Here is a 144179-nt window from a genome sequence, read left to right on the forward strand (position 1 = left end):
AGAGGAGGCTTATAATGCAAAGCTTGAAGATAGGGCTTCAAAGGTAGCTAGTGAAAATAGAAAAGTTGAAAAACAAAAGATTTTGAAAGAAAAAAAAAAAATTATGCAAAAAAGAAGCTAGATCATTTATCAAACTTGAAGAAATTGACCAAGGTGAATGAAAAAAAATGATGTTTTATAAGAAATATTTTTTTAGGTAATTTTGTTTATGTTAATTCATCTTAATGAGTGTATAAATAATTAAATTGAATTGAATTTATCTTGATTTTATAGGTGAATGAAAAAAAATGTGCTTTTTATTTTTATTTTTTTAATTTTACGATAATAAATCAATTACTGTGCTCTATTCAATCAAATACAGCCGACGGCCAATAAATGATTAAGATGGCCAGTATTTGGTAGAATTTTTTATCTTTAATATCTGGGTTATATATAATTTTATGTTATTTATAATCACAATAATTTTTACTTAAAATGTCAGAGCTTTTAATTCTCTAAAATTTATATATGGTATGTAACATATACTTGAGTATTTTTCTGTAACGGGTGTTTCTTGTAAAAATATTGCAAGTAATTAGCGTAGGTACCCTATATAATATCCAATACCTATTCCAATTTTTAAAACTTTAATAAACACATATCGTATTACTTCCCTCCTGATAATAATACTCGGCAGTAATGATATACTATCGACTGAAGGTACTATCCAAGGCGACAACCTTGCAATGTCTTTTTACGCACTTGGACTAAACCAATTAATAAACATTTCAAAAAAGCAATCAGAACTTGTAAATACGGTATGTCGACGATGCATCATGTGTATACAAACCTTCATCACTAAATACATGGTGAGACACCATCGTTTTGAAGGAGAGAAATATGGTTATTTTGTTAATGAATCAAAGTCACGGATAATTGTCAAGAATATAACCAAACTTAACGAAGCTAAAGTTATATTTAAAACAACTAAAATCAATTTTACAACGGAAGGGAAAACACATCTGGGAGTTTTAATTGGAAATAAAGATTTTAAAGAAAAGTACATCAAATAAAAAGTTTCTACATGTAAAGAGATAGAACGCTTGTTAATATTGGCTGAAACACAACTGCATATTCTGCTTAAATTCATGGTCAACAACATAAATTCAATCACTATTGCGGTCTTGGCAAGGAATTGAAACGTTTTTAAAACCTTTAGATGGCATAATCGAGTCAAAACTTTTAACATCTATACTGGGAACAACAATAACACTTATTGAGAGGCAATTTTTTACTCTTCCAATTCTTGAAGGTGTATTAGGTATCATGAATCTATCCGATGCATCAAATGCATCAAAGTCATTAAATGGGCCTTTAATTGCATATATGATTCTGCAAAATGATGTTTTTCCTATATAAGAAGTAGAAAACATTATTACAGAAAAGAAAAAACATTTGAAAACTTAAGTTGAAAATGTTTTGAATTTACTGTCAAAAACCAAAGTAAGATGAGTCGATCAAGCAAGAAAAAAGGGTACATCAAACTGGCTAAGTGCGCTTCCACTAAAAGATCAAGAATTTGTATTAGATAACTCTTTGGAAAAGGTTTTTGGAAACGTTTTATAGTTTTAAAAATTTGTATATATAGGTATATATAGGGTAGAGCAGGGCTAGTTAAGCATAGGGGCAAGTTGGGCAATTAAAATATCTCAATAACTACGTATCATATGACGAAACATTTAGTGGATGAAAGTTAGGGAATTAGAATGTTAACACGATGCGCAACAAAATATTGTTAGAAAGCAGTTGAGTAAGATACATAAATGTAGTAGTAGTAGTAGTAATAGTAGTAGCAGTAGTAGTAGTAGTAGTAGTAGTAGTAGTAGTAGTAGTAGTAGTAGTAGTAGTAGTAGTAGTAGTAGTAGTAGTAGTAGTAGTAGTAGTAGTAGTAGTAGTAGTAGTAGTAGTAGTAGTAGTAGTAGTAGTAGTAGTAGTAGTAGTAGTAGTAATAGTAGTAGTAGTCGTAGTCGTAGTCGTAGTCGTAGTCGTAGTTGCAGTCGTAGTCGTAGTATCATTTTACTTTCATGTAAGATTCTTTTTAATTATTAGGGCAATATATAGGTTTCTTTTAATCATAGTACATTATGAATTCCATTCCTCAATACTCATCAGAATGCTGATTCACTACCTAGTTCTCCAAAAAAAACAACCTACAAGTAATGGGAACTTGACTGCTAATAAGAAAATTTAAATGAAGTCAAAGAATTTTAGAGCAAAGAAAAAAATTTTCTTCAGTTTTGATTTTCAAAACAAAACAGAAGAAGGTCAGAAAGACTACTACCAATGTAATCTTGTGAAAGTTAAAAGAACTCAATGTGCTGCAAGTATTTATCTTTTGTATGACAGTTTCTCATTTAATGTATTAATATACAGAACAACTTCACAACACACACATGATTCTATTGACACTAAAAGAGGAGGTAAACTTTCTGAAAAAGTTCTGTTAGAAATAAACAGGCTTATTGATTGGCCAAAAGTGACTTTTGTGTACATCTCAAACACAACTGTATAACATCCTTGCAAAATTGAGAAAAAAAAAGTTTGGAGTCACTAACATCAGTCTAGGTGAATGGTTTATTAAAATGGCTTATTGAAAAATGGCTTATTGAAATAACTTCTGTAAAAAATGGCTTATTGAAAACTTTTCAGTGCCAAAAGATGAACATACAGCATTTATTGTGTTCTATACAGTGACATATGATGAAGAATTCTTTTTCAAATTTTTTGCTTCAACCAAACATTTGCTTAGTCTTGCCAAAGATGTAAAGATCATCCATGCTGATGCTACTCACAAACTTATTTGCCAAGGCTATCCAGTTGTTGTTGGTACATCTGATTCTGACCGCCATTTTCATCATTTTGGCATAGGAGTTTGTATGTCTGAAAAAACTAGAGATTTTACATTTTTATTTGAAGTATTGAGAAAAGATGTCCAAAATATTTTTGAAGTTGTTATGACTCCTGAGGTTTTGGTTTCTTATGCTGCTCAATCCATTCAAAATGCTTTTAAGTTTTTGGTGAAGAACAAAAAAAAGTGATGTGTTGGGCACGCATGTACCAAAATGTTTCACAGAAAATTAAATCCATGGTGAAAATAGAGACCAGAACATCAATTATGACAGATATTGAAACATTACAAAAGTTATCCAGCCCAGAATCTTTCTTAATTGCCATCAATCTGTTTTTCAAAAAGTGGGATGACCAAGAACATTTGTTTTTACTTTACTTCAAAACACAGTTGGTCAACACTAACTCCAATTGGTATGAGGGCTATAGGCATTTTATCCCAACCACTAACAACTGTCTTGAGGCATGCAACAGAGTAATTAAAGATGAGCACACCTTTCATGAACGATTTTGAACTATAAGCAAGTTCAATGTTGTTGCTTTGCAGATAATTGAAAACTGGTCCTTTGGTTACAAAAATAATCTGAAATTATTTTCAAAAACAACAGCAATCAGTTTGGCTACCAAGACATGAGCATACCAATGGGTAAAATCCAAGAAAGAAACTCTTACAGAAAATAAAGAAGCAGAAAATTTTTATTTTATACCAAGTGGGGAGAAAAATGTAATTAAAAAAGAAGACATTTTGATCTACAAGAATCATAGTCATGCCATTTTCGATGAATTTGTTAAAAACCAATTTGAAATTTGGGTGGTTCAGATGAAAGATGACAATTGGCAAGATGCAAAATGCACTTGTCCTAATTTCTTCAAAAATTACTCCTGTAGGCATTCAGTAGGAATAGCAATACTTTTGAAACTGTACAATCAACCTCCTGAAACCAAAAATATTCAAATGCACCAAAAAAGAAAGCCCTGTTGTCCAAAAAAAGCTCAAAAAGCCTTGCTGATTCAGTGAATAATTCCTGATGGTTATCTGTAAACCTGATCTAAATCTATCGGATAAAGTATAATGTTTATGTGAAGTTTAGTTCAGAAGAAGTTTATGTGTTTATGTGAATTTTAAATATCAATCTTCAAGTCAAATAAAACTAAGTTTGGTGAAAATATTCGTTTAATTCAAAATTGATTATAGTTTCTTTTGGAATTATATTCCAAAATCCATATAACACTTAAAGTATTTTTCAAATAAAATTTTTCTACTGAAAAACAAAAATTTTCTACTTGGAAGTTATAATACCGGAAAATAACTTTACTGATAAAAAACTGATTTCTTACCGCAAACACTTTACTGGAAAAAAGAGAAAAGTTAGTACTTCAACCACAGTCACGGCTGTCTGCAAGGCCGTACAAGCATACAAAGACTGAGAAAGTGTAATCGTCAAATTTTACCAAAAATATTCACCCTTTTTTTCATTGAAAAAAAAAGATTACTATTAGAAAAAGTAAAAAAAAAATTTCTTGTATTTTTACATTTCCCGTCTAAAAGTCCAGGTTTGCCGACAACAAGTCTAACTTTGTTGTATACTTTTTGAACTGTGTTTTTGTAGGGAAGATATACACCCCCCGAGGGACCGCCTTGCCTGCAATATGAAAGAAGAAGAAAATATAAGAAAATACTTATTTTAAAAAGTATGTAATTTTTTCAAAGCAAAAGTAATTTATAGATTTTAAACAGGATATTAGCTACTTAATTTGAATACGTCGTTTTTTCTTGTTTTCCAATAATTCTCATTACTCTTTCTTAACACAAAAAATTAGCACTATTTGTAAAAAGTACCAACAAAATAAAGTATTTGGTTGAATTGGTAGTGACTATTCTTTTGTTTGGCATTAAATCTTGTGCTTTTACTAAAGGTAGTACATTATCTTTATAACTAAATGTCATTGCATTTGAAAGAATTTAGAATATGAATTTTTCTCAACTAAATATCAATTTTTGATTGATAATTCTTTCTAGACTGAAAACCTCAGTTTTGCTTTCTTTTCAGTGATAAACGTAAAAGGTAAAAAACATGCTGAAACACCAAATGTCATCAAGGTAGACTTCTATGTTTAAACTTATTTTTTTCACTTGCAAAGACTTTTGCTTATTACCGTATACAACCGCAAATTTCGAAAAAAAATTATTTTTTGACCAAAATTAGTGCAGAATAAAAAATTAAAGCTGAAAAAAAAATTTTTTATTAAAAGGTGTTCAGAATGACATTTGCTACATTTTTATTCAATTTGTTTTCCCTCACAGCTTCAAGATCTGAACCTAGAACAGGTGGTCTGGATATAGTCCTTAGGCATCTTGTTCCACTCCTTTTTGATGGTAGCCTTCAGGGAGTTGACACTGTTGTGGGGACGTTGACAAGCTCTTAACTCTACATACGCCCAAATTGAATTGTCAAGAGGTAACAAATCTGGAAATCCAGGTAGCCATTACACTTTTAACCAATGTTTTAACAGATTCTTCTGGTGTCACCTATGGGTCTTATGAAACGTATGTGGTGGTGCTTGATTTTGCTGGAATACCACATTGTTGTCTGGAAAGTAGTGGGCATCAATCCAGGGCTTGACATGGTTTTCAAGGTTTTCCATAATTTTTTGGTAAAGTAATTAAACATACTTTCTGACCAGATTTGATGAAAATCGGAGGAATAACACTTTTTATCACTTGAGACCATCAAACCAGGCCAAACATCAAAACTGAGGCCGGATGTTAAGTTTTAAACGTATACTTTACATGCTTGGGACTGTTTGGATTGTTCGATGATTTATAAAATAATTGATTCTACTGAATTAACAGTAAACAATTTCTCATCTGAGGAGAGAATCTTTGTTGGTCTCTTTTTCAAGAGGCTAAGAAGTTTCTTTGATCTTTTAAATCTTTTTCTTTTGACACTTGGGGAAACTAGGTGTTTTTTATTTCTGGATTTTTACTTTACTTTAATATTTTTTTTGAACACATTTCTGATGGTGTGCTTACTCACTGAAAACCTTTTAGTCATTTTCCTCATTGATCTTACTGGATTCAAAGAAATTTGGCCCTTCACAATCTTGATCAATAAAGGAGTTCAAACTAACCTCTTTAAATCACTTCCAAGCTTCCTCTTAACACAACCAGTCATTTGAAAACATTTAATCACATTGTAGTCAAAACTTTGAGGCTCGTTTAAGATCTTGAATATTTAAAAAAATAGTTTATACGCTGCTTTTTTTATCGATTTCGACTGCATTAGTAAGTTCGTAAAAAACAAAACTTTTGCATTTTATCAAGCAATACAACGACAAAAGATTTATCTTGAACTACTGATAAATCGCTTTAATTATAAATAGTTTAGATTTTTTAGACACATTTTATATTTTTTTAGAATTTGGTTTTAAAAAGAAATCTGATATTGAACTTTTTTAATAGTTATAGTTTCAGTAAAATGACTTTTGTGGGGCATATCAGGACAATAGGTCCATATCAAAGTTAAAAATAACAAAAAGAAACAGTGAAGAGTCTGTTAACGTTGTAGGTTCTATATAATACAAAAGTCAAAGAAGTTTTCTCTAGTAAGCTAAAGTTCTTAAGTATCTTACAGGTCTTAAACCAATCTTGTCTTAAATACATATACTTTTCATTTATACACTGTTACCTAAACTATGCTAACATTGCTTGTTGCAGCACCAATGTTACAAAGCTAAGTAAACTTCTATGTAAACAAAAACACGCCATTAGGATTATTACAAATGAAAATCGCTTCTCTCATTCAAAAATACTTTTTAGTAAACTTAATATTCTAAATGTTTATAATTTAAATCTCTATCATGTTCTTATATTTATGTTTAAACTTGATAAAAAAATGGCACCATATTTATTCAACTCTTTATTTTAAAAAATAAATCACATATACAGCACAAGATTTTCAAATAATAACTATACTCAATCCAAAACCTACTATTCTGCCACTAAATACTCAATCACAAACCGAGGACCTAAACTCTGGAATACACTTTTAAATAATGATCTTAAACCACTTTCGTCGCTTAATCAATTTAAAACTAAACTTAAGCAAAATCTTTTACTAAACGACAATGAACTAAATTTCTTCTGAAGCGTTTAAAATGAGAGTACTATTATTAATGATTTAGTATTAATAATTGTTTATTACTAAGATTGTCTATTCTAATACATAAATATGATAAATAATCTTGTCTCTAGTCTTGTTTCTGTTTATTTTTTTTGTTTTTGTTTTGTCTTTTTTTTTTTGTTTGTTTGTTTGTTTTTTCTTCTTTATTGTTGGTCTTTTTAGTAAGTAAAATAAACTTAAGCGTTAATAAAAAAAAAAAAATTTATAGCATATGTAACTTTTACGGTTTTTATTAGCATTGTAATTTACGGTATATTTATTACGGGGCTTAGTGATAAGGCAACTATAGTCTTCTTTTTTTTCCCTGTCATATATTGTTTTTTATTCATGAACATTGTTATTGCAAATACTATTAACGACGAAATATATATAATTAAAATCAAATCTTAAGTCAAATGAAGTGACCTCTAGTCTCCTTTAAGAAAAAAACAATTAAAAGGCCTCCCCTTCATGATAAGAATATTTTACTAGAAAATAGTAAATGTTTTGCATGTGGTTTGTGGTGGGATGATGCCAGAAATAAAAATGATTGATTTTGATCTGTATTTTAATATCTGTATTTTAATAAGATTTTGGGTTCATCAAAATTTTTGCCCAATAGTTTTAGGATATATTTTATGTGATTTATGTGATCCATAATATCTATTGTTTAATCTTAAATTTAGTGAAATCAACCAGTTTAATATATATACTAGTTTTGTCCAACTTAATTTTTAGAATAATTAGAATGTTCTGAATGAATGAATAATAGAATATTCAGTTTAATAATTCAACTTAGCTTTTAGAATATTTTCTTTGTTTAAGTTTGTTTGTTTAAGAGGATTTTATAAAAAAACACAAAAAGTTCCTTTGTTTCAGTTGTTATTACTTTTTTCTGGTATATAAGCGTATGTGAGTTAAATTTATATAGTATAGTATAGTATATATTTACTGCAAGGAGAACTCCTGGAGAAGAGCATGAATACAAGCCCTGCTATTTGCAGCGTAAGCAGGTAATTACATTGTACATTTTATGTTGTAATTGAGTTTTTTTAATCTAAAAACCTATTGTATTGGATCTAAAAAGATTTGCCGAAGTTTATAGAACAGCATTATTTGGAAGATTGTTTCAAGGATTCGCTACTCTGTTAGTGAAAAATTACTTCGTACTTCATAATTATTTGCTATTTCTCGGCGTTAGCGTTTACGATGATCATACTTAGGTTCTGCAGTCAATGGTTCAACATGTCTGTCAACTCTGTCAATTTTATATTCAATTTTAAAATATTGAATGCAATCAAAACACATTCTTCTAGTTGTTAAAGTGTTTAGATTAAGGAGGTGCAAGCAATCTTCATTGCAGAATTTTTTTAGACTGTGAGGTACTTTTGTAGCTCTTTTTTGAATACGATGGAGTCGCAAATTTTAAATGCGGTCTGATATAAACTGTGTATAATTTCTTCCATAGTTTTTCGTCTCTGCTTATGAATGAATTTTTCATCCATCCTAAGATGTTATTAGCTTTTAATGCTATTTCGGAAGCGTGTGTATCCCACTTGCCATTCGACGCAATCGTAATGCGGAGATCATGCTCCTGTTCAGATTTCAAAATGTTTATGGTAGTTGAAGTTGCAGCATTAAACATTTAGTAATTATTTTGGGAGTTATTTTTACCCATACGCATCACTTTGCATTTTTTGTAATTCAGCTTCATGTACCATTTTTCAGACCATTCAGTAATAGCATTTAAATCAAGCTGTAGCTTGTCTGAATCTGAAGCACCTTCAATTGGAGCAATAATTTTGCAGTCATCCGCATACAACTTACCCAGTGAAAAAGCGCACATGGGATACGCGTGGGTTTTTACCATATGTAACCCATATGGGGATTATTATTTTGTTCCATGTGGGTTTCATATGGTAAATCCCACATGGGTTTTATGTGGTAAATCCTACATGGGATATAGGTGGAAAATACTACATGTTATAGATCTTAAATGCCACATATTTTAATCCAAATGGTATAAAAGTAGTCAATACTAGACAAATGAAAGTTTGAATGCTTCTATGATAATTTTTAAAATTCTTTTAATTTAAAAATTACTTAAATAGTAATTTAAAATTAATCATCGAAGCTTTCAGAGAGGCTTAACTTAATCTGGTATTTGCTACTTTATCCCATTTGATATTCAAAATGTGTAGCATTTTTGATCTTTTACATGTGATGTTTTTCACCTATCACCTATGTGGGATTTACCATAAACTATTATGACGAAATTTTATAAAATTAAAAAACGTGTTGCAAAATGAACTTATTTTAAAATAAATGCTATTAATCAATACATCCAAAATGAATATTAAAAAAATTATTTTTTCTTTTGCGATTTACACGCCGTTTTTTGTCGATTGAATTAATTAAATCGCTTCGGCTTGCATAATACCAAGGTTTTTTAGTATCTTCTAACCAGTGGGGTCCGACTCGGCAAAATTCGCATTAAATTCTTGTAATTGCTAACGCAAAGGCTTCTGGGATGTGTAGCACAGCCAGATTGTAAACATAAACAAAAAAATATTTATAAAAAATTACAACTTTTACTTTGTTATAACATAATTCAATCAATTTTAATTTATTTTTCTTTCCATTTACTTTAAATTGTTTAAATGTAGTATAGAATACTACATTTAAACAATTTAATGTATATACATATATATATATATATATATATATATATATATATATATATATATATATATATATATATATATATATATATATATATATATATATATTTATATATATATTATCTAGCTTAGCATATTTGTGTAACAAATTATTACCATATTTTTGTTACATTAATTAAATATGCCAAACCCTCAGTCGACGTATCAGCACTCCTGTGAGAGTCAGGCTATTTGTCAGTCGATGTATGTATTGAAGCCCCGGCAGCAGGCTTTTTCAGTATGACATCACACTACTCACCTAAACCAGCAGTATAATATATATATAATATATTATTAAACAATTATTACTATATATATATTTGCCTTTACTCAATAATACCTCTTACAACTATCTTGCTATTTTACTCCAAACATATAATCATAATAATAATAACTTTTACTGTATTGTAAAGAGTACTTTTTTTGTGTGAATTATATATATATATATATATATATATATATATATATATATATATATATATATATATATATATATATATATATATATATATATATATATATATATATGTATGCATAATTTTTTATTTTAGATGTAAACATTAATAAAACAGTTGTAAGCAAAAATAAATCAGGTATCATTACAGTTTTTAAAGAAAACTGCAATTTTACTTTCCTATATAATCTTCAATCAAAAAAAATTGTTTGTATTATTCATAAATAGTAAAATATTATATGTAGTTGAAAAATGTTTATTCATTTTTTTGAGATGTGCTAAATTGAAATTACAAGTTTTCGATACGCTTAACAATTTTTATTTCATATTTAAGATGTGGAAAATAAAAATAATAAATATATTTATAAAAACATAAAAAACAATAACGAAAGCACATTAACACCAGAAGGAACGTTTGAGTTGTTTTATACTAACAGAGCTCAATAAACAATTCATACAGCAGTTGTATAATTTTGGGCTACTAAATAAATCTCTAAATATTAGAACATTTACAAAACTTGAATATAATCTCATCTTAGTGTTGTCAAAAAAATGTTTTTTTGTTTAAATAAAACCCTGATTGCTGTCTACCATACAGTTATATTATAAACCTTCTAGCATACTGCAAAGGGTAGTAAAGAATTGAAACGTACATATGTTTTAAAAAAAACATGTTCATGTGACTAATATTTTTAGTAAACCAATTAGTAATAGGTTTGTTATAATACTTTGTTATAAATACTTATAGTAAATACAATAAGTAATAGTTTTATTATAATACTTTGTTATAAATACTTATACAGGTTTGTTATAATACTTTGTTAAACAATGTAACATTCTTTGTAAACAGTATAACAATGTAACATTTTGAAAACATTTAGAATATAAGAATAAAAATAGCGCTTCATGGCATTTTTAATGTTTGTATTTTTTTTATATTTTGAACAATAAAAATAATATTAAAGGTTGTTTTTATAATTCAAAATATAACAAAAATACAAACATTAAAAACGCCATAAAAAGGTATTTTTATACATATATATTTCATCGTTTTTTAAATAAACCATTTGATTTTTAACTAAAAAAATATTGCTGCTATATTTTATTGAAGCATTATTGTTTAAAATAATTTAAAACCATCTCTACAAAAGCATTACTCTTTACAAATCTGTCAAAACGTCTTGACATAAATATTATTGTTTACAAATCTGGCTGTACTAGACATCCCAGAATCCCCGTTCGCTAAATTACAAGAAAACTTGCGAGTCGAACACCACTGCTTCTAACTTTCTTCAAACATTTTCTAAAAAAAAAAATATAAATACAAATATATATAAATATATATATATATATATATATATATAGAGAGAGAGAGAGAGAGAGAGAGAGAGAGAGACAGAGAGACAGAGAGAGAGACAGAGAGAGAGACAGAGAGAGAGAGAGCAATTTTAATAAGGAACCTTATTAGTCGAGCAATTTTAATTATTAGCCAGGTTGAAGTCATTAATGACTACAATATTTCACAAATAATTATTTCCTAATTTATTACTTACAATGACTAACGTATTATGGGTAATTGAACACATATTATGCGTAATGAGCTTGAACCCATGAGGAGAATCCTGAAAAAAAGTGATCAATTAGGATAAGTAGTTAAACAAAAAAACAAAAACAAAAATGTAAAAACCTACTTTTTCAATGATGTAGACGTTGGGTGCAATAGCCACTGGATGCAAAAGTATCTTTTTCGTCACACACACGGCCTTCTATAATAACAGGCCTTGACATCGCGCAAAATGCTGTAAAAACTGAAGGCCGATTAAACTTTCACTTTTACTTATATTTATATATTTTTATATTAGGTAGGGTGTAATGGCAGTCTATGTTTTCTAATAATAATCTCTAGTAAAGACGGAAATATAAAAAGAAAACCAAAAAGTTGTTAAAAGATAATCATATTTTTCGTATTTCAAATTTCATTAAGAATATTTATGTAATATTAAATAGTATCAATAACAAGCAGAACCATAACAAAGTATATATCTATATATTAAAAAGATAACTGTATTTTTAATTTTTTTTGCTAAAAATGGTAACAATAAAAATCACCAACAATAAAAAACACCAACAAAAGTTGATTCAAGCAAAAAAAAAGTTTTATCAATATATCTCAACAGGGTAAATATTTACAAATCCAAACATATTGAAAGACATATAGGCTAATGAGAAAATAAAAAACATAACAAGTAAATAGCATAATTAATTACAAAACTAATTTTCACATAAATTATGATGGCTTTAGTATTTTGGGAGTGGTAATTAGTGAGTAATTCTTTAGCAGAATATTAGAATATACTCTGCATTGTTTTTTTGCGATTTTAAATTAATATTTAGCAGCAATGAACTAAAACTGAGTAACACAAAATGTTCTGTATAAAGGGTCAGTAGCACCTTGAAAAAAAAAAGCAAAATATTGACCATTAGAAAAGAGCATCAGAAGGAATTTCAAGTCCGCCTCTGTTTAGGCTATACAGATAACTTCCATATTTATAATAATAATTGGTAGAATCATCATAAATTTTTATTTCGCTTTTTTGCACATAGCCAGCTATGTAAACTATAGCCACTAATGTAGATTTATTAACTGAGCTTTCAAGATCATGTATATTATCCAGAAGTTCTTTTTCATCAGTAGAAATATCTCTAAAACATATGTCACAAGTATGACAATCGATACCATCAACAGGAATGTCAAGTTGTAATATCAATTTAGTAAGTTGAATATTAATTTTTTCAATTACAGATTTAGCGTTTATAAAGTAAGTACCTCCAGATCCCTGTCAAAGCTTAGAAAAAGCTTTTTCAAGTGGATCTGTTGAAAACCAACCTAATAAGACATACTTTGCTCCATTACTCAACAAAGTTTCTACAAGATCAATAAAGCCATAACATGAATGCGCTATTGCATTGCTAGTATCTAGCGTAAGCTGTTTTACACGCTTACCTGTAGGTTTCATAAAATTTGACAGTTCAGCAATATCTCGTAACTGTTGATCACCAACTGAGTGGATTTCTTCGCATAATTCATTTCTAAACCGAATGCCAGCACCAGGTGCTTTGACATTAACAACATTCGAAAAAAAATTATTTTTTCAATAAATACAGCAGTACCTTCAAATGCTTTATTTTCAATCTCTGAATGCATTCTTAATGCAGCTACTGTTTCTTTTCAAAAAACAGACAAACAAAACTTTACAGATTGTCTCTCTATTGGTTTTAGATAAACTGATTTAGCTGTAAGTTTAGAGAGTTTAAAAAGACTATTGCACTCAGTTTTATATATAGTTTCTAAATCACTTCACTTAGCCAAAGCCAGTTCTTTATTGTTCAAAAATTGAAGTCCCCCAGTCTTTTTTGTCAACCAATTCGTATAGATTTTAGTAGATGCACATAATCATACAATAAATATATACCTGATGTTGTTAACCATAGTTTACTATCAACTGTTTTAAACATTCCAAAAAATCTTTGATTTACACGGTTACCATCAGTAATTATTACCAGTGTCTTACTATTTTCAATATTATTTATGGTATAGACAATTTGTTGACATTGAGCAAACTGAAATTCAGAGGAAAGATTTGCAACAGGTTGAGCTCTACATATAAATTCTGGACCTCCAAAAAGACATTTAATCATAAATGATAAAATTGTTTTAGCTAACTTTTCAGGGTAGTTTAATGCTTGACCAAACAAAGCACCTCTTTGGTAAAGTAATGAAGCTTTGACATAGACCTCATCAATTAGTAGTATGGAAAACGCTTTTTAATCGATTTAAATTCATAAAAATACTATTTATGAAACTTAGGTCCTCCATTGAGCTTATTTTTGAAGTCAATCGTGTTAAAGTCCTTATACTTGGCAACTTGTAGTCAATACACAAACAATCATATAAACTTCGTTGTAGTTGTAATTGATATTGTAGTTGTAGTTGTATAAATTGATATTTTTGTTGCAGTTGAGATAGTTCGACTTGCAAGGAGATACACAGCATTTCAAAGGCATTTTTAAGGCATTTAAAAAAACTAATCGTTAGTTTGACAATATTATTACCTTACAATGTTAACGCCTTGAAACTTACAACGTTATCGTCTTGAAGTTGCGCTATCTAATTTATAAACCAATCAAATTTTAAAGATTTATTAAAAAAGCGCGAACACAAACTTTCGTCTAATGTTAAAAGATGAAAATGTAAACGCAGTATTAGGAATTGGCCTTCAGTTTAACAAATTTGTTGCGCGATGTCAAGGCCTGTTATTATAGAAGGCCGCGGTCACACATAATATAATATTCTGAAACTAATAAACAAACATCTAAATTTCTATAAGTAAATTTATTCTTTGATCATTGCCTTTATATCCTATCTTATTTTCATATCATAATCTATTATGGTATTATTTATATAACATATCACAACAATATTATCTAATTTGTGATGTTCAAATATCATATGAACATTCTCTAACATGTTCATATGATATTTGAATATAGTTCTTGAGTATATTATCTGCAAACAATTGACTGATGCAAGTTCAAATGTTGTCAAAAACCAAGCATGCATGCATGGGACACTGCAGTGTCCCACAAAGAAATGCTGGTTTGAAAGTCAAATTTTCTTTATTAAAAAAAAATATTAAAATAGGGGGGAGATAGGGAGGTTTCCATAATTTTTTTTAGGCTCCAAAACTTTTAACTTTATATATATAATAAGGTTCATAAAACTTAAGGGACTTACGAAGTAAATTGAGGAACAAAACAAGGATATTTACAGAAACTTTTCAATTTTTAATCTGGAGTACCACAGTGTAATTGGGAATAAAGTCGCTGGGTCCAGTATTCAAAGTAATATGATCTAAAGTAATATATAAATTAAATAAAATGCTTCAAAATGCATGCAGTTATACATATAACTCCTGATAGTTAACTATATGTATAACTAGTTATACATAAAATTTATTATATAAACTTATTTTTTAAGGTTATGCTTGAACAAATTAGTACCAATTAATTCAAATTCAAGATTTAGTTCAAGTTCAAGTTCTTATTTGTTCATTGTTTTTTCACTATTTTATATTTATTTGTTCAAATTTGTTAACTAGTACTAATTCTTACTACAGTAAGAATATTTATCATTGTTGAACGTGATTTTATTAGTAACTTAATTTTACTTTCAACATATTTTGACCCTTACATTTTAAATGACAGCTTTACTTTTCTATTGATGTTAAATTTATTACGTTTCAATAACTCAGATTGAATTTTACTAAATTATTGTAAGCTTTGTAAGAATTTGTTGTATATTAAATGGTGTTGTATATAAAGTAAAAATTATATATATATATATATATATATATATATATATATATATATATATATATATATATATATATATATATATATATATATATATATATATATATATATATATATATATATATAGTATTTAGGCTATGGGATCATCCATAAATAATGCCAGTAGATAGAGGGGCAGTGTGAGTTTAACAATAATTAACAATGGGGAGGGAATGTTGAGACCAAAATAATGTCAATTAAAAAATTGAATAAAAAAAAATTAAATTATTTTATTTAAAAAAAAGTAAAACAATTTATGCTAGCTATGAGCAGGTTTTAGATGTATTTACACCAACAATGTGGTCTAAAAACTTCTTGCTTTTGTTGCTTAAAACTGTAGAGGATCATAGGAAAAACAATTTAAATTCAGAAATTAGCTTGCTTATCTGAAAGAACAAGTTGTGTTTTTTTTTTTACTTTTAGTACTGTTGAGAATAAATGTATAATTGAACCAGAAAAAAATTGATGGTATATGCATTCTTTATATTATATTAACAATTCAGATATACCATCATAATATGATAACAAAAACTGACATCATTTTCAATGGGAGATGGCAAAAAATTGACTGAGTTTGATAAAGGGTGAAGGTGTTCAATAAACCGGGTCATCATCTGACATCATTATGCATAGATGATCCTATGATTTAGGTAAAATAAGTAATCAATTTGCCATATTTCTCTTTAGAAAGTGTAAGAAAAAAGCATTGTTATGCTGAGAACCTACCTATTGAGCAATGATAAACATTCTTACTGTAGTAAGAAATAGTACTAATTAACAAATTTGAACAAATAAATATAAAATTAACAAAAACAATGAATAAATAAGAACTTTAACTTGAACTTTAACTAAATCTTAAATTTGAATTAATTGGTACTAATTTGTTCAAGCATAACCTTAAAAAATAAGTTTTTATAACAAATTATATGTATAACTAGTTATACATATAGTTAACTATCAGGAGTTATATGTATAACTATATCAGGAATTATATGTATAACTATATCAGGAGTTATATGTATAACTATATCAGGAGTTATATGTATATATAGTTATACATATAAATTTTATAAATTTAAAAGCATTTTAAAGTATACTATTTTATTTAAACATTACTTTAGATTATATTACTTTGAAAACTGGACCCAGAGGCTTTATTAACACTGTATTCCCAATAACACTGTGGTACTCCAGATTAAAAATTGAAAAGTTTCTGTTAATATCCTGTTTTTGTTCCTCAATATAGTTTGTAAGTCCCTTAAGTCATAAGGACCTTATTATATCTAAAGTTAAAAGTTTTGGAGCATAAAAAAAGTTACAGAAAATCTCCTCCACCACCACCACCCTATTTTTTTCTTTTTTAACAAAGAAAATTGGGAATTCTTTGACTTTTAAACCTGCATTTCTTTGTGGGACACTGTAGTGTCCCATGCATGCATGCTTGGTTTTTGACAACATTTGAACTTTCATCAGTTAATTGTTTGCAGATAATATACTCAAGATCTAAATTCAAATAACTATTATATTATCCTAATAATACGTCTATTTACACAAATCTTAATCTTATTTCTATAAAGAAAGATAAACATTATTCGTGGTACTTACATACTTGCTTGCCATTTTCTATATTAATATAAAATATTTTCACACAATATAAACGTAACGCAATGCAATGTCGATTTAAAAATTTTTATTTAGTTTTTTTTAAAAAGTTTTTTTTTTAGTTTCCAGCTTTCAAATTAATTCCCATGCAAATCCCACATGAAACCCACGTGGGATTTCCCATGTGTGTAAATACCATATGGTTCCCACATGTAACCCATGTGGGATTACCCACATGGGTTTAAGGTGACAAATTTCCATACGGATACCACATGGGAAAATCCGTCCCACGTAAATCCCATCAATCCCACACGGAACCCACGCGGAACCCATGTGGGACGCGGTTTTATTTTTCACTGGGTACATGGGAAGTAATTAATAGCTGACGGTAAATCGTTTATATGAAGGATGAACAAAAGTGGACCCAAGACGCTTTCCTGTGGTACACAAATACTTACGTCTACCCAGCTGGACTCGCACTCACCAAGAACAACTCTCTGCTTTCGATTAGTAAGAAAGTCATTAATCCAGCAAAGAAAAAATTCCAGAGATCCCAAATGCTTTTAGTTTGTGCATAAGACGTTGATGCGGCACAATGTTAAAAGCCTTGGCAAAGTCAAGAAAAATTATATCAACACATTGCTTATATGCCAAGGATGAAGAAATAATATCCATTGCCTCCAAAATGTTAGCGACACAGTATTTTTAATCTTTTTAATCAGATTGCGAACTTGCTTATATTTATCGAGAACTGGTATAATACGAGATATGGTTTGCTGGACTAAAATTCATAAATTTTTTTTTTTTTTTTGCAATAAGGTTACGCAGCAGATCATTCATCCAGGGTGGTGGAATTTTACGAATTAATTTCTTATTACAAGGTATCCATTTGTGGCAAAACGATTATAAATAATGAGAAAAATTTCGTAACATTGTGATGTGTTCTTAGAAATAAACAACCCAGTCAACTTTTTTATTTCAAGGTTCAGATTTTTGAAGTCTGCAAGTTTATAGTTCAAGTTCAACCGCACAAAAAGAGGTCTTTTTATAGTTTCGGTGGTAGCTAGATGCCATTCAATAGAGAGGTGGTATTGTTTGGAGGTATTGCAAAGTGGAGGTTCAGTATTGTATACGCGGTTGGATGATTCGGCCAGTATTAAATCTAAAAAACTTTTATGTTTGCTGCTTGGGTTGCAAAATAATGGAAAATTAATCGCTTGAAAATTATAGTAATCTTCGAGAATATGCACAAATTGATGATCTGATAAATATGAAAAATATGGGTGTGTTAGTTTTTTTTAAAGAGTTTAATGCCTGAACATATTAAAATGATAATCGTGAGTCTGATTTTCAAGGTTTCTGAACACGTTTAAATAATAATAGTTGGTCTGATTTTCAAGGTTTCAGAAGAGTTTTCGATATGATGTTCAAACAAAAACCTTTTATTTATTGCGCTCGTTCATATGAAAATAGTTGCTGCTCATATTGTTAATTTCAGCACGCTTTTTACACTCCTTAATTCCAAAAAGTAAACAAATAAAATTAGAGAACAAAAAATATAATAATGAATATAATTTTTGAAAGAATAAGAAATTTTAATGAAAGTAATTTTTATAATAGAGGGCAATAAATTAATTTAATATCAGTTATTCTTTTTCTAAATAATGACAAGGCTTCTGATAGTGGTTCTTTTGCTTGTGGCATCTTTATTGATCTCCAAAAGATATTTGATACAGTTGACCATAAGATTTTAATTGAAAAATTGTATCACTATTGTATACGGGGTATAGCTAATGATTGGTTTTTATTAGGGTTCATTATCGAAATTGCAAATTTCGAAAATTTTCGATTAAAACGGTACCGAAATACTTCTTTTTTTTCGATATCTATAAAAACTTATAAAAATAATCGAACTAGCCAAATTAATTTCGGAAATAAAAAAGGAATTTCGAAATGTAATATTAATTTCGAAATAAAAAATTGAACTTCAAAAAGTGAAATTAATTTCGAAAGAAAAAAAACAATTTCGAAATTTTTTTTTGTTTTTTTTTTCTTTAAATTTTCACAACTACATATTAATTACAAATTTTTTACACTGCATTATTATAAAGAAACTTTACTTCCTAAACAAAAAAAAATACATTTTACAAAATACCGTTAAGTATAGGAAGCAATAATTAGGTATGCTATGACTTGATAAGAAGGGTTTTGTTGTTGTAGGGAACTAGGTAGAAGACTGATATTAGTCTTATCATCGAGAACCTTGAGGTATTGCGTAAAGCACACATATAAACAATGTGATTCTCATTAAAGAAATGTTTTACATGTTATTATTGCAAACTTTTTTTTCTTTTCTTTTTAATTGAACTATGTTTTGTGTTAGTGTTGAGGTTTATAATAATAATACTAGCTTTATTTGTTAAACATAAATTTACATTTTCCATATGTATTTGATTGCTGATTATTTTAATTTGAGCGTAAATTTTGATCTACCATCAGAACTAGAACATTTCTAGGTAATTATCCATATTAAGAACATGATATTTGAGTTTCGACTTTAAAGAAGTTATATTGCCTGGGAGAGAAATTGAGGTATAATTCGGAATTAATTTGTTGAATAAATATGGGCCACGATAAGAAATAGAAAATTGAGAACTTTTTTTTTTTTCAGGGGTACAATAAAGTTACCAGTTGCTTTTGTGTTAAATTTGTTGATGTTAGATTGAAAGAAGTTTCCTGTGAATCGGTTTGGAACTAATCCTAGTTTGTATTTAAGCATGAACAAAATGTTAGCGTAGATATTAATTTGGTAAATGTTTAGTGCTTTCATTTCTTTTAATAGGGGTTTAGCGTGGGTCAGTTTGTTTTTATGATGTATTATTCTAGAAGCATGTTTTTGTCGTCGATAAAGAGATATTAATTGTGTCTTGTGTGTGCTTCCCCAGGCTATGTTGGCATATGTGAGATAACTATGTATAAAGGAAAAGTAAAGAAGTTTTAGGTTTTTTTGCGATAAAAATGGTCTAGCTTTAAAAAGTATACCAATACTTTTAGATATTTTAGTGTTGATGGCATTTATATGAGCTGTCCATAAAACATTTTCGTCAATAATCACACCAAGAAATTTAATTGTTTGGGTTCTTTCAATTTTTTTGTAGTCAATACTTAGTGTCGGTAGAATTGATGGTAGTTTGTTCTTCTGTTTCTTTGAGTGAAATAAAATATATTTAGTTTTTTGCGCGTTTAATGATAACTTGTTAGCACTGAACCATGTTTTAAGATTTTGAAGTTCAAAGTTGACTTTATCAAAGAGGTCATTGATAGAGGTAGATGAATAGAACAGATTGGTATCATCTGCAAACATTATACAATCGAGATTTGTAGAGGCTTTAGGAAGATCGTTAATGTAGATAAGGAATAATAAAGGTGCAAGAATAGATCCCTGGGGGACACCGCATTTGATTTTTAATAACTCCGTATTAGTGATACCGTCTATAATAACACATTGTTGCCTGTTATTTAAATAATTAGTGAACCATTTATTAGTTTGATTTTTTATACTCTATTTTCTCATTTTTTCGAGCAGAATTTTATGGTTGACAGTATCGAAAGCTTTTGTAAGATCGATAAAAACTCCCAATACAAATTTTCCTTTATCAAATGACGAGCTAATGTTGTCCATTAGGTCTAAGGTTGCATGTTCCGTAGAATGATTAGTTTGAAAGCCGTATTGACATTCACTTAGAATTTTATTGTCTGCTAAATATTTATAAAGTTGGTTGTACATTATTCTTTTCAGGAGTTTGGAAAACACTGGAAGAATAGGTCTATAATTGGTTAGCAATGCCGTGTCTCCAGTTTTAAATACAGGTAAAATCTTCGCAATTTTTAATTTGTTCGGAACAACTCCAGTTCTAATTGATGACTTGAAAACATTAAATAAAGGATCTGCTACAATGGATAAAATATCATATACTACATTGCTGGAAATGTCATCGATGCCCGGAGCTTTGTTCTTTCTGATTGATTTTTTTGCTTCTTCAAATTCCTCCAATTTTAGGTCACTCTCAGAAAATGAACTAGTATGGTCAGTAAAATATTTATTAAATGAATTGTTCGAGTTGTTTATCTTGGATGCCAGGTTAGGACCGATATTTACAAAAAAGTTATTAAATTTGTGAAATGTGAAATTTATTTCAAAAAAAAAAAAAGATTTCGAAAAGTGAGCTTAATTTCGAAAGAAAAATAATAATTTCGAAATGTGCAATTAATTTTGAAAAAAACCAAACAATATTTGATAACCTAAATTAAGTTCGAAAATAAAATTAGATTTCGAAAAGTTTATTTAATTTCAGGAAGAAAAAAAAAGCAAAATTTTGGAAAGTTAAATTTATTCCAAAAAGTTATTTTAATACTTATATTTTATTTGCATAATAATATTAAAATAACCGGGCGCCTAAATAATTTACCACGGGGTGTTTCAGCAGGTAGACCTTTTATTATATATATATATAAATATATATATATATATATATATATATATATATATATATATATATATATATATATATATATATATATATATATATATATATATATATATATATATATATATAAGTTATATATAGAGATATATGTATATATAGCAAAATAATACCATTTTGGTAAATTTAATTTGGTGCCAGTATGCTTAGTATGTAATGAACCTGTTTTAGTGTGCAAAGAATATAATTTAAAGAGGCACCATGATTCAAAAAATCTAAAAAACTTAATCAGTTTCTTGACGAATTAGGGAAAAAAACAAAAAACAAATTTATAATTAGTTCGTTGGACAACAAGATTTGTTAAAAAGAGGCACTATCTTAACAGTAAATGCTACTGTTGCAAGCTATGAAATTAGTCTCTTTAGTTACAGATTCTAAACCATTCAGTGATGGGGAAAGATTACTTAAATTTAAAGTTATTCACACCCCTTCCCTCCTCAATGCATTTTTTGTGCATTTAGTCGAAAAAATTTACCCTTTTATATAAGCCGGCAAATGTAGACCTTTTAGACCATTCAGCCGTCGAATTTCAAAAAACAAGGACCTTTTTTTTTACTTAGCGAAAATTTTAATTGCACCCCACTACGTGACACCTACAAGCACCTGCCCTGGTGGCAGCTCAATGATTGAACACTGGTGTTTTTTCCAGACAGGAAAAGAAAATAAAGACTGGAAAGAAAACAACTTGTCGTTAATTAAGCTGTTCGTAAAAAAGCTCATCAGATAAATAAAAAAGAATACAAGTGTTTTAAGTTACTACGAATTATAAGCGAAAACAAATTTCAGATCAATTCGAACTCTTTTAACATTATTTGATAAAGAAATGTTTTTCATTAATTGTTTTCTTTAATAAAAACTAACTGCTTCAATAAGCTCGGCGCCAGCTGGCTCCGTAGCTCCGTATCTATTAAACCGGTTGAACTAAATAAGCATTCTGATGGTACCGATGTCGCTGGAACTGAAAGTATTACCCGTGCAATTTGTGTCAAAACCGGGAACAACTTTTGATTAGCTTGGAAAAATTCGAGGGCACTATTTTCGTAGCTCTGAAAGTATTGCAGACTGTAATCGTTTTTTTTTTTTCAAGTGTATCATTGTTTTCAATTAAATGACAACATGATTTATCTGTTACAAGTTCAATTAAGTTGATCGGCTTTTGTCTTTTGTTGCTAACGAAAGTAGTAGTATTTGCAAACGGTGGCGTTGACGATTGCTGAAATGTTTTTATGGTATTGTCAGTTGAGCTGCTTGATGAGTTTAAAGTGTTATTTAAACAATTTGTTTCAGTTGTTCTATTGATTTCTTCGGATTCTTTTAGATGCATTTCATAAAATGTTTTTATAAACATTTTTGCCTTTGTAATGCATTCATATCTATCGATATCATTTTTGATAAATTCAAATTTACGAAATTTGAAATCAAGAAAAGTAGCTGCTAAGAAAAAATCATTAGTAAAAATGTATTTAAAACGCCCTTTTTGAGACCTTTATAATTCCTTTTGAAAAGTCTTAACTAGTTCTGTAAAAATGGGTTGCGATTTAAGTATTTCATTTAGTAGAGAATACAATGTTGGAAACAGAAATATTACTGTAACATATTTCTTTCCGCTAAAAAGTTTTGTTAGCTCTTTAATTGGGTGTAACAAATCACATAAGTCCTCCAGCACCTTAAATTCATTAGCAGTGGGAAGATAGTCTTTAATATTTTGGTATTCGATGCTTATCAAATCCAACGCAGTTTTATTAGTTAATATAGATTCCATCATATCGAATTGGCTATTCTAGCGAATAGGTATATCCTGTACTAACTTTATTTTAGTTTCATATCGAAGTGTTTCTTGAACTTCTCTTAACTTTTTTTGTAACAACTCCGAATGCTTAAATGAACCAACAATGTGCCTACAGGATGAAATTACCTTGGCGATTTCTAATTTGCCTTCGTTAATTTTTTTCAATTTCTTTAACTTCACTTTCTGTAATTTCTTAACTTCACTTTCTGTAATTTCTTAATTTTCCATTACCGTCGTAATCTTTTACTTCGTAACACTTTGAACCATTTTTTAATTTTTTTACTTTTATATCTCTCATTTTTAACAGATCGTTAACCACAAGATTCAAACGACGACCAGCGTTTGAATCTTGTGTTAACGACCATGCAAAAATCTTATTACTGATTGACCATTCACTGAAGATTTCGTTTAACGTATTAAATAAATATTCAGCTGTTTTCACTTGAGACATAAACCTAAGATCCAGGTTTCGGTCAACCAGAATCATATTTCAAGTCACACCGAGGTAGCTGTTTTTACTCAATGATGATCAAACATCACAAGTAATTGTAATGAAATGATATCCCTTCAATTCTAGCATTAAAATTGATCTTAGATTGTCCGTAATTGATGGAATTAATTTTTTGCTCACCGTATTTATGCATGGCATTTTGTAGCTTTTGTTTAACTCACTAACTAAATTTACAAAATCTGGATGACGTACTATCGAAATCGGCTGATCAGTACCAACAATAAAGTTCATCAATAACTTGTTTAATTTTTTATGACCTGTCTCTTCAAAACTATTTTCATTACCGCTCTCAATATCGGATATATCGTCATCGTTGAGTAAAATTGTTGATTTTTTTAGATATTTTTGAATTAATGCAATGACCAATTGGTAAATGGGATTGCATTGAACTGGTCGAACTGTTGCAAGGTAGAATCTTATAACATATGCCGCATTTTGTTTGATTCTTTTGGTCTTTTTCAAAATATGTCCAAACGAAGCTTCTCTTTCTTATTCCTTCCTTAATAACGGATTTATTTGTATTTGACATGCTTATTAAAACTAAAAAACAAGTAGTTTTTTTACTCGTACGCATACAACAAATATTAATAAATTAGTATCTTATGTTATTAGTAAATGTGTAACACATGTTACTTCACTTAAGTTACCGAGCGATTAAGGAGATTATTATAACTTTAGTTACATTTTAGAGTTATGTAACAAAAAGATTGCTAAGGTATAAATATAATTGCTTGAAATCGTTGTAAATCTCATCTAAATAACCACTAGAGAGTAATTAGCCGTTTACGTTGCAACAATTGTTGCAACAATACTTGTGTCAGAGGCCCTTAGGGAATTGCACATTATAACTTTTAAACATCATAATTATATCATTTAGGAAAACCGCATGAACTTTTATGTAAATTCTAAATCTAAGGTTTAAACTTACGTTATGCAAATTTAAAATTAAAAAGTGTTTAAACTAGTGTTGCTATCGACTTCGACTAAATCGACTAAAAGTCTACTAGTCGAAATTAGTCGACTTTGAAAAATCTAATAGCGGACTAATAGTAGATAATCCAAAGTCTAATCGACTTTGGATTATCTACTAATCGACTAAAAGTCAATTTAGTCAAATAATAGTACTTATACATGCATTTCTAATATCTTTTTATTTGATTGAACATTCAATCAAATAAAAAGATATTAGAAATGCGTGTATAAGTAGAAAACAAAAGCAAGTATGACTTTTGAATAGAATGTAGTTTTTTCAGAGCCGGAATATAATATTTGCCCACCTTCCTTTCATATTAAATTAAAAAATTAAAATATAGTATCTCCCTCCATCCCAACGACCTCTCTCCTAATCCAGCACTAAGTTTTTTGTTTACTCTCTTGAAGTTCTATTAAGGGTTTGAGGATTTCAGCAACTTCCAAAAAAATTACTTTTAGTTACCGGTACCGGTATCTGCGGTCACTTGAGAACACCTAAAAGTACTCAAGAGTAACTTATAATACACTGAAAGTAGCTTCACAACGTCTTCCGGTAATTATGTATGGTAACTAGAATTAAATTCCGCCCAAGTTAATAATTCGTAATGTTAACGGTAAGTAACTTGCCGGATCTTAGTTCTGACATAGCAGCCGTTCTAACATGAGCAGCCGTGGCGCAGTGATTAGAGTTCTGGCTCAGAACCCAGAGGTCCTAGGTTCGACGCCAGCCCTAGCCCAACCAGCGACATTGGTACGGAAGGAGGCATGAACTTCCTGTTAAATGCTCTCCCGCGGTGCTCTGTGAAAAGACCGTAAGGACTTCTGGGAGCACCTAAAATAACTACAAAAAAAAAAAAAAAAAACATAGTATCTAAAAAATAATATACAAACAACCAGGCCTGAAAAGAGGTTGGGAAAGATTCATTGGGTGTGTGTTTGTAAAAATAATATTATTTTCATCTTACACTATTTTTGTATACTTTTTCTCTATTTTTACTATATTAACATTTTATTTATATTATTTTTTCATTTCTTTAGTATTTTTATAAATAATAAATAATCAAAATTACAAATTTCTTTTTTCGATATCCCAATTAATTTAAATCCAAAATATTGTTAATTAACTTCTGTATTTCTGGGTTTACGACTAATCATTTAACGAGGGCTCGCCAAAAAAGGTTTTCTGCATGCTTTTTGGCATCTGCCTTTTTATGGTCCAAAGATTTTTCTGACGGCCCTGCATTATTAAACAACTTTATAACATATGACAATTATTATTATATTAAAAAACTTTATAGTTATGTGTTGTTGTTTTTTTTTGTTTTTGTTTTTTTTAGCAGTCTTTGCGTGAGATTATTAAAAAGATTCTCAAACAATATCGATCCGATATACAGTGCCAATCTGTTCCGTTCTTTAACTAGGGCTCTAAATATAATTAAATTGTAAGACCCTTCATATCTAAATAGTTTATTTTAAAACTTATATTTACTTTTATTTTACTATTTTAGACTTATATTTGTTTTATATTTATCAAGATTTAAAAAGGACTTTTTCACAATATTAAATTATTTGGACCTAGCAAAATTTATCCTGCGTGGCGTTCATATTGTTTTCTTTCATTAATATTTAAGTTATATAATTTAAAAATATATAAAACAGACATAAATTACTTGATTTCTTTTATTAGTCTTCCCGCCCCCCCTCCTCACATTTCGACTAATAAACTATAGTTTAACCAAATATAGTTTTGAATTTACAATTTAAGTTGTAAACAAAAACACTTAAGTAGCTTTTGCTATAGGTAGGTTTTATTCAGTTTGAGACAGCTAATATTTTATATGAAACATTTCACCGTGTAGATGTAAGGGGTCATTTGCAAATTATGTCACACAAAAAACTTTTCAGATCCCCCTCCTCCACAAAATGTCACAAAATATCAACCCTCTATCTTATCCTGATGGTTCTAATCCCTGCAAAAGAACCGTTGGGGTTCTAATCCCTGAAAAATTATTTCGAAGCAAATTTTAGAGTTTCGAAAGTAAAATATCGTTTCGGTATTATTTTCAGAATTTCGAAATCACAAAAATATTTCCAAGCAAATTTTAGAATTTCGAAAGTGAAAAATTGTTTCGATATTATTTTTAGAATTTCGAAATCGCAAAAATATTTTGAAGCAAATTTTAGAATTTCGAAGGTGAAAAATTGTTTCAGTAATATTTTCAGAATTTCGAAATCAAAATAATATTTCGAAGCAAATTTTACAATTTCGAAATGAAAAAATCGTTTCGATGCAAAATTAATTAGTTTAAAATTATTTCGAACTCACCAAAACAGAAATAGAGTTTGGGAAACTTTTTTTTTTTATCAACTTTTGAAAATTCAACTTTTGCTTCCGTGAACAACCTTAGTTTTTATATTAAAAATCGTACTCACTCGTGCAGCTTTGAAAAAAAGTTGAATCAGATCTTCATCATTTGTGTCATTGATTAAATAGTAACCGTCTTTCTCTAAATATTAGTAAAACTGAATTTATTATTTTTCACCATCCAAAAAAAAAAAAATTGATAGTGATAATGTGAAAATTAGAATTAACGGTAAAAGAGTTTTCCCATCTAAATATATAAAATACCTCGGGCTATTTCCTGACAAAAACCTATCATGGTACTATTAACTAATTCAATTAAATAAAATACTCTCACGTGCCAATAGTATGTTGTCATTAATACGGCACTATGTTTCTCAACATATTCTAATATCAATTTACAATTTCTTGTTCTCTTCACATCTAAGTTAATGTTGCACTGTTTGGGGTCAAAAAGGTTGTTTTCTATTACATCGTATAAACAGTTTACAACGCACATCCATAATAATTATGACATTTTCTTCTTTACGATTTAATATCGAAAATAGGTTTTCTGAATTAAAAATTCTAAAATTTCAAGATCTTCTAAAGCTTTATCATTGTCTCTTTGTGTTTGATTTTCTTCAAAATAAACTACCATTTTCGTTCAATAACTTTTTTATTAAAACAAATGAGACACACAAATATTACACTCGAAATACTGAAAATTTTAACTTAAACACTTCCTTTTTCAACACTTTCAAATATGGCAAACTCTGTATAAAACATCAATATATTTCTTCCTGGAACCAAATAATATCATTTATAAAAAAATGATTTTAACTAAATACCCTTTTGTTACTAACATTCTTTTTCTCAATCGAAACCAAATTAAGAAATTTTTATTTGACCAAATAAGAAATTAAGACCAAATATAACCAAATTAAGAAATTTTTATATTATTTAATGAATATTAATTTTATCTTTTATGGTTATTGCTGTTTTTTATATTAATGTATTTATAAAACTACTATACTTTTATTTCATACTTTTTATTTGTCTTTTTTAACTCTACTACTAGAATTACTATCATCATTAATTTATTTTTGTTTTACAAATCTTATAATATTATTTATAATGATAGTGATAGTGATTCAATTGTAGTAATAGTTTTATGGTTATTGTTTTTGCCAATGTTATGTTTATTTTAATAATTCTGTCATAGTTATAAACTTTACTATAATTATTTTTATCATTAGTCTTAATTTTTAGTATAGTTATCTTATTATAGTTACTATTTGTAATGATTTTTTATTCATATTGTTAATAATATGATTATTATTTTTATTATATTATTATTGCAACTAATAATATTATCTTTATTTATTAGTGCTTTATTTTCCTTTCTTTCCTTTTTTTTTCCTCTTTATTTTATTTTAAATTCTCTCTATGTTTTATTTAAAGTTTGTTTATTTTTTTGTGTTTTTTTTTTAGGTATCACTCCACTGAATAATTTTTAACTATATGAGTGACACCTAACTTTATTTATGTGAGTTTTTAAAATATTATTGTAAATTTCATATTTTATGGTTAAATTTTAATTGGTTTCATGAACTTATGCTTTTGAGAATATATTTATTCGATTTGTATTTATTGTTACGTTACGCCGTTTTTTATCACAACAACGAGCAAGTTAAATTTACTTTGAATAAAATAAAATTATGAACTTGTAGTGTAGCAACAAAAAATTGAACCCTCTCCTTCCCGCGAAAAATTTTAGTCCTGACTCCTAATTTACTTCTCTGTCATTCCATTCTACCCTCTCATTCCCCTCTCTTCCCGGCCGTTACCCTCCTTCTTGACAAAAAGAATTTTACATGAAAACCAAAACCGTATTCTAAAACACAAACTAATGATAAAAATTAAATACAAAAGCCAGTATGCCATAGTATATTAGTATAGTATGCAGAAATTCTAATGAAATTGAATTTCTACATACTATATTTATATGCTATTTTCTTGCATTCATTAGCTGCAAATTGGTTTATTATATTTTTTTAAATCTAATTAAGCTGCTTCTTTGCTTCAACAACTCATAGACATAGCGCAGACAAACGGCTATCGTTCTCCTTAAATGTGTTTTTGTTCTTTTTAACTTGCTGAAAGATTTTTCAGCAGTAGTCACGCTAACCGGTAATGTTAAATATGGCATAAGTGCTGCGATTACTTAAATGAAAGAGCAACTTATAACACAAAATATTATTGTTATTTGAGCAAACCTGAAATACTGTCCACATCTTTAATCTTCATTTTGAAAGTTTTTTAAACAAAATTAATTGACTAGGAAAAACATTGGATATATCTATCAAATATTTATTTTGCAAATTTGTGGAATGTTTAAATATTATGTTTTTTAGATTGAAAAATGAAAAATAGCTATTTATTGTTTTCAGGGACTTAGAACGAGAATCTATCTGGTTTGTAACAATATCTATAACTTAAATACATCAATTTTAAATTGATGTACAGCTATTTCAAAATCAAAATCTACAAAACTGTCAGCAAATAGTTTTTTTTTGTTCGTTTTGTTCGTGTGTTTTAAAAGTTATAACTAAATTCCACTTTATAGCAATAGTTTTATTACTATAAAAGTAATAAAACTATTGCTATAAATTTACTGCATAGTTTTACGCAACTATGCAGTAAATTTTTTTTTTTAATTTCTTTTATTCAATTTTCTAATAATGAACAAACTTTATCCATAATCATATTTTAAGATTTTAAGCTAAATCGATATCATTGATAATTTTTCATTCTAAATTTTTTGACTAAAAACAAATAATTTCTTTCTGAAATTGAGGCGATAAATAATTAACATGGCCACGAGGCAAAGTTTTCTTTCAAAACACTATCATATTTCGCTAATAGTAAAACATCTGATAAAAATTACTATTATAAATATCTTCAAGTGAACCATTTTGCCTTCGAAAAGAAAAATCTTTAGCTAATATCAATGATATTTCAATAATATTTCAGAATACTTTTCGGTCGTATTGACACTTTCATCTACCATTTTAATAATAATTTCTAGTTTTATTGTGTTTGAAGTTGAAGCAAAAAAAAGATGTGAGTTTTGGTATTTTTAGCAGCTGTTTTCGAAATTTTTTATTACCCATTTCTTTATTTTTTCTCTTTATGAAGCCACTTGTTAAACTTTTTTTTTCTTTTTTCTTATCATTCATTTTTTGACATTTTCACTTGTCTTTTAATTAACAAAATAATATTTATTTTTTTTATAAAAAAAAAATTAAAAAAAAAAAAAGTTGTGATACCTAAATTACAAAAACATAAATAAAAAATAGAAAAGCTAGCAACTAAATTTAAGTAATCAGGGCAGACGATACCGGGGGGAGGGGCCAGGGGGCGGTGCTAGTAACTAAATTCAAATAACTTGCTATTTATCTAGTTATTAATTTTAAAAAACTAAATTTTTTAAAAACATTATAATGCTTTTAAATTAAAGTAGTTGTTATATTAAAGTAGTTTTAAATGATATTATTATAAGATTATTAAACTATTTTATAAAAACACTAAAACTATTTAAGAAAGTATTTAAAAACATAATGCTTTTAAATTAAAGTAGTTGTTATATTAAAGTACTTTTTAAATGATATTATTATAAGATTATTAAACTATTTTATAAAAACACTAAAACTATTTAAGAAAGTATTTAAAAACATTAGCAGCTTTTTATTTTATTTTATGCTTTATATTTTATTCCGACACTTTCTTAATTTTTTGTTGCTGTTTTTTTTATTTTGTAATATAATTTTCATCTTCTTTATAAAAAATTTTATTTATTTTTTTATTTTCTTATTTCGTTTTGCTTTTATTTACGAAAATGGTACGACAATTTTAAAGAGTCGTTGAAACTATAAATACGGTGTATGTTATACTTTATATATCATCTACTTTACACATTATACTTTAAATATCATCTATTTTATACATTATACTTTATATATTACACAGCTTATTATAGGCTGTTTAATAATTAATATATATAATGGTACCTGGATAGCTCAGCTGGTTAGAGCGTCAAACAAAATGTTAAAATCTGGACTGTTGTGTGATACTAGTTTAAATCAGGCCACTGCTAACTCAGCGTTTGAGTAGTACTTTGGTACGCAAAAATATTGGTCAATAATGGACGCTATTTTAGGTTAGTTTAAATAACTATTTGAGGCTGTTTCTATGTTGTGCCAAGAACATTGAATTCCCAGTAAGTCGAATACCGGTTAACCCAAACATTTGTTATCTCGAACTGTTTAATTTAGTCCCTTGAAATCGTCTAATTGATTACTAATAAAAATCTCTGTCGAACCATTTTCACGTCCCAATTCAGCAAATTTCTTTGGTTAGTTCAAACTTTTTGTATGAGATATTAAGAAATCAACATATTTTGATTAAATTTTTTTTTAGAAGTCACTCCATATAAATCATAAACAACAGTAGCTTTATATTATTTATATTTTTTCGTTATATTTAGTTCTGAATAGAGTAGTAATTAGATCTGAATATAATAGATTGTTATCAAACGTAAAATGCTGCTAAAATTAAATTGTTAAAAAACAAACAAATTACACGCGTTAATTTTTAGTCAAAAATCTTTCAGCGCGAATCGTTCGCGTGACTATTAAAACTAAATGTCGTGTAAATAACACTAACACTAAAATGTGCAGTTAAGTAACCAATGACTTAATTAGTCAAAAGTTGAATGTTTTAATGTGTTAATATGTTGAAATAGGAGTTATATTTTTTGTTCATGGAAGAATATATGTATTTTTATACATTTTTCGTATTATTTTAATCATAATAATTAAGTCTACAAAAAGATGCTCAATAAACCACTATGTTACCTCTTCTATACACACTTTTTTACATTTGAAATTGATACTTTCATTAATATCTTTCTTTTTAGCTAGAGATTTTGAAAGTTAATAAATGTATCTTGAGATATCTTATTTTTTCTTCTAAAAATTGACATTTTTGATTTTCAAAAACTCTTAAAACTTAAAATAATGAATTAACTTAAAAATCTTTAACTAAATATGGACCACACTAATTTGCGGAATTATTGGCGTTACTGCACTCTCCCACCCCCCCCCCCCTTTTTTTTATTGCTGATTATAATAGAGAATTTTATGCTGATTAAGAGTCGTATAAAAACAAAGGTCTGAAAATCAACAGAAAAAGCTCTAATTCGATGTTGAAATTTAAAAAAATATACTAAAAACGCAAATATTCGCCATTTTTTTCATACTCGGTTAAAATCCTTTTCAAAAATGAACTTAAAAAAGCCTGGTTTTTATCAGCAGTTTAACGCAAAACTGTTAAAAAATGCGTAGCGGATTTATCTCTGGCCCAAACCCTAACCCTGTCCAAAATCATGTACGTTTAATCGCGCCAATCCCGATTTGTCAGTCGATGTATGTACATTTAATTGCGCCAATCCCTATTTGTCAGTCGATTTATGTACATTTGAAAAGCAATATATTAATTTAATTTTTTAAAAATTTAATTAAAAATATATAAAATATTTTGATAAAAACATTTAATTTACTTTATAATTTAATTTTGACGGCAATAAAAACCGCGTTGCGTAATTTTTTTATTTTTTTTAGGTGCCCCAAGAAGTCCTAACGGTCTTGTCACAGAGCACCGCGGAAGTCCATTTAACCACTGATCTGTATTATAACTGGAGGTGGCCTATGACTGGACCTAATTTTGAAATTCCTAAAATCATCGAATATGACAATTTTGGTTTTCAAACTACAACTTTTTATTTTTTATTTTTACTACTAATTAAAACATGAACTACTTATTTTTAAGCCTACTACATTTTCAACCTAATGAAATTTCAACCTACTGAGTTTTCAACCTACTGAATTTTCAACCTACTGTATTTTCGACCTACTTTTTTTTCGATCGACTTTATAACTACGTCTTTTCCGGTATGTATTTTATTTTAATTAAAACTCAATCTAATCAGCCGTTGATATATATATATATATATATATATATATATATATATATATATATATATATATATATATATATATATATATATATATATATATATATATATATATATATATATATATATATATGAGTGATATATATTGCTAATATATGCATACAAAAACAAAAAAACACAAGTTTGTTTTTGTATGCATTTAGGTTAAATAAAAATGGCAGTTAATAGTAGAAATAATACAAGGAGGTCAGTAACTTCCATAGGCTGATATGAAATAGGCTTCTTGTTGATGGAATTCTGAAAACAAAAACTTGTGTATTCTTGATTTCTTGTTAATGGTTTTTGAAAAAAAAAAACCTTAAAAACGTAAGGAAAAAACGGTAAAAACACTAACTAGTAGGTTGAAATGAAAATATCTGAAAATCGGTTGAAAATCAAACAATCGCAAATCGGTTGAAAATAAAAGTCTCTAAAATAGGTTGAGAAAAAAATCGCTCAAAATTGAAAACGTCATAAATCGGTCGAATTAAAAAAAGCCAATAATCGGTTGAAATCAATTTTTGCCTCAGTAGGACATCTAAAAATTATTTCCACTTTACAGTAGATGTTTTATTTTGTAGATCAAGTTTGTAGGTGCAGGTTTTTGTAGGTTGAGCTATGCGACACGTAACTGGATAGCGCATCTCTGATATCGAAATTGAAGCCAAAAAATATTTTGGCGGCCATATTGTGAGGACCCGCGATTTGTTATGATGCGCTTGAAATTCTAAGAAAAGAAACCAAAAGAAAGAAGAAGAAAAGAAAAGGATTGAAAGTACCTAGTAATTAGAAGGAAAAAAGGCAATATCAACAAAATAGTAAAAATCTGTTGTAAAATGTCTAACGAATGATCGTATTCTTTAGATAATTTATCTAGATTCTTATGTTGATATTCAAAAACTATGATTAAATGTACAAGTTGAAAATACAATACTCCTAAAAGTAAGTATATAAATATATGAATATATATATATATATATATATATATATATATATATATATATATATATATATATATATATACATATTATGTTATTATTTATGATATAAGATAGTTTTGTGTTTGTAAAAGTTGTAGTTATTGATGATTAAATAGTACCAATTTACATAATGTTTTTCTATTATTTTTCTGTTACATTTTCTCAGTGGCTTTTTTCCCAGATCATAAAGTCTGACTTTGCAATAACATTGAGAAATTATTTTGATTAATTTAGAAACATGGTTTTCATTAATACCAGTATCAAACATATGTTCATGCAAGTCTCTAAATATAACAGATCCTAAACTTTCTAAAACTGAAATAGATATAACTTCTGGGATATTTTTGGACTGTGGCAGTTTTCCAGGAATTGCTAGCATTCTTGTAATTTTTTTTTCAGTTTCTTCACAAACAGTAATAATATCTTCTTTTGGTTTAATAAGACCACCATTGTCCTTTACTTTAAGAAAATTGGATTCTGGAGCATGTTTTTTAGAACCAAGTTTACAAGTTTCAGATATAAATATAACTTTACAAAATATTTTAACCTGCTTAATACTTTTTATAGCTATTAAAAATCCAATGAACCCAGTTTTTTTTCTTGTCGTATGCAACAGTCTATGCGATGAGTCTTGTAAGTTTGAAATATAACCATATGCTTCATCAAGAAATTTATCCCAAATATGCTTATTACCCATTTTTAGTGCGGATTTATAACCTTTAGCAAAAGGATTTCTTGAGTTTAAAATGTCAAATAATCTATCAAATATTCTAATAAATTTAACTGTTGCATTACTTCCTTGAAACTGCATTAATTTAAGGTCTTTGCAACAGAACTCTATTGCATTAGCTACACTTGAACTAATTGCCTGAGCAGCAAGATTTACTTTCAATTTTTGTTGCCTCCAATTAATATGCGGTAGTCTTAATTTATTTCCAAGGCATAATCTTTCATCTTCTTGCAGTTTTTGAAGATAAACTATATATTTCCATGATATTGCATTGTTTTCGCTATCAAACAAAGCATCATTATCTGCAAAGCAATTTCGAATTAGCTTAAGCATGTGACAAATATCAAGGAGAGTATGAACTTTTTTGTCGACTATAACTTTTGAGTTGAGAGGATGAGCGAAAAAAGTGTTTATTTTTAAAGCATCAATTGAAACACCAAGGTTTGATAACATGGGAATGTGACATGAGGGTTCGTTACATGTTAGCGATATGACTTCAACACCAACATCTGTCAAGCGTTTAATAAATAAATTTACAATGTTTGCTCGTTTAGCACCATTTACCCCATCTATAAAAAAATATCCACATGGAACTTTCCATGAACTGTTTATACCAACAGCCATGAGAACTAGGGCATCTTTTGCAACTGGGGATGAATCATCTTGTATGCCGTTCCCAAGATTAACATACCCATTAAATGCTTTTCCATCCCATGATATGTGTTTTTTAATAGCCATTTCATCTAACATAAGTGAGCAAATGACTTTAGATCCTTACTTTTCAGCTTCTATAACCTTGTATTTAAGCGCTGCAAACGCTGGCTTTGTAAAACCTGGTTCTGCTGAAACTTTTCCATACCATTTCCTAATTTGTGCTTGATGTGGTAAATAAAAGTTAAATATTTTTCGCACATAATCATAAGCTTTACTTGAATAAAACTGCAGGGTAAGTGCAAAGGATATGGTTTCTTCTGAATATTTAAATCCTTTACCATGATTTTTACAAATAATCATTCTTCTGGTTAGAGCTTGAGGAACTTCTGAAAATGTTTTTAATAGCATTTCTTCACAATTTGATGATATTTTTTGTTTTTGACTTTTATATTTTTTGTTTTTGACTTGAATATTTTTACAACTGATTTAAGAGATGTTATCTTTTTTTTTTATTTGAGATTTTTGCTGTTCTGCTTATACCATCTTTTTCAAAGACCAATTATCTTGTTTCTACGATCTGTTTTTTTTCTGGAGTTAAACTGCAATCATATATTTTTTTTGGGGGAGCCAACTTTCATGGAGGTAGATATAACACTAGTTTCAAAATCACTTATTTCAGAATTTTTGAAAGTTGATCTATTAACAGGAACTTTTCTCTATTTCATTTTCTATTATTGAAAGAAAAAAAAATTATATATATATATATATATATAAATAGTTATAAAATTTTCAAATTTAATATCAAACTAGAAGGAACCTCTAAGTTGTGTTTACTCACAGAGCTTAGCTAATAGTTAATGCAGCATTTATAAAATTAAAGCATATAATAGCAAAATGGTTATTATATGTTTTAGCTGCTTACCATACAGTTGTTATAAACCCTCTAGCACACTGCATAGGGTAACTAAGAACTAAAAGGTACATATTGAACAAACCTGTACAATACATAAAAACATAATTGATTATATACCTTTTTTAAGTGGTCTGGGAATTTTTTAAATCTTTTAGGAAAATGATTTTCCCTTAAACTAACAGTTTGTCCGGTTCTGTCGATATTTTTTGTTAAAAAAATGATCAGAACATATCAAACTGCTACTACTTGGACTTCATTCTTGACGGTGTATTTTGGTCCATTCTTTTCTTTTTTCAGTGTTTGAAGGAAATCTGAAAATTGGTAGCAAAAATAACGTTTGATATTTTATTAAGTTTGTTATACTTTTTGCACAACTGATTTTATTTAAATCCATTTGTTCACATTGCAAGCGAACTAACAGAGGTCAATAAACTTTAAAATGTTTTTATTTTCAAAAATAATTAAGAAAGTCACCTATGAAATGTTCTAGGAAACTTTCGTTTCAAAAATGATTCATCATCAGAAACTCCATCACTATCACTTCTTTTACTGTCACTATGTTTTCTTTTATTGCAACCAAATGCAATACACTGTCCCTCGCTTTTTGGAATTTTCTCCAGACATTTATACAATGAACATTGTAATTATTTTACTGAAAAATATTTATCATTATTTGAAAAAAATAATAATAATTTTCCATACATTCTATCTAATGTTAGATATAAAAAAACACAAAGTTAAACCACCAAATTAAAGAAATAGCTTGTTCACCTGACAATATTTTAACTAAATAATATTTCTCCGTGGGTCCTCCCAATATGGCGCTGGCGAAAATATTTTGGCTTCAAAAATTACGATATTTTATTAGGAGATGCGCTATCCAGTTATAATATAGATCAGTGCATTTAACCAGGAAGCCTCCTTCCTTACCGTGACGCGAAAATATGTCCAGAACTCGTTTCGAACCTTGATCTCCTGCTTATATAGCAAGCGTTCTAACCACTGCGCCACGGCCGCACGTAGTTAAATAAAGATTTTCTAAACGATTGATTTCAAAATATTATTTTGATGTAAAACGTTTTTTAAAAATGACGAAATTAGCGTTTTTTAGTACATTTTTTTAAACTTCAACATCGAATTAGAGCATTTTCTGTTAATTTTCAGACCTTCGTTTTTCTACGATTCTTAATCAGCATAAAATTCTATACCATCATCAGCAATAAAAAAAAAGGAGGAGGGGAATTTTTTTATAAATGAAGTAAAAAATAAGGATGAGTTTAGGCCGGGTCAATAAAAAAAAGCAATTGCTTTTACTCTGTAATTGGTCAGTTTACGTGAAGAAAAACCTGAGCAGATTTGCACAAATTTTTATTCACCTAAAGTTAGGCATACCTAGTAACTGCTCAGTTTTATGTGAATAAAAACTTTGGAAATATTGATGCACGTAAAGCTGACCAGTTACTGAGTTAATTGCTTATTTTATTTACCCAGCCTTTTATCTCTGATGTTTCAATGTGACTTTTTGACTAATTTTCAGAAAATTGGCAGCCATTTATAAAAATTCTTTTATTATCATTTGACTAAAAAAAAAACTATTTTTAAGACTTTATCTTGAATGTTAAAATGTAAATGTTATACAATTTTTTATTTATTTGTCACTTGAGGTTTAAAAAACTTTTGTAAAAATTTTATAGTTGACAAAATATATTTTGTGAAAATAATATTTATTAGTATAAATAGCATATATATATATATATATATATATATATATATATATATATATATATATATATATATATATATATATATATATATATATATATATATATATATATATATATATATAAAACAGTATGAAAAAATGTTTACAAATATGTTAACTTTCAACGTGTGACACATTAGTTATATATATATATATATATATATATATATATATATATATATATATATATATATATATATATATATATATATATATATATATATATATATATATATATATATATATATATATATATATATACAAAACAGTATGAAAAAATGTTTACAAATATGTTAACTTTCAACGTGTGACACATTAGTTATATATATATATATATATATATATATATATATATATATATATATATATATATATATATATATATATATAAAACAGTATGAAAAAATGTTTACAAATATGTTAACTTTCAACGTGTGACACATTAGTGTTGTCCGTGTTTAACCGAGAAATGCAATCAGATCATTTCATGAAGTAAGTTTATTTTTGTTCTACATTATTGTTTTATTAGGATGTTTAAACACACTAAATATTACTTGTTATTTTATTTGTCTGAGGTAAGCAGGCTTTGTGAGAAAAAAAAAATGCTTGAAATTTTTTGAAGTTCCAAGTTTTATCTTTTTATTATTAGATCTTCATAATTGTTTATATTAATTATTATTTTTACTTTTATATTTTCGTTTTGTTTTCTGTTTTATTTTGTATTCATGAATTTCAAAGTTATGTTCATTAAATTTTAAAATTGTCTGGATTTTATTCTGCATTTTTTTTTTTTTTTTGTACACTTGTATTGTAACTTCATTAAATATTTTTATGAAAGATAAATTTTTTACTTGGTTACATATTATTAACTTATTATTAAATTGATAAACATTTTCATTAATAAAGTTTATTATTGAAAGACCTCCAGAAACAAAAATTAACGAGGTGATAAAATAATGTTTAAAGAGCAAATACTTTCAAGTTTTAATTAATTTCTTAATGGCTTTCCATTAATTATGTCAACCAAATTTTTTCCTCCCTCTGCAGTCAAGATGCAATATCAATGTGATAACAGAATGATATCAAACCTTCTCAAGCTATGATATCAAACAATGATATCATTATGATATCATAGTGGTATCATAACTTTGGGAAATAAACTTAATTTATAGCAGAATTTCATATATTAGTTATAAACCACAGTAAAAGTTAAATTTTTCCCTTTTTAAAATTCAAATGGTGAGTTTTGATTTATGAGCTCATATTATGATATCATTATGATATCAAGAATTTGTTATGCTATGATATGAACATGATATGAATATGATATACAAGTTGCGCACATTCATACTTATTATTTTAAAGATGACTGAAAGATATGCAAAAAAGTACAAAAAAAATGGTAAGACCAAGTAAATGAAACTTTAAACTTGTTTTATTGTTAGCTGCAATTTAAAAAAATTAAAAACTAAATTGGTTTAAAGTAATAAAATTAACAAGTAAAATATTTGTTTTTGATGACTTATTTTTAATACGAATATGTTGCAGAATATATTGATAATATGCCACATCACCTATTCTTATTTGAAAATACTCTAAGTATTCTAGAGTTATTTTTTAGACATTATGTGGCTTAGATTTTAGTTCTTATCTAAAAAAGGGCATCTGTATTTAAGATATTAATTAAAAATCATATTTTTGGTAATCGATTGTACAAAAAATCAGGCAGCATCACCTGCTTTCATTGACCTATATTTACAATTTATAGCTAAATAACATATTCAAAATATTAATATGAATGTGTCAATTAAGTACATATTAGTAGTAATAATAGTAGTAGTTTATGCTGTGTTAGACAGACCCAGTTAATGTGTTGTTTTGCATTCAATTTTTTTAATATTACAGCAGTTATGTTTAATTGCTACTCAGCCATTAGTTGAAAGCTATTTTTGCTGTTACAGCTTCAATTGAAAATGAGTTCCATACATCTAAAATTCTGTTAAAAAGGAAATGCTCTCTTTTATTAAGAGGGAGCATTTCTTTTTTAACATAGTTGCAGCTTTAAGAGTCATCTTTAACATAATTGGAGCTCTAAGAGTCCTAAAGCAATCCTCTCTTAAATAGTTTTAATAAGTGGAAAACATTTTCCAATATTTACCTTGTCAATGTCATGCATAAGTTTGTAAAATTGGAATGAATCTCTCCTTTTTATATTTTCAGAGTTAACAAGCCTATGGCAATCAGTTTATTTGAATGTTTATTTGAATAAAATTTTTACGAAACATTCATAACAATTATTAAATCAGTGAAAGTTTTAAACATAAATCATTTGAGAAGTTCCAAAAGTAGATGGAAAGCACAAATGATTCAGCAATGCTTGTAGAAAGACTTTTAAATTAGCATAGTTAATAAATACCCTTTGTAACTATGTTGTAAATGAAGAAGTTAAAAATTCTGGTCGCTTAAATAAACACTTAGTAGGACTTAATAGGACTGAAATCCATAATAATAGGACTTAAATCTTATAAATAGGAGTTAATAGGGCTGAAATCCATAAATGCAGCAGAAAGGATTTAAGAACTTACCACCGGTAGTAAAAGCAGTAATTATGAAAGTAATAAAGATATTTTGCTGACATTTAGAGAAGAACTAGCTGATGGGCTGTTAAATGTTCAGTATTCTAACAAGAGTAACTACATTGTAATCACTTTTGTGTAGATCTTCCAGCACAAGTTATGACCAGGGATGCGGAGTCCCAAAAGGACTCCGGCTTTATAACTCTACTTTTTCCTAGTCTGTAGTGTCCAGAAGCTCTAAACATGTTTGTTGACTTATGATCTGCTATAAGAAAAAAATTCATGAGATTTAATGACTTGAAACTTATCGTTTTTAAGCCCAGAGTCCTGGAGTCCCGGAGTCTTCGCCGCCATTATACCTAAGGACTCCGTGTTCAAAAAATGATTGTTCCTCTAATCTAAAAGTCTTAATTTTTTTCCTAATAGTAATTCATAAACTTATTTATATTTTTAGAACTCTTGGATACCAAAAACTAGGATGAAGTAATCTTTTTGTGACTTTAAAATCCGGAGTCCTTTTTGGGACTCCGCATCCCTGGTTATGACGCTATTGAAAATGCCTTAAGACTCAGATGGTACTATAAAGTTAGGTTTGTAAATCTTCCAAGATATTTCATTTGTTAAACTTATTTAAAAATTTCATTATTTGCATTGAATACTGTACTTTTGATATTTCTTTGCAGTTATCTTATTTTTACTTAGTTGTTATTTTTTATTTTTCTTTAACTGCATTTAGTTGCATCATATTACTTCTTTATTAGTTTACTTGGTGAGTATACGTATTTTAGGATAAAAGAATGTATTTTGATAAAAAATGGTAATTAAAAAAATTAAAGATGGTATTTTGAGGTCTAAGCAATAATATAGGCTTAGTCTTTAACCATTGACAGACTGCCAACCCATAAAAGTGCAAATATGTTTCTTTGGCCAATCTAGTGTCATGTTAACAATATCTGTAAAACTGTTCCATTTGTTGTGGCGTTGTTTTGTGGATTACAGAAGTCAGCTTGTTTAAAATACTTGAAAGACTTCACAAGGGAGTTAAGAAATCTTAGGGGACATCCATAAAGTATGTATGCAGTAAAACCACTGATTGAACCATTCCCATTGTACACACCTGTATGCTTTTTATACCCCCCTTCTCCTCCAACTGCATGCTTATGTATTATTACAAAATCAACACCTTGCCCCCAACCCTTTTCCAATGCATAATTTTTTCAAAGCATTAAAAACAAAATTTTCAATTATTTTGACATCACTCATAACAGAATTGTTAATTTTGTTACTTAACAGAATACTTAAACTGATGAAACTCGTTAATTTTGTTAATTTTGTTACTTAACAGAACTAATAAAAAATTTTTGGTTATAATTGCAGTGTATTTTAAGATATGATGCTTTATGAAATCTTAAGCAAATTCCATGAAATGATAACAATGGCTCATGTCAGGTAATATAGTTATATACACTACTTAAATAATAAATTTAAAATTATTTACAATCAATTAAGTTAATTGTGGTATAATGACATGTTCTAAGTCTGTGCTTTTTTCCTTAGTTTAGGAAGATCATTATTTGTTAAACTTTGTTGTTATATAATTGACAATACTAGTACCACTTGACACTGATAAATTTTCAGAACATAATTTATTTATATTTACTTCATTGTGCCCACAAGCTTTATTTACTGTTACTAATTGTATATTTATATTTTAAAATAACAGATCATTTTAACTTTTTGAATTTTTTGAACAAGGTTAAATTATATAACATTGAGAAACTTTAGGGGACTACTTATTAGTGTTTTTAAATACTAAGGTAGGCAAAGGTAGGTAAGGTAGGTAGTTTTATGAATGTGTTTAAACTTTTACTGTAAACTTATAGAAACTGAACTAATTTCGCAACATTCTTCAATGCTTTTTTAAAAGTCTGAGATATAATGTCAATGGTATTTTTTTTTCTAGGTTTTCTAGGTTTATAATTGCAATTTGAATTGCAAAGCAATGAAGCTTGTGTGATAGCAATATTTAACTCTTATCGAAAGAAAAAAAATTAATAACTTAGTATAAGACAAATTTGTTGAAAAGGTAAAAATCATTTTTATTTTGTTAATATTTAAGTAATTACATTTTTTTTGGTGGCTAATATTTTTGTTTATTATTTTCAGCTTGCACCATTGTTTTTAGACGATAAGTAAATCTAAATTTTATTTGGAAAAGAAGTAAAATGCAACGTTCAAAAAGTGACTTTTAGATCAAGTCTGTATATCTGTCGAAAACCCAATTGTAAAATTAAAGCGATGCTGACAGCTGAGCCCATATCTCTACCTTTCTGAATATATAATAATAAATATATATATATAATAAATATATATATATATATATATATATATATATATATATATATATATATATATATATATATATATATATATATATATATATATATATATATATATATATATATATATATAATAAATATAATATCTGAATAAAACTGTTAAAGACCAATCTACAAATTTGTAACATTTTCTGTATTTCTTTTTGTTATGGCTTTACCTGAATATTTGCCATCTATTATTTTTTTGAAGTAAAACTCTTAATAATTATATTGATTTGATAATTATATTGACTTAACAATTATTTTGACTTTTTTTCTAAGCGTTATGCAATATAATATTGAATTTATATTTAAATATATATAATATGACATCTACCAATTTCACCTAAAATATTTATTTATACGATATAATTTAACTTTACAAAATTAATAGAAAATTATTTAAAATAATTATAAAGTATTATTTATAAAAATATAATTAGTTAAAATAATAATAAAGTGTTTTTTTATGAAAATAATTATAGCCGAAATATTATGATAACAAGTTTTGCGTAAACTTCTCATATTTTGATATCAAGTTTTGAGTTTAGAATGATATCAATGCGTGATTTCATTTTGATATCATATTGATATCATAAACTTATCGTGTTATGATATCAGGGTTTGAGTTTAAAATGATATCAATGCCTGATTTCATTTTGATATCATAAGCTTCTCATATTACAATATCAGGTCCTGAGTCTAGAATGATATCATTGAGTGATTTCATTTTGATATATTGATATCATAAACGTCTCATATCATGATATCATATATATATCATAGTTTGATATCATTATGATTTCAATATGATATAAAATTCCTGAATGGGTCCCTCCCTCTTGTCAACAACTCGTCAAACTTCCAAAGTCTCTTTTATAAAGTTTCATCAACATTTGATTACTCCCTCCCCAAATAAAATTAACTCGGAAAAAAACATCTTTTTATTTTTTTATTTTTGCACTTTTTCTTGATCTGCCCCTCCCCCTTATTAACAACTGTCAAGAACTTTACGATCCTTCCTCCCACTATTTTGTTGACATAATTAATGGACAACCCCTTAATAAAGGATCGCTTTTAGACGCAGTTTTGTTACCGAATAATAGCGAAGTCATTGTGTTGCTAAACTTTAACTAATTTTAATACGTAACTTGTTTTACTGACACATTTTTCACGTTTTTGTTAGTGTAATGGTGTATATTTAGTGTTTATACTTTAGCGTTGAATAAGCAAAATCGCCTTAACTCGAACTAATACCTCATATCAGTCAAAGTTCGACTTAACGGGAATTCGCTTTAATCGAACATACGTCAAGCCGAACCATTTTCCTCGGTATTAGAGGTTCGAGTTATCAGGTACTAACTGTGTATCTTCGGATGTAGGTACATATTGTATTATACAATCAGAGGCGGTTCTGCGAATAAAATGAGGGGAGGGGGTAAATCCTAAAAAAGTACCGACTGGCTTCCAAATAAATAAATAAAAGATCCTCAAAACTAAAATTTACCCGACTGAATGGTGTCAAACACCCGACTAACCAACTAAATTCGTAAAAAAAAACGACTATAACTTGAAAATCACCTTCTTTGGGGATGGAACGTTTCTCCCCATCTATCTTAATTATTTAAAGATTAATTATTTTTTATCAATTAGATATAAAATAAACTAGGTATATTATATCATTATAAATGTCTTTTTATGATTTTTTTTTTTTATATATATGTTTTATAATTCATGAAAAAAAATCATTTAATTTACCTTTTAATATAATATAAAAACTTGTTCATCAAATCAGCTAAAAAAAATACACGTTTATTTGTAAACTAACTCTGAGCTTAAATTATGCATAAAAATGTCTGTTTTAAGTTAATATTGTTTAAAAATAAATTTTTTTTTTTTTTAAGTGGTTTTAAAACAAGTTAACACAAACAATTATTTGAATAAATAGTTGTCTAAATTATTTATGATAATTACTTAAATAATAACTTAGTTAAAACATTATACTGCATATTATAATAAAGTCAAGTAGTTTTTAAGTAATTAATTTGTAAAGTCTTAACAAAAGTTAGCAAGTGTTATTAATTATTTATAAAAATGTTAACTATTTTTTATTATTTGAAATTTCAAGCGAAATAATACGTAAAAAAAACCTAAAACCAAAGTTTTTTACTTTAACTTCGCTGTTATAATTATTGCATAACCCATTTATAATCTAAACCTTGAATACCTTTAGTTTCAAATACAAATGAATTTTTTGAGATTTATTATAAAAAAAAAAAACGACGCCATCACTGACCTCCACAACAATAGTTTATTTTGCGGGACGAGTTAAATATGTTTACCGCTTCTTGCAATTTTTAACGGAAGTTTTTGTTTACTTTTAAAACCACAGCACATTCAAAATAAAGTTCTTATCAATGCAAGCTTTTCTATTTAAAAAATTATATTTATAATAAATTCTTTGATTTAAATCTGATTAAAGTGCATACAAAGCAATCTATCGTCTATAGAAAAAAAGTATTCATAGCACGGCATTCGCTTTGGCTTCCTAGCGTTCTCAGAATAAATTATAGATAAAACTGATTCAAAGTAATTCATTCAATGTTGTCCCAATTTAAAAGAGCACATGTCGATTATATGAATATTACGGCGTCCATCAATTGCTCTTTTGCATACTTGTTAGTAATATTGAAAGAAAGGAAGTAGCAGAGGTAAAGAGCATCTGGTATTATTCAAAAACGTTTTTTGTTTTCATTTTAAGAAAACGTTATCATACTGTAAGTGATTATAGTATCAGTTAATCTATTTGTGTGCAGTTTTTAAGTAGCTATAAGAGTAACGTAAGATAAAATGGTCTTACCGTCTCTTCAACCTACTATGCCTTTGCCCCTTAATTCATGTATGAACTCTTTTCCAGTTACATCTTCATTACTTTCAAAAAATAATTCAATTAATAAAATCAGAGAAGAAGAACTACAAACAAAAGTTCCTCCTTTTCATTATTATTACGATCAACTAAATCAAGACTTAGCAGCTAGAAGTAGAAAAAGATTTATAAACGAAGAAAATAAACTTCAAAAAAAATTTATACCCGATTGTACTATACATTCAACGCTTTCTTATTCCAAGTATTCGGCTACAGACGGAACATCAATGCATCCTTTTGAAGCAGAGTTTTATAAAAAGATTCATAACAATTCTCATAATAATATGACACCAACAATACCAATACCACCAACACAAGAATATTTAGCTTACTCTCGTGAAAACTTCAATAGAGCTCAAACTTCTTCTCGCGACTACGCTGTTCGTTTGGCGCAATTCCAATTATCCCCTCTTTTTGTGAAACACAAGCAATCATCAAGTGATACTATGAGCTTTAGAATCGAGAATTTATTGCAATCTAATTATTTAAATACTACGTCAAAGTATTATGTTGCTTCAACAGAAGATTATCAACAAAAGGAACAAAGATTATTTTCAACTCTTCATGACTCTAAGTTTGTTGAAGATTTATCGAGTAATAACGTCTTTAACTATTTAAAGACTCCGACATTAACACACGATAAACACGGCCGTTTTCCTGAGATTCGTAATGCGTATGAACAATCACGTAGACTTACTTTTATTCAGCAAAAAGATTGTAATCTTGAAAGAAAACTAGAGCAACTATCAACGATTAAATCTTCTCTAAACGGCATTAAAGATAACTGTGTATCATCTGAATGCAGTGATCGAGAAGTTGACGGAACAAAACAAAGTTCTATGTGTACAGTTAACGACAGTGGACAAAATATAAGATTAGAGCGTAATTTATTTAAGAAGAGTAAAAGGGGAAAAAATTTAGAAGTACAATGTTCAAAAATTGACAGTACTCATACTAATGACGAACTTAAATACGGGGTTGAAGGGTTACTAGGTTTAACCATGGCTTCAAATGAACGTTTAAATCATGTGTTAACTAAAGAAAGAAAACGGACAAAAAGTAAGAAATATCAAAATTATTAACTTGGTATTGATAAAGTACTTCAATTTTTAATTAACAATTTGACAGTTTTTTCTTTTGAATATTTTTTTTTTTTTTTTAATTGCAATGAAAAATATTTTTAGATAATAATTGCTTACATCTTTGGCAGTTTCTTCAACGCATGTTAAACGAGGAAGAGAATAATGCAAACAGGTCAATTGAATGGACAAATCGAGATATTGGCGAGTTTAGACTTATAAAGACAGCTGTCATTGCTGACTTATGGGGTCAATCGAAAAACAGAAATTGCATGACTTATGAAAAAATGGCCAGAGCTATGCGTTATTACTACAAAATGAAAATTCTAGAAAAAGTACCTCATAAACGACTTCATTTCCGATTTGGCGAAAATATGTTACCAAAAGTTTCTTCGGTGAGTTCAAAGGTTTCATCGGAAAATTTAAAAGTAATAGATTCTAAAAAAAGTTGTTATACTCAAATGATTTACAAAGATTTTCTTCGAAACAAACCGTTAAATCCTAATAATAACTTTGATGAAATTAAACTCAAATTACCAAGTGTTACAGATAACATGTTGAGAAAAGCTGTAATTTGCCCAATAAATAAGTTAGAGAAATTTGCAGAGATTAGTTGTAGTTATAAACAATTAGACAAATCAACTTGCATAACTTTTCAAAATACAAATATTGCTAATACATACAACAACAAATTTGAAAACACGCAATCATCATCAAAAAACACTCGCGACAATATTCAGTTAACCTCGAGAAAATTTATTATAAGTGACGAAGCAACAGATGAACATATCGATGTCGAAAACTCTGATGAAGAAACAAGTGAAGTCATTTCTTATAATTGATTTTATATATATATATATATATATATATATATATATATATATATATATATATATATATATATATATATATATATATATATATATATATATATATATATATATATAAAGCAGTTTCAATATAGCTCGATGGTAGTTTTAAAAGATGACGTCAATTTAGTTTACTTAATAAAGTTGTCTAGAAATATATTATAGAAATATATTTTATTTTACCTAGCAAAAAGTTTTTAATATAGTATTGATAATAACAATATAAGATTTTATTAAATAAATTTAGAATTAAAATCTTTAATGCTGATTTAAATACCCATGGAAATTTTGTTCTCAATCGCGTTTGTGTTTTTTTAATGTCACACAAACAAGTCAAGACAAAAAAGTAAATTATTTATTTGATTTCAAAATTGAAACTGATTAAATCACTAAAAACTGCTTAACCATTATAGCCATCTTTGTTTCTATTGTTATTATTCTAATAATACTTATCTATTTACACAAATTACGAAATAAAAATATTTGTTTGAATATTCTGAGTGCAGCACGTTTTTTCTAAACTTGTTATAGTGTAACATAAATAAAAGCTTGTTGGGTGGTGGATGAGAGAGAGGTGGAGAAAAAAAACCAACCTTTATTTATTTGTGTATTAACTTGTGTGCTTACTAAAAGCAAAAAAAATAAGTTTTTCAAAAGCGGTATAACAAACAATACATAAGTACGACGAAGAATTTGTTTCCAAATTTAAACCCGTAGTTAAAGTCAAAAGGTACGCAACAATTAGATCATTGTCGCGACGACGGTTATTGTCACGATGACAACAAGGTCATTGGACTAGCGTAGTCTAATTTGCTTAATTAGAGTTTTAAAATTGTTTTGTCTATCAATTTACTTAAGTTTTAATAACATGTGTATGATGTTATATGGTTATCTTGAATATAGTAATACCATACATAAGAAATTACCTACTTGTTAATAATTTTATATAAGAAAACTGGTAATTAGTTACAACAATATATATATATATATATATATATATATATATATATATATATATATATATATATATATATTATATATATATATATATATATATATATATATATATATATATATATATATATATATATATATAATACTTAATAATTTAATAATTACAAAGTATGTTTAATTATAAGTTGCATTGATATAATATGTCTGAGACGCGTTCAAAATTTTTTGATGAAAATCAGAAATTTATTTTATTTCAAACAATAAAAAATGAGTTTTGATATTGATTTGATAATAAATTAAAAAAAAACAAAAAAATTTTTAAATTTTACAAAAAGTGCCACATAAACTTTTTCTTTGGAGCATCATTTTCTCAAACTTCCTGATCTTCTTTATTCTAGAAGTTAGTTAAACTTTTCTGTCTTTTTAGGAAATATGCCATGGCTGAAAACTGCATTATTCTTTGATGGTAATGCTTTCATTCATTTACAAGTTTAAATTGTTGTCTTTGAACTCTGAAGAGTTTCCCACGCCATGAGCAACAAATGCTGAAAAAAAAATTTTCAAAACCATAATTTTTTTGTCATGTTTCACTGTGACAGTGTGCACTCTGGATTATACGCCTTTTTTTTCCATATTCTTTCTTGGTTACCATATTGTAGCTCAAAATGTGACTCATCCGTCCATATAAATCTTTCAATTGATCCTAAGTCCATTTTAAGTAATCACTGCACCATTTTAGTCTCTTGACACAATTTTTCTTGTTTAAAAAAAGCTTTTGTTTACTACCCTGAAGTAAAACCTTTACATACTTTTATTCTTACAACAATTGTTACAGAAGTGTTCACGATTTAAATTTTGCTGACTCACTGATATTCTACGTTTCTTCATTATTTCCTTTAACTGACTCACTAATATTCTTCGCTTCTTCATCATTTCCTTTACAATCAATTAATTCAGTTGTTTTTCAAACTATTTTTATTTTTTGTTTTGTTAAAAGAGTGCAGTAGTAGTTCTAGTTTTATATTTAAAAAATTATTTTTGAAATTAAGTGAGACAATATTGAGTTTCATAACTTTTTTTTTTAAAAATCATGTTGTCTTATATAGAGAGATCAAAAGAGAAACGTTTCATTACCAATCTAAACGTTAAAGGAATTGATTTTTTTTTTTTTTTCACTGAATTCACTTCTACAAAGCCAAGAGGACCTGTTTTAGTAGGAGGTTACAACTTTTTTTTACGAAAAACTAAACAAAAAAAGTAAGTTTAAAAATATACACAAACTGAACTTATAACTGAACTTTACTATATTACGATTATTTAGAAGCTTAAAGTGTAATAACTATTCTACGGTCTGCCTCATGAGAAATTCTCTCTAACTTTATTCATTGCAAAATTTGCAACAATTTCGTCCTAGCAGAAAGTTTTTGCAAGTCAATAGATATAACTAGGAGAGTGGTAAGCCGGTCTTAAGTCATTGTAGATCTTAGTTCTATCTTAACTAGACCAAGCTTACTGAACAATCGCTCTCTTTCAGCGACGGTAATAGAAATCGCGTTAAAAATGAGTAGCAAAATCTAAAATGATTCGAAGAGAGACAGCAGATATTTCTGGTAGATCCCATTCAAATAATCAATCCCATTCAAATTTATTTAGACCAATAAAATTGGCGTGCTAGTGTATCCAGATGACGAACATCAAACAAGTTTCTCTTCATCTCGATCGTTCACATAGATTTGCGCCAAAGCTTTGCATTTTTGCATTATTTGTTGAATTAGAGTATCGAGAGCACCAATAAAAAAAAGTTTGAATGGTAATACTGAATTAGAAAAATATAATCACAAAGGTTCTCAGGATTCAGTGTACCACGGTAACGGCGTAATGTACTCAATATACCACGATGACGACACAATGTATCATGGTAACTACATATCTTTAGTGAGCTGAACTTTTCTTTATGGGCCCGGGTATGTGGGCTCTATACGGAAATTAGATAAAGGAGGATAACCACAATGTACTCAATGTACCACGGTAACTATATTGTTGGTAAACTATTGCGTTTAGTCTTTTTTCATGTTTAATCTTTTTAAGTTGTAAACTTCGTTGCTCTTTTTTTCACTTTCTCTAACTCATTAATGTCTCGTTGTAAATATAGCTTTCTTGCAGGTGTAGCGAACTCAAGAGGCTGTCTCACAAATGTTGTACATAGTGATTTCACCGTCTTCACATCAAAGTATTTAAATGTACGTTTAATTAGAACCAAAGGTCTTTTCACTTTTGTTGTCGCTGAAGTCCCTTGATCATGCCATTTAAGGTCGGATGAAATAACCATGCCTAAATCTTATTCACTTGCTATGGTATCCAAAGTATACTCTTCGCCGTCATGGGTAATACTATAACTCATTTTTGAATTCTTTTTACCTATATGCATAACTTTTCAACGTTCAACTTGGTCAACCAGATATCCATCCATTTTACATTCATTGATGTCATTCTGCAAAGACTCGTGATCTTCAACTATTTAAATAACTTTGATTAGTTTACTATCATCTGTGTATAATTTGCAATTCGAATCAAAAATTGATGGCAGATTGTTTAAAAATATCAAGAATAACAAGAGACCAAGCATAGAGCCATGAGGCGCTCCACTAAAAATCTCAAGCCACGGTTACACGTACATGCCCATCACAACTCGTTGCCTTCTTTCTTTTTAAAAAGGCGATATCCAGTCAAGTAGCACATCCTTTATACCATAAGCTTCGCACTTTTTCAACAGTCACTTATAAAAAACTTTATCAAAAGCTTTGATAAAATCCATACAAACCATATCTACCGCTAAACCTTCACTCATGCTTGATGTTAAAATGCCTAATGTTTCTTGTAAATTTATTACACAAGCTTTATTTTTTACGAAACCATATTGATTTTTGACAACAATTTATTTTCTAAAAGATGAGTCATTATTGTTTTCTTATAAATGCTTCCATGACTTTGCATGTTATAGATGTTAATGGTACGGGTCTATAGTCAAGCGGTTCTGTTGTATTTTTGTTCTTGAATATTTTGCGTGATATTTTTTTTTCCATTTGCTAGGCATTTTTCCTGTTTCAATCGGTTTTCGGAAAACTAAAACTGATGGAGTTGCGACACTACTTGAACAATTTTTAAGTACTTAAGGACTAATAACATCACCGTATACTTTGTTAACATCCAGAAAATCCAGTTTTTGTTTAACTGTCTTATTGGTAAAAACATTAATCCGATCCCATTTAAAAAAATTTGTAATGCGTGGTTCAAACTCTGGAATTCCACCATGCTCTTTTACAAAAATCAATTGAAAACTTTTGTTCAAGGTATTAACAATCTCATGCTTGTCAGATGTGAGTACTTTTGCTTAGTTTTTCATTGGTTGTATTATACCAATGTTTTTTGAATCTTTTTTAAATATTTGTAAAATAATCTTAGATTTTTTTGCCGTTTTGTATTCGTTTAATATTTTCAGATCTTTTCTATGGAGTATTTAGTTCACTCAATTCATTATACTTTGTACGAAAGCACTGAAGCATTGGTCCACATTTAAATCCTTGAACAATTCATACCAATTTATTAAATTAAAATCAAGATGTATTTTTCATAGTCTCCTCTTCAGTAATTTATACCTTTACTATTGAATTGCGTAACGATTATGTCAACACCTTGAATATCATACTTGAATTGAATTACATAATGTGCTTTTTAATTGGTAATCATTTTACAGTTATCTGTCATTAGTAAATCAAGTGTGCTTGTAGGTTCACGGTCTAATATATGAAATGTTGGTTTAAAAATATATTGTTCAATATAGTTTAAAATATCAATAAATTTTATACTAATTTTACAATTTTGTTTCAGTTTTTTGTTCCACCGTCTTCGTTCCATTGTGTGGGTAACTAACATCACCAATTAATCCAGTGTATTTTTTTGATCGACTAGACATTTAGACATGTGGCAAGCACTAAACTGATTTTAGTGTTTACGCTTTCTGGACTACTAAGTGGTATGTAAATACATCCAATTAATAAATGTTCTGGGTCTGGTGGTCAAACTACACCATATCTGCTCTGTTCCATTATCACATAATGCTGAATGACTAACGCTTGTTGTGATAAATTTTGATTTTGCATAAATCACTACTCCACCACCGTTTTCACCATAAGCTCTGTTTTTGTTAAAGCAGTTGTACCCATCAATGTTCATAACTGATTTATCATTGAACCACGTTTCACTCACTAATATAATATCTGGTTTGTCGCAGAATAAGTGCGCTTTAAGTTACTGCACTTTATTATTAAATGAAGTTGCGTTAGTGTACCAAAGATTGATGTGACTTTTGGGTGGGTCGTTTTTTAGTGTTTTTTCGAGGCATCGATTTTGACAAATAATATGTGAAGCCATTTGTTGAACGTATTGAAGAACCATTAGACAATTTAAATGATGTGCCCCATAATGATAGCCATTTGTTTTCTCAATTTCTAGATTTTTGTTGAGTCGATTTTTTTCTTTAACTGATTGTTTTAGAAATTTTCGCTGTTTCATTGTCAAAATTGGCATAAATGTTCTTATAACTTTCCGGGTTTGTTAGTTTTTTTCGTTGATTTAATTACTGCAAGACTGTCATTCTTATAATGTAATTCAACTAAGATGAGACGTGGATGATTGAGACTTAAGTTACGTTTAAATCAATATAATTTGGAAATTCTTGATATATCAAAGCCAATAGTAATTAAAATCTCTTCTTTAATACGTTCTACCCCTTATGCCAATACTAAGCTTGAGTAATTTAAAATTACTTATTGTGCACCTTATAACTGGAGTAAGTTTTTATTACTTAATCAAAATATTATTGACTTTGAAAACTTAAATGGCTTTAAAAAAACTATTAAAAAGAGTATTTTAAAGTATAAAAATTTACTTACTGATTTTTTTCTAAACTTGTTCACTGCTAGCTTCTTATATAAACTCTTATTTTTTAATATACTTGAATATATTTTTTAAACATTACGTTAGCAATAAACGTGGTAATATTAAGAAAAAGTAACGATATATGTTTGTATAATTGTTATCTTACATTTTAATACAATTATATTGTAACAATTTAACGAAAAATTTTGTAAATATTTTTATTTTTCTATATGTATATATATATACATGTATGACAATGTAAAGCAGTTCTTGATGATAAGACCTTTTGGTCTCCTGCAAGTTTCCCGTGTTCTTCTTACAGCTCGTATTACAGAAGTTTGTTTATTATTTATGTTTGTGATTTTTTATATTTATATGTATATTCAATCTTAACGAATCTTTATTCACAAATACTATGGAACAAAAATAAATTAAAAATAAAAATAAAATAAAATAATAAATTTATTGTTTGTTTTTTAGCTATCAGTTTTTTTTTTATTCTTCTACACCAAAGATTACTACATTTTTCTCTTTTATTTTTATATCCTCTTGTTCGATATTTACAGCACTTATAAAGTCTATCGCTGGTACATTTGGTCTGTCCATCTCTTAAAAACGTTTGATAAATTGATCGTACTCAACTTTCCGTACACTTACCATTTAAAAAAAAAATTTGATTTATATTATTTTATTTTTGTTCTTAGGTCCTAACTATGTGTTTTTTTCCGTCTACGATAACATTTCCAAGAAATCACGCACGGAAAATCGTAAATGTTGTGTCTATTATTTTCATTATAATAAAATTAGTAAATTTTAATTTACTCTCATTTAACCAACTCCATATAAATATTTTGTAAATGAAAAATGGTGTATATTACATGTTATCAAAGAATAAATTAAGTTTAAAAGGAATCACGCGCGGAACAGAAAAATACAAACTTTAGTTACTTGTCAAATAAACTTGAATTCCTTCAAAAATAAAAGCATTAGCGGTATACTTTTTTTAAATAATATTTTATATATTAGTAAAAATTTCCAGACAGTTACAAGATTGCACTTGTACCGCAAATAAGTCACTCGCGGAAGTTGCAAATTTGCCGAGTTCATGTAATTAGTTTTGGGTAAAAATTTCTCAAAAAGCAAGGGGTTGCACCCTACATCACCGAATTCGCTGAAATTTGGCAAAAAGGTTTAAAGATATAAGTTAGGAAAGAATGTAAATTTTTTTCAAAAAATTCTCATCCCTTTAAGAGTTACAGCAACTTGAAGTTAGTTAGTTTTTAACTGAAAAATGAGGGGGGAAAAGTGTTGGAAATAGGTTAGTTTACCATTATCCTTTTAACAAGCTTATGGTAATGTTGCGAATCTAAAATTTGGTACCAAAGGAGTTTAAAATCAGCTGAATCTGAAGATCATAGTCTCGTATCTGTCAAAACAATAGAATATAGTTTATTGTTAGATCCACAAAACGCACTTACTAAAAACAATAAAAAAGGACATTTACAAGTATAGCTCTAGAAAAAATCTGACTGATGGAAAAAACTTTTGGTTTTGATTTTCTTAAATATTTGACATATATCTACTTTGCGAATCAAATTTTTATTGGCCTTATGTTTTGTCGAGAAGTTATTAATGTTTTGGTTTTTCAATTTTTCTAAAAAAATTTTGTAAAAAAAAAAAAGTTCGCAAATGTATTTTGATATTGAACTAAATACAATTAATTTTATTTTTAAATTAAATTGGTCTAATTAATCATAATCTATAAATTAATTATATAATTATGTTTTTTTAAATCAACTGACTATAATTATTAGAGTTAGTTGATTAAAAAAAACAGTATATATGATTAAATTATTTACAAAGTTATTACAAAACATAGTTCAACATTTTGTAAATTTATAAATTTGTTAGTTGTTATTTTGATTACATAATAGTTATTTCATTTTTGTTACATAATAGTTATGTCATTAAGTTAAACAATATTATATAACCTTTTATTCTTAATTGTTTTATTGTAATCAAATAGTAATTATCTCATCAATAAAAAAAAAGTAATAAAATGAAATTAATTAAAGTAATTAAACAAATTTCTAATAAATATAACCATGTTAAGTTATATAGCTAAATAAAATTATATTTGGTTATATTTTAATTTCACACAAAATTTTTGTAAATAGTTGGTAGAGAATTGACAATAATTAGTAGGTACTTAGGCATTTAAAACATGTCTATTAGAACAAATAGCTATTTCTTCAAGCAATATGTTCCTTATAAATACAACTTAAATTTTTATAGTGGACATATTGTTTGTGTTTAAGTGTGATTTACTTGGTAGGACATAGTATTTAAGATTTCTTGTTTTTAAGTGTTTAGACTGTGATTACTCATTATAGTTTTATATGGATAACAAAATAAATTGCTGCTTTGTAAATAATTATGGAGCTTGTTATAAACAGTCATATACCCAAGTAAGAAATCTGATTGAAGATATTGACAGCAATTTTAAAAAACTACTTGTAAAATGAACAAATATGAAAAAAGAACAAATCACTAGCATATGCACACATCATTATGATATGTTAGTTGTAAGATATGAGGGTAATCAGAAAAGTTGTTGTAATCCATTTCTGACTCACCAAAAGGTGTGTAAAGGTAAAAATTTATATATTTATATTTCATTAATAATATCATTCTTAATAAATTGTTTATAAGTTTTTTTAACAATTATCATAATTAAAAATATAATTAATTTTATAGTAATATAATAACATAGTATAAATAACGTTATTTAAGTAATGTAATTACTCTTTTTTTTCAGCATCACTACGTATGATTACAATGCATACTGTGTTAGAAGCAGAAACTATAGGTTTAAATCTTACACCTGGAAAGAAATTGTGTCCAACCTGTCGAAGTAAAGTTATGAAACGTTTATCAAAGAGTACAAGTGAAAATAAAAATGATGAAGATTTGATATTGTTAGTGAAACGTCCATTCAAAATAAAAAAGGTGTGGATACACACTTTACATTTGCTGGAGTATCTCCTATTAAGGTCAAAGGATTGCATAAGTCAGGTAAAATCAGAGAAGGTAAACGAAAATTGACAGCATTAACAACCTCCATTAAAAAAAAGGTAGCCACTTCCCTTAATATATCAGAAGAAAGTTTTGAAGAGCAGTCAAATTTTGTTAACGAGTATATTGAAAAAGCAAACTTGTTTGATAACATGATGGTATTACTAACTAACAAAATTGCAGAGTCTACAGCAATATCTAAAAAAATACAACTGACGACACTTGCTCCAACAGACTGGTCAATAAAAAAGGTTTCTGAAACATTACATGTAACAAACTATGTAGCTCGAACTGCACATAAGTTGGCATTAGAAAAAGGTATTTTAACCATGCCTAATCCAAAACTAGGAAAAGTTCTTCCTGATGTAACAGTTCAACTGGTCAAGACTTTTTATGAAGATGATGAACATAGCCGTATAATGCCTGGTAAGAAGGATTATGTAAGCATAACGAAAAATGTTTACATGCAAAAACGTTTGCTATTATGCAACAACAGATAGGTCAAACTTGACACATAATAAAGAGCCAGTGTTTGAATACATCGAATTAGTATGTAGAAAAATGGAAAAACTCGCACCACATTCTTATTTAGCAAAAAGTCAAGCATCATACCTGAGATCAAGAAAAGAAAATATGAATGAGGTAACAGCATTATTTTTAGGTGATTTTTCGGAAAACTATAAATTTGTAGTTCAAGATGAAGTGCAAAGCTTTCATTGGACAAATTTACAATGTACACTTCATCCTGTGATTATTTATTTCAAAAAAGAAGGTATTCTCAAGCACAAATCTTATTGTATTATTTCGGATGATATGATCCATGATGTGAACATGGTATATAAAATTATTGATGTTGTTAGCAATGATATAAAAACAAATCTGCCTCAAATAAAAAATATTGAATACTTTTCTGATGGGTGTGCAGGTCAATATAAGAATTGCAAAAATATTTTAAATCTTTGTTTCCATCTTGAAGATTTTAGATTTTCTGCTAAATGGAACTTTTTTGCAACTAGCCACGGTAAACAACCTTGTGATGGGATAGGTGGTACAGTCAAACGTTTAGCAACACTAGCAAGCTTGCAAAGAGATATGGGTAATTATATTCTATCTCCACAAGCAATGTATAAATATTGTCATGAAAACATTGAAGGTGTACATTTCATATATATCTCATCAGAAGATTTATTTTTGGTGAGAAACACTCTTAAAGAACGATTGGATACTGCAACAACAATACCTGGAACACGTAGTTACCATCAATTTGTACCACTTGGCCATCAAAAGGTAAAAAATATATGTTTAATATACCTTTTACTATCTTTTAAAAAACATGCATAACTTTTGTTGATCAAATAGATTTTTGATTTGAGCAGATCATTGTCAAAAATATTTATATTTTAGTTTGGGCTCGCAATTTCCTTTCAATGCATTTAATAAAACATGTTTAACAAAAATGAATAAATGCATATGTTATTATTTTGCTAGGTAGGCACAAAGCTATGCAGTGTTGATGAAGAATTTGCTTTAATTCATGACTTTAGAAACGTCCAGATAACAACTGTAAACCTAGTACCAGGTGATTTTGCCTGTGTTTCCTATGAACAAAAGTGGTGGATAGGAGTCATTGAAGATATTAATCTGAAAGAAAAAGACGTGCTTGTAAAATTTATGTGTCCGAATGGTCCTGCACGGTTGTTTAAATGGCCACCAATAGATAGCCAATGCTGGATTCCAGATGTCCACATCATTTGCAAAGTTGAGGTACCAATAACAAAAACAGGGCTTTGCTACTATTTAGCCAAAGACGACTTTAAAAAAATTGTTTTCCTAAGGAAATAGAGATTATTATGTCTTATCCATACTTAGACCTTATGCTTATGTGTACAACTTGTAAATAATGTGAATGTAAAGCATGTATAAAATCACTAAAATTGAGTATTTCTTTTTTATATTTTTTTATACCTTTTACAATTTTAAATAACATGAAAATAAATAAATAAAAAAAGTAACTAAACTGTAAATTTCTGATTTGATTGATTGGTAAAAGGTTGGGATTGAGTGTCTGGTTTAATAAATATCACAAAGTTTTGTGTCCACATCAATCATCAATAATTCCTTAAGTAAATGTAAGGCCAAAATAAAATTGGTTCGAAAAATAGATGTTCATCTTATCTTTAAGAAAATCAAAATTAAATTTGTTTTCTATCAGTCAGACTTTTTTTATAGCTATAATTGTCAATGCCCTTTTGTATCGGCATTATTGAGTGTATTTTATGGATGGTAAAATAAAGTACATTGTTTTCTTTTGACAGATAAAAGCCTATATTTTTTGGATTAAACAGGTTTTAAACTCTTTTGGTACAAAATTTCAGAACTGTAGCATTACTACAAGCACCTTATAAGGGTAAAAGTAAATGGAATAACTTTCGGCACTTTCCCCCCCCTCATTTTTCAGTCAAAATCAAGAAAACTTCAAGTTGCATTAAGTTATAAACGAATAGGAATTTTATGAAAAAATTTTACAGTCTTTGCTAATATATATCTCTAAACATTTGTGCCAAGTTTCAAAAAATTTGGTGATGTAGGGTGCAGATTTGTGTTTTTTTGTGTTTTTTGAAAAATTTTTACTCTTTTATGAAAATAAATTACTTGTGAGTATTTCAAGCGAAATGCTATACCCTTACAACTCATATTTAATATACTTTCAATGAGAAATGCAGTCATCAAATATTTATAGCTGGAGTATAGCGTTTAGAAAATTATTGTATACTAGTCAAACTATTGCAATATTAACAAAAAAGTATACAAAATGTATACTTGTATATATACTTCAACATTTCAGATAACCTAAAATGCAACAAAAAAAATTTTTTTTATGTAATTGTTATTTAAGATAATCATAATTATGCATATTTCATGAAGACTTAGCTTCTAATTGTAAAAACTAAGAAAAAGAAAAAAACACGCACAGAAATGGAAATGCACTGGCAACGTTTTTTGAAAGATTTTACGACACAACAACAGAAAAACTCGTACTTAATGACTTTTTTTTTCTGTATACAACATATACATTATTACCTGTCTTGTAACCCACTACTTTTCTTTCCTTATTCAAACCTAGTCTGCAAGAGAAGCTCATTAACAACTTTTCATGAAATGTTTTGTCAACTAATTCCAGGAATGTAACAAATTATTACTTTTTAGAATTAGTAGAGAAAATTAGTTAATAAAAAATTTATCTCACATATTACAATATAGATAATATTTTTATTTTCATCTGATATTGTATCTTTAGGACAAAATATATAGTTGATCTTATCGCGTATAAACTTAAATTAAAGTACAAAAACTTTTAAAAAAAGCTTATCTAAAAATTTTAAAAGTAAAAAAGTCCATATCTTCTAAAGTGTCACCCAACAAATTTATTCATAATGGTACATCAGACAAGAAAGTTCTTTAAAAAAAATCATAAACTACTCTCGTATACAGTGCTGGATTATCCCCTAGGCCATGGTCTAGGGACCCCATAAAATTAGGGGGGCCCATAAAATTAGGGGCCCCCAAATATTTAAAAACGTTTTTTTAATTTGAATAAAATTTCAATATAATTTTTATTGTGAATTAATTAATCATGCGGTTTAAACATTTTTATTTTATTTATTATTCTACTTTATACAGATACTTAAAATATTTCTGTGCAAGGTGATCCTGCAATTAAGCAGCGTATCTTTATATTTTTTTCGCTCTCATCAGTAGAGATTAAAAACTTCCAGAATGTTTAGGAAAAGCGAAGTAAATAAATTCAAAGTATACTTTGAAATTTATTTATATTTTGATAAATAATTTTACGTAAATTAATTTCAAACTAGTGATTTTAATAACCACTTTGAAATTTATTTACTTCGCTATTATTACTGCTATTGCTATTATAATTTTTTGTTAATTGTTTTTTTATTTTATCCTTAGTATTGTTAGAAATTTGTTTTGACTTCTCTATTATTTTTCTTAGTTCAATTTTTTAAACAACGCACAAAAAGTTGATTGCAGCGGTTGCAAGCTAAAACTTAAATGTAATTTAAATTATAACAATAATCCATTGCAGGTTCTTTAAAAATGGTAAGTACTAGTTTCATTTTTCATGTTTACACAAATAAGCTTATATAAATGATGATCTTTTGTATCTAATTTTCTGATTAAGTCGGATTTTATTGGAACATTTTCATTATGAATTTTGAATTCAATATGAAATTTGACAGTTGTTTATTTATGCATTATCATAGATTAAACCATGCCACGATTTTACCTTAGTGGGTCAAACAAAAAAAAAACTAGCAGAGGAAAAAAAATAAATTATGCTGCTGATTAAGCGAAAATTCCGAAATTGTCTTTATTTTTCCAAGAGTCTGTTCCCCCTTCTCTATTGCGCAGATGTAGTAATGAAATTGTAAGAAATTAATTATTATTTATTGTATGTTTCATCAATTCTAAGTATTTTGAAATGGGTATTTATAGCAGTGTTTGTAAATTTCGAGGTTCAATCACAAACAGATAAAATTGATCATTTTGACTGCAGCAATTCCACTGCTCATCAAAATGAATTGAACCCTCAGAATGATAGCTGTTTGAATGATCTTGAGCAACACATAGTTAGATCTGATCCTCTAACTTGCGGAAATGAATCTACTATTGAGTAGGACTGTCGTTCAACCGATCCTGGAAAATGGGACAATTTTAATTAAGATGACGTCAGTTTTTGGATTAATCGTGGTCCACAAAAGTTTGGCACTCTTCATTTTGGACCGTTAGAGCGCTCTCGTAGATTTTACAATATAGAGAGTTGAAGAAAGCAGATGGCAAAAGATTTTTGCGAGAATTGCTCATTTATTCCCCAACAACTGGTTGTGTGTACGGTTTCCCTTGTAAACTTTTTATGTCTTAAGAAAAATCAAACAAACTCACTAGCAATAGATTAATGGTTGGAAGAATATTTTTCAAATAAATCAACATGAAAATGGATCTCTTCACAGAGAATGCATGTTGACATATTTTCAGAGGAAAAAAAGCTCTGTTGTGAGTTACACCGTTCAACTTCATTTCTAAACGTGATGACTGGTATAAGTGTTAAAACGTCTTATACCAGTCATCATAACGTTATTTAAATGAGGTTTACCTTTTCACGGAACAAACGAGTATTTTGGTGTTCCAGATAATGGGAATTATCTGTGATGTCTTAAAACAACACATCGGCAACGTAAAAGTACTAAAATCATTATCAAAAACGAATGAGATTGCTAAAGATCTCTCTCAAAAAAGTAAAACCAGACACGAAGCTGAATGTATTTCAAATAAAATGGGAATTTTTGAATTTGTTTTCATGCTCGTATTGTGGAGCAATATTTTAATTAGTTTTCGATCGACAAGGAAAGCTCTGAATAAGAAAACAAAGCAAAATCAATCTCGCCAGGTATTGATTAAAAAGAAGAACTTCTAAAGAACTTTATGCCCCGTACGTGATATTACCTGCTCGACTTTTTGTATCAACGGGTTCATAGTAATTATTGATAGGCTTAAGAGAGAGATTAATAAGCGAAGCATAGTTTACTTAGAGGTTGCGGAGATGTTTTTTATTTTTGGCTAACTTTGAACTTTCGGAAAATGACTAAGACGGAAGGTTTCTAATTTGGTTGATTTTTATTCTAACAACTTAGAAGATTTTCATACAGAACTGAGGCAATATCACAGCTACGTCAAATTAAAATTTGTAACAAAAACTCAGTTCTCTTATTCTGAACTTTACGAAACTTTGGTTCATGACAACCTTGCACCAGTTTTTCCGAACGTCGAAATTGTTCTTCGCATTTTTTTAACACTTATGATTCTAAATTGTTCTGCGGAGCACACTTTTTCAAAAATAAAACGAATTAAAAATGAGCAAAGAAGTATCATGCTTCAAGAGAGATTAGACATGATGAGCTTGATGTCTATCGAATCAGATATTCTTCGCGAGATCAATTTTGATAATACATTAAATAGTTTTAAAGATAAAAATTATAGGGAAAAAAAATATTTAAAAGTATAACAATGACGATTTCGTAAATTGTGATATCCTTTATAAGTTTTTTTGTAAAAATGTCCTAATTATAAACGTAAAGAAACATATTTAAAATATATTTAAAAAGTAAAAAAATGTAGTATGTTTAAAAAAATAATTCATACCAGGTTTATCACATATTTTTTTATATTTATGAGGAAAAGGCTTATGTGCATTGGTAAATATCTAAATTAATGAATATACGAATAACTTTTTTAATGCAAAAATTGGTTTTAATGCCTAGGGCCCTAGTTTTCCTTAATCCAGCACAGCTCGTATATCCATAATTAGAGCTGTATTAAAGCGGGGACTGATATACTACAGACTTAAAAAGAAAATAGACCCTTAATAAAATAGATCCTCCGTTCTTTTTTTTTCAGGGAACCAGATAACTTTTTTTTCGTATGTTTTTCGCTTTTTTAAAATCAATTTTTGGGAAGCTTGGGAGATATTGCGAATAAATGATTAAAGATGTATACTATTTAAATATACGTACTTAAATATATGTTTCTCTAATTATTATTATTATTATTATTATTATTATTATTATTATTATTATTATTATTATTATTATTATTATTATTATTATTATATATGTATATATATATATATATATATATATATTTATATATATATATATATATATATATATATATATATATATATATATATATATATATATATATATATATATATATATATATATATTAGTATTTAAGTATTTATACTTAAATAGTTTGTATCTCTAATTATTAATATCTTTTATAATCATTATTAATATATATATAACGGGTGAGGACAAAAGTTAATTTAGTTTTGCTTGAAATATATATATAACGGGTGAGTTACACAAAAGTTAATTTAGTTTTGCTTGAAATCCATAATATTATATTTTAGCATTCGAATGAAATTTGTATTTTTAAATATTCTAGTTTTATTAAAAAAAAAATTTTAAACGGCAAAGAAAGAGCAGTTCTTCAAAATAATGTCAAAAATTATTTTGTTCATAATATGTCATCATACACTTTACAACAGGATGAACTAGAATTATTAAACAACGGTTTTAATTTTGCTTTAAAACCAATATTTATAAAAAAGACGGACGTTTTCGCTCAGTTTGATAGCATTGCATAGTTTCTCGACACTCAACTTAGAAGCAGTGATTCGGAACCTCAACTTAAAAGCGAACTTTCTCATTTAGCGAACAGTTATGTATATAAATACACACCATCTGAAGGTAGTCTAAGGAAACACAAAATATTGAAAAGACTAAGGAAAAATGAAAGCATTATAGTCACAAAACCAGACAAAGGGAATGGTATAACTATTTTTAATAAGGTTGACTATATTAAATCTTTAACTAATATTATAAGTGATAAAACTAAATTTAAGGAGTTAAAAGACGATCCAACTATTAAAAGAGAACAATCTTTACAAGGGTATCTTAGGAAACTTAAAAAACGTAATTGTTTTGAAAATGATGTTTACAATAAAATTTATCCTGTTGGTTCACAAACAGCAAGAATTTATGCTTTACCAAAGATGCACAAACTCAGTAAAAATTCTTCTCTACCATCTTTTAGACCAATTATTTCAACAATCGGGACATATAATTATAAACTTGCCAAATATCTTTCTGATTTATTGTCTCCTTATATACCTAAATTTTATTCCACCTGTGACTCTTTTTCTTTTTAAAAAGTTACTTCAAATCTCAACATCCGGTTCTCATTTCTTATTTAACGGGAAATATTATGATCAATTAGATGGCGTTGCCATGGGTTCTCCTTTAGCGCCAATTTTAGCTAATATTTTTATTGGGTTTCACGAACAAAAATGGGTTAGTAATTGCCTTCCTCCATACCGATTTTCTATAAACGTTATGTGGATGATATTATCGCTATTTTTAATTCAGAGTTTGAAGCTCAGGAATTTTTTACACATCTTAAGATGTCTATTAATTAATAAACAACATAAAAACTTAAAATTTACTATGGAAAAAGAACCTCTAGACACTTAACAATAAGGGTTCATGAGCATCTTACAAGTGACAAACAATCTAATGTTTATAAGCATTTAATTTCATCTGTTAATTGTAAAAATCTAAGTAACTATAATTGTTTTAAAATTTTGGATACTGCTTCTAACAAAAACAAATTCAAAATTAAAGAAGCACTCCATATTAAATGGAAAAACCCATCTTTAAATGAACAAACTGTTCATTATAATATAAATTTGTCTATCTAGTTTTTTTGTTGTTGTTGTCGTTTTTTATTTACTTATGATTTTTTTTTTATTTTTTTGCTAATTACGGTATTATAATTTGAATTATAATTTTTATTGGTTTGTAACAATTCGATTTGTCTGTTAATATTTCTCTGTAATGTCTTCAAATTTTGATTTTATATTTATATCGAGAGTTTTAAATTGTAATTTTATCTTTTGAAGATGTAGTATGTTAACTACGAAACGTGTCAAGATTAAAAAATATCGTGTTTTTCTTTAAAATATGTTCACATTTATTGCTATTGCGTTGCTCAGGAAACATATATATATATATATATATATATATATATATATATATATATATATATATATATATATATATATATATATATATATATATATATATATATATATATATATATATATATATATATATATATATGATTTAAACTTTTTACAGTCGCATATGAAAGGCGTCAGAGCAAAATTGAGATCAATTGCAGATAGTGGTGTTTTTCCATATAAAAAATGATATATTTTTATTAAAAGATAAATGCTTTATTTTAAAAAAATGCAATAGTAGTTTGTTTTTTTATTTATAAATAAGTTATTGACGTTTTTATTTTGTCCGATAACTTCCGCATCACCCGTTATTACAATGTTTTACAATTTACTTCCACCTAAATGACAACAACCTTAAGAACGACTTAATTGATTTTATGAAATTTGATAGTTCCTACCCTAACAAGTAAATATTATATACTACGATACAATAAAGAAACAAATATAAGGCATGCCTTCTAGTTTATTAAGATATTCAAGTCCAACTATACAAAATTAATTAAAACAAAACTTGGGGCATAAATTATTAAAGAAATTACCATTTACCAAGATTAAATCAGTACCATTTTATTCTCTTATGTTAGACACTACGCAAGAAATTTTTAAAGTAGATCAATTATGTGTTGTGTTAAGATATGTTTAAATTGTTTGTGATGGTAGTCCGAACCAATTAGTTTTGAAATAAGTGAAACATGTTGAGGATTTTTTGAACTGAAGGGTCATTCTGCAGATAAAATGAAGTATCAAGTGTTTAAAATGTTAAAAGAAATGATTATTCCTATAAAAAATGTTATAGTCAGGAGTATAATGGAGCTTCTATAATGAGTGGAGCATATTTTGGCCTTCAGACAAAGTTCAAACTTTTCATTTCTTCAGACAAAGAAACTCAAACTAATGCTAAACATGTGAATAATGAATTCACTGAATTTGATCATGAATGACAACGTTAATAGGTACCATGAAGTAGTTTTTTTTAACCATCCTTTAAAATATTTTTGCCTTTTAGAACTAGCGTAAAGAGATGGGATCTTCTTCTTTTAAAGTTTACTGGTGAGTCTGAAGTAACTTTAATAAAATTAAATTCAACGCGTTGGTTCAGGGGTAAAAATTGCAACTTTTATCCTTTGAAATAACTTCCAGACATGGAGCAAACTTCAAACATATATATGTTTATACTTATGTCAAATAAGGATGCTTTGCAAAAAGTTGCGATGATTAGAGCCTGGGAACAAAAAACCCTAAATAGTTTTGCTCTCTGCCCCAAAAAAGAGAATAACAAGTTGGTAAATTATTTTTTGTACTATTCTCAACTAGATTTAAATTTATCGATAAATTATAAGTTTCATTTTATAATATTTCTGCGTTCAAAAATTATGACCAAATAAAGTTTGAACCCCCATTTGAGAGGGTTACAAATTTTATATGGTCATAAATTTCGAACGCTGAGAGATTGAATGAGAATCGGTATACCTTGATATTATTTTTGGGTTTGTGAGTTATTGTTAAGAAAAAACCAAGCGAAAAAATGAGACTACTTTCACATTGAAAAATTCTTGATAGTGTAGTAGAGCATATTATTATTAGCATTCTTTTTGAACACGTGTTTACGGGTTGTGATACGAGATCAGCCATTCATAATGGCTAAAAGGCTAGAAGGCAAGAAGCGTTTTTACAAAATTTCAACACTTAAGATTAAGTATTGAAATTTTGTAAAAATGTAAAGTAGTATATGACGCTTCTAAGGAAATATTTTGAAAAAAAAAAATATATAAATATAAAATTTGAAAGTAAAAATCAAAAAATTCAAAACTTTCATTTTTTTATTTTATTTTTAATTAAACATGTTTTTTTAATCATATGAAAAAATTTGGAAGTATTCGAAACGGCAAAAAATACATAAAATGCTTATTTAATTGGAATATATATTAGCTTTCTGCTAAACTCTAGACAAAAAACAATCACGTACTTTTTAAACTTTTTAACAAACATTTTCCTTATATTAGGCTTAATTACCTAAATAATTTGATTTTTTAATTGTTGCGTGTGGTTAACTAATTTGCATATATTTCTATATTTACATGAATATTTTCAAGAGTTTATAAAATGCTTATTATAGAAATATTCATAATAGTTTATTATTAACAATTTTTATACAGTGAGTTATTATCGAATAAAATATAGGTCGACTTTAAAAACAGGCAAAGTATCTTCATCAAGTTCTTGGACATTTTTGCTGTACGGTTTTCTAATACTAGTGATGTAGGGATCGGAAGTGTACAGAAGAGTATGAATACGTATTTGTAGCTAATCTAGAACATTTCTTGGCATGACCATGACAAAGGCGAAATTTTTTATAATCTTTAATACGGGATTTTTGCACATCTTCTGAAAGTTGACCAATAGGCAGTACTGCAAAATGTTTTATGATATTTTCTCCGTGAAGTAAAATTGTGTGTAATGAAGACAGCATATAGTACCAGGTATAATTATTCACATAAATGTGGGTAGCTTCTGTAGCATATGTACCAAAAGTTTCAGCATTTATCATAACACCTGAGGAGAGAGCGTGTAGAATTATGTAAAGTTGCTTAATCAAATTTTCATTTGCTCCAGTGATTTCAGAAGAGCTACTTGCATTGTAAAAAAATCTCCTAGCAGTATTAGGTTTGTCGATGATTAACCCTAGCTGCTCACGAAAACGTTTCCATACCAAGGTCTTCTCTTTTTTTCTTTTGTTATTTTTTTCTGCACTTTTAGCTGACCATGTTTAAAAAGACAGATAATAGGAAATATTTAATATCATTTCCATAGACTGAATCCAGGCATGTAATGTAGACAGTCCATATTGATATGAACTTTCATTTTCGGGCCTAGCAGACATTTTAGTTCATCGTCTTGGAGTAGCTCCATATATTAGACGCAAAAGGCGTATCCGTTAATACCTGGGCCACTTTTCCATCTATTATTATTAAAAAAAGTTCATGGTTACAACAATTGTTGTAAAAGAATACTAGTATTCTTTTACAACATTTGTTTATTATAGATAGCCGTAGAGAGTATATTTGGCCTTTTATTTCATCTACAAGAACCAATAATAATACCAATAATAGAATGCATGTTTATCAAATTTAATTCTCAGTAAAAAATTGACAAAATAACAAAATAACGCAAAACTATTGTTTTTTATCTATAATTTTGGAAACCGCACATATCCGCACCTGATTTTTAATAAATCAATTTTATGCTAGACACCTAAGTATTCATAGTAGACACCTATCTTATAGTAGACACCTAAGCTTCAAATCAGTTACAAAAATGAAGGTGGGTAACTACTAAAAATATCGATGAACTTTAAGATTTTTTATTTTAGCTTATTTTATAGTTCATTTTATTATTAGTAAATAAAACAATGTAATTAAAAATATGAATTTGTTTTAAAATCTCCAAACAAGATGCTTTCAATTTCATTGAGTGAAAGTCAATTTCATTGACTTTGAAAGTGAGAGTCAATTTCATTGACTTTCACAGACTCTTTGAGTATGTGAAAGTAAATACTCGTACTCAGAGAGTATATGAGTATTTCTGAGTATGACTCATTCTGACTCAGGTAGTTAAACTGACTTTTTTTATTGTGTTGGGGGGAGGGGGGTATTTCCCTCTTTAAAGCTAAAATTTCTTTGTTTCGATAATTTTTCAACCTCGGGGAGTTTCCGTGAAGCGAGAAATTTAAGTATGGCGGCAATAGTATCAACATTTATTTCTAAATCCATAACAAATGGTTTAAGATGCCAAGTCAAATCTTTCAAGCCAATTTTGTCAGTTGCTTTAGCGAAAAAGTTTTCTTCATCAAGGTAAAATTTATTACAAACAAAATCTTTGATTATGTGATGATGAAGGCTACAGTTACTAATTGAATTAGTTATATCTTTTCCATAAGTGCATGAGGCATAACCAGAAAAACAACGGGAAAAGTCGAACCAGCATTTTTATTGTTGATAATTATCATTTTTGACAATTTCTTTACCCTAATATTAAAAAAAGTTGTAATCATAAATATTTATATTATTATTATTTAAAATTAAAGAAATTATCATAAAAACATATACTAGTTCATCTAAGGCATTTCAATTTGAAGATTGGTACCAACCTTTAAAGTAAAGTAAAAAATTTTTATCTAAATTTGGAAGGTTTATAATTATATCATTTTTATTTCTAATCTAACTAATTGTCTTCTTAAATAGATCTGTAGAGTAATAAAGCAATACTAAATAAAACAATGAGTTTAGTGCATAGACACAGTGGCGTAACAACTGACTCGCGGGCTCTTGCGCAAAAAAGTTTATAAGGCCCTAAACTTTTTCATAAATAAGTTACGTTCTTTTAAAAGCAACTTCTAAGTTAGTGAGCTTTTACCAACAAACAAACTCTCACATGAAACTATAAACTATGCAAAATTTTGTTTTAAAATTTTTGTTCAAAATATAACAACATAGCATAGCCTTGTGTCACACTGAATGTGTTTTTTAAGTGTTTTGTTGTTTTGTTTTATATTTGCTTTGATTAGATGTTGCAAAGTAACTTGAGCAGTCTCCATCTTTTTTAAGTCCATGTGAAATTCTTCCTGGTATGAGCAAATTACTTGTACAAAAATGTCATTCACATCATTAGGGTATGATTTTACAAGTTTGGTTACAGCAAGTTCAATCCCATTATGTCCCTGTTACTGTCAGGGGCATAGCGTAGATTTTGGAGTTAACAAGTTGAGAGAAGGTTATAACCACAATAAAGAAGCCTTCTCGACTTGTAGTGGCCCTCTCAGCTTTGAGGTGATAAATTACATCAAAAAAAGTTATCTCAGTATGCGACAAATTTTTGAGATGCTGAAGATCCAAAAATGTGAATAAATCAGTGATTTGTTCGAAATCCTGTTTGTGGCCCTGGAAACTTGACTGCAATTGATGTATTGCAGTGTCAATAATAGGATAAAAAACATTCACCTTAAAAAAGAGTACACCATCTTGAATTCTCTGACTTTGTTATATATTGCCATAAAATAATCTGAAATTTCTCTCACGGATGTTAGAGAACTAGTTAGTGGTGTTCCAGTTTACTGCTAGTGCCAAGATCTATTTTTTTTGCTCTGGATCTTGATGTAGGCTTTGATAATTTCACAAAATAATATTTCCCCAATTGCATTCTGAAGACCAATAGTCATGTCCTCTCATCTTGTTCTGATTTTCCAAGCAAATTTTTATATGGACTTTGAATAATGTCCATTTTTTACATCACAGATTGTGTCTACTCAATCTGGGCTATGTCTTTTAAACTTAAATGTCATTACTTACTGTGATAATAAAGCTTACTGTGATAAGAAATTTTTTTATTTTTTTTAACTGGATCCAAAAAAAATTGAAAATCTGACTTGGTATTCCAAACAACATTATGGTTGTTACATTGGCTTCAACTGCATCATTAATAATCAAGATTGGGTTATGAGAACAGCAACTTATGTACGGCACAAACGCAGTAGTTATCAGATCTCCAAATAGTTTTTGAACTCCACCTTTCCTCTCTTAACACTTTCATTTAGAGATGTCAGGCCTTAGCCTCGCATCTACTCTAATTTTAAGCCTTGCATAGTCAGCTAATCACTTACCCATTTCATTAAACATTCCTACAACAGATGTATCTGTGATCAAGAAATTCTAGAAAAGTTTCTTAAGCAATTTAAAGAATTCTCCCCAAATTCTCCCCAAATCTCCCCGATGTATGACTATGAAAATGTGATTCAGCAATCAGCAAGTTATTGATATTACAAGCTATATCATTGCTTGTAATATCAATAACTTTTAACTGTTTCAGACATTTTGGAAATTATTTCATTTAAATTTTAAGATTTAGATATTTAGTTGAACAGTTTATGTGTAACCTCTTGTAAATGTGGATCAATTTTAGCTTGCATAGAATTTTCTTTAATCACATTTACCCTCTAATATTATTTTTTATGTCTTCAGAAAGATAGGCAAAGTTTTGCAAGATTCAGTATAATATTAATGACTGGCTCAAAAATTCAACTGCTCTTTCATAGCCTATAACATGGATATATATGAACACAAACATATATGTTTGTTATTTATTTATAATCTGGCATACACTATCATTTTGTATTTATACAAATTTTATTGGAGAAAGCTGTCGAAATTGGAGCACCTGAGCAAAAAGATTTTTTAACCAATGTTCTACGATGTAGCATTTTTAAAGATGGTTTAACTATGAAACATTTTTGATTAATACAAATAGACAACCATTATCAACACAACTATTTTTTAAACTATATATTTTCTATTATTTCCTTATATTTTCCTCACTCTTCTCCATGGTTCTCCTCACATTGTGCTGCTGCAATTACCTATCGAAACTGTTACTTCCATATCTATCAGCAAAACAATTCTGCAGTAATAAACAAAAGTGTCTGTTTATTACTGCTAGAAACCATTGTAAAAAGGTTTTGTCTAATGCCAAAGCCTGCTATTCTCAGGTCATGAAATCTCGTATTTCATAACAAAAGTTAGGTTCACGTGACTTCTGGAAAATCTTTAATAGTATCAATAATAATGGCAAATCTGTAATTCCATCTCTCTTGTATGGTTCAGACTTTGTTACCTCACATAAAGACAAAGCTGAATTGTTTGCTAAAAACTTTTCATCAATATCATCTCTTAATTCCACTAGTTGCATGCTACCTAATATAGCCATCAAACAGGTTGATCTATTGCTTGACATTTGTATCACTCCAGCTTCTGTATCTAAAGTGATTTTCTGCTTAGACTCTTCTACAGCTTGTGGCCCAGACAACATACCTGTTATAGTCTTGCAGAAGTGTTCTCCAGAGCTGTCGTCTATACTTTCAAAACTATTCAACAAGTGCTTATCAGAGTCTTGTTTTCCAGCCTGCTGAAAAGCGGCATCTGTCATCCCTATTTTCAAAAGTTCTGGAGAGTGATCTGATTTGTCTAGCTACCGTCTCATTAGTCTTCTTCCTATCATAAGCAAGGTTTTTGAATCTTTAATTAACAAACACTTAATCTCTCATCTTGAATCTAATAACTTACTTTCTGATCATCAATATGGATTTCGATCTTTTCGTTCGACAGCTGATTTGCTAACAGTAATAACCGATACGTTTTATTGTGCATTAGATATAGATGGAGAGGTTAAGGTCTTAACATTTCTAAAGGTTTTAGGTCTTGACATTTCTCATCGCTCTTGACATTTCTAAAGCTTTTTATAAAGTTTGGCATGCTGATCTTCTCCATAAGCTTTCTTCTTACGGTGTATCTGGTAACATCTTTAAGATTATTGGATCCTTCCTTACCAATCATAGTATAAAAGTTGTCCTCGATGGATAGCACTCTTCTTCTTATTCTGTAACTTCAGGGGTTCCTCAAGGTTCTATCTTTGGCCCTATACTCTTTTTAATTTACATTTACAATCTTCCAGATATTCTCACATCTAAGGTGGCTTTGTTCGCTGATGATACTACCATTTATTCTTATCATGATAAGAAGTCAACACTCTCTGATTGCTTGGACCCCTCCAATTGAGCTTGAAAAGGATCTCACTTCTGCTACAGCATGGGGCTCACAGTGGCTGGTGAACTTTAATTCAGATAAAACTCAATTTTTTTCAGCCAATCGTTATCACAATAATTTAGATCTTCCTATATTTATGAATGGTAGTGTACTCAATGAGTCATCTACCCTTCATCTTCTAGGATTAACTCTTATTTCTGATCATTCTTGGAAACCATATATCAAATCCATTGCAAAATTATCATCTGCTAAGGTTGCGTCGCTTTATCGAGCTTGACACTTTCTTCCTCCGGATTCTATTCTCTATCTCTGTAAATCTCAAATCCGACCTTGTATGGTATACTGTTGCCATATCTGGGATGGATCTTCTAAAGATGTCCTTTCTCTTTTAAACAAGGTGTAAAAACGCATTGTAAACATAGTTGGACCTGCTTTTGCAGCCAACCTCCAACCATATTCACATCGTCGTAATGTTGCTACTCTTTCTCTTTTCTACAAATTCTTTAATGGGCACTGCTTTAAAGAGCTAGCGTCTCTTGTGCCGTCTACTAAAATTCATTCTCGTGTTACTCGTCATTCAATCAAGTCTCATCCTTTTTCTGTGACTGTTCCTAAGTGCTCCAAAAACTCTTATTGCTCTAGTTTTTTTCCTCGAACATTGGTTCTTTGGAATTTGCTTCCTTCATCATGCTTTCCTGATTCCTAAAATTTTCCTTAAGTCATCAAATCCTTTTAGTCATCTGTCAATCGTTATCTTGCTCTATAATCTTCATCTTTTCTCTTCTAGTAGGTTCCAACTCTAATTTGTGGTTGCTTGCAGCCTTGTTGGAAGCAAAGATGTTTTAAAAAAACAACAAAAAGAAAACTTTATTTTTTCTTAATTGATTGTATTTTATATTAATTAAATATGTCCAAGCAAAATGAAGTTCTACGAATAATAAATTGTACAAAAGCTTTAGCTGTGACATTCTTTTATTTTATTGATCAAAAACCTTTAAATAAAGTATTAGTTTGAGGTAACTATTTATTTTTTAATTGCACCTAAACTAATTCTTCAACCGTTTGATTGGTTTCGTCACTAGTTAGAAAAACAATATAATAGCAATCATGGAAACTTTTGACGATTTTGTTATCTTACTACGATATTAGCAATTTATAAGATAAGTTTATGTTTACTTGCATTTTAAATCCCGTTGTATTAAACACAAGAAGTTGTATAATCTAGAGAAGTATAGTTTATCTGGTGCAATCTATATTGTGTTAACACCAGGGGTGTGGAGTCGTAAAAATAAAACCAACTCCGACTCCAATTGTTGAAATTTTCAGAGCACAACTCCAACTCTAAAGCAAAATTTGTGAAAAATTCTTTGAATTCTTTAAAAAATATTACACAATAATTGAAAAAATTTTTTTTTGCCAAACTTATGAAAAGTTCTTTGAAGGTTTAATATGAATATAAGGTTAATTGAATATTTTGTACATGCACGTGCAATACTGAGAAGTTTTACTACTGGAGTCAAAGTTGCGATTTTGTTTAGCAACTCTGACTCTGCTAAAAATGTCGTGACTCCGACTCCACTGCCCTGGTTGACACTAAATTAAATCACCTAAAAAAATGATGCAAAAAAGCTGTAAAGTGATGGTGAATGTGGATTTTTTTAGGAATAACTTTCAAAACCTCTCAAAACATGAATCATAGAAAAGTTTGCTCAGAAAATATTTAATTGTTTAAAAATAAATTTATTAATAGTTTGAAGTTTAACATTCTTATGCAATAAATTATTTAATAAACATTTGAATTTTGAATAAAAAAATGCAGTTAAATCTATTTTTCATTTTGTTTTGTTTTATTATTAAAAACTGAAGGAAATAACTTAAAATTAAAATAGAATAAAAAAAACTTGAAGTAATAAATCAAGAGCATGTTGATCTATGATTAGTTATCAATAATATATTGACTATAAGATATTGTGATATGATCTTGCATCTGTGAGTTTAAACTTTAACAAGTTGATTATTTATATTAACTATATATACAACTATATATTTATATAAAAATAGAAACAAACACTGATGTATGAACATTTTCTTGTTTTTTGATTATTAAGAGAAGCAAAGTACAAATAAAATGTTATTGAACAGCAAGACTAAATATATCAACACTGAGATTAGAATAATGTAGAAGTGATTCTATAAATAAAAACTATATATTTATATAAAAATAGAAACAAACACTAATGTATGAACATTTTTTTGTTTATTGAATATTAAGAGAAGCAAAGTACAAACAAAATGCTATTGTAAAGTTTAACTAAATACAATTACACTGAGATTAGATTAATGTAGAAGTGATTCTAGGAATAAAATAAAGGGGGGCGAAAGCCCACCACCCTCTCCCATTTCTTTCTGTTATATTGTCCCTTTGAAAAATGATGACATTTTTCAAAAGCAACAAGTACAATCAATAAAATTTGACTTTTTTTATTATTATATTTTTTTATTTTTAGTATTGAATTAAACAAAGCTTGCATTCAGAAACCTGCTCCTCACTTTGAAAGTCAAGCTGTATCGACATCAGGAGAGTTTGTAAAAATTAAGTTATCTGATTATCAAGGTATTAGCTTGTTATTATTGTTACTAAAGTTTTTTATTGTTATTCAAAAATCTCAAATGATTAAAATATATTTTTGTCTATTATAAAAAAACTTTTGTATAATTTTGAAAAAAGCTTCATATTTAAAATGTTCTCTTTTTAGGAAAATACTTGGTATTCTTTTTTTATCCCCTTGATTTTACTTATGTTTGTCCCACAGAAATTATTGCATTTAGTGACAGAAGTGAGGAGTTTAAAAAAGTTAACTGTGAACTTTTAGCTTGCTCTGTTGACTCTGTATTTTCACATCTTGCATGGTATAATTTTTTTATTTTGCATGGTATAATTTTTTATGTTGCATCATAATTTTTTATGTTGTATGGTATAATTTTTTATGTTGCTTGCCAATAACATTTAGTCAAAATGTTTACTACAAAAATAATAATTTGAATTTATTTGGCAGGAATAATCAACCAAGAAACAAAGGTGGTCTTGGTAAAATGTCTATACCAATTTTATCAGATTTAACAAAGCAGATTTCTAGAGATTATGGAGTTCTTTTAGAAGATGCTGGAATTTCTCTTAGGTATGAAAAGATTTTTGTGTTTTTTTATTTATATATTTTTAAAAACTAAAATCCAATTATAATTTTTAGAGGTTTATTTATTATCGATCACAAAGGAATATTGCGTCAGATAACAGTAAATGATCTTCCTGTTGGTCGCTCTGTTGACGAAACACTGCGTTTAGTTCAAGCTTTCCAGTTTGTAGATAAACATGGTGAAGTTTGTCCAGCAGGTTGGAAACCTGGTTCAGACACAGTATTTTTTTTTTTTTTTTTTTTTTAATTTGATAAAAAAAAAAAAAGTTTGCTCCTACTGAAATTTTATAAATTGAACTTTCAACATTTTTTATTATATTAAGGCTTAAAGTGACAGCTTTGATAAAAGCAAACATTTTCTTTTACTTAAAAATTAACATTAAATAAATATTAGCTGCAGTTATACAATTTTAAAAATACTTTTAATAAAGTTGTTTTAATTGCATCTGTAGTTTTGCCATTGACCCAAAGTAATAAAATGAATATTTTTTCTAAAACAAAATAAAAAATGTTTTAGTTAATCTCCATTTTTTGTCAAACTATTTTTTAAATATTTTTTCATTCTTTTATTTTTTTGGTAATAAAATCAACTTTTTTTATACCTTTTTGTAATAAAAGTATTTTACACTTGTATGCGCTACATATTTGACCTCCCCTAGTCTCTAACTTTTTTTTAATTAAAGAAACAAAAACTTTGCTAATAATAACCAGAAGACTGGTTAAAGGATAAAAGAGCAAAACAATGCTCGGAAGTAAATCGAAATCATAAGTGACAGATTTGTTAAATTCAGTACTGCCATCTCAATTTTTTTTTAATTTTATTTCAAGTGAAGATTATTTCACATCTTAGTTATATTAAAGCTGCCCCTTTATGCCTCTTTCTCACTCTCTATGTATGCATGTAAGTATATTTTGGCGAATTCATGTGTATTTATCTTGATTTTTTGTTGTTTTTTTTTCAGATTAAACCTGGAGTCAAAGAATCACAGGAGTATTTTTCAAAACATTAAATGTTTCAGCAAGAACTGGCATATTGCTTGGATGTTTTATAAAATAATTTTGTCTTTACTAATAATTTGTTTTAGTTAATGTACTTTTTGGTTTAGAAATTTATACAAAAAAAAATTAAAAAATGTCCTGAAAACAACTTTAAAATGTTTTTCAGGGTAATTGCTAATAGTTCTATAAATGTTTTTTTCTTAAAATATAAATATTACTAAAGATTTATTTTTCCTTTTCTATGGATTGATTTTCTATGGATATTTTCTATGCTGAGAATAATTATTCTATGCTGAGCATTATTCTATTGATATTTTCTATGCTGAGGGTAATGCTAAAGTATTTTGAATTTGATTTTTGGTCGATGTTATTCCCAAAACGAGAAAAAATAACGAAATAAAATTTAATAAAATACAAAATAAAAATATATAGTAATATTGTTTATAAAAATATGTAAGAAATACTTTGATAGCCTAATGTAGCTCAGTTCCAATCTTTTAAACGATTAGCCGATTTCTAATTTCAATGTTTTATTCAATACAGAAATTATTGAAATAAAAAAGCGATACTTTAAATTTATATTTTATGTCAGATATAAAAGGTTTCAAAGTAATAAATTTTCAGCGTAACACTAAAATTTTGTCTTCGTAAATTTCAGTAAAAAGAAAAAAGAACCTGAAAATGATATATATTAATTGTAAAATATTGTCTTCATAAGTTTTAGTAAAAAGAAAAAAAAACTGTAAATAATATCAAATTGAAACTTTTAATGTATCATAAATATACCAGGGAAGCAAATTTTTTCATTAAAAATACGTCAGTCAGGGAGCTAATAAAGAATAAAAAACTGTAACTGTTTATTTATACTTTAATCTGCTTTTCATCATATACATAACTCAAAACTTTATTAAAAAAGTATAAACAAAGTATTTTTAAATCAAATTTCATCAAACTAGAATCAAAATTATTAAAAACTTATAACGCTGTTTCTTGATCAATTTAGGAATCAATAATTTTTGTTCATAGCTTACTTTATTCTGAAATAATAAAACGCAATATTTAAAAAAGCAAATAAAATTATTAGGGGCTGTCATGCTCTAGGGTGCGTGGGTTTTTTCTTTAAAATCGCGACAAGTGTGGTGGGGGTGAGTTAATCTGAAAATGACGTCATGCTAAATAAAAATATTAATAGTGACAATCTTCTTCAGCTAAAGTGATCCTACAATAAGTTTATGGCTGGCTAGAAGACAGTTCAATATAATTTTTCATATTCCAGCAGAAGAGAAAAAAACACCAATGAATTAAGTATATAGGAGATTAAAAAAAGGAAAGTGGTAGATGATATACAACGTATATCATCAATTATCTAAACTTTTCTGTTGCTTTAATACATTAATATTTTATTTAAGGCGTTTAATATACGTCATACACCAGCAGAAATCAGATAAAAATGTTTGGATAAAGTAAATGCTAAAATACCACTATTTGTATTAATGCAGCATTAATACAAGTAGTGGTATTTTAGCAGTTAATTCAGAAGCTATATTAAAGAATTAAAGAACCTAAAGCAAAAAGAAAATTCAACAAGCGATCCAAATTCTGCTTACTTTAGAAGCAAAGATCCAGAGTTTGAAGCTAGCTTCTGTGACGCAACCGTTCTCAAGTACAGAAATCTCACATTAACAAAATAAAAATATTCGCAGCTGCATGTAAAAAGTTACTTAAAATAGTTGGCCAATCCAAAAAAAAAAAAACTATCCAGATTTTCACAATGTAATCTGGTCGACTAGAGTTATTAATAATGCAGCTGAAAAAGAAGTAATCAAGAAGTCGTAGGCATTAACAAAAGCTCACATGAATATGTTTGTTTAAATACTTAAACCCCGCCTTAAAAATCAGGTGCGATATAAAAGTTTTGAAAACTTTTGTTATTTTAGTACATCTAAAAACTTTTTTTTAATTTTGTATTAGGTCCCCCCAAAAGATCTAACGGTCTTGTTACAGAGCTATTAACTAGGAAGTTCACGCCTCCTTCCAATTGCGCGAAATATGCCAAAAGCTAGCTTCAAACTCTGGATCTTTGCTTCTAAAGTAAGCGCTCCAACCAATGCATCACAGCTGCTCAAATTTTTATGGATAATATTAGTTATAAAGAACAAATTGCTCAAAATTTATAAACTTTTTCTATATAACAAAATTTATAAACTTTTTCTATATAACAAAATTTATAAACTTTTTTATATAACAAGATAGAGTAGTTTTAAAGTAGTAAGAATAAATCAAAGTTTTATTAACGCAGAGAATAAGTTTAAAAATCCAAATTTAATTTGAAAAAATTGCATTAACTTAAAAACCACCAACATAGTATATAATCTACTGACCATATTTATATTTGTGCTAGCCTAATTTTATAAATAGTAAAGAGGGCTAGCTAAGTTTTAAAATTTAAAATTGTAAAATAATTTCTTAATAGTCGTAAAAATTAAGTATGTACGTTGACTATAGTTGGTTTTTCATGGTATTAAAGTTTTGTTTCTTTTTTTCTGGCAATTTAAATTAAGTCAAACATAACGATATTTGAATTTTCTAAAATCAATTTCATATATTTGTGGAGAAGGCAAACTAATTGAAAATCAGCAAAACTTACCTAAGTTTATATCTAGAGCATATTTTAGGGTCAAGTTAACACACAATGTAAAAACATTTAAATAGCGATTAACGGGACTAGAAAAATATTACAATAATATATTATACTATAACATACCAAATTAAAATTCCAATAAACCATCAAATTGGTAGCAATACAAACTAAAATTCCATTAAACTATCAAATTGGTAGCATAACAAACTAAAATTCCACTAAACAATTTCTACAGTTGGAACCTAACGAACATGTAGATGATGCCACTACTTGTGTGCATTAAATTACTGGAAAGGGCAGTAACACTTTACTACACTAACATTTCTACCGCTCTCGGTTTTAAAACATTATAAAAACTGATTGCGGTAGCTATTGATTCTTAGATCATTCTTTAGAAATATAACAATTTCTAAAGAATTCTGATCTAAGAATCGGTGACTTTTAAAGGACAGTTTATTTTATATAAATTTATAATTAGATTTTATATAAGTTATATATAATAGATCATAAACTATGACATAATGCATTTTGTTAAAAAACTAAGTTATGGTTAGGCGACTCTACAACTATGTACAAAAAATATGGAGATATTAATTTGGTTTCAGATAGATACTTTATGATGATTGTCGTTTACGCTGACTTTGAGAAATTTTTAAAAAACTGGCCATCTCAAGCATGATGCTTGTTAATAAAGCTACAAATATCTTGTAAAAACAGTCAATGAAGGGTACTGTTTTGTGAAAATCGTGAGTGAATAAGAAGCTTTGACTTCAAATGCATCAAATATGTCTGCGCGCTCACGACTTTGAAACACAGAGTACGTTATTTCTGTAACTAGTACTAAGACTATTGCATTTTCTTATATTTTTCTTACCTGCATTATGTGCAATTTTTAACCACTTTTATTCATTTATATTGTATTTGTTACTTTTCTTATTATTATATCAGTTATATGACTTGTTGTATAGATACAGTCTTAGTTCTAACATGGTTAGAACTAAGAAACAAAAAAAATATTTTTAAAAGAAACTAAAAAATTATTTTTTGTAAAAATATGGTACTTGTTATAAAGTTTTTTTTTAATTGTTTTTTATATTACGTAACATAATAAGCCAATCAAATATCTAATTTATAAACTTTATAAAAAAAACGGACCACGCCCCGCATTTACACTTACTTGTCTGGAACACTAGCACGTTTTTACATCGTTAGAAGCGGTAAGAAAACTTGATGTATTTATTATTTAAAATATTTTTATAATAAATATTGTTTAAGTACTTTAACGTTTTGGAACGGACGTGTATTTCAGGCACCCCTTTAAGAAAATCAGTTAAAAATGAGTCACATTTTACGCAAAGTATATATTGAAAATCATACTATAACCCTGAACCCAAAAATAATGTTTATCTTATTGAAAGCCATAACCCTAACCAAAACCCTGGACCAAATCCTGAGCCTAACCCTAGAAGTTAGGGTTTGGTTAGGGCATGGTTTTCAACAATATTTGTTTCGTATAAGACTTACTTAACTGACTTACTTAAGAGGGATGCCTGAAATACACGTCCGCCCATTTTGGGACCTAATTATTGTTTTCTATATCAAAACAATTTGAAATAACCCGATTTTTGGAAGGCATGTCTTATTAAATTTATTTTTAAAATTCTTTTTTAGTTTTTTTTATCTTAAACTATTTTAATTTTATAAGCCCTATAATTTAAACAATGTTAGGTTCTTGCAAAGTATTGCACTTTTTTAAACTGAAAGGTACCAATAATATTGACAATATTTGCGCTAAGGACACAGTGTTTTCTGCACTTTAATTATTATTATTTGAGACCTTTATGTGTATTTTGTGTGTATAAGTGTTTTATGTATCCTTTGTACATGTGGCTTTGCAACCCTTATTCTAATGGCATATCATATACCTATTACATATTTTTATCATATACATATTACATATTTTAAACATTTTTATATCTTATATATTTTTATTCTTTTATCTTGTATAATCTCACAGAATTTAAAACTACTGTCTTTTAGAAAACCTCCTAGGCTAAGGCTTAAGGGTAAAGAAAATCTATCTGTCAACCAGTATCACACTCCTTCTTCATCTATTAGGCTGGCGTAGATGTATTTGTGATACATTATTTCCATTTTAGGATGAATGCTAGATCTGCTTGTAGTCGGGTTTCCTGAACTCAGTGGTATCTACCTAGTTGTTGATGGAATCAACAACTAGGTAGATACCACTCTCAGATACATATCTCAGATAGGTTGATTCCATCAACAACTGTAAAGTATCAGAGTACTAACAGTTAAATTCTTTAACAAATCCAAAAATGAGTAAAAAAAGTACCAAAAACTATAAAACAAAAAAAACCATTGTTATCACTAAGCTTTCTAAATCTATCATTCACTATTATTTGTGGTCTTAAAAGTAACTTTTCTTCTGTTGAGTCTTATCTCTTTCAAAGTTCACCAGACTAACTTGCTACTTGACATATGTTTTGTTTCTTATCCTAGTCAGTACTCAGTTTCTCCACATTCACCCTTAGGTGCTTCTAATCATGGTTTGATCTCTCTAATCTTTTTCACCTTTCTGCTAACAAATGTGTTTCTTTTGTAACTTCTTGGATTCAAGCTGACACAGAATCTTTTGTTCCCTCTCAATAAGTCAACCCTCACTTTTCTCCATGGTTTTTCTCTCATTATGTTGCTGCAATTTCTAATCGTAACCATTACTTTCATATGTATTGCCTAAATGATTCTCCATAAAACAGACGTCTGTTTACTATTGCTAGAAACCATTGTAAAAAGGTTTTGTCTAATGCCAAAGCATGCAATTCTCAGGTCATAAAGTCTATTATTTCATTTCAAAAATTAGGCTTTAACAGTGTCTATAATATGGGAAAATCTGTTATTCCACCTCTCTTGCATGATTTAGATTTTGTTACCTCACCTAAATACAAAGCCGAATTGTTTGCTAAAAAAATTTCAAACTCCCCTCTTTCTCCCCATTTTCACATCTCTCTGTTAAGCTTTACATAGCTTTTGTCTGAAATTTCATTACAATATTTCTAAGTTAAGACATGAAAACTTTGTTTAAATTTGTTTAGATAAAACAAATACTAAAATAAAACATTCATGTGTAAAAAAAAATTATATTTTGAAAGAATTTTTTTAGTAATGTGTTTAAAAAGAAATTTTTGACTTATGCATGCTTAAGCTTAATGAAGAGATAAGAATATGGCCGCTGTTTTTTATAAAATTTTCTCTTTAGGAATATTAAGTTTATTTACTTTTTAATAATGTATAATAATGTAATGTTTAAACAATAACAATAAATGCTCCTAATTTTTCAAAAACACAGTAAACAATATATTTCTGGCTAAAACCCTAAGTATTATATTATAAATAAATAAACTTAATATTACTAAAGTGAAAATTTTATGTATAAATTTATTGTGTATACATTTTATGTAAAATTTATTGTGTATACATACATTTACTTAACCCTTAAAGGACGGGAAAAAAAAGTTACGTCAAGGACGGCTGGGGTATTAAACTACCCCAACTAAAAATATAGGTTTTTATACAAAATATGTTGAACTTTTTTAATTAAAATGCGTGCTTTTAACAAAAATATCAATTTTCTCAATTTTTTTTAAATAAAAGTGATATTTGAGACAATTTATTCAAATAAAAACAAAATATATCTTCTATATAAGGCAACTATTGCAAACAATTTTGCTATGAGCCTTGCAAACAGAATGGCTACATGATGCACATTGCAGACGGGTTTTCTGTCATGAACACGAGGACACATATAGCATCTTTTTATATGCTGCTCTTGTATTAGTTAAAAGGCTATTTTGTGCAATTACTTGGCGAAGATTATTATTTGCAACTATTTGTGGAAGATTGACATTTGCATCAAATTTTTTGATAAGACTTTTTAATAATTCTTTTAAAAATTCTTTTCTTCTATGAGAAACCCCATTTTTATAATTTGGGTGAATTGATAAGAATAAAATCAAAGCATTGTATGCTGCAATATCCAAAATATTACAAAACATTGTAAATGGCCATCGGCGACTCGAGTAGCACCTGACAACCTGGTCTAATGTGTCAACTCCACCTTTATATTTGTTGTAATCTAGAATAATACGTGGTTTTTCATTATGGTCCACAACAATATCATTACTTTGATGGAAGGTTGATAATAATATTACTGCTTTGCTACATAAGAAACTATTGTAGAGTCATTTTGAAAACCAAAAATGCTAGAGTAAACTGGTCGATGTAAGGCTGGCAATAACTTTTTTGGTATTTCTCCTTTATTTTTTTTAATGGTGCCAGTGTATGTCATTTTACATCCTAGCAATGCACGTGCAAGATGAATGTTTGTAAAAAAATTATCAGCTGTTATGTGTCTACTACTTCCATTTAAGTGATCAGTTAGTTCAAGAACTACTTGTGTACCTTGTCCAACATCACGTGCTCCATTTACTCTACCAATATACGGTTGCAAGTTTATGCAGCAAGAGGTTTCAGCATCACATAATATCCATATCTTCATTCCATACTTTCCTGGCTTAGTAGGTATAAACATCTTAAATGGACAAAGTCCCCTAAATGTAACTAGTTGCTCATCGACAGTGAGATATGCACTTGGATTGTAGTTGCTCTTACATTTAGTAATAAACATTTCCATAATATTTCTTAAAGGTGCAAATTTGTCTTCAAACCGTCTTTGACTTGTTTCTCTCTCATCGAATCGAATGCATCGTCGCAAGTTAACAAATCGATCTCTTTGCATTAAATCGAAAATATTGGTATGCCATCTAATCTACTCCAAAGTTCTTTTATGTTTTGGTTTTTAGAATGGAACACTCCAGCTAGAAAAAGAACTCCAATAAACTCATAAAGTTCATTTACTGTCGTGTCAATCCATCCTTCTAGTCTTATTCTACGAGCTTCAGCATTAGTGCAGTTGACAATAATTCTAATGATTTCTGGTGTTATAAAGAGTTTAAAGGCAGTATCCACACTTTGGCCGCAAACCTGAGCTGCAAACCTTGTTGGGCCAGTTGGTTGTCGAATAATATTGTGTGCAAGTGGCTGAGCAGCATCTACACATAGAAGTTTACTCCAAATTTCCTCACCATTCTTTGAAATCATGTTTTGATTTAATATGTGATTTTCCTGAACAACTTCTTCATCACTTTCATCAGAGATAATAGCATCTGGTTCATCGCCAGCTATAATAATATCTTCTTCGTCATCTGTAAGATTTTCGTCAGCTGAGTCATCACTTGAAGATAATTCATTTAAACTAAAAATTATATTATTAGCCTCGACTGCAGCATTTTTCCTTGGGCGACTTATTATATTAGTTTTATTTATTCTAAAAAATAGTTTCAGTGTTTATCAAACAAAATATGTGAAAAATATATAACAAATTCTTTAGGCATTATTATTTTTTATCAATAATATAAATATTTTTGACATAAAAACAAAATATATGCAACATAAGCACACTATTGTTGTTACAGTGATTGTATATATATATAATGCATATATGGTATAATTTACTCATAAAAAAGATAAATAATACCCCATACCTATTAAAAAATAACTAAAACACAAACAAGTATTAAACTAAATATGATTCATATAACTATTTATTGATTCACTAACTAAAAAATGGGAAAACTTGCATGGGGTATAAAAATACCCCAACCATCTTTAACGTAACTAAATTTTTAACAAACAATATTATTGTCAATTAATTAGTAAAACAAAAACATTTTACACTAACAACTTCCTTAAATGATAATAAAAGAAGATCTGAAGTGGCAGTTCAAATAGTCAAAATTTGTTGATGTGGCAGTTAAAAACAAACTCTTCTGGGCTAGTAAAATACCCTGCCGTCCTTAAAGGGTTAATTATCTTGTAACTTGTTTTTATTTTATTATAGTTAACAGGATAAAAATGGCCAAGGCATTTATTCAAAAACCTGCTCCACATTTTGAAGGTACTGCTGTGTCACCATCTGGAGATTTTATAGAAGTCAAACTTTCAGACTATAAAGGTATAATATTCATTTTGGATGAATGATAATAATTATTAAAATATTAATAATAAAAAGTAACCCATGTTGTTGTTTATTGCAGAATATATATTAATATTTTCAGAATAATATTTACAGAATATATATTAATATTTTCAGTTAACTTATTTTATTTTCGAAGTTCTTATTGTTTAGGCAAATATCTAATATTCTTCTTTTATCCTCTTGATTTCACATTTGTATGCCCCACTGAGATAATCGCTTTTAGCGATCGAGTGAAAGAGTTTAATGCAATTAACTGTGAGGTGTTGGCTTGTTCAGTTGACTCGCAATATTCTCACTTGGCTTGGTAAGTATGAAATTTCAAAGTAATTATATGACTTCACAATTTTATTTTCAATTATTGTACTTGTATTTAAAAGCAGGTTGAAAAGGGGATACAAACATAACTTTTTCCTTCACTCTATGGTATGGTTTGAAAAAAGTTTTATTAAGTTGTTTGAAAAACTGATAATATATTTTATAGGACTAAGCAACCAAGAAACAAAGGTGGTCTAGGAAATATGAATATACCTATTCTATCAGATTTAACAAAACAAATTTCTCGAGACTATGGTGTTCTTCTAGAAGATGCCGGAATTTCTCTTAGGTTTCTATTCGATTTAGCAATCAAATTATTTCATATTTTTTGGCTTGAATTTTTTTGTTATAGGTATAGACTTAATTTGGTTATTGCTTATTTCTATTTATATAATGAAAATCTTTTAGGGGTTTGTTTATTATTGATGACAAGGGTATTTTACGACAAATAACGGTGAACGATCTTCCTGTCGGTAGAAATGTAGATGAAACTCTTCGATTAGTACAAGCGTTTCAGTTTGTTGAAAAACACGGTGAAAATTGTCCTATTAATTGGACTCCAGGTGCAAAAGCGGTAAAAAAAAAATTTTTTTTTTTTTTGAATTGATTGTGCTTCAAATTTTTTTAAAATAAAACCTAATCCTTTTTTTTATTTTTAAGATTAAACCTGGTGTGAAAGATTCAGAGGAGTATTTTTCTTCCATTCAATGAACAATGTTGCCAGAAAATATTTTGATATTTTTAGAATTTTCTTTTGTAAATTTTTTTTTGTTGTAATTTTATTAAAAAAGATTATTTTTTCAGTTCTTATATAATGTATGTAACTTTTAAAATCTAAGTGCAAAATATTATCGCAAAAATTATAATACAATTGCCATTAATATGTGCTACTATGTTAATGAGATGAAATTTGATCAATTTAAAAAGAAAGCTAATGAATTAAAATTTGTGTTTTCTGAATTAATCGAATATCAATTTTGGAGTGTCGCAACAGGTTGTTGTAGTGTCACATGCATTTGAAATATTTGATAAAGGAGCTTTAAGAAATGTTCTAGAATTATTGCGTTTCGTCATAATTCCAGTTGAGAAAAGGCGAAGTTATTTGTACGATAAATCCAAAACTGTATTTTACGAAAATGACCAAAAACTAGCAAGTGAGGCAATCTTAAGTTCTGTAAAAAATTGATTATATATTGAAACTTGCGTCTTGAACCACTTTTTAGTAATTCAATTTAGGTGTTTGTCACAAAATTACACTTCGCTTAAATTCCAGAAAAAATTTCTTCTCAACATAATTATACTAAAATGTTTCTTTCGTTTTAAAAACTTTGGCATATAAAATTCGCCGAATGGTCACTAGGGTCAGGACTTTTTTTCAACCCCATGCTCCTGCACTGTAGTTAAATGAACTTTTACCTAAAAAGTACGAAATGAACTATTACTTGCATATCTTATAACAAATAGTTCATTCCGTCATTGAAAAATCGATTTTGACATAAGTACTACTATGTAATACGACAAGGTTGAACTTTTTTCAAAAGATATGCAAATAATGGTTCATTTCGTGCTTTTTAGGTAAAAGTTCATCAAACTACAGTGCAGGAGCATGGGGTTGAAAAAGAGTCATAACCCTAATGGTCGTACACGAGCAGTGAACGCCTGTGGGAAAAAATGAAACACATTAGAATAAAGGAGAATTATTTTTCGAACAAAGCATATTTTAACAGTTGTCAAGACAAAAATAAAGATTAATAGATACTAATCCATATTGCAGAAAAGAAGGACTCACTACAAATAGCCAAAACCCAATAATACCCAAATTTGTAAAACACTAATATTTTTTTGATGATATGATATAAAAAGTGTAGATCTACTAAACAAACAAAAAAAAAAACTAAATAAATTACTTACCATTCCACCGAAAGAAAACATGAAAACACAATAAATTAAAATTCTAATAGAAACCCAAAAATAATAAATTTATTTTAAGACATAAAACCAAATAGGTACTTTTAGCATAATTAAACACAAGGAATCAGAAAGCAGTTAACCTCATTAAATTTTTTTTTAAAATGAATAAAACAACAATAGTCTTCAATAAACTCTAACGCTGTCATAGATACCTCATTCAAAAAAACTAATCAAAAGTGTAAGAAAATGAGCAACCCGCGCAACCCAAAATCATTACAATAATTAAATAATCTATGATAACGAAAAAACAAAACAAAAAAAATCGCGCAAAAACCATTTAAAATGTCACCGCATAAATGTAAACATGTTGTGAAGGATATAAGAAATTTCATGAAAAGACGAAAATTGTGCATATGAAAATTAAAACAAAGCTGAGTTATGAATGTAAGATAATATAAAATAAAAATTCCTTGATAATAGTAATAAAATGAAAATCAGCAGATAAATAATATATTAACAAATATTGTAATAAGACTAACCAAATACTAAAATAAAACCAGATAAATACACTTTAAAAATGTTCTTCAACATCTCTAAAGAATTCTACATTATCACCCAAAACCTTACTCTCACTTAATCTACTTTTTATTTATTGAAGAGTGCGTTGTAAGTGTTAACTGCAACAAATATAAAGAAGAAAGAGAAAAAGAGGGAATTTAACCGATAGTTACAACATTTGGAAAAGTTGGAAAACTTATCAATAAAATAATAAAAAAGCACTGAAATATTGTTGAACAGGATACTGATCTTAAAAATATATGGCCAACTCCACCTATTGCGGGTGACAAAAACATTAAATCGATCAAGAAATTTGTGGTATCACCACTACATCGCCCTACAACACCACTATAGGAACATCATTTAACTGACAAATATTAAAACCTATTTCTTTGCAAAGTAACCAGCGCTCGAAATAGCGGCCGATCAACAATCAATGATCGGCTACTTTTAGAAAAATTGAAATTCAGAAAGTTAAAAATATTAAATTAACATCAAAATTATATTAAAATGAATTATATTTTAAATTTAATTCATTTTAATTTAATAACAAACAACTTATATAAATTCTAAATAAAATAATTTAAAAAAACAGGCAAGTTTTATTTTAATTCTAAATTAAATAAAAACGGCAAAACAAACGTTTTATTTATTTTCTAAATAAAATAATTAAAATAAAAACGGTAAAAACAAAAATTTATATTTTATTTTAAACGAACATCTTTAAATAAAACAATTTGTTAACAATTTGTTAGTTACACTTCGCTTTAATTTCAAAAAAACTTCTTCCCAACTACATAATTTTACTAAAATGTTTCGTTTTAATGCTTTTATTTTGATATTATTTGTTCTCAGGTAAACTTGAAAAATGAAAACAAACTTTACAACCCCACAGACAAAAAAATCTCCAATAATGATGGTTGAACAATTTTTACTACATATACAGTAAATATATAATAAAACTAAGAAAAAAATAAATCAATTAAAAAAATTTGGGTTATCAATTTTGAAGCAAAAAAATTCCGAAATGTAAGAGATCACACAGCATAATTTTGCATATAACTAGCTTGATGTTAAAGGGTTACAAGGAACCTCAAAAACTTCACAACTAACTTATTTATTAAGCCTGCTCTACCCCTTTTTTACTAAACTCTTCAAAAATTAGAAAAAATGTCTCGACTAAGTTTGTTGTTGATATATTTGATGAAAAAAAAATTTGGCAAATGTTTTTTTAAAATTCTGAAAAAAAAGCTGTGTAAGCAAAAATCATTAAAAGAGAATCAAATTTTAAGCATTAGTTTTTCAGAATCTGTAAGTTATATTTGAACCAAAACTTGAGAGCATAAAAGTAAAGTAGTACAGAAGGTTCTGAACTAAAATCAAAATTTAAAAATGTACCAATCCATAATGGCAAACAATTCTTTTTGAGGATTAAAAAATAAGGTCATTTTAGAAAAGCAAAGTGCGATTATACAAGATCTGTTTGTTCTAAATAGTTGTTTATAGTTCAGAACCTAGTTCTAATATTGAAGAAAAGCCTGTGATAATTTCAAGTCAATCGGTTGAACAGAAGAACTAAAAATTGTTGTTTGAACTTAAGTGAACATAACAAAAACTTATTTCTGAGAAAAATAAAAAACAAAATTAAAAATGAAATAAATAGTATACAAATATGAAACTAGTGTGGCCCAGAGCTATAAGTTTCACCCTCTGTCTCTTTTCCTTTGTCAAAGAATCCTTTTTTTATTGTACTCTTAATTTTCTACTGTTCTTTATTCTACCTTATGGTCATCCCATAAAAGTTTTGCATAGTGTTTATTGCCAAACCTGTTAACCTACCCCTACCATTATTATTTTTTCCATCAGAGAGCAATTTACGTTTTAACTCTTTTCTTTTGTTGCGCAGGCGTGCCCTAAGACGCTTTTGAATGTGGGCAATACATTCCCATTTAATGGGGATCGAGTCATCACCATATGGTTTTCTTCATATTCACCATATGGTTTCTTTATTCTACCTTATGGTCATCCCATAAAAGTTTTGCATAGTGTTTATTGCCAAACCTGTTAACCTACCCCTACCATTATTATTTTTTCCATCAGAGAGCAATTTACGTTTTAACTCTTTTCTTTTGTTGCGCAGGCGTGCCCTAAGACGCTTTTGAATGTGGGCAATACATTCCCATTTAATGGGGATCGAGTCATCACCATATGGTTTAGACTGTACTACATCATTAAATGAGGTAGATCTCCATCACCTATGTAGTATGCATATCTTAACCCATATTTTTCAACTGATGAGTGAAAAATTTCTACAGCTCCAGCGGGCTCCAGCGGATTCCATTGCTTCAAACAATTTTGAGTGGTTATTACCACAACGCTGATTTGCTTTCCAATGTTCATACTCTAGACTATTTTTTTTTTCTTCAGCACAACTCTTACAGAACTTATACATGAACATCTAAAACCTTTTTATTGTCTTTATAAATAGCTGAAATAACACCTTTTTATTGTCTTTATAAATAGCTGAAACAACACCTTTTTATTGTCTTTAAAAATAGCTGAAACAACACCTTTTTATTGTCTTTATAAATAGCTGAAACAACACCTTCTTATTGTCTTTATAAATAGCTGAAATAACACCTTTTAAAGAAGAATATCCTCGCTTCTGCCATGTTCCATCTAAGCTGATATCACAATCAACTGAAAGTTGATGTATTGAATCGCCAGTATTTGCCGAAGTTCTAATCTCATCTCCAGCTTTTTTCATACATTCAGATGAAACGAGTCATAAACATTATGTAAAAGATTATTTATTTTTTTATATGAATTAAAAGTCAACAATTAGAAGTGAATCGTCTAAACTGATTTTTGATGATGAAACAGTTTCCTTTACTTTTGGTTTATCATTTTGATTTATTGTAGCACATGTATATCCGTTAGATGAAATCTTTTTTTGTTTAATCTTATTTTATTTTTATTATTAACCATATTTAATAACTCTGTAAACATGTAAAGAATAAATGCAGTTATTTGTATTACTAAGATAGATCAAAAATATAGGAAGAAGTCACTATAGCTTCTGTGTTGACATTAACACAACATAAACAACATTACTTCTTGCTTTTTAAATGTCATCACTAAAATTAAAACTTTAACTTTTAAATAACAGAATGCTGTAAAACAAAGTAAACATTGTGAAAAATGCATTTTGCAGTTCAAATTAAAAGTTTTGTGTAAAAAAATGAGCAGAAAAAACAAAGCTGACACGATTGCTAAGGTGTTGCTATGGATAATATTTTTCATCCTCTATCATAAAAACGTAACTTTCTTTATGATGGAACGTATAACTTATCTCAAATGACATATTTTTGGAATCTACAATGTTTAAATTAAGTAAAGAAGCAATAAAAAAATTATGATTTTTTTTTTTTACATTTGTAATAGAGTTGAGCCACCTTAAGACCGTGCTTCATTTCTTTAAATGATTTAAAAGCGGTACTAGTTTTACACTCCATGGTGACTAAAAAACGTCAATATTTTGTTTTTAATTCATACATTCATATAATTTTAAGGTTTATTGCACAAATTTATACATAATTAATAAAATGTCCAAATATAAAAAGTTTTGGTCAAACCGTTTCTGAAATATCCATAGTCAAGAAAAGTTAGTAAAATATTGATAACTCATAAAAAAAATTTATAGAAATTCTATTATAAAGAATTATATTTGTCTTGAACTTTTTTATCTATTATATTGCACTATAGACAATGATCAAACATTAGATGTAACCTTATTCATAAAAAACTAGTTTCATAGATTGAAAACCCATCCCTATTCTACCATACTGTAAAACATTCAACTACTAATGTCAAAACTTTTTGTTTTTAATATTTTTTAAAGTTCAGAGCCATTTAAATCAACCGCAAATTGTACATTACAACTTAAGTTCAAAAGCAACTTCTTCTTTTGATTTAACTTTATTGAACTATGCGCGCACCTGGACACAAAAGAACACACTCTGGACACAAAAGAACACATTCTGGACACAAAAGAATGTTAAAAATCTCAGCTAATAATGTCATCTTAGCTAATCGATTCTCTGTAATGTTTTTTATACAACAGTCATCAATTACTTCAACCATTGAACCATATAACTGCTTATAAGAAACTGTTTTGCGCTGTAATCTTTAATTATAATTCTAGAACTTTTAGTAAAACTTTCAAGTCGAATAAAAACACTTTTCGAGTCAAAGAGTGTTAGTTACTATGAAACATCATACTTTTTCGTCGTTTAGATAAAAGTTTACGAGATGATTTTTCCACTTCAATGTGTATTCATATTTTAAAGCTTTTTAGGTTTATTTATATTAATAATATTTATAAGCAAATATATATTGCTAAATAGCAACAAGATTATCTTATAAAGTATAACAAATTGTTATAAAACTAAAAATTAAACATATATTTAAACCAATGTTTCGCAAGAATGTCAAAATCAGTCAACTGAAAGAACCTCGTGATTTCTCAGTATTATGTCTTACGTCAGTTGTACAAACAAAAAACCATTTGTGCAAACAAAAATCTAAAATCAACTTTAAAATAGTGCTAAAAAAAAGGTGAATAAAAGTACTTAAAAATGGTTGCTATGTGCGTTGCTAGGGGACTTAAAAAAAAAAACATCTTAATAAAAGAAATTTTGACCAATTTTTTTTTTTCAGTATCTGTTTTGAAAAAATAAATATTACCAGCAGTTTCTACAATAAATTTGAGTTAAGTGTATTTTTAATAAAATAATTTTTTAAAATAATTTACACTTTTTAATGGGGTTGTGCCCCCTTAATGGGCAAAAATCACATTTGGTTACTATTTTTCATAAAAAATTTTGGTTTAGGTACTATTTTTATACTACTTTAAGCCTAAATCGATTTAAAAATAAAGTAAAATCTAAAGATAACTAGGAGAAATTTTTATTTAATAGTTCAAGTACTGCTTAGAGCTGATACAACAATTGTTTACCAGCTCACCAAACATTTTCTACCCATGAATTCTTATCAACCAATTTGAAATAATTAGAGATTCAGTCAGTAAATTTTAGGCATTTTTCTCGATAATAACATCACCAAGAAATATATTGACTTCGTCCGCCCAAAACTTTTAAAAAGTATCGAAAATTTATATAAGGCGCAAGCATATTTAGATAAAAAAGCTAAACTTTATTACTCTTTTTATTTATAGTTATATAAATAATTGAGTTATTGCCAGAAGCACTAACATAAACAAAATGCAATATTTTTTATCGCCGTCATAAACGTGCAATTCATTTAATTAGTTCTGTAAACCGGTTCTAACATTCCACGATATTTTTAATGAAATGAAATTCCCCGATGTATATAAAAGTTTATATTTATATATTGAAATATGATTTACCCAAAGTTATAGTCAAAATGTAGTCATGACCAAGACTGAATGCTTCAAGACCAAGGCATTTGGGCTTAAGACCATGACCAAGACTGAATGCTTCAAGACCAAGACATCAAAAACCAACCCTAGACCAAGACTTTGAAAGTTTTTATAAGATCGGGACCAAGACTTAGGTCCAGAAAACTAACTGTAGTAATAAAACAGAAAACTAAAAGTAGTAATGGTAATAATGACAATCTAACTTTTGTTGTATTGCTAAAAAAAGTACCAATCAAAAATGTCTAAAAACATATAGCAGACATGCTGAACCAGTAGCCACATATTAAAGTAAAAAAAAAGAAAAGTGAACGGGTCATTTTAGAAACAACATAAGTAAAAAAAACCCGGGATGAATGTGGCTATAGATGAATCTGAAATATCAGCCGCAATCCCAACACAACTACACTGATTTTGCTTGAGACAATGATATATTATATTGTATATACTATATCTTTATCTTAAGCAGAATCAGCGTAATTGTGGCTGATATTTCAGATTCATCTTTAGCCATATTCACCCCGGTGTTTTTTTACTTTAGTTGTTTCTGAAATGACCCGTTCAAGTAACGTTTACATATTTTTATTTAAGTACTTTATGTAAGAAATTAAGTAAACAAGTTTGTATCACTTGATTTCACAATTTATATAACACGTTAATTAATCCTAGTAGAAACAAACTACAAATAGTCAGAAACCATTGTTAACACATCACTGTTACATTTCAAATACACAAAAAGCGACAACAACTCATTACCCAGTCTGACACAATTTGGTCGCATAATTAAACCTCCCTGGCTGAATACGCGCTCCACTGGTGTAGAAGAAGCTGAAATACAGAAAAGCTTCTCTTGCAGAGGATTTATAATATTGCATTATTTGGAAGATTGTGCTTTCAACCATGCCGCTTCTCCATATGTGCTTGATGCAATTGAAACCATTTCTTCCATGAATGCTGTAACAGTAGTGTTTGGTGACAATGGAACAATATTCTGTTGTTGTTGTTCAATTCTCTGACAATGTTTGCATATGAAAAGCGTTGATTTACGCTTGCTGGAACGAGTCACGGTAATACTAGCTCCACCATTTTGGTCGAGTTGTTCTTGCGTCTCCTCCTCTTCTGTTGTTTGTGCTAATAAATCTTGAGTGGAAGTTTGGTTTACGACTTAACTATAATAAAAAAAACCTCTGTTATTATGAGAGCTGAAAAATCAATATTGTCAACGTAATGCATAAATACAAAACAATAAAATCTATTTAAAACGGACAAGTTATAACGGAATTATTTGAATATAATTATACTCTAATGATTTATAATCTACGACCCACCGTTATAATCTACAAACTTGAGTTCTTCTTAATTCTGTCACTTGTTGGCAAAATTTTGACATTCTGCAACTATCCATCAAATCTGTTACACAAGGAACTTAACAAACCGTTAACCAGTGAATTGTGATACTTGACTGTTGAACTGAATGTGTTAAGACACTTATGCAGGCCAACAATTGAAGGCACAACACATCCTATTGTTGTATAACTCTGCATAATCACCCTGCAATAAATCTGTAGCCTCCGCAAAAGGCTGAAGGAATTCTAAGATTACTACGGTCTCCCTTGAGCAAATCCGAAAGTTTTACAGGATCCAATCTGATAATACTGAACAGTTGAATATACATGCTGTTCCACTTTGTAGCATTGATTTTTGGTATAGAGCGTCTTTTTCCAAATTTCGAATCAAAATCAAAATCGAATCAAAATTTTCACAACTAAGGGTGCTTTGATGTGTTAAATTTGCCAGCTTTGAGCATTTTGCTAATATACTGTTAGCTGTTTTCAGATGAGTTAGTCTATCTTTTACACACAGCTGCAATGAATGTGCATAGCAGGTCAATCTTTCAGTTGTGTGTCGCTCTATAGCTTCGTTCACAATGAGCTAGTCTTATTCATGTAGATCATTCCACATTTTTTTGTCATCAACTATAACAATATGTCCAGATTTTCCTTCACTCTCGTTTGCCTGTAACTCACTGAGCACATCAAAAGCTTTTTTCAAATTTGAGGTGTTATCAGTTGCAACACATCCTAGCTTTGTTCTGATTTGATTTTTCTCAATGATGTTATCTAGTTCATCTGCAATTAACTGGTCGTTATGCCTTCTTTTGAGTGGACGAAAATCCAAATGAAAATTTTGGAGCTTGCCATCTGAAAAGTAGTGTCCGTACAAGCAAGATATGAATGCATCCATACCAGTCCATACATTAACAGTCATGGCTGTATCCCCAATGGATTGAACTTGTTTTGAAATAAGTTCTCTTTTTTCTTTAACAGCCTCTGGTATTAATTGATATGTTAGATGGCTTCTTGATGGTAGTAGGTACTTGTTATTTATATCGCAGATAAATTTCCGAAAATTTGAATTCTCGACAATAGATAATAGAAGTGAGCAACCAACAATAAGGTTTGCAACTGAGAAATCTGTAACTTCAATTTGGTCAGGATGTTGCGATCCATACGAACAATTCTGTTTTGTGAAGAATGTATTAATATTTATTTGCTTGCTATTGAAATTATTATGTTTTTGTGCTACACACTCTGCGCGTTTTTCAGGGTTAACGTTACTATAACAACGCTTTTCAGAGTTAACGTTACTATATGTCTAAAATAAATAAAATAAAAAAGTTGAAAGGTAAAATTTAAATAGACAAAACACATTTTTTTTCTAAACACATTGAGATATTTGAACATTTCTTTTTATGTTTTATTTTTATTTGTTAATCTAAGAAAAGGGGTCTTAACAAATGAGAGGTCCAAATATTTAAAAAGCTTAAATTTTAGAAAAACACGAAAACAAAAGAAAAATGTAGATTTACTTAGAAGAACTAAGTAATTTTTTTTTAACAAACAATTTAATGTTAATCTTTATTAAAGAATAGAATTAATAAAGATTCTTCAATATTTTTATCGAAAATTTAAAAATGAGTCTTTTCTTTAACACTCAGTTTAACTCTAAGAAAAGCAGTTTTTTTTTATCTTGATTAGTAGCTAGCTTGATTAGTAACTAACTAACTAGTAGCTAACTATTTGATGTTATTAATCAGTTGTTTTTATTTTCTTTAGACTAGAACAAGTTTAAGTAAATTAAATAATGTACTCAGCATATTTTGATGATCAGTGGTTACAAATACCAAAATATAAAGCTTGGTTAATGTGTGGAGACACAAATACCTTAGCAAAATGTAGAGTTTGTCCACAACAAAGAAATATAATTGATCTGTCTAATATGGGTCAGAGAGCGTTAAAAAGTCATTCAACAGGAAAGAAGCATTGTGAACGTTTGTTTCTTCACTTAAAAACGACATGTATACCATTTACCAATGTGTCAAAAAATATACATGTTGTAACAATCGTTTTGTCAGAAAACAGAGTTCAAGTTTCCACTCTTCAGTCGTATGTTGTGTCATATTCGGTTTTTGATGCAGAGATCAGATGGACACTTAAAAATGTTTTGTCATCATTTTCTTTTCGTTTTAGTGATGGATTTTTGATTTTGTTTAAATCAATGTTTCCTGACGGTGCTATATCTGAAAAGTTCTCTCTTCAAAAAGACAAGTGCTCTTATTACATAAACTTTGGAATAGCTCCTCATTTTCAATCAGTTCTAATTAGAGATATAGATAAGTCAGACTTTTATGCTGTTTCTTTCGATGAAAGTCTTAACTCAGTTGTTCAAATGGGGCAGATGGATCATGTTGTTAATTATTGAAATAGTGTTTTAAACCGTGTTTTTACTCGTTACCTTGACTCAACCTTTATCGGACAGATCTTTTGCATAATTTTTTATTGGGTTTAAAATCTTTGAATAAAACCAAATCTTTTCAAGTATTTATGGATGCCCCAAATGCAAATTGGGCCTTCTACTCTGAGTTACAAAACCATCGTGCCGAAAATGACATTAACAAACAAATTCCAACTGGATCTTGTGATCTTCGTTCGATTCATCTATCATTCAAAACTGGAGAAAACAAAACAGACTGTGGTATCAAAAAGATTTTAAAAGCTCTATATAAACTTCTCCATGATTCTCCTGCCAGACGGGAAGACTTTACTGTTGTGACTGAAAGTAATCAATTTCCTCTTCCTTTTTTAGATTGGCTTTGCAATGATATCGCAAATAGTGGATGCTTTTTTCTAACGGAGAAAAATACTTAAGATAAGAGGAAAAAAGAAAAACGGAAAAAGTAAAAATTTATAAATTAAACGAAAAATAAAATCAACTAAAAAGAAGAATAAATAAATGTTTTAAAAGAAGGAAAGAAAAAGAAATATCTGAAAGAAAATAAGTAAAGAAGTATTGAAAATTGAAGTTAAAAAAAAAAAAGTTAATGAATGAAATAAATAAAAAAAATAGAAAAGAAAGAATAAAAAAGTATTTATACATCGAAAAAAGAACGACAATTTTATTATTTTTTCATATATTTCTTTAGCTTTATTTCATATATTTCTTTTGTTTTATTTCATATATTTCTTTAGTTTTTTTTCATATATTTCTTTAGTTTTATTTCATATATTTCTTAGGATTTTTTTATTTACTACTTTTTAGTTATGCTGTTATGCAATCTTTTTCTTTAGCTTTTTCGCCTATAAAGTTTTACTTATTATTTTTTGTTAGTCATTTACTGTTTTAGTTTAGCTTAGTTTTATTTTTTATCTAGTAGTTTATTTACTTTTAATTAATTTTTTTTAAATAGTGATATTTAATTTTTTATACAGTTATATATTATTTGTTTTTATTTTCATTTTAGCCATTTATTATATATGTTTTAATCTACCGTGTATTATTATTATTTTGTTTTTATTTATTTATTATTATTTTTTGTTTTTAGTTTTATTTTGTCCTTTTTTTTATTTATTTTTTGCTAAAAGTATGTAATGTTTGTTGTAACTTTTGTTTTAATTTTCTCAGTGTTTTTCTGTTTATACTTTATTTATTTAGACATATTATTTGCAATATATTTTGGTTATTATATTATAAGAACTATGATTAATACATTTACTAAATCTTTATAATTTTTTTAGCAGTAGTAGTTTTTATGTCATCGTTAGTTGTTACTTTTTGTCAGTTTTTTACTGTTTTGTAAAGGTGGATTAAGAGAACTGCGCGTCTTTAAATTTAGATTGCTTTAATAATTAGTAGAAAGGAAGAAAGATAATAATAAAAATAAGAACATTAAAAACACTTTAAAAAGTTAAAAAAAACTTTCTTGGATAAAAAAAAATCCGCTTGAGCGTCAGAAATTTTGCTCTAGAGATACCAATAGTTGTTGTAAGTACTGGTCTATGGGCCAAAACAATTCCTCCAATGAAATTTTTTTTTGGATAAAGAGTCTACTTCTACTCACTTTTAAGAAACTAATCGATAAGGATTTGTTAAATAAATGTTTACATGGAAAAACCGAGAACATAAACGAGGCCCTAAATGGACTCATTGGTCACTTTAATAACGTACGCAACGAAATATTGAAGGTTTTAGAACACTTTAGTTCGAAAGAAGAAATTTCAAAATCTATGGCAACAAATTTATATAATACATGCATTAAGCTCATAAATGGAGAAAAAAAGCGTAAAAAAAGTATTGTGAGCCAGAAAAAAAAGATTTTGTGATAAAAGGAATAAAAAGTAGAATCTGATGAATACTGGTTGGTAGAATCAAACTGGTGCTTACTGATTGAATAATTTATTTTTTGTTCATTTTTTTTTTGTATTTTTATCTGTTTTCGATTTTTTGTTTACTTGCCATAACTCAAAACATTAACTTGAGATAGAGTTGATCATTTGACTTGAAATTTGAAGTTGTGCTACCAATACGATATGGCTGCTACAAACTTGTATGAATATTTACAAATAAATATAAATATTTTGACTAGTTACTATGTAATTTCAGCTTATGATTTTTAGTTACTATGTTTAATGACATGTCATAATGACAAAGCTTGTAACTTTTTTACTCTGTCAGCTACTTAAGCACGTAGAACTTATTTAGTTCTATTTTACCTTTATATGATGAGTGATTACAGTGAACGATTATTTAAAACCATAGTCTTCCAAAACTGCATTTGCTATTGCGGCTCCTGCTCTATCTGAGATGCTGTACCGGTCACACACGTTTGCTAAAGCAGGAATCGGTAATGTCGATACATTAAAAGTATGTAGGTCGAAATGCAATATCACCAACCGTAGGCGTAGGCATGGCATTGCATTGTTTAATTCGGTGATTTTACTATTGATCTTCATGGCAAGTTTATTTGATGCAAGTTTATCAACATTGCCAATCCATATCAATTTGAGAGTTCTCTGATCTTGGATAAAATATTTCTCTGCAGAAAAAACCTTACGAGTTTTGCTACATACACATTTCTCAAGCACACTCTTACAGGTGCAGATGTCAAACAATTTATGTCTAGCATCTTCTTTGAAAGCATTCACTTTGCCATCATAACTGCTGCGTGTAATGTTTCACAATAGTTTTCTGTATTTTTCATGATAGAAGCAAATCATCTTTAATATTCGTGTATAAGTTATCACCGGTGGTGACACTTTCAACCATATTTTTTCAACAGTTAACGCAACCTTCTCAGAGACCTCTGTATTAGTTGGCTCTTTTGTAACTGTTGTTGGTTTTGACTGATGTTTTTACAAGCAAGTATTGTTTCATTTCATCGTTTGACATCTCTTTAGGTATAGGGGAGACCGGGGCTAGTTGGCCGCAGGGGTAAGTAGACGAACTGCGTTTATTTTTAGAGCCTTTCATCAGAAAGTGATAAAAATTACACAGAACCTTCCTAATTGACCATTTCATCTTTCACTATAGTATTGTCAGGATTCGCGCATGCGCATGAGAGATATTAAGATTTATGCGTTTTTTGGACAAAAGCGTAACTTTTGTTAACAGCTAAAAGTAATATTAAATTTTAGGATAAAACTTTTTAATTAATTTATCATTTAAATAAAGTTCAGGCAACTTAAGTGGAAGGTTTAATTCTTGTTTTTTTTTATGAAATAGAGTATAATTTGTTTTCTCAACATTAATTGACAGTTTGTTTGCCCTAAACCAAATATTAACTTTATTTAATTCCATATTCATAACTGATAGAGATGTTTAATATTATTATTGGTAAGAAATAGATTTGTATCATCTGCAAACATTATTGAATTTAGTTTTAATGATGCATTACAAAAGTCATTAACATAAATAAGGAATAGGAGCGGACCAAGGGTTGATTCCTGCGGAACGCCGCATACGACATTTAATGTTCCAGATTGTTCATTATAAACATATTGCTTTCTATCTGTAAGATAACTTTTAATCCAGGAATGTGTTGTATTATTTATACCGTAATGCTTAATTTTTTCAAAGAGAATGCAATGTTCATCAAATTTGTCATTTAAAAGCAAATCTTAGTTATTGATAGCAAATGTCAAAAGTTTTTCTCCTAATGGTTTTAATTGTGAGTTCAAAAAAAGGATTAATCTATCATCAAAAATCATCTATTATCTTAGTAAAGTTCTGAAACTATGACCGTATATCTCATACACTAAAAAATTCTGGATCCATCACTGCTTTTGAGTACCATCAACATGCAAAAATATACCCGAATTAGAGTTCTTATTTGGAAAATCTTTTCTTAGCAAAACTTCAGGACGTTATTTTTAGTTCGCTTGTTGAATACTTATTTTATGACCAAATGTAGATTCCAAACAAGAATTACAATACGTTCCAATGTCATGAAAAAAATTTCACGACATTGGAACGTATGTTTTAAAATGCCAATCATTTGATTTGCTTTACACGAGGCAATGACAGATATGCTTCCTACTTTGAGGTTATTTGTAGTCTAGATTACCATTTCGTTCCCAATTTTTGTTTTTAAAATTTTATCTAATTTTTTGAGCTTTTGTTTTTTATGATTAAGATTTATTCATTTGAAATTTCAAGAGCATTTATTGTATAATTCGAAAAAGTTGCCACAGATGGAAACAAAGGCCACCTAAAAAAGACCACCTGTTTCTAATCTATTTATCTTTTCGACTGAAACTGTATTCCAGAAGAACAATTAAACACCCACACCTATGATCTATTGCATTATAGCAGGTATTTTTTAATGTTATTATAGCAGGTATCTTTTAATGCTATTTTAGCTGATACATTTTAATGTTAAATTGCGAATCATAGATATTTCAATTAAGCATTTATCAAAAAAATTGATACTGCTACATTAAAATCTTCAGATTCATTTTATATCTAAATAAACATTTTCCAGAAATATATAACTAAAACTTTATTTAAATCTTAAATAAATAACATTAATAACATATTTAACTAATTTAAGTTAGATTAAAGGTTTTTTATTTACCTAATTTTTGTTTTAGCGATAAATAATTTTTAAATTGCAAATACGTTATATATACTGTATATTAGAAATACAACAAATAATTGGTCAGCAACAACAACATTAACAACAGCAATAAAAAATAAACCTTTTATAAATGCTTTTAAAATAGTTTAAAATAAAATCTTTACCATGAAAAAATGTTTAAACTTGTTAAACGACAGATTTTTCTAAACAAGTTTTGATTGCTCTTAAAAATATCAAAATTGGAGAAAATTTTAAAAATCTCTAAAGTGGCGTAGCGGTAGAGTACTCGCCTTGTAATCAAAAAGTTCTAAGCTTAATTCCAACAACTTCCCCACTAAAACTGCTATCAAATTTTAACTCTTTCTTCATGCATCGCTGTTTACTGTTTTTAAATTATGACCTTATAAAATTTGCAACTCCCTCAATTTGAGGAGGTTGCAAATTTTATGAATATATGAGCAGTTTGGAAAACTCAGTCAAGGATCAGGTGGTAAATATTTCACTTTGCTTTATATAGGTAGGCACATTGTTTTTATTTTTTAGTTTTTTACTAATTCACTCTCAATAACTCCGAATAAAGCTGCAAGCAACCTCGTATTAAGTTGAGAGTTACTTGAAAACAAAGAGTAGTGTTAAAAGCGCAAGGAAACGGTTTACAGAAGACTTAAAAAATTAAAAGTTATATGAGTCTGAAAAACATGAAGATGGGAGAGAGTTCCTAAATATTGAAATATATAGAAATGAAGGAGATTTAGATGACTCTTTTATTATTAGAAATTTTCATTTTTATTTTACGGATGAAATCGTTTGTAGAGGATTTACTTTACCTGGTAATTTTGTATGTCAATGGGTATATATTGTTATATTAATTTTTCATTGAAAACTAAATTTTATTTTTAATTCATGTTAATTGTGTTTTTTCTTTTTAAAAAACTCGCCTCAGTTTAGACGTCATCAGCGCGGTGAATAGGCCTGCTGTAAAGTACGCTGCGATTAGAACCTATAAAAAAACATTAAAAAAAAAAATTAACTAAATAAAAGATTATATTTAAATTATATTATTATTATATACAACTTAGTTTTAAAAAACTACAACGTGTATTTAAAGATATTTGATTATCAGTGCAGAAAAGAGTTTTAAACAAAGTTTTGAATAAAAGTTATAAAATTCTAATTAAACGAATTTTTAACGCCATGCGTTTAATACTTTTGTTTCATTTAAAAAAAGACCGAATGACAAAATTAAGTATAGAAGATTATAGAAATTTATTTTAACTGCTGGTAAATACACCCAACTACAATTATTAATATATTTAGTTTTAGTTTCATCAAATAAAATTAGCTATTTAAATGAGAAATACAGTATTACCATATTAAATGCCGCTTTTAATTAAGTTTGGCTCTATCTGGGAAAAGAGATTCTTTTTTGCATTATTAACAACAATTAAATACAACACTTTAACAACTTGTTTAGTTCTCATTTGAGAATTTTTTTTTGGAACTTTTGTACCGTTATGGAGGAAGATAGCTGGAAAGATAAATAAACTAATCGACAAAAGAAAAATATTTTTTAACAAGCACTACATATCAGGCAACACTGATTTTTGAAAAGAAGCAAAACAATGTCCATAAATAAACTATCAATTTCTAAAAATCAAAACTAAACAATCATTATCATAATGTTTGGAAAAAATGTTTATGATATCTCAATCTTTATTAACACGAATGCATTTAAACCTGCAAATCCCATATTTACTTGCAATAATATTTTTAACCCAACTAAGCAATCTAAAGTCTGGATCACTAGGCCCTGAATGTAACCATATGCCAGACTAATGGAAATCAACTCATTTAACACCTAAAATAGGGAACTTTCTATGGAAGATTATCGGCCAATAGCTATTACATCTGCTCTGTGTAAAATCTTTGAACGTGTATTGTGCATATTTATTGTAAATCATACGAGGCTTATATGGACCACAAATAAATATTTTATTGAAATCCATCCTCCTTGGACAAAGAACAATGGATGCTATAATTTAAGTAATAGAAGACTTTAGCTACGCAAAAGACAATAAAATGTCAGTATTTTCCATCTTTTTTGATTTCTCAAAAGCTTTGGATATGGTTGATCACAACCAATCGCTCTTAAAAATTCAAGTCTTGCTTCCTACCTGGCTTACCTTATAGATTGCTAGCTACCTACACAACCATCGTCAAAGAGTAAAAAAAAATTGAGCATGTAACTGAATGGAAATGTGTTAAAACTGGAGTCATTCAAAAATGTGTTAAAGCTGAAGTCATTCAAAAATGTGTTAAAACTGGAGTCATTCAAAATATTCTTGGAACTATTTTATTTATATTATTCATACATGATATTTACCACCTGAGATTATTTACCACCTGAGATTATTTACCACCTGAGATTATTTACCACCTGAAATTATTTACCACCTGAGATTATTTACCACCTGAGATTATTTACCACCTGAGATTATTTACCACCTGAGATTATTTACCACCTGAGATTATTTACCACCTGAGATTATTTACCACCTGAGATTATTTACCACCTGAGATTATTTACCACCTGAGATTATTTACCACCTGAGATTATTTACCACCTGAGATTATTTACCACCTGAGATTATTTACCACCTGAGATTATTTACCACCTGAGATTATTTACCACCTGAGATTATTTACCACCTGAGATTATTTACCACCTGAGATTATTTACCACCTGAGATTATTTACCACCTGAGACGAACCTACAAAAATATATGATATTTACCACCTGAGACAAACCTACAAAAATACATGATATTTACCACCTGAGACAAACCTACAAAAATACATGATATTTACCACCTGAGACAAACCTACAAAAATACATGATATTTACCACCTGAGACAAACCTACAAAAATACATGATATTTACCACCTGAGACAAACCTACAAAAATACATGATATTTACCACCTGAGACAAACCTACAAAAATACATGATATTCACCACCTGAGACAAACCTACAAAAATACATGATATTTACCACCTGAGACAAACCTACAAAAATACATGATATTTACCACCTGAGACAAACCTACAAAAATACGCCGATAATATATTAACTTACATCATGTATGACAAAGATGCAAAAAAACCTACCTCAATCTATTGTGGATGGCGTAGCGAACTGGGATACATTTAATGGCATAAAAATCAATCATATAAAGTACAAAACATTATCGATAGAGAGTCGTCACTCTAATCAAGTTGCAACTCTATCGCCAATTCTTTTAAACTCCAAACTCGAATCAGTTGATCGCTACAAAAAGGAGCTAGAACTATTCCACAATCACTCAAAGTTATTGAAATCGATGCAATCAACTCACACCAATTCAATATCTGTCACAATACCGAAGAGCTTATTGATAAAACAAATGTTTTATCAATTAATTAAAAAAAAATTTAAAAATCCAATTTAACCCAACTCAAGCAATAACTTCAAATCTCAAACCACAAGCAGAAACCCTGAACAATTAATATATAAAATCAATACTGCTGACACTATATTGTATCAAAAAACGTTTGTTTATAAATATTTACGTATACTTTGAAATGATATTGAAAACCTATACCTTCGTATACTCAATACTCAAGATACATAATGAAGAAAAAATTGTAAAATTCATTTATATGCTATGTAATTTTAAATAAATACTTATAAAATAAAATATATTTGTAATAATAATATGTCATTGTTTTTTCTTGAGAGTTAATTTTTTATTAAAAAACTTAAAAACATAAAATTATTATTACTGAATTAAAATTATTTAAATAATAATCACAAAAAACAAACTTAAAAAAAAGAAAACAACTTAAAAATGATGAAAAAAAAAAGTTTAAAAAAGATGAGGGAAGTTTCCCAAATTTTAAAATAAAAGCGAAAAAATGAACTAATTTTCAAAACGAAGGTGTATACTGTCAAACATGAGAGACAAGTGGTGTATTGTATTACATTTCTTGAAATTACGCAAATATATTTAATTTGCAAAAACCTTCGGTTAAAGTATACTTTAACCTCGAAATGTTATCCAATTTTTACTATAGTAAAAATATAGGTGTAGTTTTATAAGATGGGGCTCGAAATATGTAATGGAAGTTGAAAATGTATGAGATATATATCTGTTTTTAATAGGCATAAGCCTAAACGTAATTTATTTTATATGTAGTATGTCTATACCTAAAATATCATTGGACAATTTTTTTAAAACTAGAATGTGATTTGATAACATTTAACTATGATAACTGGGCGGTATTTTGTAGAAATTTACAAATACAAAGAAAGTTACTTGAAAAATGACATAAATTTACTTCGTTTACACTTCAGCTCGTCTACCCAACCCCGTGAATGCACGTTCTGGAAAATATACGAATTTTGCGATTTAATAAAAAGGATATGTTTAAGTGAATTTTTAAAGCGCAACCAAAAAATAAAAAGAATAAATTTTTTTTATTTTCAATCCTTTCGTATGTCTAAAATTAAATAAAGTTAAAATTTTTTAAATTACTTAAGTTTAGGTAAAAAGTTTTGCTTCATAGTCAAAATATTATTTTTTGGCATAAAATGGTGTTGATGCTATACAAAGGTTTAATGTTAACTAAAAAAAATAGCACTTTTAAACAAGCTTTATGTTATATATATTTAATTTCTAGCCAGTTATATGTCTAAACATACACCAAAGTGCAAAAAAAAAATTAGTTTCTTCAAGTTTGAAATCTGTTTTTTCGATTTAATATAAATGTTTTTACTAATTTGAATGTGATAAACACAAAATTTGACATACAGCTCGTTAGACTTTAAAAGTTTATTCTTTTAAGGTTTATTTAAAAGTCTAAGTTCAAATTATAAACATTTCAGTGATACGCATCACCCCTATTTGATAATACGATAATACCATTCAACTAAAAATCTGGTCTTCAAATTACCTCAGATTATTGTAAATATATGTAAAATAGCAGGATCCTTTAATACCACATGAGGTTTTAATAAGTAGCAACATTTAGTAATATTTTAAAGTTTAACTGAGAAACATAAAACCAAACATTAAAGATGTTTGGTTTTATGTAGTTTTTTTAATCTTGATCTAAAGACCTTGAAATTTTTATTTATTTGGAGTCATCATGTAAATGAAAATCATAAGGTTTTTTAATCAAGGCTTTTAAATCATATAAAATAAAGATATTGAAAAAATCTTTTATTTCATATTGATTATAAACAATTTAAAAAACAAGGCCATTTTATTGTTAAGCATTTAAAGCACTGTAGGAGAATTAAGGCAAATTTTTTCTAGAAGACAGAGATTACTTTTATGTGGTATAGCTTTATTTAAATGTTACATTGTATTCTTAACTGTCAAGAATGCATGGTTAATAAAAAATTTAAAGCAGTTTTAGAAAAATTTTCTGTCAAATGTAAAAAGCTTTTAATTAAGAATAAAGCAGAAAAAAGAGGAATGAATATCCAGAAAAAAGAGGAATGAATATCTAGAAAAAAGAGGAATGAATATCCAGAAAAAACTTTCAGTAACTGATAAAGCACTTAATAAACTTGATAAGATTTTCCACCACTTTTTAGTAAAAATAAGATTTTCCACCACTTTTTAGTAAAAATAAGATTTTCCACCACTTTTACAAATGAAGAGTTAAAACATTGATATCAAAGCAAAGAAAGCAAACAAGATAAAAAATTTCATTGAAATTAATAAAAGAAACCTTAGTACATAGGTATTTATGCACATCTACGTATTTAGGTTTGTATGTACTACACACTACATATTTATAAATACATATATATAAATACATATATATATATATATATATATATATATATATATATATATATATATATATATATATATATATATATATATATATATATACACAATGTTACATATGCATATATTTGTAAATACATATATACATACAGTGGCGCATTAAGACTTCTCAGGGCGTAAAAACTGACTTAAAAAAAATAAAGGTCCTCAAACTTAGTTCGGGGCCCCTAAAATTGTGGGGCTTATAGCCCCCTAAGCCCCTCCTCTTAATTCAGCACTGTATACATATACATATATATATGAAGGCTCCAGGGGAAAAACGGTGAGATTCCAAATTTGCCTGAAAAATTGTGCTTGTGTTATCTAATAGCATTTCTTGACGCCTTTCAGAATATCGTATCGCAAAAGGGAAAAAACAATGGTAACACTACAAAAAATGCGTTTTAAAATTGCCTATCCCATCCTTTTACAGCGTGGTGTCATACATTGTCTCTCTTCAATTTTTTTACTGTAAGCTATTGCTTAAATTAGTATTAATTAAACGTTAATAATCATTTATTATACATAATTTCGCCATGGATAGTGACTACCACCCAACCAGCTCTGGTGAAGAAAGTCTTGATGAAGTTAGCGAATGTAAGTTAACGAGAAAAAGCGCAAAACATGGACGTGTTACTGATGTTACAACAACAAGAATAATACTTAAGTCGAAAAATTTTTTGTGAAAAAAATGGCGACAATGCAAAAAATTGAGGAAGTCCAGGGTAAAAAAAGATGAGACTCCGCTCACAGCTTCAAATTATATTGATTAAAAGAAATTTAAGAATGATAAATACGCGTTATTACTGTTTAAAACGCATTAGTGGACTTTATTTTACAAAGTCTATATCTCGGAATAGTTATTTTATACACACTTAATACACGCACACGTTTTTATCAGTTGTGAAAGTTTCTTTTACTTATATCTCAAAATGAGATTTTTGGTTATCTCATTGGTTTTCCCCTGGACCCTTCATACATACATACATATATATATATATATATATATATATATATATATATATATATATATATATATATATATATATATATATATATATATATATATATATATATATATATACAATGCTCGAAGTGGAGAAAAAAAAAGCAATGGGGTGGTATTTAGTAAATTAAAAATACCATCCCGCTTAATCATTGTTATATATAGAGATTTATAAAAAGGTGGCGGGATGGTTTATACTTTATAAAAAGGTGGCTGGATGGCATTCCGCCCCACTTCATGCACTGTATATATATATATGCATGTATATGTATGCATGTATGTATATATGTATACATATATATATATATATATATATATATATATATATATATATATATATATATATATATATATATATATATATATACATATATATATATATATATATATGCATACATATATATATATATATATATATATATATATATATATATATATATATATATATATATATATATTAGAAATTATATAGATATTATATAGATATATATATATATATATTAGAAATATTAGTCACTACCTATGTAGTTATGTTGTTTATCTTCTAGCATACTACAGAAAAGGATTAAGGATTGAAAGAGGCATATAGTGATATAGTGAGGCTTATATTAAAATTTTTAAGCTTTTTAATTTCTTAAATAATTAATATAATATAGTTTTAAAAATAGGTACATCATTTATCAGTAATAAATACAAGTAAAAAAATAAGAATAATTAAAACAATATTTTCAAGGTTTTACTCCTGCAAAAAAAAGACGATTTTTGAAAAAGTTTTCTTTTCTTTTTTGAAAGTATTTAATATATTCTATAAAGATATATTATAATATATTTTATAAAGTTATTACCTTTTATTTTACTATTATTAATAGTGGCGCTAAAAAAAGTGCAATAATCATGCACCAACCTAATAACTTTTTTTGATTTTAATAAAATTATAATAAATTTTATTAAAAATGAATATCTAATTACAGTGCTGGCCAAAAAGATCCGACCACTAAGGTTTTTAGACAGAAACGTAATACCACTTCAATTTAATGATAGTATGATTGAATTAAACGCAACAAACAACATTCATATAAGTCAATGACACACTTTCGAAGAAACCAACAAGTAGTTCACATCAGAAAAGAGTTTCTAGTACCCTGAATGTCTTCCTCCGGCTTTGAGGACAGCTTCTATTCTTCGAGGCATAGAGGCAACAAGAGAGTCACAGTAATCAGGTGTTATTTTTTTAGACCACGCCTCCAGTATAGCCTCCTTCAAAGTTGCCGCCGACGTCGAGTTTGCTTTTGCCACTTTCGCTTTCAATTTTACCTAGCAAATTTCAATCGGGTTTAAATCCGGTGACGAGCCAGGCCACGGAGCAAGAACATTGATGGAATTCTCTTGAAACCATATCTTGACGATCTTTGCCTGATGACATGGTGCGCCTTCATGCATAAAGATGTCACAGTTGCGAGTTCTGAGCCAAATAGGAATATTTTCCTTTATTATTTGCAAATAATTAACAGCTTTGATAGTTTCATCTGGCGGCATGAGATGGATTCCCGCTCGACCTCTGGCAGTAATTGCTCCCCAAATCAAAATTGCAGGGCAATGTTTTACCGCTGGAGCAACATAACGGGCATTGTAGCGTGTGTTTGGTGGCCGTCGAACATTCACTTTATGCGTAGCAAATTGTTTCACCTGCGATTCGTCTGAGAACATGACACGTCGCCACATAGCCACGGTCCAATTTTTATGTGCTTTACAAAATTTGAGGCGGTCACGAATAATAGAGATAGTCGTGGTTTTAAAGCAGCGTGATCAGATCAAAGACTGAAATCGTCCACAAGACGTCGCCGAATGGTGCGAGAGCTCACATTCACATCAAGAGGCAGTTTATTGAGAATTTGTGAAGATGATGCCAGTGGGTCCTTCGTGGCTGCACGGTGGATCATAGCGTCAGTTTTTAATGTGGTACATCTCGGTCTGCCACTGGATCTTCCTGCAACGCTGGTGCCTGTTGACTTGATGTGCTGAATGACGTCGTGAACAGTTGTCTTAGGCATTTGTAAACGTGCGGCAATCCCACGTTCAGACTTCTTGTCTTCCATCAAAAGTTGTATTTTAACACGTTTTCCAGTTGATGTTGTCGCCATAGTCAAATGCAAATTGTAATTCACAGCCACGTGATGGTATATATAACAATGGTACAACTGTTTTGATTGGCTGATAACTATCAATCACGCATGCAAAGCGTGATGGTGAAATTCCTAGGAAAGCGCCTACACTACAATGTACATACTGTATACATAGATAAACAATGCGTGGTCGGATCTTTTCGGCCAGCACTATGTTATAAGAAATTTATTTAATAACAAATTATTATGTATAGTGTAATTTAAATTAAATTTAACAACAAATTGGCAATATGTGACAAAATGTATATGACATGTATTTTTGTTACTTTATAACATGCTTTATGCTTATATAGCATACTTTTTTACGTTGCAACATGCTTATGTAAAACATCTATATTTCTGGTAAATATATTGCTTTTTGTTGTTGTTAAAAACTATACAAAAATAACATGTTGCAGACCGAAAAAATTGAATGTTTGTAACCACAGAGAACGATCGAGACAAAAATATAACTTGCATTAAGTGCGTTGAGTAGCATACCTCTTTGTTTGAAATCGTAGACTTAACAATGTGACGCATTTTATAAAACATAGTAAAGAAATCAGTATAAAACGAATTATCTCATTTAGCTTGTATAATTAAAACTTGCTCTTCGATTGTCAAAGCTGCAATAAGTAAATAAATAAACACTCGGTATCATTAGAATAACAAATCAAGTAACTAATTGTTTCATAGTTATACAAATTTACAGGTGTGGCAAATTTACAGGGGCGGCAGAGAGGTGCTTTTTCCTATTTCTTAGAAAAAGTATAGAATTTGTATTAAGCAAAATCACATTAAAAAAAAAATAATAATAATTAAAAAATTAGTATTTATAAAAAGAAAATAAATTTCAAAAATTTGAAAGATTTTGAATTTAAACCTCCTGTATGCGCCACTTGTAAAATTTGATCATATTAATAGTTTAGTAATTTAATATAAAACGTGGAATATAATATATTAATAAAATAATTATTACATCAATATAGATTAACAACTACGAACTATACAAATCTGTGAAAAAAGTATAAATGCAATAAATAATAATAAATGTAATAAATTTGTAAAGTTTATAAATATTGAAAGTTTAAAAATTCTAAAAAAATTTACAAAATAAAAGTTTATAAAAGCAAAAAAAGCAGTCGTTAAGAAAACTCAGTAATAAACCAATACGCATAACAATAACTACGTTAAAATCTTAAAACTTCATCATGTGTTTCACAAAAACTCTTTATTCTAATTTACGATTTAAAAGCAAAAAAAAAGCAATGACAGTAAATACAACTGAAAGTGATACAACTAAAAGTTGTATCACTTTCTTTAGAATTATTTTATAGTAGAAATGAAAGTGATACAACTTAAAGTTGTATCACTTTCATTTCTACTATAAAGCAATTTCTACTATAAAGCAAATTATAAATCTCTAAAAACCAAATAATAGAAGAACATATATAAAACTCCTACAAATATTTTACTAATAGATTTGCTTTGCAAGCCAAGATATTCCAGGGAGGATGCCAGCCAAAGAGTTACTGAAACATTGACGAACCTAAAAAAAATATTTAAAATTACGTTTCATATCAAATAAAAGATCAGACCAAATAAAAAAATTAAGAAAAAATCTTTAATAGCAGTAATAATTAATCTCATTTCACTTTTAAAAAAAAATTATATATTTAGTAAATTATATAGTAACAAACATAAACAAAAAAAAAAACAAAAAAACAAATCAAACTTAGCGTAGCAAAATTTCTACTACGTCATCTTATTATAGGCCATTTTAATTTCAGGTAGTAAATTTTAAATTTATTTTTATTTATTTTTATTTTTTTTTTTTTAAATATCTTGAAATTTTATTAAAATATTATTTCATTTATTTGAATTATCAAAAAATTATTTCATTTATTTTTTGAAAATAATTTCTTTGAAATGATTTTGTTTTGCATTAAAAACTGGGGATAGTAGATGCAAAAGTTTAAAAATCAAATTTTTATTTATTTTTATTTTATTTTTTTTAAATATCTTGAAATTTTATTAAAAAATTATTTCATTTATTTGAATTATCAAAAAATTATTTCATTTATTTTTTGAAAATAATTTCTTTGAAATGATTTTATTTTGCATTAAAAACTGGGGATAGTAGATGCAAAAGTTTAAAAATCAAATTTAAAATGCTTACACCCCGTTCATACTGACGTAAAACACGTTTTATTTTAAAAGCGTATAAAATTGTTATTGTAAAAAACTGTATAAAACGACAATAAAATAATACTGCGAGGTTGTTTTGTCAATATAAAAACCTTTTGCTAATAAAAAACAAACTCGCCATGCTGTTTTATTGTTGTTTAATACAGTTTATAACATCCAAAACATAAAACGCGTTTAAAATAAAACATGTTTTACGGTCAGTGTGAACGGGGTATTAAACTTGTCCACAAAAAAATTAAAAGCTGCTATAAAACGATTTTTTATTTTTTCATAGTTTTTTTTTTGTAATAACTATTAATTACATTATTAAAAATTAAAACTGTATAATAAAAATTTTTAGATTAATTTTTTTATTCGATTTTTATTCGATTTTTATGTTTACAACATTGCTTCAACATAACTTTATTAACATAATACATTAACATAATACATTAACACAATAATACATTAACATAATTCTTTAACTTTATTAATTAAATAATAATATATTTTCATAGCATAACTTTTATAACAAAGCTTTAATGATATTTTAAAGCAATTAATTTATTAATAAATGTATAAATGGTAGAAAACACATACTTGCCACTTTCTAGATAAATTAATCAATTTAAGTTTATTTGCTACATGAAGAACTGGGATGCACCTAACATTAGCATCCGGAGAAACACATAGCACAAGAAGTGGAGATTGTGGCTGCAACCACTGTTCATCTATTATGGCTTGAAACTCATCCATACTGAGCATTACTAAAAAAAATTATGGCTCGTTATGGCTTTAAATTCATCCATACATAGTTTTGCTAAAAAAAATTATTAAAAAAAAAACAAAAAAAGTCAAAGCTTACAAAAAATTTTTAAAAAATTTAAAAACCATTTCCATACATTCTTCTTCAGTAGTAGCTTTAATAATATAAATAAATGCATCAACCATTGTGCAGAGCTCTTTAACAGGCTGAGAAAGCACATAATCATTCTCATTTTCTCTGCGAACTAAAAGTTTACTTCTGGGTTTGTTCTCACCGCCAATAACATGTTGCTCTCGAATATTTCTAAAAAAATTAAATATAACAATAATGAAAACATGTTAAACAAATTTTTAACTATGATAAATTTGTTCAAACATTTTAATTTTTATTTTAAAAAATCCATTAATTAACATAAATAATAAATAAAACAAAAATAAATGAAAAAAATAAAAAACAAAAAAGTATACAAATCACTTGAAAAATATTATGCAAATTTTTGGGTCCAGCTCCACCACAAATTACTAAATATAAAAACTGTGAATACTTTTTAAAAACACGCCTCCTCAAATGTGCTATCAACATAAAACAACTTACTTTGTTTGACTATACAAAGTAATAAGGTTAAAGGTCCCATTGATACATTGAAGAGTAACACCAGATCCATACCCTACAAAGAAAAATTGATTTTTAAAAATTAATTTTATATCACTGAAGATAATTAATACGTATTTATACTTTATACGAACACTCATAATTAAATTTGTTACTCCATTCTTTTTACTATATAAGTAAAATATAAAAATTATAAAGAAAATTTCTGACAATTTCTTGAATGTGTGATTGATTATAATTATAAAAAAATGTTTAATTTACTAAAATTACTTTTAAATTGTCCTGGAAACCAATTCATTAGAACTACTTTCAAACTGTCTTGTTAACCAACTTATTAAAATTACCTTCAAACTGCCCTGGAAACATTCCTTTAACAGTAAATGGAGATTGCTTGTCCCATAATAAACGTTTTACTAAACCTTTTGAATTGAGACCAGAACCAAACATAACAATACGAGGAGTAGAGAGCCCAAAATAGTATGATAAACTTGTAAAGCTTAAATGTATATTAGAGTTGTGAACCTTGTTATTTTCTGGACAGCATCTGATATAACTTAAAATAAAAACAAACTTTGTATCTAGGAACCCTTGATGAAGTTTAATCGAAATGCATAGTGTTATTGGGTATGTCTAAACTAAAAGAAGACATATGTAAAACTTACATTTCTTTTGCACTCAAGTTTGGATTTTCTTTCTTAACTAGGTCAGGATGTGATAGATAATCCATAAAATGCCAACTTTGAGAATTTTTACACAGTTTTTCTTCCCATAACATACAATCATTTGAAAGATTCCACCATGAAATGCAAACTTGAGAAGCTTGACACAAGGAAAATACATCAAGGTATGAAAATATATGAAGAAAAGTATAGGCCTGAAATGTAACATTTATTGAATATATATGAAGAAAAGTGTAGGCCTGAAAATGTAACATACATTGAATCAAAAAGACTTTTACAATTTATAACTTTATTCTAAACATTAAAAAATTACAATCTATAGCATTTTATTTCAACATTAAAACATCCTGTGCGCTTTTATCTTAAAAATAAGTACTTTTTATGTCATTTAAAAAATATATATAATAATTAAAAAAAAAAAATTTAATTACTTATAAATTTAAACATATACTCTTACTTATTTTCAAAAAGCTGTACAAATCCTAATCAATCAAACCCTAACCAATCAAACCCTAACCAATGTGTGCATATGTATTATATTGATATCTCTATTTTAGTATTAGTTATCAGTTAATTTTTTTTGTATACTCTACCTCTAGAAAGTCAGTACCAGTTTATAACAACTTAGTGGGTAGAGGTTAAAAAGCAAAACAAAAAAACTAATAACATAATACCAAAAATAGAGATATCAATATAACTGACCGAAATATAACTTATAAACTGGTACTGACTTTCTGGAGTTAAAGTACACTAAGACTATTTATAAAAATATTTAAAATTATAAAAATATTCAAGGGGTAAACAGATTCTATCTGTTGACCAGCTTCGCACCCCTTCTTCATCTATTAGGCTGGCGAAGATGTATTTTTAATACATTGTTTCCTGTTTAGAATGCTGAATGCTGGATCCTCTTGACTCAATGCATGGGTTTTGCTTGTGTCTCTGTTTTTATGACTAACTCATTCTATTATCTCCTAATGAGGGTGCAGCTCTAAAACTCAGTTTTATGGTTCTGAGGCCGGCTGGTAGTCAGGTTTACCAAACTCTGTGGTAGCTCTCAGAGAAGCTGATTCTATCAACAGCTGAAAAATGTCAAAGTATTACCAGTGCTATGTTGCGCATGAATGGTGTCCCTGTTTGTACTTTTGGTGTGCATTGCCAAGGCCACATTTGGAGCCCTTTGTTACGGCTTAGGGTTTATTAATAGTAATGAGGCAATTGCTTGGGCTATTTAACAGTGTACTGAGTACTGTCTATGCTTTGAGTCAAGTTCTTTAACAAGTACTAAAAACTATAAAACATAAAAAACCATTGTCATCACCAAGTTCTTTAAACCTATCATTCACTAATATTCATGGTCTTCGAAGTAACTTTTCTTCTGTTGAGTCTTATCTCTTGCAAAGTTCACCAGACCTACTTGCTCTTTGTGAGATTAATCTGAGTTCAGCTGTCATATCTTGTGATCTTAGTGTTGATGGTTATCTTCCTTTAATTCGTAAAGATTCCAATAGTCACATGCTTGACCTGAGCATTTACATTTGTAAGAACTCACCCATTTGTTGGGAAACTAGGTTCGAATCCACAGACGATTCTTTTATGTGCTTTCGTTTAGCACCACTTCACTCTACTGCTTTTCTCTTTGTTCTATATTGCTCTACTTCATCTCAAGACTGCACTCTTTTCGATGTTATTTCTGATCAAATTGACCAAGCTCTCTCTCTTTATCCATTAGCCAATGTCGTTGTTGTTGGTGACTTTAATGCTCATCATATTGAATGGCTTAGCTCTAGTATCAGTGACTCTGCTGGTGTTAGGGCCCTCAACTTTTACTTTTCTCAATCTCTAACTCAAATAGTCAACTTTCCAAATCAATTTCCAGACAACCCGAATCATTTACCTTCTCTACTTGACTTATGTCTTGTTTCTGAACCTAGTCAGTGCTCAGTTTCTCCACATCCACCCTTAGGTGCTTCTGATCACAGTTTGATCTCTCTAAAACTATTATCTCATTCTTCTTCATCAACTGAATCCCTCTATCATCATACCTCTTACAACTACCTTAAAACTGACTGGGACTCTTTCTATGATTTTCTTTGTGATGGTCCTTGGGTAGAAATCTTTCATCTTCCTGTTGATATATGTGCTTCTTACATAACTTTGTGGATTCAGACAGGCATGGAATCTTTTATTCCCTCTCAAAGATTCCAGGTCAAGCCTCAGTCTTCTCCATAGTTTTCCTCACTTTGTGCTGCTGCAATTGCCAATCGAAACCGTTACTTCCATATCTATCAGCAATCTAATTCTCCATAAAACAGATGTCTGTTTTTTACTGCTAGAAACCATTGTAAAAAGGTTTTGTCTAATGCCAAAGCCTGCTATTCTCAGGTCATGAAATCTCGTATTTCATAACAAAAATTAGGATTTGCCCTTATTATTGATACTTTAATAGTATCAATAATAAGGGCAAATCTGTAATTCCACCTCTCTTGTATGATTCAGACTTTGTCACCTCACCAAAAGACAAAGCTGAACTGTTTGCTAAGAACTTTTCATCAAAATCATCTTTTGATTCCACTAGTTGCGTTCTACCTGATATAGCCATCAAACAGGTTGATCCATTGCTTGACATTCGTATCACTCCAGCTTCTGTATCTAAAGTGATTTTCTCCTTAAACTCTTCTACAGCTTGTGGTCCAGACAACATACCTGTTATAGTCTTGCAGAAGTGTTCTCCGGAGCTGTTGTCTATACTTTCAAAACTATTCAACAAATGCTTATCAGAATCTTGTTTTCCAGCCTGGTGGAAAGCGGCATCTGTTATCCCTATCTTCAAAAATTCTGGAAAGTGATCTGATTTGTCTAACTACCATCCCATTAGTTTTCTTCCTATCATAAGCAAGGTTTTGGAATCTTTAATTAACAAACACTTAATCTCTCATCTTGAATCTAATAACTTACTTTCTGATCATCAATATGGATTTTGATCTTCTCGTTTTATAGCTGATTTGCTAGCAGTAATAACCAATAGGTTTTATCGTGCTTTAGATAAAGGTGGAGAGATTAAGGCTATCGCTCTTGACATTTCTAAAACTTTTGATAAATTTTGCATGCTGGTCTTCTCCATAAGCTTTCTTCTTATGGTGTATCTGGTAACATCTTTAACATTATTGAATCCTTCTTTTCTAATCGTAGAATAAAAGTTGTTCTCAATGGACAGCACTCTTCTTCATATTCAGCAACTTCAAGGTTCAATCCTTGACCCTATACTCTTTTTGATTTACATTATCATTACAGATATTCTAAGGCGGAATTGTATGCTAATGATACCATTTATTCTTGTCATGATAAAAAGCCAACACTCTCTGATTGCTTGGAGGGGGCATTTATAATTTTTAAATAAATTATATAAGTTTATATTTATTTGCCTCAATTTGAGCAAAATAAAAAATCATAATGCATAATTAAATGCTCTGCTAAAAAAATTCTAATCATATAAACACTTTTATTGAGGAATCTTTTTTAGTTGTAATAATTCTTTAACTTTTTGCATTCTATTGCAGTTAGAAAATATAAAATATTTTTTATAAATAGTAAAACCTTATTTATCTTTTTACTAATTTTTCCATTGAATGAATAAAGTTGTTAATGAATAAATGGATAGATAGAGTAAAAATAGAGTAAAAAAACACTTGTGTAAAAAACAAATTTTATGGCACGATAAATAATGCTTGTTATGTATATATTCTTGTAGAATTAACGTTGCTAACATATACTTGGAATGATTAAAAAAAGCAATTTTTTTTTTATGAATAAACAGAAACATATGAACAAACATGAAACTTAATACTATAATAATAACGAAATAATTTACAATGCAGTGTTATGTACAATGCAGTATTATGTACAATGCAGTGTTACTTCATTAATAAAAGTCTTTATTCAGCTAATTTCAATAATTCTCTAAATACAAATCTTTTTCAAAAAAAAATTTTCGCTTTTTTTATTTATGATTTCTTTAAATGATGGGTGTGTAACATGGGAATATGATATTCTGAATGAATATTTTTTAATATTAAAATTTATGGCCAATGGTTATTCTACTACAGACAAAAGAATTTACCAACTCTAAGTGAAGAGTAAAAGAAAAGTGGGATACTCAACAGATAATGTTGCAAGTAAGGAAATCATTTCCTCCTTTAAAAAGACAGCTAATTTAACATCAAAATCAACCTATCTGTTTAATGAAATATCAATTTATTATACCTTTTGAAAACTTTAAGATAAATAATTAGGAACATGTTACAAGATAATTGTAAAATAACAAGTAATCACAAATCTATCTTAATAAGATTTGTTATTAAAAAAATTTTAAATTTTAAAAAAGTCGTCATTCAAAATTAATATAAGGAACTATATGAGGGTGAGGCATTTCTGAGATACCTGAAAAAGAGGACTGTTGGTCATCAAGGAATACTTTTAAATTGCAGTTAAAGAGAGCCACTAATTAGAGTTGGAAGTTACTGGAAGAGAAAAGATGAAGGTTATAGAGCAAGATAACGATTGACAGGCAACTTGAAGGATTGCAAGTTATATGAATAAGAAAAGCAAGATGAAGGAAGCCAATTCCAAAGAACTGATGTTCGAGGAAAAAAATTAGAACAATAAGAGTTTTTGGAGCACTTAGGAACAGTCACAGAAAAAGGATGAGACTTTATTGAATGACAAGTAGCACAAGAATGAATTTTAGTAGATGGCACAAGAAACGCTAGCTCTTTAGAGCAGTGCCCATTATAGTATTTGTAGAAAAAAGAAAGAGAAGCAACATTATGACGATGTGATAATGGTTGGAGGTTGGCTGCAAGAGCAGGTTCAATTATGTTTACAATGCGTTTTTACACCTTGTCTAAAAGAGAAAGGGCATCTTTAGAAGATCCGTCCCAGATATAACAAAAGTATACCATACAAGGCTGAATTTGAGATTTATAGAGATAGAGAATAGAATCCGGAGTAAGAAAATGTCAAGCTCAATAAAGTGATGCAACCTTAGCAGATGCTAATTTTGCAATAGATTTGATATTGATTTGCAATGGATTTGATATTGATAATGATTTGATATGCTAATTTTGCAATGGATTTGATGGTTTCCAAGAAAGATCGGAAATAAGAGTTAATTCTAAAAGATGAAGGATAGATGACTCATCGAGTACATTACTGTTCATAAATATAGGAAGATCTAAATTATTGCGATAACAATTGGCTGGAAAAAATTGAGTTTTATCTGAATTAAAGTTCACCAGCCACTGTGAGCCCCATGCTGTAGCAGAAGTGAGATCCTTTCCAAGCTTTTTAATTCTTTCAATATTCAAACATTGATCTTTTGAGCATGTTCACATGTCACAATATACTCTTCCAACTTATGAAAAAAGATTCGCTGCTTTCATATCCATCATATATGACTGCACTATCACCTTTGCACTAAATTGTTTTCCCTCTTTATACATAAGAAAACCTTTATTTTTAAACTCTTCTATGTCAGAATTAAAGACAGACAATGATTAAAGAGTTTCTCTTGATTCTTTTCTCATTTAAAGACTTAGCGCTTTGTGACTCAGTGGGGCATTTTGTGACTTTTGCAACCATATTAATAAACCTGCTTCTCTTTCAAGTCAAAATGGACAAAACATTATCAGTATGGTATTGCAGTGTTAACATTATCTTTTTAATTAAATATTGCATGGCTTCCACTACCATCAAATCCAAACTTTATTTTCATTAGTATATTTTCAATATTTATATCTAAAGAGATGCTCTCTAATATCCTTTGCATCGCCAGTTCAATAGCCTGAAATAGACTGAAGTAAATACAAGAATAAAGTTTAAGATAATTCATAATAATTGGTGCTACTTCAGATTGTTTTTTTCTGAGATGTTTCCAAGGCAATATATCAAAACAAGCAGTTGAAAGAGTTTTTTTTTGGTTTGTATATGAATGCCTACCAAGAGCACAATTTGTTTAAATTGACATTATTTCAATTGGAAACTTATTGAAAGATTTATTCTTTAACAAGACTGGTAAGGAAACCTTGCTCTTCAAGCAGGGTTTCTTTACCAACCTTGAATTGCATGCCAGCGTAGCTCATTTTTTTATGTTTTTTTTTCTTCAGATGCAGATATATTTTACAAAAATTTTAACTAAAGGGTTATTCTTTTAGTTTTTTTCTTGAAAAGTGTTAAGCTGGCACAATTTAGTTAAAAAACATCTTATTCATTTTTGTTATAGGAGTTTAAAAATATATAGGTTTACTAGTACCAACTTAGCACTTTTTGATATAAATTATTTTTTCTGATAAAAAATTAGTTAAAAAACACTAAAATTTTGCTAAATTTTATTTCATTAGGTATTACATGTAAAAAAAAATTTGTGCAATAATCTATGAAGTTAATATTCACATTTCCATAAACTGCAGTTTAAGAATGTTTTTACATACAATTATCACATTAGCACTGCTTATATAGTGACATTTTTTCTTATATAATGCCAAAAATGACTTTTATGTATCATATACACCTATTTCTTTTCTTTTGCAACGAATTTACGTTATTCAAATTAGTACATATTCTAAACAAATCATGCTTTTGAAGTAATTTTTTTTAATGAACTGGAATTTCATTTAGCTTTCCATAACAATTAACTTAAATTTATTTTGGTAAAATTGATTTTGAGCAATGTCCGCTGTTTGGCCCACTGTGAGATGGTTTAAATACTTGAATCAATGTATCATAAATTGTATCAACGGCAAAACTGTGTCAATATACCTATGTATCATAAACTATACCAACAGCAAAATTAATTAATAAATTTTTTGTATTTTATGAGTGACTGAGCTGGGTAATTATTTTAGAATATAAAATTTAAGGATGTTAAGCAGATTTCTAATTAAAGTAATCATATTATAAGGTTTAAAACTAATAATAGTATTAATAAAATAGTCTGGGGTCACACTGGAGGTAGAAAGAAAACATAAAATGTTATTAAATTTTGAACTCAAAATTAAACAAAACTTGAAAAGAACAAAATTTTGAAAAAACAAACTATTTAACTAAGTTCTTACCATTATGCTCATAAATTGGAATTAATTTTATAAAACATTTAATTGCTTCACTTGATTGATTTATAATGCAAATTTTTGTTGAGTGAGTACTCAATAATCAACTCATCGTGCACATCTTTTTTGCTTAAAAGTATGCAAATTTTTTTAGTGTAAAATAGAATTTTGTTATTAAAGTAATATAATTTTTTATTTTAATAAATTTAAAACAGAAAGAAAAAAAATAGCCCTCTTGTGTTGCCATCTTAGCAGTTTTCTCCATTTGAAATTTCACGCCAGTACATGAAAAAACGCTGGCAGGATGGTCATTTTTAAGTTATCTAGCGCAATTTAAAAAATTAATTTTTTTCTGCTATTTAAATTAAAATAAAAATAGCCAAAAGAATGCTTTGAATAAATACTAGATAAAAACTGTAATTTTTCTTACTTTCCTGTCATAAAATTGATATCTTTTTGGCAAAGAAAAACGTTTTAAACTGAACTGCACATTATTTCAGTGTCACCATATATTAAAATTTTTATATAAAAACTTGTTGTTTTTTAAGTTGAATTTCATCAATCTCTTAAGGAGCTAGTTTAAAACTTAAATTTGTTGATGAAGAATTGCTTACGCTTTTGCTGCACAAGAGTTAACCTTGATTATTTGGAACTGATTATACACTTAAGGTGTTGTTACTTAAATTTAAAGTTATTTGTTTATTTACATTTAGATGTTTAAATTTAGAAATTTATTAAAATAAAAAATTATATTACTGTAAAAACAAAATTCTGTTATACAAAAAAAAAGTGTGTTGTGATGTATCTTTTGTTTCTTGTAAGACTTGCCTCATTAACTGATAAATTATAATTAAAACAAATTTTAAAATCAAATAATTAAAATCAGATATTATTGGCGATAAATATAATGTGGCTTCTATCTTTAAAAATTCTTGCAGAACACATCTAATTTTATCTTTTCTGCTGATCTGCACTTCAACCAGTTCTTCTTTATTCTTTAACTGATTCTTCTTAATTCTTCAACTGGTTTTTTTTGTTTATGATTTTTAATTGTTGTTGACCTCTCTAAAAAAATAATTATGCAATTTTGCTTTTGTTTGACTTATATTATCTAACTTCTCATGGCTAAATAAACGGACAAATTAATTGTCATAAAAACTAAATCTTATAAAATGGCTTATAAAAGCAAGTTGATAAATTGGCGATTATCTTTTAAATTAAACTGAATAATGTCTAAAAACAATAAAATAGAAAAACTTTCTCCTATCTCTCTCCTATCTTTATATTTTCCTGACTCATACATCATTCAACTTTTCAAGTCTTCTGTCAGCCATTTCCTTGCTTTTTAATGGTACTCTTTATTTTCTAGTAGCTCCAAACTTAATAGCGGTTGCTAGCAGTCATGTTGGGAGTGAATTAGTGTTTTAAGATAATAATAAAAAACTATCTGAATAACTATGGTTTGTGCACCAGGCTAGAAGAGAAAATTTTTTGTACAGCTGAAAATTAGTTTCTGTAAATTACATTAAAGGCAACTTTACATATATGTTAATATAAAACTAAAGAAAAGATAAGTGAAACATTAAGTCATTAAAATTTCATTCTTTTCAAAAGTGGTATTGAATAAAAAGGTCTAATGTAATTAAACATACTAAAGTGTAGCCCATTAATGCCCGGTCAGTTTCTATAGGGTACAATGAGGCTCATTGACATATTTTAAGTAGTACTTAACATTTTAAAGCTATAAGTTTCCATACTCCATAGCCTAATTAAAATTAATAAAAAATTGAACCAAAATTTTTTCAAGAGTCCTTTTTGTAACTTTCCATCAATAATTATTTCCAGTAAATGATATGTAACATGTCTTTTATTGCTTCTAATATTCAAATTTATAAATAATATTACTTATAATTTTAAATTTAAACTAATTTTAAATTTAAATAATACAAACTTTTTATATTTTACTAATAAACACCATAAACTTACATCTATAAATATTTCTTTTGATGTTTGTTGAAACGATGTATTTTCATATTTTACAATTTTAACGGATTCATTCAAATCATGATTTTGATATGCCACCTGTTGATTGGAAACTTCTTTTAATGGTGGATTGTTTACTTTAATTGAAAAAAAATTAAACAGTTGAGACAACAGCCGTTTTCTAGTTCCTTTACCATTATTACCGTCAGATTTATTATCTAACAGATTATTATTCATTTTATCTATTATATAAATTTAATATAATGTATATTTTTCCTAAAAATTACGAAATGCGAAATGACGTATTGTTTATGACGAGTACGGACCATAAGTACAAAGGTCGAGAAGTCATTTCTAGACACTAGATAATCGGTCTCGAGTCTCGATTACTCGTCTGGTATCGCTGCGATACCATACAGTATCGGTATCGAAATCATGCGATACTGGTATCGAAAGTATCGTTAATGTTGGTACCGTTTGGTTTTGATGCGATACTTTACAGTATCGACTTCAAGATCATGCGATACTGGTATAGAAAGTATCGGTTATGTTGGTATCGTTTGGTCTCGGTGCGATACCTTACGGTATCGATATTGATACTAGTATCAAAAGTTATCGGTTATGTTGGTATTGTTTGGTACCAATAGTATCATTTGGTATTGCAACTCGGGTCATCATGAGAACTTCCATGTTATTTTTATAAACGATTTGTAATTTGAAAAAGTAAATTCGTATAATTAATGACATATATATATGGCTCATTTTATTATAAAAAAAAAGTTCTCTAAGCTGGTAGTATGACATCATGTTTATCATTTAATTTCTTATCTGGTATCTTTGTTTTAATTTAAATAATTGTGTGGTACCACTTCTGTATTTTAATTTCTCATCTGTTATCCTTATTACAATTTTTTGAACCGTGATTAAAAGGCAAGAAAAGATTTTTTCAACATTTATTTCTATATTAAATTTTTACAAATTATTAAATTATGTTAAACGGTGTGTAAGGGCGGACAAAAAGATAAGGGAGGGGGGTATTCGGGGTAAGCACTTCTTACTAAATGTTTTTTTATACTTTATCTCAAAAGGTAATTGCCGGCAATGTCGGGAAATAGTTCTAAAATTAATTACCGGCAGAATTATTATTAGATATAATAACTTAACTTTCAAACTCGTAAGTCTGCGTGACCAAGCGGATAAAGTTATGGCATATGAGTACGGAGTTTTAGGTTTAAGTCTTTCTTGAGAATTTAATCTTTTTCAATTTTTTTTTTAACTAAAAATGCAGGTTTTTTTTACATTTTTACGTTATAACTATTATTGTTTATTAGCTATTAAGATTTAAAAAAAAATTAATTTAATTGGTGGAGCAATAATTCATAAATCGCAAAGCACAGTGTGCTAAATTGATGGCCAGGTTGTATGCCGGCCCACTCTGAATTTGTTTTTGTTTCATATAAAGATACCTAGTAACTAATTGTAAAAAAAAAAAAATTAAATTCACGCCTATCAAAGGGTCTTTTTTTAGTAATAATATTTCTAAAATTATTTAACTCTTTTGACATTTTTTTAGAAGTAAAATTTACAGTAACGCCCCCAAACTTAATTTTGCCTTAGGCCCCAAGTGAATTCGAAGCGTCCCGGCCCTGTTGTTTTTAATAAAAATAAAATAATAATAAAAAAGTAAAACCATTTTATTTGTTATTAAACTGTATTTTACATTTTTAGGAGAATCTGCTCTGTGTAAAACTTGTGGAAATAAGCTTGCAACAAAGCAAGCAAATACTACTGGCTTGCGAAAGCATATTCAAACACAACATAGGAAGTTATTCGTCGAACTTCAAAAAAAAGAAGACGAGCCGAGATCACAAGCAAATGAAGAACTAAACGTAATCGAGGCAGATGCTTCTGGATCCGCAAAAGATGTAGCCTTCAAAACTCTCACTCTCCCGAACAAGGCGGTTACAAAAAAGTGACCACTTCAAGATCGGCGCCAATTAGTAGTTGATCATGACATCATTGCTTTGATTGCTACTGAGTGCTTGCCGTTCAGTTTTGCTGATTCTGAAAATTTTAGGAGGTTTATGAACAAAATATTACCAAATGCCACAATAAAGCATTCAACGACTTTCTCAAAAAATAAACTCCCTTAGCTTTACCATACACTGAAGCTAGTAATGTATGAAGTTATGGAAAAAGAGCTCATAGATCTTAATCAGGTTGCCATAACCACCGACCACTGGACATCAAGGGCAAATGATTCATACATGTCCGTGACATTACATTATACCTCGCCAGACTTTGCCCTAAAGAAATTTACATTAGTACCGGGCCTATTCAAAGAGCGACACACTGGTATCAACATTGCAAAAGCACTTGATAGCACACTCTCATATCCTGAATCATTAAAAAAAATACCCAATAAACTGTGTGTTATTGATTAGGCATCAAATATGGCATGTGCTCTAAACAACAGTGTGTCTTTAATAACTAAAGAAGAAGGTTCTGTTACATGCAGTGATCACAAACTCAACACTGCACTTCAAAGAACAGTTGAGGGTACCCCGGAACTGAAAGATGTTTTTCTTAAAGCCAGTTCACTTACTACCAGGCTTTATAAATCGACAGCCTTCAGTACTTCGTTGAAAGATGCTTGTTCTAGGTTAGATGTGAGTTATCTCAAAATACCCTCCACAGTAAGAACATTCCACAATGGAACAGCCATTATGATGTGCTGCACGTCATGCTTCGACTGAAGGTTCCACTTATATACTTACTCGATACAGAAGGTAATGATTGGAAGAAAACCGTACCTACAGATGAACAGTTCCTACTCTTTGAAGCTATTGTTCCAGTGCTTAAATCTGTTAAAGAATTATCAGTTTTTTATCTTCTGACACAGAGATCCGAATTGACATGTCACTGTGGGAAATAACAGCACTCATCGACTTCATCGAGAAAGAAAGAAATAATTATGTTACTCATGGAAACAACAAATTAGTGGAAAAATTCTTGGAGGACTTATTATCAGAACTAAATAAGAGATTCCCAGACGAAGGCCATAAATAACCCGGCATTTGCACTAGGACATTACCTTCATTTTTTGTGGACATCTTCTTGATGTTGACGATGAAAATATTCAAAAACTGGTTGAAAACCATCTCACAACCAACGAATACTTTGAGAATTCTTCATTGTCTGTCCAAGCTCCAGTAATAACAACGGTAGTAACGATTCCGTTCCTGATAATGCACAAGGTTGGGAGGAAAATGAGTACAATATTATTTTAGCAAAATATAAGGAAGATACTAATTCACAACATATACATGAAAACCCTCCTATTAAACTTGAAATGGAAAAATACTAAAAAACAATAAGATCCGAAAATGCAGGAAAAACTGACACCTTAGCATGGTGGAAGCAACATGCAGCGGAACTTCTTATCCTTTCAGGTGTTGCAAGATCTTGGTTGGCAACTCCACCAACCTCTGCATCATCTGAAAGAGCATTTTCTGCTTCTGGTCTTGTCATCACTGATCGTAAATACAATCTCAATAGTGACAAGGCAGATAAGCTTGTATTTATAATGCAGAACTATTCTGCTCTTGAAAAAATGACGCATCGAACAAGAAAATGAAAGTGATATAGGACATGAATCAGACTTATCTTTGCCAATATTAATAGAAGAAAACCCTAAAATACCAACGAAAGTACGGCAAAAAAAAGAACAACGAATGAACGATAGCCAAAGTATTGTAGATTAATAAAAAACAATAACTAAATCTCTAAAAAGAAATTGTAAATGTATTTTATTAATAAAAAATTCAATAAGTCACATTTTAATTTTTTGTTTTTTTGTTTTATTGAGAGTCTCGATTCGAGACCATGCGATACTATACGATTCTTTTTATTATCGGTATCGTTTGGTATCGAAGCAATACTGATAGTATCGACATTGGAACATTAGCGATATCACACAATACGAGACCTTCCTTCTCGGTATCGAGTGGTATCGAACCGATACTGATAGTATTGACATTAGTATATAAGCGATACCAAGCGATACGAGACCATTCTTCTCGGTATCGACTTATACGATACCGATTATCTAGTGTCTAGTCATTTCAACTTCTTTGTGCTTTGCGTTTGAGTGAAATTATTTATTATATTGAGTTTTATTATTATTATTTATTTTATTTTATTACATTATTTGAATGAAAATAGGGCATATGCAAAATATCTATCATAATATGCCAAAGCGATTGGCTGGGAGTGCAAGATATTGTTTCCCACCACCAGAAGAGCATCATCAAATTTGATTCACATATTAATATACCTAAACTTTTTATTGAATAAAGATACATTTTTATTGACAATGTTTATTAAAAAAAAAATTTATTAAATACTTTATTTCACTGGTTTTACAACTAGTATTTGTGAGTGAGGTATGATCGGGTGGTATTGGACACATGTTTGGAGGGTGGTTCCGAACAACTTAATCCAATTACATATCAAAAATGAATAACTTTTTTATATAAATAATAATACATTTAATAAAATACACAAACCCATAGTAGAATTTGTTTAATTCCAATAAAAAGACCTAAGATTTGAAAACAGTGTTTTTAAAGTGTTTATTTTCATTAGTAAAAAGCTAATGTTTATATTTCTAAATGAAGATATTTTCATTCCCATTCCTTATATATTAGAGGCAATTTTTAAAGGTAATTTTTTTATGTGTTGAGAACAGTCCATTGCTAACTAAATATATTATCTTTGTGTCACACGGGTAAAAAAGAGGTAAAACAAAGATTAAACTGCGTGTCCGGGTCGATCCTCCAATTTTGAAACATGCCTTTTTTCTAACATTTATTCTTTTATGTTTTGTCAATTATTACGGTACACAATAATTATTTTTTTGTTTTCATTCGATAATTAAATGTTTATACATTTAAAAAAAGTCTTTCGACACTTTGTTTTCTGTTAGTACATACGCACAATCAAACAAAAACTCCAAGTGTATAGTTGTTGTCATCAAACCCTTTTAAAATACTGTTAGTTAAATCAACTTAAAATATAAATCAACTTAAAATAAAAAAAATTTTAAATTTTTTATAAATAAAGGCAATTGTATATTCTATTGTACATTAAACGCTCAAGAAGTTTTGAAAAACAGGAAAGTATTGAAATAGACCTGTAGTTTGTTACTATTGATTCGTCACCTTTTTTATAAATTGGAATTATTTTTTCAAATTTTAATTGACCAGGAAAGACTCCATTTTTTAAGAATTGATTAAATCTACTGAAAAGTGGTGATTATATAATCATAAACCACTTTCACTACATTCGCACTAACATCATCAAGACCTGCGCTTCTATTCGTTTGAAGCTCTTTAATTCGTTTTGTTAATAAAGGTTGGTTTTTTTTAAAAATTGTGTAAAGCTTTTGTTTTTTCTTTGACGATTTTAAAAGTCTTTTCGTCATCCAGTAGTTATGCACATTTTTAGATTTTATGGTTATTTTAATTTTGGGGAAAGCTTTGTTATATTGTTTAGTAAATATGCGGATAAAAAATCATATGCCTCTCATGCATCATTACAATCGTTCAATAGTTCCCAATTGATTTACAGCAAAAGTTTTCGAAAATGTGAAATTGAGTCATCGTTAATTTTCCGATTTGCCTGAAAATTGACAATGATATACATAACTCTAAAATAATAGAACAAACTTAGAGTATTATTGAAGTTGGCTCAAAAACAATCCCAGCAGACATTGTTTTAGTGGATTTGCAGTGGACCAATATATACATTTTTGAGCGGTTCATTGGAGTTTTGCTCACCGGTTACATAGTGGACTATAGTGGCAGCCGCAATAAATGGCCATCCAATAACTTTACGACATGCTAATAATGGCTAGTCATCGGCTAGCCATCTTTGGCAGCTGCCAATAATGGTCTACTAAGTAACCGATGAGCAAAACTACAGCGGACCGCTCAAAATGCTCATATAGGTCCACTGAAACTCCGCTAAAGAATATTTGCTCGGATTATTGTGGGTGAATCTATTGTCCAGGTTCGTGTTTTAATTATACACCAATAAATTTGTATCAAAATTACAATTTATTTGAATATGAATATTAAGCAAAAGATTTCATAAATTGTCTAAATAATTCTTTTTTTTCGAAAATGTTGTTTATCAAACATCCCAATTAAAAATGGGTTCGAATAGTATTAGGAATAATAAAAAAGCACCAAAGAGGTACTATATAAAAAACGAGATTACGAGAAATTAAATAGTTATTGGAACAAAATTAATTGATCTGATAAACTTCTGAATATAAACGCTTACGATTCTTACAACATGTGGTTATTAGTTTGTAATTATGGATGCGATTTGTTTATTCTTAGATTGAAAATAAGCAGCAAAAAGATAATAAAAGATGCCCTTTTGATGCACATTGAATTAAAACGCATGTTTAAAAGAACAGCGCAATTTGTGGTTAACCACAAGTTGTGCTTAACAACATAAAAGGTTATGTCCTGCAATACAAAATAGAGTAATTACGTGTTGGTCACAGCACAAGCATTTAAACTCGGAGATTTAAAAAAAAGGTAAAACTTCGGACTTCCATGCAATTTTTTGTTTGGGATTTCGAATAAAAATTTGCATGGAATTCCAATCTAACTCCTATATCGGTATATACCGTTAATATTAGTATACGTATATATTAATATTAACGTTCACCCTAATGTTCTCGAAATATGTTCTAAACCACTCTGCAAGCCTTTTATCAATAAAGGTTGCAGAGTAGTTTAGAACATATTGATATATCAATATTTAACAAATCTTACAAATCAAATGTTGTTCCAGACCTTCGGAAAAGAACAAACGCTATACCCGTGATTAAAAAAGGAAGCAAACTTGAACCATTTATTTATCACCCGATTTCACAATCTTTGGTTGTATATAAAGTAATGGACGTATTATAAGAGATGAGATAATGAAACAACTAATAGTATACAAATCGATAAAAAAAACAACAACATGATATCGTTAATAAAAAAAATCCACTACTAATTTGCTTGAAACAATTGATTATGATCAAATCAATCACAAAGACACTTGCAGATGGATTTAATTTAGATAAACTATTATTAGATTTTGCACAAGCCATTGTCTCTGTTTTATTGTTAAGGTTATTAGTAAAGCTCGATTGGCTCGGAAGTAGAAATAAACTTTTATTGTGGTGTAAAAGCTTTCAAAACGAAAGATTTCAAAGAGAAATAGTTGAAGAGTTTGTGTCAGAATGGGAGAAAATAGATAGTGGAGTCCCTAAAGGTTCAGTTTTAGGTTCGCTATTCTTCGTTGCATTTATAAATGATTTATTACTTAAAATCAAAAACGCAGGCATATTATTCGCAATTATTCCCAAACGATACTAAACGTTTAGCAGTCATTAAATCAGAATTACATAATATTAATTTACAAAATGATCTCAATATTTTAAAATATTGGACAGATGACTGGCAGACAAAATTCAAAGCTGAAAAATGTAAAGTAATACATTTCGGAAATAATAACTCTTAATACAAATACGATATTGACGAAGTTATACTAAAGGAAGAAAAAGTCGTTATTTCTATTTCGAACTATCTTGATTGGAGTCACCATATATGCTACGCAGTTGCTAAGAAAAATAAACAAGAATTAAATATGTATTTGAGTTTATAGATGAAAGTATTATTAGCTTGTTATACAAGCCATTATTACGTCCCCATCTCGAGTGTAAAGCAGTTATATGAAATCTTCATTAGTGTTAAATATTTTAACACTAATGGTAGTGTAAGAGGTCATAATTAGAAAATCTTAAAAGAGTTAGTAAATACACAAAATAGCTGCAACTTGAACACAGTCAAGCACAACTGTTCTCTAATAGAGTTGTAAATGACCGTAATGAACACAAGAAACCATTAAATCTACAAGTGTAAATCAATTTAAGAACCACATCAATAAACACTTCAAACTTTAAACAACAAACTTCAGATCTTTTATATTATATATTATTTGTAGTTGTTGCAGTTGAAGGGAACAGGTGCTGAGGATTTTTATGAAGAACCCTCAGCACCAGTTCTTCTCAACTACAACATCTTCAGAAAAGATTGCATGTTCTGTAACAACTATATCAAATGCTGCAAAAAATTCATTCCATGCACCGTCTACAAATTGATTTAACGCCTGCAGTCTTGGGGGACTAGTGAAAAACTCTCGCTAAAAAAACGCAAGAATAAATTTTGATATCTCAAACATAACAGCAAATGGCAAATTGTTCTTTTTATCAAAGAAACCATCCTCGCTCGAAAACTTGTCAAAAAAGTTTCCTGCATTGCATTTAGAGCATTTGAACACAAAATATCCAATAACAAACTGAACCCTAAACGACGTTAACAACAAACGCACCATGAGCAACCAGCTTTTTTGTACTCTGAGGAAATAAGCAGCAACCGAGCATTCATCGACTATATACTAAACAGTCAGGTCCAGTAAGAATTCACAGTCAATCTGCCAGATCAACCTTTATAACCCTTCATCAAACGTACAACCGCTTTAACCTTCTGTAATCTTAGACTAAAATTCCCTTTATAAACACTTATCTACTTTCAAGCCAACAAATTAATTAAAGGTAACCGTATCAGTCCATTTGTGTTTAAAGCATGTACCAATGCAGCAGTTGCCCCACTCGCCATCATTTTTTAAAAAGCGTTGGATCAAGGTGTATTTGGAAAACGTAACGCCACTGTTCAAAAAAGGCTTCAGACTAAACTCAGCAAATTCAGCTGGCCAATCCCCTCAGTACCATACAAAATTATAGAAAAAAAGACTAAAAGACAAGATCATGCTGAAATTTGCAGTTAAAAATTTATTTCCAATTACCTACACGCCTTTGTTAATAAAAAAATTCCTACGTCACGAATCTGCTTAAGACAATGGACCAACTGTGTTTCTTATGAACTTCCCGTACAATTGCTTTTTCTTGACTAAGTATTCGACAAAGTCCTTCACAGAAAACTACAACAAAAACTTGAACAGCGTTTTTTCTTTTCCTTTTTTTTTAAACAATGCAGCAACTTTTATAGTTATTGTTTAAAAAATTTACAGAAGGTGGACCTCTATTTGATATTTAGAAGCAAATAAAACGCCTATGATTAAAAAGGGAGTTCTACATATATTTACATAATATCGGTATTTGAATTATTGGTCTGTAGTATCTACAGACCAAAATTTCAAATACCGATATCATGTAAATATTAGGAAGAATGATTGCAGAGTGTATGAAAAGAGTTTTTTGTTATTATTTGTTTTTAGTTATTTGAAGTTCTTCAAGAAATCCTTACGGGTTTTTCTTAGAGCACCACGGAAAAGCATTTAACCGGAATTTCACGCCTCCTTCCCTACTAATGCTGCATATATGGCCAAAGATGGCTTCAAACCACGAACCTCCCGATCTAAAGCTTGAACTCTAATAACAAACACGTTTGCTTTATAACAAATAAGCCATAAGCATTGTTTTCTGAAAGGTGAGAGCTGTGCAATAACTTTAATGGGATTCCTTTTAGCTTAGTTTATTTTATTTCAGTGGTCAATACTTTTAAGTATTTTAACTATCCTTAAGAATTTAAGAAGTTTTGAAAAATAAAAAAACAATTTTTGCTACTTTTTGTTTAAATATTATTATCAATACTCCTGCGCACCTGTCAAACCAGTGGTATAATGGAAGAATATAATATACTTTTATGCTTCTTTTTTACCAATTTCATCCAGACAATTTTTAAACATGTCAATCGAGGTCGCGTCAATTAATTTTTATGGCAAGGCATTTCACTGAGACACAACACGGTTTGTAAAGAATTTCTCACTCTGCATGCAATCCAGTATTTGTTGCTGTGCCAGTCGTTGATTTTGACCTCGCATAATGTAATTTGATGATGGGCGACTCAGTGGTACGTGGAAGTTTATTTCGTAAATTTTGTGCCTGTATTTAAAAATCGTCTCTTTTTTTTTCTCTCTTCAAGTGTTGTGAGGCCTAACTAGCTCTTCTCTGTTCAGAGGTTTTACGTTTAACGAAAAAATTTATTTGGTAGCACGGTTTTGGACTCTCTCCGCGTCAATGTCTCCCTGTTAGTATGGTGACCACACCTGGATGACGTACTTAACGATTCATTTGATCTTGAACAAAACATTCCCTAACTTTGTTGGAAATTCAGCAGTTTGGTACTTTTCCCTAACTTTTTTTTTTTCGACGACTGCCTCTTTAACTCTCGGTACTGCCCATGGGTTGGAGATTTCGACAATGGGAGTGTTTGTAGTTGGTATAAAACTCGTGCAAGACAAAAAAGATGGTAACACTCGTTTGTTAAAATCTTTCTAGTCAAACGCTTTAATATAATACAAACACAGAAATATCAACATATTATGTTAATATTTCCTCGTTTTTTGCTTTACGCCATATATATCACGTAATTAATAATTAATAATTATTAATTAATGTTCATTTTTAACGGTTGTGAAAGTGCCTGAGATTAGGCAGTGCGATCGCCCATGTATTGTAACCCCTAATGGCACATCTACTTTTATGTTGACAAAACAATCCGACTCGTCACTTATGATTAAGTGTAAAAGATTTTTAGGTGTGCTTTAATTTGATTGTCTATATGTCAAAAAAGTTATTGATTGTGACAGGTAGTTATCTGCAAGGCATGCCTGAAATATCGCCAGTTCTCGAAAACATGACCTTCTGCTGTAACTCACTACCATTTTTAGAGTTTAGTTGGCTGATTTTTACTTTACTAGCAGTGATACTTTTCCTCCTATATGAAGCCACACCACCACCACAAGAGCATCTATCTTGTTGATGCAGATTATAGCCTACCAGTTCTGTTTGAGAGAACTCGTTGAACCAAGTCTATGTAACAAAGATGACAGGGTGTCTGCCAAAGTCAAATAAATTAGTGAATTTTGCTTCTTGTGACATTCATGAAGCCTTAATAAATGAGTAGCCACAACCAAAGCAACCAAAATAGATTATTAAATCCATTTGGTTTGACAAGCGCTAAATAAATAAGAACAAAATTTAATTTAGGATGTATATATATATATATATATATATATATATATATATATATATATATATATATATATATATATATATATATATATATATATATATATATATATATATTATTGTTCAGTAATACGTTTTGTATGAGTAAGACCGTATTATATGTTTTCCACGTTTTTTAAAATTTTGTGCAAATAAAAATTTTTGAACGCACTAACAGATTTTTTGTTAGGTAAAAGAGTTCAAACGTAAAAGAAAACCAAAGTGGCGCCTAGTGGCAGCCAGATTTATGAAATTATTAAAGCAAACATATATAAGCTTTAAAATAACTGAGTATAAAAGCAAGATGTAGCAATAAAAAAATATATTGTCAATTAAAAGCAAAAGTTAGACATTAAAATATAACATATTAAGCATATTTAAAATTGCTATAAATATGTTAATTACTTACCAAGTTTAGTCTGACAACTTTTAAAATCTAGATAATATAACAGAGTTATAATATAATACTTTAAAAAGCGCAATATTTTATGTAAATTTTATTTATTTCCATCGATTTTTTAAATAACATTATTCTCTTTATAATTTTTTTTTTCTAATTTACATTCGCGTCTACAGCATTAGTATATTTCATTAAAACTTTAAGTGTATATAAACGGTTTTAAATTGTTTTATTATGTCTTTGAAAAGGTTTAAAACCATTAGACATCAAAATTCTGATTTTGGTTTTTATACTTTTGTCCAGTCACTGGCCCACTGTGCCATGGCCATGGTCTTAATGATTAAATGTATGCGTTTTTAAATTCCTGCGTTAAAATTTTACTGCGCGGAAGTTTTCAACCTTTCAAACATCATTTGCGGTAAAATAGTAACGATAAAAAAATACTGAGGCAGTATTATTATCAGGAGTGGATCCAGGGGTAGCAAGTGAAGCTTTACTAATTTTACTAAACCGAAAAATGAAATTTTCGCTAAAGAAACCGAGTTTTTACGGGGTTTTTTCTCTCATGTTCATAAATTTTTGTAAGAATGTCAAACATTTCGGAGCGAAGCTACTTAATTTTGACTGGGAGTGAAATAAAATGGCAAAATATGTGTTGCAACCAATGTTATATTATATATACCATATATATAATATATAATATGTATCATATATATATATATATATATATATATATATATATATATATATATATATATATATATATATATATATATATATATATATATATATATATATATATATATATATATATATATATATATATATTAGGGTGTTTCATATTTTATCAATTTTTGAAATTAAACTCGCGAATCGATTTATAAATTGACCATTTATATGAAAATAAGTTTGAACAAAAAAAAGTATGTTTGTACAATTTTTAGGGTCCCCGCCAGTTCGATTTTGGGCAAAAATGTTGGGTGTTTTAAACGCCTGGCGGGGACCTTAAAATTTATCCTATAAAATTTTTTATTCTTTTAAATAATATATGTTGGATTGGATATTAATTACATAAAAGGAGCATGTTGAAAAAATTAACATACGCCTCCGAGTTATTAATATTTACAAAAACCTATTTTATAACTCGGTGGCGTATCTTATAACTCGGAGGCGTATTTTATAACTCGGAGGCGTATTTTATAACTCGGAGGCGTATTTTAATTTTTTCAACATGTTCCTTTTATGTAATTAATATCCAATCTAACATATATTATTTAAAAGAATAAAAAATTTTATAGGATAAATTTTAAGGTCCCCGCCAGGCGTTTAAAACACCCAACATTTTTGCCCAAAATCGAACTGGCGGGGACCCTAAAAATTGTACAAACATACTTTTTTTTGTTCAAACTTATTTTCATATAAATGGTCAATTTATAAATCGATTCGCGAGTTTAATTTCAAAAATTGATAAAATATGAAACACCCTAATATATATATATATATATATATATATATATATATATATATATATATATATATATATATATATATATATATATATATATATATATATATATATATATATATATATATATATATATATATACATAAAATATATCATTGGTTGCAACTGCGCAAAATTCTGTTTATCATGTTTTCTCAAAGCTTATCCCCGTGCATTTTTTATAATGAATACCTATCATCTTTTTATTAACAAGGAGGTCTGTCACGGAGAAAACTGTCCGCTGAAGTAAACTGTCCGAGCGGACATTTTACTCCGGAGTAGAATGTCCTAGCTTGGAGTAAGTTGTCCGACCTAGAGAATAGTGTAATTTTATGAATTGCGGCTGAATTTGTACCATCATTTTAAAAATTAATTTTAAAAATGGATGAACAGAATAATGCTGAAGAAAGAATGCTTGCTGATGTTAGTAACTATATATCTACATCTGTTTATCGCTATAACTGCACACCGAATGAAAAGCGGGCTATTCGACGAAGAGCAAGCAGGTATAGATTATAAACATACATAGATTATATTATTTTGTATCTATGTTACTAGTAACATAGTTACAATATGATATATACTTTTATACACTGTTAAGAAAGTTACAAATATAGTCATTATGAGAAATTATTTGTAGCATTTGTGACACTGTAAAGTAGATTACAAATATAGTCGATATGTCAAATAGAATATATGATAGTTATATATTCTATTTGACAAATAGAATATAAAATTATCATATATTATATATGATAATTTTATATTCTATTTGTCAAATAGAATATATAATTATCATATATTCTATTTGACATATCGACTATATTTGTTATTATATTATATACAGTGTCAGTGTTACAGATCACTAAAGTATATAGGTACGTGGACTGATTTTTTTAAATTATTCAAATACTAGAATGTTATATATCATTAGAAAGCTCTCAAATACAGTATTTCAAAGGTGAAAAAATTACGAAAATCGGACAATTCTATAAAAAGTTATGACGTTTTTAGTAGCAAATTTTCGATATATGGATTTCTTGATAAAACTGTGGTCAAAAAAATTTTTTTTTTTACATAAATTGTTATAACATTGTCAATTCTTATTCAAAAATCTATAACTTGATATCAAAAGATAGGTGTAAAAATGGGCTTTAATTTTAAATATTTTTCTAGGTAAATGGCGCATCAAGGGATCCAGAGGGGGTGCTAATCCACCACAGACACCTCACAATAAACACTTTTTCTCCATTAAAGAGTGTTTTTTTTATGAAATTGATAATATTTATGAATAAGATTTTGGTATTATTTTATTCTACATCACTAGAGAGTATTACAGGTCTATCATAAAGTTGGGTGTTAGGTTGTGGGTAAGGTTTAACACACCCTATTATATATAATAACACAATATTATAAATATTGTAATATTTACTAAAATGAGTAAATTATAAAAATAAATATAATATTTTAATACTTTGAAAAATAGTAACTAGTGGTGTATAAAATTACCTTTTATGGGGAGGGAGCGTATGCCGCCCCCTCCCCCTGCTGCCCTAAACCTGAAAAAAAAAATTAATAACAAATTCACAAAAAATGTTAAAATGCTTTCTTAAGCAGAGAGAAATTAGAATAAAAAACTAATTTACAACATTACAAGATGAGTTTGAATATCCATTTTGTCCTTTAAAGGGACCGATTACCCACTCCAACCTTAACAAAAAACACACAAAAACAATAAGTATTTTGAAATAAAAAATGTAATTAAGTTTTGTCTTGGCTTTTAGTGAATGATTTAATTTTTCAATTCCATTAATGAATAAAATTAAATCATTTTTAACAATAGACACCACGTGAAGGTAAGCCTATCAAAAAAAATTTGCAAGCCATAAAACTTGCTGTACCATATTTGCAAGCTACAAAACTTGCGGTACTCATTTTGCAAGCCATAAAACTTGTTGTACCATATTTGCAAGCTACAAAACTTGCGGTACTCATTTTGCAAGCCATAAAACATTCCGCCTAGGTCGACCTCTTCTGCCATGACCTTTTGCAGTACCTCTGCTGCTGTCCCCAGCACTCCTGTTTGGGGGATAAAAGGGCCATCTAAAAAGAGGGTCATCTTTGCCCCAAAACTGGATCCAACGCAAACATGATCTGTTGCTGGTGGGTCCAGGATGCTAGGTCCTGTAAACCCTGTAGGCTATGTAAGCTTTAAAAGCAAATAAATAATAATTATATTAGTAACAAATGGCATTATGTAACACTTAATAAAAATTTTTTACTTGTTAAAGTTTATCTAAATATATAAAATTATTGACTAATAAATCACTGATAGGTAAACAAATTTTTAATAAGAGTAAAAATTTCAATACTGCTAGTGATTTTCCTTTTATGAGAATTCAAATGAAAACACAATATAAATGTATTAAACAGTGTATATTAATAGGAATAATAAAAATTTGATAATTCAGATACATTTTTAATACATAAATTTACCAGCAGAAGGTTGAGCAGGTGGAACTAAAAGTAGAAAAAGTTGTCATTTAAAGATATTGCAATTGCTAAGAAATGCGCACACATATTAAAAAGTAATAGTTTTTAGACATACCAGTCGTTGCAGATGAACATGAAACTAAGGTTAAAAAGTTGTAATAAGAAAAATTGTAATTGATGAAAAATACATACACAATTAGAAGGTAAAATTTTTAAAACTTACCAATCGTAGAAGATGAACACGGTTCTAAGGTTAAAAAGTTGTAATATAAAATTAATATAGCAAATGATAAATAATGGACATGCATATTAACAAGTAATATTATTTAGACATACCACTTGATGCAGAGGACGATGAAACAGAGGTAAAAAAAGTTTTAAAAAAGAAAATTATAGCAATTGATAAAAAAAGGCATACACAAATAGAAAGTAAAAATTTTAAAACTTACCAATCTTATCAGATGAAGATGGTCCTAACGTTAAAAAGTTGTAATAAAAAATTAATATAGCAAATGATGAAAAATGGATACACATAGGAAAAAGTAATATTATTTAGACATACCACTTGATGCAGACGACAATAAAACTAAGGTAAAAAAGTTGTAATAAAAAACAAATATTGGAATTGATGAAAAATACATACACATATTAGAAAGTAAAGTATTTAAAATATACCAATTGTAGCAGATGAGGATGTTCCTGAGGTTAAAAAGTTTTAATAGAAAATAAATATTGCATTTGTTGAGAAATGCGTACACATATTAAAAAGTAATAGTTTTTAAACTTACCACTTGTTGCAGTTAAAGTTGGAACTAAGGTTAAAAGATTGTTATAAAAAATAAATGTTGCATTTGATAAGGAATGCATAACAGGTTTTTAGAACTTACCAACTGTACCAGATGAAGATGGTTCTAAAGTTAAAAAAGGAGTAAGACACCGCAAAAAAAAATAAGTTTAGCATTAAATATATTTACAGAATAAAAATTCCTGGTTTTCAAAATTACTAACTATAGCAAGTGATGAAATGAGAGTTAAACAAAATATGAGTTAAACCTAGACACACATGTTTAAACTTTTGTTACTATGATTCATAACAAAGTTATAATATACAAACTTACCAATGGTAGACCTTGTCGATTCAACTAAAGGTAACAAAAAAATTGTACGATAAAAAATAACACCTTGTAATTGCCAAAAGTAAGTTCAAAAAATAACAACTTCAAAATTAAAATATAAAGATTATATGTATATAAACAAGAAGCTAACATTAAGAATGGGTATATACTTATGTAAACAATAAACATATATAAACTAGTATACATCAAGAAAAAGGTATAGACAATAATAATTATATCTCACATTTAAAAAAACTTTAGAAGCATTAAGTTAATGCAAAAATGTTATGGGAACTATATTTACGAAATCTCAAAAAATCTATAATGATAGTGCTAGGATCTAAACAAGAAGCAAATATTAGACATGTTTGTATAATTATTTAAATAATATTTATAGGAAGAAGTAGTATACATAGGATTTATAGGAAGAAGTAGTATACTATAGCAAGTGATGAAATGAGAGTTAAACAAAATATGAGTTAAACCTAGACACACATGTTTAAACTTTTGTTACTATGATTCATAACAAAGTTATAATATACAAACTTACCAATGGTAGACCTTGTCGATTCAACTAAAGGTAACAAAAAAATTGTACGATAAAAAATAACACCTTGTAATTGCCAAAAGTAAGTTCAAAAAATAACAACTTCAAAATTAAAATATAAAGATTATATGTATATAAACAAGAAGCTAACATTAAGAATGGGTATATACTTATGTAAACAATAAACATATATAAACTAGTATACATCAAGAAAAAGGTATAGACAATAATAATTATATCTCACATTTAAAAAAACTTTAGAAGCATTAAGTTAATGCAAAAATGTTATGGGAACTATATTTACGAAATCTCAAAAAATCTATAATGATAGTGCTAGGATCTAAACAAGAAGCAAATATTAGACATGTTTGTATAATTATTTAAATAATATTTATAGGAAGAAGTAGTATACATAGGATTTATAGGAAGAAGTAGTATACTATAGCAAGTGATGAAATGAGAGTTAAACAAAATATGAGTTAAACCTAGACACACATGTTTAAACTTTTGTTACTATGATTCATAACAAAGTTATAATATACAAACTTACCAATGGTAGACCTTGTCGATTCAACTAAAGGTAACAAAAAAATTGTACGATAAAAAATAACACCTTGTAATTGCCAAAAGTAAGTTCAAAAAATAACAACTTCAAAATTAAAATATAAAGATTATATGTATATAAACAAGAAGCTAACATTAAGAATGGGTATATACTTATGTAAACAATAAACATATATAAACTAGTATACATCAAGAAAAAGGTATAGACAATAATAATTATATCTCACATTTAAAAAAAACTTTAGAAGCATTAAGTTAATGCAAAAATGTTATGGGAACTATATTTACGAAATCTCAAAAAATCTATAATGATAGTGCTAGGATCTAAACAAGAAGCAAATATTAGACATGTTTGTATAATTATTTAAATAATATTTATAGGAAGAAGTAGTATACATAGGATTTATAGGAAGAAGTAGTATACTATAGCAAGTGATGAAATGAGAGTTAAACAAAATATGAGTTAAACCTAGACACACATGTTTAAACTTTTGTTACTATGATTCATAACAAAGTTATAATATACAAACTTACCAATGGTAGACCTTGTCGATTCAACTAAAGGTAACAAAAAAATTGTACGATAAAAAATAACACCTTGTAATTGCCAAAAGTAAGTTCAAAAAATAACAACTTAAAAATTAAAATATAAAGATTATATGTATATAAACAAGAAGCTAACATTAAGAATGGGTATATACTTATGTAAACAATAAACATATATAAACTAGTATACATCAAGAAAAAGGTATAGACAATAATAATTATATCTCACATTTAAAAAAACTTTAGAAGCATTAAGTTAATGCAAAAATGTTATGGGAACTATATTTACGAAATCTCAAAAAATC

At 28.3% G+C, this 144179-nt stretch overlaps 5 protein-coding genes and 3 long non-coding RNA genes across 9 annotated transcripts; 5 read left to right on the forward strand and 3 right to left on the reverse strand.

Annotated features, from left to right (window-relative positions):
- Window positions 1-11182: 11182 nt before the first annotated feature.
- Window positions 11183-16525, reverse strand: LOC136082311 (uncharacterized). Of its 2 annotated transcripts, XR_010639585.1 has the most exons (3): window positions 11915-15572; window positions 11777-11845; window positions 11183-11526 (listed from the first exon to the last, which is right to left on the reverse strand). It is a non-coding gene; the product is annotated as an uncharacterized LOC136082311 (long non-coding RNA). The 2 variants fall into 2 exon arrangements; XR_010639584.1 differs by having other exon boundaries at window positions 11777-16525.
- A 22360-nt stretch (window positions 16526-38885) lies between these two features.
- LOC136082312 (uncharacterized) lies at window positions 38886-43441 on the forward strand. Its single transcript, XR_010639586.1, has 4 exons — window positions 38886-39001; window positions 41540-41675; window positions 43049-43171; window positions 43252-43441. It is a non-coding gene; the product is annotated as an uncharacterized LOC136082312 (long non-coding RNA).
- A 2694-nt stretch (window positions 43442-46135) lies between these two features.
- LOC105843939 (uncharacterized) lies at window positions 46136-48325 on the forward strand. Its single transcript, XM_065801161.1, has 2 exons — window positions 46136-47448; window positions 47574-48325. The coding sequence occupies exons 1-2, from the start codon at window positions 46314-46316 to the stop codon at window positions 48308-48310; spliced, it is 1872 nt and encodes a 623-aa protein (XP_065657233.1). The 5' UTR covers window positions 46136-46313; the 3' UTR covers window positions 48311-48325.
- An 8722-nt stretch (window positions 48326-57047) lies between these two features.
- Window positions 57048-59238, forward strand: LOC136082313 (uncharacterized). Its single transcript, XM_065801162.1, has 2 exons — window positions 57048-58591; window positions 58793-59238. Exons 1-2 carry the CDS (start codon window positions 57761-57763, stop codon window positions 59144-59146), a joined length of 1185 nt encoding a protein of 394 aa, XP_065657234.1. The 5' UTR covers window positions 57048-57760; the 3' UTR covers window positions 59147-59238.
- Window positions 59239-69657: 10419 nt separating this feature from the next.
- Window positions 69658-77845, forward strand: LOC100202931 (peroxiredoxin prdx-2). Its single transcript, XM_065801163.1, has 6 exons — window positions 69658-69817; window positions 76066-76172; window positions 76315-76468; window positions 76615-76737; window positions 76807-76972; window positions 77715-77845. Exons 1-6 carry the CDS (start codon window positions 69699-69701, stop codon window positions 77760-77762), a joined length of 717 nt encoding a protein of 238 aa, XP_065657235.1. The 5' UTR covers window positions 69658-69698; the 3' UTR covers window positions 77763-77845.
- Window positions 77846-81497: 3652 nt separating this feature from the next.
- On the forward strand, window positions 81498-87770 carry LOC100199346 (peroxiredoxin-2). The gene is made up of 6 exons (XM_065801164.1): window positions 81498-81609; window positions 86373-86486; window positions 86661-86814; window positions 86992-87114; window positions 87234-87399; window positions 87486-87770. Exons 2-6 carry the CDS (start codon window positions 86387-86389, stop codon window positions 87534-87536), a joined length of 594 nt encoding a protein of 197 aa, XP_065657236.1. The 5' UTR covers window positions 81498-81609; window positions 86373-86386; the 3' UTR covers window positions 87537-87770.
- Window positions 87771-113682: 25912 nt separating this feature from the next.
- Window positions 113683-125837, reverse strand: LOC101240962 (uncharacterized). The gene is made up of 7 exons (XM_065801165.1): window positions 125551-125837; window positions 116441-116652; window positions 116123-116331; window positions 115761-115833; window positions 115303-115469; window positions 115001-115167; window positions 113683-113762 (listed from the first exon to the last, which is right to left on the reverse strand). The coding sequence occupies exons 1-7, from the start codon at window positions 125782-125784 to the stop codon at window positions 113688-113690; spliced, it is 1137 nt and encodes a 378-aa protein (XP_065657237.1). The 5' UTR covers window positions 125785-125837; the 3' UTR covers window positions 113683-113687.
- Window positions 125838-135249: 9412 nt separating this feature from the next.
- Window positions 135250-137206, reverse strand: LOC136082314 (uncharacterized). Its single transcript, XR_010639588.1, has 2 exons — window positions 137115-137206; window positions 135250-136654 (listed from the first exon to the last, which is right to left on the reverse strand). It is a non-coding gene; the product is annotated as an uncharacterized LOC136082314 (long non-coding RNA).
- Between the last annotated feature and the right edge of the window lie 6973 nt (window positions 137207-144179).

Source organism: Hydra vulgaris, chromosome 07 (genome assembly GCF_038396675.1).
Source record: "Hydra vulgaris chromosome 07, alternate assembly HydraT2T_AEP".
Taxonomy (NCBI): domain Eukaryota; kingdom Metazoa; phylum Cnidaria; class Hydrozoa; order Anthoathecata; family Hydridae; genus Hydra; species Hydra vulgaris.

Bases quoted from the DNA above. Each gene is read 5' to 3' on its own strand.
- LOC105843939 (XM_065801161.1), top strand. From the start codon at position 46,314: ATGGTCTTACCGTCTCTTCAACCTACTATGCCTTTGCCCCTTAATTCA. The intron at 47,449-47,573 runs GTAAGAAATATC...AAATATTTTTAG, and splicing joins AGAAAGAAAACGGACAAAAA to ATAATAATTGCTTACATCTT.
- LOC136082313 (XM_065801162.1), top strand. From the start codon at position 57,761: ATGTTTACATGCAAAAACGTTTGCTATTATGCAACAACAGATAGGTCA. The intron at 58,592-58,792 runs GTAAAAAATATA...TTATTTTGCTAG, and splicing joins TACCACTTGGCCATCAAAAG to GTAGGCACAAAGCTATGCAG.
- LOC100202931 (XM_065801163.1), top strand. From the start codon at position 69,699: ATGGCGGCAATAGTATCAACATTTATTTCTAAATCCATAACAAATGGT. The intron at 76,738-76,806 runs GTATGAAAAGAT...TATAATTTTTAG, and splicing joins GATGCTGGAATTTCTCTTAG to AGGTTTATTTATTATCGATC. The intron at 76,973-77,714 runs GTATTTTTTTTT...TTTTTTTTTCAG, and splicing joins GGAAACCTGGTTCAGACACA to ATTAAACCTGGAGTCAAAGA.
- LOC100199346 (XM_065801164.1), top strand. From the start codon at position 86,387: ATGGCCAAGGCATTTATTCAAAAACCTGCTCCACATTTTGAAGGTACT. The intron at 86,487-86,660 runs GTATAATATTCA...CTTATTGTTTAG, and splicing joins CAAACTTTCAGACTATAAAG to GCAAATATCTAATATTCTTC. The intron at 87,115-87,233 runs GTTTCTATTCGA...AAAATCTTTTAG, and splicing joins GATGCCGGAATTTCTCTTAG to GGGTTTGTTTATTATTGATG.
- LOC101240962 (XM_065801165.1), bottom strand. From the start codon at position 125,784: ATGAATAATAATCTGTTAGATAATAAATCTGACGGTAATAATGGTAAA. The intron at 116,653-125,550 runs GTAAGTTTATGG...GTTACATTTCAG, and splicing joins CAAAAGAAATATTTATAGAT to GCCTATACTTTTCTTCATAT. The intron at 115,168-115,302 runs GTATGGAAATGG...AATTTTTTTTAG, and splicing joins AGCTACTACTGAAGAAGAAT to TAATGCTCAGTATGGATGAG.